This window comes from Phoenix dactylifera, chromosome 5, assembly GCF_051530095.1.
Source record: "Phoenix dactylifera cultivar Ajwa chromosome 5, Ajwa_hap1_PhDact_Kaust_v1.1, whole genome shotgun sequence".
In the NCBI taxonomy this organism is placed as follows: Eukaryota; Viridiplantae; Streptophyta; class Magnoliopsida; order Arecales; family Arecaceae; genus Phoenix; species Phoenix dactylifera.
The window spans coordinates 38855632-38995191 of record NC_143194.1 but is presented as its reverse complement, the minus strand read 5'-3'; the positions used below and the strand labels follow the sequence as shown (position 1 = coordinate 38995191).

At 38.0% G+C, this 139560-nt stretch overlaps 7 protein-coding genes, 1 long non-coding RNA gene and 2 pseudogenes across 44 annotated transcripts; 6 read left to right on the top strand and 4 right to left on the bottom strand.

Moving 5' to 3' along the window:
• Positions 1-2504: 2504 nt before the first annotated feature.
• LOC103720842 (aromatic aminotransferase ISS1-like) lies at positions 2505-12853 on the bottom strand. 3 transcript variants are annotated; one of them, XM_008810771.6, is made up of 11 exons: positions 12554-12853; positions 12181-12445; positions 11975-12074; positions 11798-11845; positions 11009-11137; positions 8063-8122; positions 6482-6638; positions 5518-5630; positions 5317-5375; positions 3795-3903; positions 2505-3176 (listed from the first exon to the last, which is right to left on the bottom strand). In XM_008810771.6, exons 3-11 carry the CDS (start codon positions 12035-12037, stop codon positions 2724-2726), a joined length of 1191 nt encoding a protein of 396 aa, XP_008808993.3. In that variant the 5' UTR covers positions 12038-12074; positions 12181-12445; positions 12554-12853; the 3' UTR covers positions 2505-2723. The 3 variants fall into 3 exon arrangements, with proteins under 3 accessions (XP_008808993.3, XP_088578937.2, XP_088578938.2); XM_088722811.2 differs by having other exon boundaries at positions 12559-12853; XM_088722812.2 differs by having other exon boundaries at positions 12280-12445; positions 12554-12695.
• A 3065-nt stretch (positions 12854-15918) lies between these two features.
• On the bottom strand, positions 15919-24285 carry LOC120103702 (uncharacterized). Of its 18 annotated transcripts, XM_089931050.1 has the most exons (7): positions 24118-24248; positions 20016-20178; positions 19850-19933; positions 19599-19709; positions 19397-19511; positions 18912-18999; positions 15919-18837 (listed from the first exon to the last, which is right to left on the bottom strand). In XM_089931050.1, the coding sequence occupies exons 5-7, from the start codon at positions 19401-19403 to the stop codon at positions 17034-17036; spliced, it is 1899 nt and encodes a 632-aa protein (XP_089787176.1). In that variant the 5' UTR covers positions 19404-19511; positions 19599-19709; positions 19850-19933; positions 20016-20178; positions 24118-24248; the 3' UTR covers positions 15919-17033. The 18 variants fall into 18 exon arrangements, with proteins under 18 accessions (XP_089787176.1, XP_089787168.1, XP_089787175.1 ...); XM_089931042.1 differs by lacking the exon at positions 19397-19511 and having other exon boundaries at positions 18912-19010; positions 19599-19727; positions 24118-24249; XM_089931049.1 differs by having other exon boundaries at positions 19850-20178.
• A 3861-nt stretch (positions 24286-28146) lies between these two features.
• Positions 28147-32155, top strand: FSD3 (Fe superoxide dismutase 3). Of its 4 annotated transcripts, none has more exons than XM_008810784.6 (9): positions 28147-28410; positions 29401-29481; positions 29632-29820; positions 30401-30572; positions 30945-31018; positions 31110-31136; positions 31231-31254; positions 31471-31645; positions 31841-32155. In XM_008810784.6, exons 1-8 carry the CDS (start codon positions 28297-28299, stop codon positions 31594-31596), a joined length of 807 nt encoding a protein of 268 aa, XP_008809006.4. In that variant the 5' UTR covers positions 28147-28296; the 3' UTR covers positions 31597-31645; positions 31841-32155. The 4 variants fall into 4 exon arrangements, with proteins under 4 accessions (XP_008809006.4, XP_088578936.2, XP_017701600.4 ...); XM_088722810.2 differs by having other exon boundaries at positions 28154-28410; positions 29404-29481; positions 31471-31640; XM_017846111.5 differs by having other exon boundaries at positions 28154-28410; positions 29404-29481.
• A 5747-nt stretch (positions 32156-37902) lies between these two features.
• Positions 37903-44331, top strand: LOC120103765 (protein PGR-like; annotated as a pseudogene). The gene is made up of 5 exons (XR_016395583.1): positions 37903-38013; positions 38059-38213; positions 39932-40156; positions 41185-41430; positions 41614-44331. The product of XR_016395583.1 is annotated as a protein PGR-like (transcript).
• Positions 44332-52513: 8182 nt separating this feature from the next.
• Positions 52514-52909, top strand: LOC108511787 (subtilisin-like protease pseudogene; annotated as a pseudogene).
• A 3425-nt stretch (positions 52910-56334) lies between these two features.
• Positions 56335-62655, bottom strand: LOC103720846 (palmitoyl-acyl carrier protein thioesterase, chloroplastic-like). Of its 4 annotated transcripts, none has more exons than XR_015987621.2 (7): positions 62284-62625; positions 61095-61668; positions 60874-61007; positions 59351-59464; positions 59015-59186; positions 57087-58911; positions 56335-56971 (listed from the first exon to the last, which is right to left on the bottom strand). XR_015987621.2 is itself a non-coding variant. In XM_008810787.4 (7 exons), exons 2-7 carry the CDS (start codon positions 61608-61610, stop codon positions 56705-56707), a joined length of 1272 nt encoding a protein of 423 aa, XP_008809009.4. In that variant the 5' UTR covers positions 61611-61668; positions 62284-62655; the 3' UTR covers positions 56335-56704. The 4 variants fall into 4 exon arrangements, 2 of the variants coding, with proteins under 2 accessions (XP_008809009.4, XP_008809010.4); XR_015987623.2 differs by having other exon boundaries at positions 62276-62619; XM_008810787.4 differs by having other exon boundaries at positions 58843-58911; positions 62284-62655.
• A 10664-nt stretch (positions 62656-73319) lies between these two features.
• LOC103720847 (E3 ubiquitin-protein ligase At1g63170-like) lies at positions 73320-85653 on the top strand. 5 transcript variants are annotated; one of them, XM_088722802.2, is made up of 8 exons: positions 73320-73476; positions 74111-74210; positions 74945-75047; positions 75144-75569; positions 75687-75924; positions 83811-83936; positions 84012-84306; positions 84509-85653. In XM_088722802.2, the coding sequence occupies exons 4-8, from the start codon at positions 75242-75244 to the stop codon at positions 84740-84742; spliced, it is 1221 nt and encodes a 406-aa protein (XP_088578928.2). In that variant the 5' UTR covers positions 73320-73476; positions 74111-74210; positions 74945-75047; positions 75144-75241; the 3' UTR covers positions 84743-85653. The 5 variants fall into 5 exon arrangements, with proteins under 5 accessions (XP_088578928.2, XP_088578926.2, XP_089787163.1 ...); XM_088722803.2 differs by having other exon boundaries at positions 73322-73697; XM_088722800.2 differs by having other exon boundaries at positions 75144-75924.
• A 522-nt stretch (positions 85654-86175) lies between these two features.
• Positions 86176-87477, bottom strand: LOC120111771 (non-specific lipid transfer protein GPI-anchored 14-like). Its single transcript, XM_088722804.2, has 2 exons — positions 86702-87477; positions 86176-86586 (listed from the first exon to the last, which is right to left on the bottom strand). The coding sequence occupies exons 1-2, from the start codon at positions 87033-87035 to the stop codon at positions 86342-86344; spliced, it is 579 nt and encodes a 192-aa protein (XP_088578930.2). The 5' UTR covers positions 87036-87477; the 3' UTR covers positions 86176-86341.
• A 4504-nt stretch (positions 87478-91981) lies between these two features.
• Positions 91982-113456, top strand: LOC103720849 (uncharacterized). Of its 2 annotated transcripts, XM_008810793.6 has the most exons (6): positions 91996-92192; positions 92344-92534; positions 96771-99037; positions 109546-109666; positions 111893-111952; positions 112029-113456. In XM_008810793.6, exons 3-6 carry the CDS (start codon positions 96918-96920, stop codon positions 113139-113141), a joined length of 3414 nt encoding a protein of 1137 aa, XP_008809015.3. In that variant the 5' UTR covers positions 91996-92192; positions 92344-92534; positions 96771-96917; the 3' UTR covers positions 113142-113456. The 2 variants fall into 2 exon arrangements, with proteins under 2 accessions (XP_008809014.3, XP_008809015.3); XM_008810792.6 differs by lacking the exon at positions 92344-92534 and having other exon boundaries at positions 91982-92192.
• Positions 113457-114482: 1026 nt separating this feature from the next.
• On the top strand, positions 114483-137620 carry LOC149753580 (uncharacterized). 6 transcript variants are annotated; one of them, XR_016413444.1, is made up of 3 exons: positions 116569-119438; positions 133059-135986; positions 136091-137620. It is a non-coding gene; the product is annotated as an uncharacterized LOC149753580 (long non-coding RNA). The 6 variants fall into 6 exon arrangements; XR_016413443.1 differs by having other exon boundaries at positions 116570-118982; positions 119306-135986; XR_016413440.1 differs by having other exon boundaries at positions 116570-135986; positions 136091-136227; positions 136759-137620.
• Positions 137621-139560: the final 1940 nt, after the last annotated feature.

Genomic DNA, 139560 nt, shown 5'->3' with positions numbered 1-139560 from the left:
TATCAACCGCACCAATTCTTCTTTTGTGCCATATCCCTAAAGAAAACCTGATAGAATATAATAAAAAATATCTAAAGGATCAATGTCAAAACCAACGAAGGACTCTCACAACCTCTCACATAAGGTTTAACCCTCTAAATCACGCCAACTCTATCAACCGCACCAAATCTTCTTTCGTGCCATGTCCCACACTAGCGGTGCAAGACCACCATTCGGCATCGTGCCATTGGTGACCAGAAAATTCTCACGCTATTATCAAGAAAAAAAAATCTCAAAAAAAATAGTCACATTAATACAGAATAATGGTACAACAGCACAGGCTCTTAACCGGGGCGCTCAGGAAAAAAAAAGAAAGAACACCCCATGTGATATATGTAAGGCTGCAAATGGGTCGAGTTGACTCATAATCCGACTCGACTTATTTTGGAGGACCCATGGGGTTGGGATGGATTCTAAAATTAGACATGTTTTATTTTTCAGGCTAGGTCTGAATTTACTGAATTTAGATTCTGTCTGATCTATTTAAAATTTGAATAATTTTAGATTTCAATCCTATGGCCTGCGCCGCTCCGATGCAAGTCCACAATGTGCATCTAGGAAGAATCTTGATGAAACAACCACTTCAGCCTGTGGCAGGCACCATTGATGACCTGTGGACCCACTGGAGGAAATCTACTAATAAATAAAGAAACAAAGCTGGCATGGGCTTGTTTTAATTGTATGGATCCAGCTTCCCGTCGTAGCCCCCGAATTGGATTACAATGCGTCAAAGAATCTAGATCGTAACCCATGGGATCCACGTCGATAGCTTTTCGGTCGTTCGGACTAGCGTTTTCCTAACTAACTAGATAGCCAATTGGCTAACGAGGAGAAAATATTTACAAGGCCATGGAGTCGCAAACATTTTTCTGGCTGGAACTTGTAAGGCGTGGGAAGGAATCAGGACAATAGGTTATGGAATTCCAAAAGCAGTACTTCAATTGCGAGACCCGAACCGGACACGGCCCGAACTTGAAATTTTTGGATTGGGTCCAGATTATACATAGACCCAACCCGATCCGAATGATCTGTTGGGTCAAAAATTGTAGCCATGGACCCGGCCCGACCCAACCCGATCTTCTATTGGCTTGGGTCTAAGTCCAAAATTAAGATCCGAACAAGAAAGTAGGTTGGGTTGGAGTTACCCATGATCCGGTCCGATGCAACCTATTTGCACCTCTAGATAGATGTGGCGTCCAAATGTAGTAAAAAGGACAGCAACGGACAACACTAATGACCCCTAGCAATAAACTTTCTTTGGCATCAAAATGTTGGACACCAGAGCACTAACCCTTGCACATGGAGCCACATTGGCCTTGAGACTAAAACTCGCATGTTATTGTACCACAACAAAGAAGTGTACAACTTTATTTTAGAGCTAAAATCATGGATTGCTCTATGCAGCGTTGAATAGATCTCACGTCAGTTCTCAATTTGGAGGGCAATTCATGGAATTGCATATTATTGACCGTCACATTCTACAATCACCTTCCAAGTGATTGAAAGTATAAGGTATCGATATACCAATTCCCCCCCCCCCCCAAAAAAAAAAAATAAATAAATAAATAAATAAATAAATAAAGGTATGCACAGCGGAAGATTATTTTCCCTCTTTATTGAAAAAGAGGAAAGCATGTGAAAAGATAAGGGCATCAGAGAAAAATTTCCTCAGCACTTTGGGGCTTTGCAGCAAGATTTACGTTAAAGGATAAAGAAGAAGAAAACGAGAAGAAAACGAGGAAGAACAAGAAGAAAAATTCCCCATATTTAGCATCTTTCAATTTGCTAATGAAAGCTGGTTGGAACACCAGCATTTCCTTCCGTTGGAGGGAACAAAAAATAAAAGATCATTACACTCTGTCTACTTCTTTTTTCTAATTATACAGCAAGCAAATTTTCGAAATATAGGGATCTGGAAAGCTATTTGCATATGTATATATATGTTAAAAATAATATTTTTGTTCAAGCATACCACCATACCCGCATGCACATGCACATAAGACAATAACGGAAAGACCAGCTTGAATCAAAAGCACTTGCTAATGATGCTTTGGCAACCTAATAACGGCACAGGCTCCACCGGCGTCCTGATGTCCCACTAAGTTTTAGTGTTTACTTTAGATTGACTTCCCCAGATACTATGAAGATCTAGAAAATTGGAGGACAAAAAAAATGTAATCAGTAACTATTTTTTGGGTACCTTGTCTAACATCCACATTCGACTGGGAAAGGACCTGTCAACCTAAACGGATCCAGGTGGCGATGGAACACTGATCCCTATGAGGCTCAGGCATAGAAAAAGCTATTCGGCCTTTGTCTGAATAAAACCTGTCCTCAACTTTTCTGCAGGACACTAAGTGTATACATCATCCATCATTGGGAAAATAAGGGGGAAAAAAACCTTATGGATTTGACTATATTTTTGTTATTTTTTAGATGCATCATTATCTTATCGCTTTGAGACATATGAGAACATTCGTCCACTTTGTTGGGCCACTGAAAAATCATCTTGTACAATGAAAGCTTGGAAAACTATGACCTATATGATTCTTTTGCTGACATCCACTCTCCTCCAATAAGAAGCTGATCAAATAAATTGAAACCAGGGAACTGACTTATTCTGAAAAATACCAGCGGTGAATCTATGTTTGAAATGCATCCAAGGTTCCAAGTTGCAGCCGCTGTTACTGCACCATCCCATCTCTCACCAGCTCTTCCAATCCTCTTCTCAGTCTCTCGGCAGCAACCTCACAGGCAGCCTCCTTCAACCCCCCAAAAGATATACGGATGTACCCAGGCCCACCACTGGCGCTTCCAGGAATCACCACCACCCCATGCCTGTTTACCAGCCATCTGACAACCTCGTAATCGTTAGAAAATTTATCCGGTAGCTTCGCCCAGAGGTAGAGGGCCCCCTCTCCACCCTTAACAGCATCTTTCCCTAGTGGAGCCAAAGCCTTCACAAGCAACTCCCTGTTCTTCACAAGCTTCTCCACCCGTTCTCTAATCCATTCAGGCCCAACTTCCAAGGAATACAGAGCCAAACGCTGACCTATGATCGAAGCGCAGATGGGTATATTGTCCTGGATTTTGAGGAGTTGTGCTCCAAAACCCTCCACTTCGGTTGGGTATGCAATCTGCAATTGTTAGCACAAGTGAGAATCACATACAGACTTGAAAGTGCAGGTCTACTAATACAAAGTGCATATCCCATATAACATACTGAACTACATTTAAGGTTACCCCAAGAGCAAAATAATGTTCCCAATGTTAAGTTGGTTTACACATACTTTGGTATGACGGGCGCATTATAGTGGATAGATGCTTTGATATTTATTTCGGCAGACAATGCACAAACCAGGTGTCCGGATGCGAAAGGACAAACACAATTACAGCTCAACTAGTGTTCGGATATATGTGAAAGAAAGGAACAAAACGAAAGCATGGCATAGGTTTTAAAGAAAACTCTTTTTATTAGGTCCAAGTAAATCAACAAAAATGTCAGGTTTGACAAAGAAATACCTGTTACCAGAGTTACATGTATATGTAAATAAGTACTAAGTGTACAGACTGCTGTGAAAAACATGGGCTTTCGATCCAAATGAAAAAATGCATCTACAAAGTAATGCTCATCTAGCTTGAAATGGAGGCTTTTACCAGAAATTATGCAAATGAGTGCTGGAAACTTGGAACACTTGATTATGCAATCCAATTACAACTTAAACAACAGAATAATCACCAAAGAATCAACTTACATATCCTACACGCCATCCCATCATTCCATAGGCCTTGGAAAAGGAGAAGAGGTTAACTATGTGGTTACCCTCTATACATGAATGCTTCAACCCATCATACATAAAATACCTGCAAATGAAATATAGAAAATAACTAAGAGAATCAAGGAGCAATCAGCAACATTAAAACTTTACAGACTTCCTTTTACATAATAAACCAATTGACCATTCTCTAAGGAGGCTCGTTTCCTCTGGATACTAAACCATTTTTATGTAGAAGAGAGCCAACATAAAGGGAGACTTTTGTTTCCAAAAGGAAAAAATATTTGAATTGGCACTTTTGAAGTGATGTTTCCATATGTAGCTTAATCTCATACTTCAGTGGAGATCCTATTCTAGCTACAATGCCAGCAGAACTCTTCATAATGGAATAATCCATAGTTTCACTCCTCTGCTTAAGGATTTTGGCCAATAATGCTGCAGGGTCCATATTTTTCAAGCATACTAATTACTGATATTTGTTTCAAATAATTGTAGCAGTAGAATATGACAAACACTTTACACTTCTATGATCTTATTCTAAAACAGCACACAGCTATTGCTGGAAGATTTAATAATTCAATATCTAAAGTTTTTCTTTTGCTTCATAAATACTTCAAAATTACAAAACCATGTTGGTGCCCCAAATCAACATGGTAACAGCTTCCTCCACCCAAACACCATAAGGCAAACTTAGCTGATTCCTCCACCCAAACCATTGTGCAAACATTGATTATCAGCAAACACAATAACAGCAACATACTTTTCTGGTGTCAGGATGGCACTACTATCATTAGTGCGTGCCCAAGAAAATAAAAGGCTTGCCTCACTAGTCCTAAATTTCACCTAATTCAATGCCCAATATGCGTTTTTCAGCCAACATGAAATAATGTTGGCTGCTGTACTCTTGACATGGTACCATACCATCTGCTCCAAACTAAATATTCATATAAGCACAATTTATAATTCATATGTTGAGAATTCCTTTTTTCAATATTTAACAGTATGCGCCATTTGCAATGAAATGATATAGCAATAACTCTGACCATTTTTTCATTAAAATTTACTTAGATTATTGAGCAAGTAAGGGATCTTTCTGATTCCTTATTAGATTTATCTTTTTCTGTTTGTTCTTTGTTTTTATCATTGGAATCGAATCAATCATTGTTTTGGTTCATTGTTCTTCATTGTGACATTGATTTTTCTAGATCTAAGAGTTGGGATAAGCTGCAGCCAGTAATCCCCATGAATAGTCTAGGATTCCACACGCTGAAAAGCATAAATCCACAAGAGCGTTACCTACAAATCGGTCTAGGCAGCACAATCATCAAAGGCATGAAGCATTGGAGGACGGATCGGCTTGGTGTGGGGCTTTTGACCGAGGGGGCCCCATCAATTTGGTATAGATACAAGGGATATCTTTATGCACAATAAAGTATAGTATTGACTAAATGTTATCATGTATTACCCAAAACTGATTTGGACATTCAAAATATAAACTTACTCATAGGTATTATCTACAACAAGCCACACACCAGCGTTGCTACAAAGATCTGAAATTCTCTGCAAAGAGCACAATATATCAGTAATTAGAAACAGTGGATTCATGCTTGTGTGCACGTGTACGTGTGTGTGTGTACGTGTGTGTGTGTGTGTGTGTGTGTGTGAGAGAGAGAGAGAGAGAGAGAGAGAGAGAGAGAGAGACCTTCAAGATGGGCTCTGGAATATAAGCCCCAGTTGGATTTCCTGGATTTACAATGGTAACAAGCTTGGGTATAGGTTGGTTGCCCTCCCCTGATAGAGTCTTTTCTAACCAGTCTGCGTTAAATAAATGTTAATAAAAATCTGGCTTACCGAGCAGAGACAGGCTAAACCAGAGAGATATCCCTGCCATTGTCACTTCAAAATCTAGTCAAAGTATCAAGTCTAAAGGAATTTATTTGATAGGTAAGTTCTACCTTTATCAGACCAAAAAAATAAAATAAAATAAAACAATGAACAATAAATAGTCAGAACGACCTAACCTTCAATCCCTATGTACTCTCCCAAATGCAGAGTTATCTTTATGTACTTCAACAGAAGTCAGATACTTTCAGCAGATATGTTCAAGATTGCACAAAACACTACATAACAGAACTTTTCCTAATGTCTTACGACTCTTACCCTTAAAAATTAAGGGCCCCATGACCGACAAAATAATGTGTATTACTGTAAAACTTGAAACTGAAAAAAGGGGAAATCTGCTATGTGCATAAGATGCCGCCAAATAAATAAGTGCTGTCAGATGGGAATATCTTCTAAATTAAAGACATGACAATGAGATGGATTCTGGAAGAAAATGTGAAACTTCTAATGATAAAGGAAAAAATTGTCTCTGGAGCAAAAGATATAGGAGTGAAAATTCATGTCATTTTTTTCAGGTATATGTCAATGATCATTAATGGAAAGCCCAGAACAATCTGAGATCCCTATCACAGAGAATCCAGTTCTAATTATAAACAACTAAAGGCTTACACGTGCTATGCATGTGAGTGGAGATGTACAGACTCCCAGCTGGAGCCTCACAAGCACCTCTAGAGAATAGCATATAATAGTAGATATCATGCATAGGTCATTCAGATTGGTGGGGAATCCAACATTTGGATTAGAGACAAAGCCCCACATCTTACCTACTTCTGGTTGAAGAGTCTTGGGATTGGAAGGACCAACAAGTATGTCAGTGATGCCTGTCATCTGGAAGGACATGTATGCGTTGAAGTAATATGGTGCAAACATAACAACTGAGTCCCCAGGATCACATAGGGTAAGCACAATATTTACGAATGCCTGTGAAGAACATAAACAATACTTGAGTACCAGGAATACCAAAATAATTGGATGCAGGACAAAAGGGCAATATTTTTTTTTAAAAAAAAGAATGTTGCAATTGTTCAAGCGTGCTCAACTTGATTATAACAACATCCAAGACCATATTATAAATTAAAATTAACTTTTCAAAATAACAGGAGCTACTTTGACAAATCCGGAACATCGCATATAACAGAAGGGGGCTATGAATTGCTATCATTTACAATTTAAATTGAGAAAAAGGTTAAAGTTTCAGAAGAAGAACGAAGATATGTTTTTGAAGGTTTGCAGATAGTGTATGTATCAAAGAAGAAATTATACACTTACATCAAATGCAACAACACTCAGCATTTTTCATATTCAAATATGAAAGGGGCGGAAAGAAATAAAAATCCATAAATAACAACAAATATACATGGATGTATTATGCAACACTTTCCCTTTAGATGTTTTATTGAAGCTAATAAAATAAAAGGACTGATAATAAATCTCATACATTTCAATTATCATATAACCATCTCAACTGATTCAAGGCACGTTGGACTTCAGAAGGTGGAAACTTACATTAAATACTCTTATTACTACAACAGGCTGATTTTTCAGCTCTGTAGCAAACAAGAATAAAATATTCCATACACATTGTCTCTAACGTAGTACATTTCGAAAAGACTGTCCATAAAAAATCCTTCTAAATGTTAAATGGCTTAAATTAGATAGTTCCATCCTATTATGGTTGATAAAAGAATGGAGAAGATAACCTTGGTATGGCACTAAGTTAAAAGTAAACAGACTAATTAGAGAAATAGCTTAATATAATACAACTAGCGCACATTTATAAATTGAAAGTCAGATTCAGCAGTGTCAATTTTGATACGAGGAAGAATAGTCACCGACTTCAAAACTCTAACTATTAGAGAAAGGTGCAGGATTCCATTTGATCATTGAATTCAATATCAGATTTTGGCTGTCATAATATTTCCAGAAAAATAAAATTTATATGTTCAGTAATTTCATCCATAGAATAGAGGCCTCTGCAAACAGATGCAGTTTTATTAATCAACAGCTTAATAAACTTGAAAATAGGTTTAAGCTCAAGCATCATGACCGACACTTTCCAATCTTATACATCTTTCACTTGAGTATTATTGCAAGTGAACCAACAAAGGCTTCTAATTGTACCACAAGACATTTTTAACAGAAAGGTGCATTAAACTGAGAAAGCAAGAGCAGTTAAAGTGGCAGGAATCAAATCCTGATCCAGTACAGAATGAAATCAAAACTTCTAATCTGAAACAGAAAGAAGCAAGGCAGAACATAAAAGATCATGACGACTTTTTATGGTTCATAAATTACCTCTGAAAACCGCACTTGCAAAATAAAATAATTACACAAATTTTAATCACCTGATTTGCACCAGCTGTGACCATAACAGAAGACTTGTGTAAGTTATTCTCCTGGCGCAACTGCAATGTGAATACAAGTGAACAGGGATATCTATTTACACACACACACACACACACAGAGAGAGAGAGAGAGATGTTTATATATATCCATATCTGACCAGTCATAAAAGAAATAAAAGAAGGAAAATACAATATCGCACAAATTTTAGCACGACATATGTGATCTTCATATGGAGCTGTAAAACGTTCCTAAAGAAACATAGAACGCCAGTAAGATGGAAATAAGCGATAACAGGTAAATTACACAGTACACTACTAATGGCATCCTTTTTCTAGCAATAGTGGCATGTAGAAGTTGATCTAGACAGTGGCTCAAGAAGGCTCCCCCTGCAAATACCTTCTATTCACTCATCAAAGAAGGATCTCTAAGAGACAGATATAAGCAATAAGGTGAATAATATGCTATGGCTCCTTTAGTTTAAAGTTTATGCCAAATTAATAGCAGTCACCCTGTTAATAGCACACCGTCAATAATCTCTTCCTGGTTGCTCTGGAAGTCATCAAAACTAAGCTCATCGAGTTTTTGCTTTCCATTTTTTTGAAGAAAACTGAATGCCTAATAAATAATGAACCTCTTAATCTTACATAAAGATACAATAATTCATTTGCATGTACCATTAGAAGGATAACCTAGATAGTAAGATAAAAACCTATCACTGAAAAAGGAATCATTCGACTAGTATTTAAATTGATGATGGTGGACCAAAGAAATTGGAGGTGAATAACCAAAAAAGCAGGAAGCAAACAATCAACTGCCTCAACAGCAAATGATTTATTCTCCTCGCCACTAAAATAAAAAGAAAATCAACCGCCTAGCTCTTTCTCTTGATTATTGTTTGATTGTCCAAGTGCTTTTGCCCATTAGCCAGCAGGAAGCAAGATTTAGATGAACACAGCAAACTCCACACTTTACATCAAAACTACCCTATGTTCCTCAAAAACCTGAATCTTTCTCCCCCTTTACATAAACATCACTACAAAATGATCTTTCACGAGCATACATGAAGTAGGAATTCTGAAGCAGCTTCTAATTCCCCACTCAAAGACTTGGTTGAAAGCACACAATTTATCCAAACCAAACTTTAATATTGAATGAGCTTTCTAACTTGAGCTCTGTGTGTGTGTGTGTGTGTGTGTGTGTGTGTAGACCAAGATCCGGTTAACGGGATATCAGGTAAAGTCAGGTGAAATCGGAAGATGATGGTCCAATATCGATTATCCAAGCCATTGAATTTGATCAACTACATATAACTGTTTGCAAACCAAGAATCATGTGATTTGAAGACCCTTAGCTTATAGATCAAGTGGTCAAAATAGGTATCGTACCATGTTATTTAAACTGTCCATGTTTGACCACTTGATGCATAAGGCTATGGGTCTCCCAAATACATGATTTTTGGTCTAAGCAATTTAAAGTTAGTACATCACATTCAACAACTCAGGTTATCGATGTTGGACCCACATCTTCCGATTTCATCTAACTGAATTTGACTTGAAATATGGTTGACTAGATCCTAATTCACCTCCACACACATCCAAGCATACATGCACCCCTCCTATCATTTGATGCACATGTTGGTGTTGTAATTTTTGATACATGTCTATTATGTGTATATGCTTTATAGACGCTAGAACACTTACATTTAGAAATAGACTGAATATATGTGCAGAATTTCTATATGCAGATATCCATCCATAGTGTCATTCTATGTGGATTTTGGAATTTGATGTGTCATACCCATACTCATGCACCATGTGACACGAGTCCAACATTGACCATATATCCATTCTTTACCATGATTCAGTATAGACATCCCCATACCAAATCTCCATATTGTATGCTAGAGTTTCTTACTGATTTCAAAATGTTAAAGGAACCCTCCCTACTCACCCAGGTTGCATTGCTATGACATTATCAATGATATAACATTAACCATCCACCAACCTATGAGCTCCTTCCAGAGTGGCCAACCTCCACTTCGCTTCCAACATGTCATCCAAAGAGCTCTTCCAAGTTTCCCCACACAACTACCTAATGAGAGCTCTTCTCAAGTTCCATTTGTCTAGAAAATAGAGTTGTCCTTTTTTGAGAATAATATGCTTATTCTTTTTTTATCTTTGTCGATATTCCAAGGGTTACCATAATGTAGTACACAAGCACCTAACTGAAAAGATTTCATATCAAGAACATCTGAAGAACAAATATTCAAATTGAATGAATCGAATTGCAAGAGCAAAATCAAGTACAAGGTATGTATCCACCTTCATTTTAGAAAACCCCTATGCTGGATGTGCAGTAGTTTCTTACTTCAAAGAACTTGCACATGCACATAATGAAGTGGGAAGTGGAAGAATAAGCACATTTTTTCAACCAGACTAACTTATCCTGTTAAAATCTGAGCTTTTACTTATGAATGCATAGGCAAGCACATAACACTGAGGATTTTAGCAGACAGATTTTTGTGTAAAAGAGTACAAGGTAAAAATTTGTTCATGACCATGTACTCTAATCTCGAACTAGAAGATTAATCTCAAAAGTAACAACAGCATCATCTGTCACAACAAGGATATCTATGATGCAAGAAAGAAGAGTGCCCTATCCAAAATTTGAAATTATGCTTCGTTGTAAATAGAATGATTTAAAGGAAATTTGCAAAAGAAAGCAATTAAACTTACCTACAAATCTACACAACAGAAAACAAGCTACAGCCTACGAGAAACCATTTCGTGCAAATAACAGTATGATATTTGCAAAAATCAAGAATTTCTGTAATGTCTTTAAAAAATAAAATCCATCATGACATAACATAATAATAGGCATAAAAAATGTATCTTGTTGAGCTAACAAAAAATCAAATTCTTGAGTTTGTAGGGAAAACGATGTACCTTCTCAGTCAATGCATGCCTTAGTTCAGGAAGTCCTTCATCAGCACCATAATGACTAATAGAAGGTTCCCATACGATTTCTTTTACCTTGTCTAGAGACTGTGCAGGTGGTTGCCAATAAACTACTCCCTGCACCCAATCGAGTTAAAGTATGAAATGATGTTTAGAATCGATACAGATCGAAGAGAAGTTATCCTAGAAAAAGATTTCGGGACATATCTGCTTCCTAATCTTATTTCAGTAAACGCAATCTTTCAGTGAGAAAAGAGAGGGAAAAAAAAAAACAAGGCTTCTCCATCCCACATGGAGTCACATAAAAATTGACCAAAAGTTGTAATCTAAAACGGCTCCACAACCACATGGACACAGCATAAAATGTTACTTATGAATTGCTACTTTATTCTATTTTATACAGATATCTCCATAAACTATGCCTCGTACAACATATATGGGGAAATAATTGGACGAGAATTGAACAATCCCATAAGCATCTAGGTTGCTTTCAATCTGCTAAACTACCACACAAGTCTAACTACGGTCAAGTTTTCAGGCACTTATTTTCTCTTTAACTGCTACAATAATGATCCAAATCCAATGCTCACCCTGCACTCATGATACACCAAAATCATCAGAAATTAAGAGAACTAAAGTTTGGAACTACAGCTACAAGCCGGGACGCTTCCATTTCCACATCAGCACAAATAGGCAGATAACAGATCTACATAGTAAAGGAAACACAGATGATTATTAAGAGACATAACGAAAGAAAGAAGCATCAAGGGATCAAACCTGTGCTAGAGATATGGGATCTTTAGCTTTCCGGATCAATTCTTGAATCTGAATACAGGGGGAAAAAAGAAAATTTCACCAATAAAATCATTAAAGTGCAAGTAACCTGCAATCTTGATGCTTTCCCATCCAAGAAGAAGAAAAATGAAAACATAGGGAAAAATCATCCAAACGCACATGAACCATGACAGGGGTATCAGTCTCCAGCGCCCTCCTTGAGAGCTTGGCGTGACTCCCCATCTCGTCGCCTCCTCTCCTGCAACACCGGCTGGTACTACTGCGAGATGGGCAAAAAGCGAGATATTAAAAAAAAAAAAAAAAAAACGGAATGGAGGAGAAGAAGAAAGAACCCTAATTTCCAGGAAAGCATAACGGCCGCCTACCTCGAAAAGGGGGGCAAACAAAGGAAGGTCGCCACTTGACCTCCCAAAAACCCCAGCCTATCGCACTAAAGACCAGCCGCCTCAACAACCCCCACTTACCTTATCCTTCTCCCTTCCCCTCCTATAAATTAGTGGTGTCTTTTGGTGACGTTACAACCCAAGAAAGGGCTTCTTGAAGAAAAAGAATCCGATCCCAATTCTTGACCTCTTCCTCTCGCTCCTCCTTTCCCGCGGAATACTAATCCGAACTCTGTTCTCGCTCTCTCTTCTCGGTATAAAAAATTTCGAAAAATCCAAGAACCGATTAAAAACAAAAGATCCAGCCGTCGGTGAGTTGAAAAAGAGAAGGAAGGAGCGTGCTTCCAACTCTTACCTTACCAGATTCCTCTTCTCGCTTTCGCTGTCTATTTAATTAAAAACAAGGAATCATGGTGGATCCGGCAACAGAGCGAGCAAATCTCTGCATCAAGAAGAAGAATTCAAGAAAGCGATGTTGTTTCCAGTCGGCGGACGAAGGCGATCCGATCTGCGGCTCCTTAATTCTTTGATGCTCCTTTTTCAGGTTTTTTTTTCTATTTTTTTATTTAAGTCGGATGAATTAAAATAAAACGAGTATGGATAGGACCGTGAGAATCAAAAAAATAAAATATTTAAAAATAGAGAGGGAGGGTGCAGCCAACAGTCCAAAAAATAGTCCCAATATGTTTGACTTTTTTATGCACACGTCAAATCTCAATATAAAATAGGGCACACATCGTCCGTCGGCAATCTTATGGGAATGGATAAAATTTGGTATCGGCAAAAGTAGATTCGAAAGTCATCCAGCAACCATCAAAAAATTATTTTAAGTAAATATAAAGAATCTATGTAGCATAAGTTAACCCAATCTACCCAGCTCATAATTCTATCATCGAAACGATAGTATTAAAAATCTTGACATCACCCGCCGTTAAAATAATTTTATTAGTATTTTTTATTACAAAACTTGTTTCACTAAAAATACTTTTTTTTAAATACTGCCATTAAAATTGATCTTAATCAAATAGAAAATGATGGCTCTCAAAAAATATTCATATATTTTGGAATACAGAAACTGCATGCAAAGAATTATAAATTTTTTTCTCTTATCTAAAATTTTTCTGAATCCAGCAACCGAGCAAACTCCTTAGGTAAGACATATATCATAAAAGTTTTCTGTAGTTGCATATTAATCCACATATCATCTATATTTATGTACATATCCCTGAAATCTGTTGACTAATTATGTTTTGATCCATAGTATGGAAATAAAATAACCTCCAATATTCTCTCAAATGGTGTTAATTTTTATTTTTTGACTAATTTAGCCCCAGCCTCCTCACTCCACAGGTAAGCATTTCTAGCATGATTTAATTATGGACATGTTTTTTTTCTTGGCTCCAAGGCTCCTAAATGCATTCATGCTTTCTATGTTCTCTTTTTCTAGATTCATTGGTAATAAGGACAAGCAGCTAGCGGCATGTCCTCGGGTTCAAAATATATAACTCCACCAGGGGTGGGACACATGTTATTATGGCTTGAGATTTGGCTTAAGAAAATCCACTAAGCCACGCAGCAAGGGAAAACAGTTTTATGAGTGTTGTAGTTACTAGGTTGGATTGTTGTGGTTATTTGATGATCATATATGTCCATCTCTTTGTGATCTAGTAATTGACTTTAATTCAATTTGAGTTGTAGGTCACGGAAGAGCTTAGTTGTGGTTTTTTTTTCCTTTAGGCCAGGATATCCATCACATCATAGTTGATCTAAAACATCAGATTGAGGGAGGCTTTATAAAGTTCAAAGATTTGGTTACGAAGGATATGCGAAAAACAGCGAGCATGAATGCAAAGAAGGATATGAAATTCTCTTCCAGAAGCTCGAAAAAATACAGAAGATAATAGCTGACCCCATAACGTGGATTTATATATTAGCAAATTTGATACTCTATGTACTTTTTCGTCCAAAATAATATGAACCTATGCTTGACTCAAAGGAACTTGGTGTTTGTACTAACTTTTTATTTGAACAACTCAAGCTTAGTGGTGACAGTTGTGCCTTTTGTAAGCTTGTAAACTATGAAATTTCAGGTTAGATCTTAGGTGTTATTAATCTTGTTTTATAATATGCTACTTGGGAAGTTGGAAACTTTAAATAGTTGGGTAAACTGGGGAAGCAGAATTAGATTCCTATGTACGGACTATACTTTGCCACTGGCTTATAATTCTGGAAAAAGCTATGGGGGCGTTTGGTAACCCCAACAGGATCACCATGGTGATCTAAGATCCCCGGTGATCCGAATGCTGGGATGATTTGATCTCCGGTGATCTAAGATCAATATGTTTGATAGACCATGGTCCAGTGATTAAAAATCTCCGGATATCCATGAGTAACTTGTTTAGAATGGTCAAAATCCAAAATCACTGACCACATAATACCACAAATACCTTTGATATATCTTAAATGATTTTTTTATATATTTTTAATTCTCATAAATTAAAAATGTAAGTCAATATACTAATTCCTATAATAGCTCCATAATTATGTCACATATTCTACTTTTAGTAGCCCTTATCATATATTTATTAATAATATAAAATATATTATAATATAAATATTAATATATTTATTAATATGTTAATTATTAATATATTCTATAAAAATATATTTATTACTCCTTTAAATTATTAATCTTACAAAAATATGTTATTTTTCATTATAGAATTAATATTTTTTATTTATACTTATAATAGATTTTTTTAATACTAATAATTATTTTGATTAGAAAAATAAAGTGAATAGGAGTAATATAGTAACATATTAAATATTTTTGTTATATAATTATAAAATATAATAATATATTTCTACTAGAATTTAAAATTATCCTTCAATAATAATAGGATAATAATATGATTAGTAATATATTATAATATAATATATATCATTAATATAATATATAATATCAACATAATATATATATATATATATATATATATATATATATATAACATTGACATAATATATTGATAGTATATTGATATATCAATTTTTCTACTAACTTGAGGGATATTTTTGTCTTTAACTTTCAACCCAGGATCACTGCCATGGGGTGGTCTTGGATTCCTGACCTCAAGGACGGGTACCCCATCACCGAATTGAGAGGTGATTTGAGAAGTGGAGGTGATTTAAGATCACCGCCACGTAGGATCACCATGGTGCAACCAAACACGGTGATCTCATCACATCCACCCATATCACCCTTGATCCTAGAACGATCACCCCATACCAAACGCCCCCTATAGGTCATCCGCTACTGATTGCTCCTAGGTTAATACTGCTAAACCCATAAAGTCAGTTGTGCTTGATCGAGCGGCAGCAGGGCCTGACTAATACCACCAATCTCATCATGTTTGGCATCAACCAACCTCCAATTGCGACATCTCATTTGAAGAGATAAATGATCATTAGCAAGTGAATGGTAACAGTATATTTGTGATGTACATTCAAACAATTCACATACACTCGTGCATCCTCCATCGTACAACAATGTCCACCCCTGCTGGAATGATCATGCATGTAAGCTAAGGAAGTCAATGTAATCGAGCACCTACATTTTCGCATTTAAGATGCAATATAACTACAAATATATTGCACCACATACACAATGATAATAAAATAAAGAGCAAAACCGTATAGGAACTCCCTGGAAAAAATCAATTCCATCAAATCATCAGAAAGAGAATTAGTTTCATCAAATCATCAGTCAGAAAGATAATTACAAATATGATGCTTCTGACATAATCCTGGTGCAGAAAACAGACACCTTGACAAAACCCTAGAAATAGCTATTTTCATCAAATGAGAAGCTAAAGAGAATCAGCTAGGCTTCAGCAAAAATAAAACAAGTTCTGCGTATGGCCGTTACAACAATAAGAGGGAACTGGCTCTCTGGTTAACAGGTAGTTGGTCTTTGGAACATGGGACCACCTCAGATAAATGAAATAAAGTTTAGAATTATAGAGAATCGATCAGACGAGATTACCTAATTTTTCATTTGAGCGCAGATGACTGAGTCCGCATTTTGTTATTATGACTTATTAGCCTGCTTTATGCTGATATATTCACTCAGATTGCTCTGTGCTCGACTGATATATAACAAGTCCAATTCACTCACCGGTAGAAGTCCATGAGAGATCAACCAAGCCTATAGTTCAGAGTTAAAATGGAAACCATCAAATAGAGAAGGAAGAGGAATTTACGTAACAGAAAAATAGACAATATCTGGGGGGCAAAGCAGAAATATAGACAGACAATTGACAAACATCATCACCAGCTGGCCGGTAGGATGACAACAGAACGTGAACCCTGCAAAAACATTGGGTGAAATTTCTCCTTGGTTAAGTTATAAATAAGCTAAGCTAATTCAAAAAGTCAGAATTGTTTTCCTTTATCATCAAGTTACAAAATAATCGGTCTGACAACTTGAGAAGATAAATAATTCAAGTTTACCTGCACATTTAGAGAACTTACCTATTGGCATTTCCTACAAACAACTAATGGAGATAGCTGCTGCTTAATTTACAATTGTCCTGATCCTCCAAATCAAGAGAAGGCAGTCATTATGAAAAAAAAGGGGTGTTCATTTTACATTGAGCTTGCGCGACATCTAATTATAACAAGGATGAAAAATAAAGCAAATGATACATCTATAAGCCTTAGATAAGCAAAAACCTCTTGCAATATCAGGAGAAAAAAACAACACATGCCATGCTTCACAGATGCTTTCCAAAGGTCAAAAGAAGATACCATATAACTTAAACAGATATAACATGAATCTACAACTGTGCTTCACACGTTGCCTTGTTGTGACCAGCCTCCTTGCACCTACTGCAGTGGAGTGGCCTAATACTTGTCTTACGAGGATTAATTCGCTTTCTCTTTCGTCGTCCTGGTGGGCGCTGAGTATGAGGGGGATATGAATTTGCACCAGCTACAGAACTGATGCTCTCAATATCTGGGACTGGGTTGATTGATGCTGAATAGGTCAAACGATAACTTTCACATCTGAAATATCTAGAGCAATAGTCATATGCAGATCTACCAACACGATTAAAGACCGCAATAGCATGCAAGCAAGGCAATCCCATAAGCTGCCACCTCTGGCATGTGCATTCCCAGCTAGCAATATTAACAACGTTTATTGAACTACCATGAACCTCAAATACAGAATCAGAAGAACATACGACAAGAAGCATTCGGGCCTTGGGGATCTCTTTCTGTAATTTTTGCTCGATTGATGGTGTCAGTGTTCCAGCCCATGTGCTAGAAGTTTGCCTACGAGAATCCAAAACATCCTTTATCTTAGCATGCAATGCGCCAATCAACTGCACTATTGTGGACTCATCTTTCACTGCAATCCATCTGCTTAATGATTCTACAATGTTTGCTGAGAGATGATCATAACGTGAACCTCTAAATAAGGAATTCGACCAATGTTCAGGCTTAGTAGACATTACCCATTCAGCAACATCTGTTGAAATATTTTTGATTCTATCAATGCATGTATTAAAGTCATCAACTACATAAGTCTGGGCAGCACTTTTGAAATTGTTGACAATTGCACGCTTATCTTGTTCTGAATAAGAACTCTTCTTCAATTCTGCTTTCAATTCCTCGATTAGATGAAACAGAGAGTAGGCATGGAAACTATCCTCAAAAACTCTAGGCACAGACTCATCTAGGCCCTTCTGTCTGCAAGACACAATCGTTATATTACGAGATGTTGATACTGCATGTTTTAACTGTACTAAGAACCAATGCCAACTATTGTGAGTTTCAGCTTCCACTGCAGCAAAGGCAACTGGGAAGATACCATCATCTCCATCCATCGCAGCTGCACCTAATAACTTCCACTGATTATTTGCTTTTAGAGGAATTCTATCAAGAAAAAGAAGAGGTCGACACCCATGCTCAAAACCATGAAGAGAGGCATGTAAAGAGACAAATACACGACGCACCTTCGAATCAACAGATGCAGCTAATGTGGTTATACTACCAGGATTAGCCTCCATTATTTTTTTACATAAACGAGGCAACTGATTGCATACCTCTTCATGCAAGAAATGAAGCTCTTTCTGGGCAGCCTCTTTTGCATGCCAAGCTTGAGTATAGTTCAAATTAATTCCATAATCTCGATAAATATCTCTTGCAATATCTCTGGGCTTTGACTGTGGATTATCCAGTAATTTTTCCTTTACAATCCTTGCTAACCAATGCCTTGTTGCTCGTTGGTGACCATCATCACCACTTCCAGCTCCACATGTGTGTACATTGTTGAATTTCTTGATTATAAACTTCTGCTTACGAGCTGACCCTGAAGCATGTATCCGCCATGGACAAGTCTCTACAGTGCATTTAACAGTTACGCGAACATTGTCATTCTTTATATATTTGTATGCAAAACCTTTGACAAAAGCATATTTACACAGTTCATCACGAAAGGCTTTCACGTTATCAAATTCTTGCCCGACTTCAGTAATAACACAATCCCAAGGAGCAGACTGTGGTCCAGCATTCTCAGCAGCATCTACAGCTATGATGATAGGGGTGCTTGAGTCAGCTAGGGATCTGTGAGTTGCCCTACAGAAACATGCATTCCAAGTGATTTTGTTCGTGGGATCAAGCAGCTAACCTGAGGAGATCTTATGGCATACCTGTCTTCAATATTGTCATCAGTGACAAATCTCTGCTGTTCAACAATGTCCACATTCGGGGAAGAGGCAGAAAGTGTAACTGAATCAGCTGCAACAATCCTAGTTGCAATGTAAGAATTAAAAAGTAATGCAAGGGAAGAAAAGCATTTAGACAACTCAAAACAAGTACTCACTATTTTCCAATTTTAAGTCTGATCCTGAAAACTTCTTAAACTGGTTTAATTGCAAAAGACCAAAATTACAAGACAGAACCTAGAAAAATTCAGCAGTGGCCATGTATACGTAGCCAACATAATTATGATAGGAAACACAAAATAACATATTAAGAAACCATACTACAAAGGAAAGGTAAAGATACAAGTATATTTGTGATACAGTTCTTCGTAGATCCTAGTCCCCTAATAACTCGAGTAAAGCATATGTTTCATGTTGATACAGAAGATATGAATCAGATATACAAAGCAGAGTGATTTTGTAAAATATACCTCCCATTACTTATTCCTGCAGTGTTTACTTTCAACTGTCTAATATTTTCAGCAGTGGAACCAGTCAACTTTATGGGTATTTGCACCTACTACAGAAATCCTACCCCTAGGCGCCCTAAAAGAGTACAAGTTTATTAATTAAAGTTATTAAACACAATGTAGATAGCAAGAACTTAGAAAGTAATAACTGGAGTATATATACCTTTTGCTACTTCCATTGACAGCTGTAAGCCTCTCTGATCTGACACTGCAGACAGCACCAACTTTGTCAACTATAGAAGTACCTGAGTCAGCTCCAATATTCCTGTGTGCCCTAGAAAAGAATACAGTCCTTGCAAATTCACAACAAAAAGAAAATAGAGGTGCAACTCATGCAAATTAAAGAATGATTGTATTTAGAAACTCATATATCTTTTAAAGGGTGATGAAAACAGAGTATTGTTTCTAGGTTACCTGCTGTCAACCTTACTTGAGATGTATAGGTCTGTTGTTATAGAACCCATATTAAAATCAACCATGCGCCTTAGATCTTTGTCACTAGATATTGTGATAAGAGTTCGTTGGTTGCCTGGAAGAAAGTACTTGATAGACAAGGGACTACTGTCAATATTAAACATACTCGTTAATTCTGATTTGAGATCATCAAACTTCATGTCACGGCTGATATCTATTGCATGAGCTTCTCCACCACTGTAAGAGATAGTTCCATCATCATTTGAGACAAAATCTCCACCAAATTGGCAAACAGCTATAACGGTCCCCTCTACCATGGTTCTGGTCAACTGCATGTGGTTATATATTCAGGTGAAAAATAATAGAAAAATCAATAAACAAATAAAGCACAAAGAAGATATGCCCAGATATAGTATCTTATTATTCAGTTTATGCATTCATAAACTGAAGAGTATGGTATCTATTACCTGCCCACTGCAAATTTATGGTATCCTAGCAACAAGATCATTGGTGCTTTAAGGCACCTTTGAATTTCTTGCTGTGAGAAGTAATGGGCAAAATAACAATTAGCTAAATAGGAGTCCTTTTGCTAGGATAAGCTAGAAGTGATAAATTGAACTCTTATAAACAGTAGAAGAAATGTTGGCTGAAGGCATGATAGGACAAGCTAGAATGTCTGTAGCTTTTCATGAATGCTGGCCCATTCTAGGACAAGCTATTCTAATTTATAATTACTCCAGTACTGTTCACCAACATTTCGAAACATAAGGAGCAGTGATGAACTGTGAAGCTCTAACTACGAAAAAAAGCAAGATATAGACATCACTGAATCATGGTTTATGGATTTATGCATCCTAAAGTTCTTATATGCCATGCCTTCCAAGTTTTTAAAATTTGGTTTTGGTCCCTTTGGTAGAGTATTTTGGTAGTTACAGCAATTTCACTCAGGTTCGGAGTTTCGGCCAAAAAAGCTACAAAAAATCTAAAAAAATAAAAAAAAGGAAAAACAAAATCAAGGTAAATTATTTTCCATCATTTGATTGTATTTTAAATTATCTACGTTCATAACTTATACAGTTCGAGTAGTTTCAAATGAAGTTAAACCATAGGCAAAACATTTTCTATCAGTTTAATTGTGTTTGAAGTTATCTATGATCATTGTTTATATAGTTTGGTAGCTTCAATCTGAAATTAAACTATGTTGAATCGACACTAAATATATTACATGAATGGACCAATATCTTAACTAAATTATAAGATGATATAAAATAATCAAGCACAAACAAACAAGATAAGTACATAGGAGCATAAAATAAATTATGTTTACCTATTTAATACCACATACTATTGCAAGGTGACTGATGCACATAGCAGTGGCCATCATCATTATCATAATGTGGGTGCGAGTATTGATAGTGAGAACAATACACCTGAGATGGCTCCTCACCAGTCCAAGAAGTTATGAAATGTTTTATTTATTATTATAAAAAGAATGCCTTTGAAATAATGTTGTATTTAGTTGTTTAAAGTAATCTTTTTACTGTTCTAAGATAAAGGCCATTAGAAGCCTTGGCCATCAAGAATTATATTTACTACATATCCCTTTTTAACTCAAGAAAAAAGGAAATCCATTAAATATTGGTACTATATAGATGATGTACCTAATAAACAAAGAAATGATAAATATATGACAGAGAACATAAAAAAGCTTTAAAAAAATATTATGGCTAGTTTTAGTCAGTTTAGGCTGAAACTGACCTACTAGACCGGAACTACTCAGTTTCAGCTGAAACTTCACTTGTGGTACATGAGATTTTAATTTTTATTACTGTCGTAAGCTGTAACACTAAGCAGACACCAATATGTTGTACGGCTTTGATTTAACTTGCTTTTTGTAAATGATGGAAATTGCAATGGGTGTTCTTGGTTGCATATAATCCAATTGCCTGAAATTCCAGTTGTTGATTTTTTTTGGTTGTAAATATAAAAGTTACAAGTAGCTTGAGCTTGAACACAATTTGTGCTCTATGAAGACCATGGGTTGAATTACACCAACTTATCACAACTGGCTCATTTATTAGAGCTATATTTGAGTCCAAGTAAAGCTGTTCCCAGTGGAGGTAATGTAATTCCAAGCACAAAAGTCTCGATCCATAGTAACTTCGTCTAGACAACCCTTTCAGCTCTTTAGAAGCGTCTAAAAGATGATTTTCGTATGATAAGCCAAGAAAAGTGCTCATTTCAATTTATGAACCTTAATTGTTTTCCAGAGAAAATTTAATAAATCTCAAGTGATTGAAAGTTCTACTTTAAACATCATCTATAAATCTAGTCAGGAAAACGCACTTCTGCTCCACCAGTATTGCTTCAAGACTTTGCAATCAGCCTCAACTTCATGGTCTAATAACAAAGCTAGTGCTGACTTTTCTCATAATTGGATCCCTGGGGTGGTTACTTCACTATATCACAATCATGAAGCATCCCATCCACCATCAAATAATATGGCCAAGGATCCAATATATCACAACCGAATAGGATTAGTTCTACTTTTTCATGGGCATTATTACTTAAACTAAGAACTGGATCTTGCATGGTGCTTCTATTCTTGTTCTTCATGGCTGTATCCTTCATGATTCTTGTTTCTACCATGTTAAAATCTTCCAACAATCAAACTGCAATCCATTAAGTCTATAAAGCAATCACATTGTCTTCCATCAAATGGGAGGCGACAAATTTATCCACATCTGAACCTTCAATTCTCTATTCCTTATTTAGTGCCCGGTATAATCTATTCCATCTTCATCGCCACTTAATATAGAGAAAAACCTAAGCATATCCTCGTTGTCATCAATATAGTCAAGCAAGTTGTGGTTTTCCTGCATAATCTTACTTAGAGGTTTAAAAAACCTCCATGGTGTTGAATCAATCTACCCTAATACCGTATAATGTAATTCTAAATCAGAAAATCAAATTTAAAAAGATATAATTATGATTTTGGGTCAAAGTTAAATAGAGAATGGATACGTTGTTCATTCGATCTGCACATTCACACACTCTGTGGAAGAAGAAAGGAGGTAAAATCAGAAAATATACTGAATCCAAACAATCTTGAAGAAAATAGATATGACCGAAAAGTAAACTGATATATTTTTATGAGAAAACATTTATGCCCCTAATCCCATTACAATACTATTCAACAATGACAATTTGGCATGTGCAAACACATGAGGCACTTCTAGAACATTCCAAAGATGTCCCCAGAACAATATACCTTACCCTTATTGAGAAGTATCAATGGATACCCTAGCAGCATCCTCTAATGTGAAGCCCTTGTTAATTAACTAATGACCTTTTTTCCATTTTCACTAGGAATCTAACTATGCAAAGTCAATTTTTTTTATTATTAAAAAAATCTTAAAATTTTCCCCATAAAGTCTCTCCCTGTTTCTCCATCTCAATCACATCTTTTACTGACACTACAGCATTCCTTTTCTTCTCACCATATGAGTAGTTTAGATTTGTCTTGACGACAGAGAAATCACATATTGGGTATAAGCGACACATATTAGGAACATGGGGTGTTGCAGAAAATTTGTTTAAGTCAAATCTCCTCTTTGAAGTTCCAATCAGATATTGATATGTTATTGAGTAAAGCCAACATTACTCTTAACAGTTGCCCCAAGGATATCCATCAACAGTACCCATAAAAATAAGAATTGCTAATGTTGTTATATCTAAAAATTAGAAATAATTTGATAGTAATTAAAACCTAACAACTCATTTTTCTACTTTGCAAGCCGCCATAAAATACAGCCAAATCAACCAGTCTTTAGCAGAGTAAGTAGAGGAAGATGGGAAGACCTATTTGTTTTTCACTACAAGATCTTAAACTTTGGCCGTAAAAATACAGATATAAAGCCCTGATATAAACTTACAGCAGAGAAGATTTAATAAAAGAAAACAGCGACATATTAAAGGGGGCTACTTGACCGGAATTAATACTTCCATCAAAAAGAATTGCAAAGAAAGTAAGAAATTATTTCCAGATTAGATACAAAATGACGGGACACATCATCAGACGAGAATCAGACAGTAATCATCGATGATGCATGCAAGAAAGAAAAAGAACCCTTGACTCTTGAATCTCTGATCAGGCATCATTAGGGCATCACCAATCGAATTTCGTAATCGAATCGAAACAGAAGAAATTTAGGTTTTCACGCACAAAAAAAAAAATCTTCTTTTCTTTTTCTTGAGAGAACGTTTACCGCCGAGAGCGTTGCTTCTTCTCCGTTGTTCCACCGCTCTCTCCCCACCCTCGCAGGTTCTCCCTTTCTTTCTCTCTCTCTCTCTCACGAGATCGAAGAACGGGTTCGCGTTTGGACTGGACGACGCTGGTATGGATGTAAATAAATAAAGGCCATGTAGGCGGCGCCGACCTTCTGAAACCGTCGAACCCGTTACCGTCTTTCTTTTTTTTTTCTTTTCAGTTAATTAATTAATATATATATTACAATTATTATTACATAAACTTACTTTACTACACCGACAGCTCATCCGAGTCTCGCGTGAGCACTACCTACTGAGTCACCCATTACCGTTTCGAGGTGCCGACCGCAACGGGTTCGCCGATAACGAAAGAGCCTAGACCCTAGAATACACGATAGAAGGGTGATAAGGCTCGGACCCGATCACCTTTATTTATCGTTACTATATTAAGTAATAAAAGTTATGTATTAGAAAGATATCTTTTAGATATAGTAATTGTAATAGTTATGCCGTTGCAACTTAAATTTCAAACACTCGGTGCATCTGACATTTGATAGATAGGTCCATGTCGTTTGAAATTTGTTACTCCTTTTCAACATCTTTTTATGGACATGTATCAGAAGTATTGTGTGCTCGAAGGACTTCAAATTCCAAAGTTCACCCTTTTGCGATTTGCTAGAATATGTTACTCCTTGCCAAAGTAAGAGAGTTTTCGATTTTGATTCAACTCGCACGAAAAAGTTTTCAGAGTAGAGATGCGATTGTTAACATATGTGCTACTCTTCCATTAATTCTTTTATTAACACTCGGTGCAAAACCAAGATGGTAAATTACTAAATAGGAAAACCACATTCTCGAAGTGTACATCCTTTTCTTGTAAGAACTTCCTAACTCTACATAAATATTCTTGTCTATAGCAATATTTTGCAAGTTTGAATTATATACAACTTTACATGTGTAAAGTCATGATAGGCCAATTGAGTGGATGGATGTCATTAAAGAGGGTGATGGATTCATCAAACTCTCTTAGAATATTTTTGAACTAATATCATGGCAAATTTGCTAGTATCGTTCCTTGTTAGCTAATCAAAATGCAATAAAAACCCTACTTCATCTTACGCTCTACCACTTTTCTCTACCTTCTGAGCAGCGGCCAATCACCGATAGATACTGAATTCGGCCATAAAAGATTCCATGTATTCCCTTTGTTTTGCTATCAAACTCCAACTTCGATGCTGCCTTTGGGAAGCAGGCTTTGAGCCCGAACTCCTCCTTCTTTTTTTTTTTTTTGTTGGTTGCTTTTTGCTAAGACGGGTGGATTATACCTGACGAGAGTACGAATGCATCCAATAAAATCAAAAAATAAAATCCTCGGAGTGTTAGGAACAATTCCCCATCGCCAGCCCACAAGGTACTACCGGAATGACTGTCTATATAAGCAGCCATCTAATCTGCACCTCCATTAGTTTCATAGAAAATATGCTTAGCCTGAAAGGCCTCTCCATCCTTCAACATTGCCAAGATATCTTGGAGTAAAAGGTACTAAACTCTCTCTTTGAGAACTTATCCCACTACGTGTGCATGTAACAAAGAGATGGAGAGAAAGAGAGATGGAAGGCAATGGAGAGAATTTGATTGCTAATGGGACGCAGGAGAGATCTATGGAGGAGGGAACCGCTGTGTTTCCGAGAGAAGAGGAGCGTTCTATTTCAAGCCATGGCTATGAAAATTTTGACAAGGCTGTGGCTTGAGTCTCTCGGTTTCCTTCTTTCAAAAGGCAAGACTTCCTCCTATATTTTGTAAGCCCATTCCTTCTTTTTTCTTTCTCATTCTCGCGTCCAAATTTTTTTAGAGTTGGATAAAATGTATACTCTAATGTTGTTGTTTTTTTTTTGTTTTTTTTTTATGTTAGCTTGAGTTTGCTTGAGATTCCTATTTCCAATGAATTGAATTCTGTGTTTGGAATTTCCACTTGATGGTATAGTGACAAAATTCTTTTCTTTGAGAAAGAATCAAATATAGTTGTAGTTTTTCAATAGATATATGTATTGTTGTGATTTCTTTCTCTATTTTCATAAAAATATGTCGTTCTTGGCTGGCCTATGGCAATTTGACCATTCTTATTTTCAATATTTGACCTATTGAATTTGAAATCCCTCCCCCCCAGAAAAGCTCCGGTCTTTTTCGGGTACAAGCTTGATGATGGTATACAAATAGGGTGGTCTAAGTGAAATGGAATCGTAAGCAAAATAGGGAGATCTATTAGAAGAATAATGTGTCCTTTTTATGTTAACCATTGCTAATTTCTTGCAATTCTTGGTGGAGATTATTTCTATTTTCAATGCAAAATTAGGGGCTGATATTTAATATTATTGCAGAAATTATAGATCATGAGAAGTGGTTGCACTTGCATCTGCTCTCCTCCCTTAGGAAAGCGGGCTTCAAGTTTGATCATTTTAAATAAACTTATCAGCATTTTGTGCATCATTTAATGTTTGGTATAACTATAAATTTTGCTTCTCTCTACATCCTGCTTTTTTTTTAAATTCAATTAAATCCTGGTGGATAGCATGGGTTGCTTCATAGTGCCATATGAAGCTCAACTATATGGTATATTGCTGATTTGAGATTTCATAATTCTTAATTTGAGAATGATTCTTAAGCGAAAAAGATAAACCGAATCACTAGTTGCTTGATTTGCATAACTTCTTAAATTAAAAGGCCATTATTACATCTCAAAGTTTAAGATAGAGTTAAAATATGAACTATTCTGCACCACCACCCCAACAAAAGAAAAACTAAATATGTATGCTTTCCTTTTCCTTCCAATGTAATCAAATAAAAAATATCCATGAACAGAGAAAGAAAAAGAATCTCATTTGAGTAGTGCTAAGGGGCACAACCATGGTGCCAAAATCTTTCGAATAGAATTTCGTATCATGTTTCATGGTGGGATTGGTGTCATACAGAGTAGGTGCAAGACATCGCAAGGTTATGCGATTTCCATTATGCCATGCCGGTGCCGATTCAAAGAAAAAAAAGAAGCTTTTCCATACCTCGCTTGGTGGAGCATTATAGCATTTTTATCACGTACAGTAGAAGCTTTTTTATTATTTTTATTTCTACTTATTAAAAGTCAGACTTCCAAGCAGATGCATGCAATTTTGCCGAGGAGTTGCTTTTTTTTATTATTATTTTTATACGAGGAGAAGAGAAAAATAAAAAAAACCTGCAGGCTCGTCGAGATCCCGTCGCATGCTTGATGTCATTTGGGCTCTTTCTTGCATACGCTCAGACGGTGGGTTCGCGCCCCCAAACTCGGCGGGTGGTTGTTGGGGGACCTATACTGCTTATTAAATCTGGCTGGCCAGAAATATCTGAACTTTTGATAAGAGCAGCCCTTCACCGAGGTTTGTTGTGAAGCGGGCCCAGATACAGGCAAAAGAAAATATCTATGTAGATCCGTCGGATCAGCTTTTAACAGCTCGGAGCATATAGGGCTCTACCTCTGCTCATGTAGAGTTTCGGATAGTGTCTTTCATGTGGGAGTTCCCACGCCCGAGTTTCCTCAAAGTCAAATTTGATAGATGCGTGCTAGATGGTGGTAGAAGGGGAGGTGCTAGCTTTGTCGTCAGAGGCCCGAATTTTAGAATGGTTATTGCTGGTGGTTGCGAGATCTTCGATACGTCAATTTTGGGGGCTGAACTGAGGGCAGCATGGGCCGATCTGGACCATGCTCGGCACATGTTCCGGGCTAGAGCAATTATGCTTGAGGGTAATTTGGCTATGATGATTTGCTGGATCCAGAAAGGCATTGACGGCATGTGTGGGTTTTACTTCTTGCTTCGTGACATCCGGACCATGGTTGATGATGACATAGCATTATAGATGCTCTATAGATTGGAAAGAGTTAGTTGCCTTATTTGCTTATTATTATTATTATTATTATTATTTTTAGATATATACATATTAGAACGGTATAAATTGTCTACTTCATCGTTAAAAAATAAAAACAAAAAGAAAGGACCCGAGCCGCCGGTACCCGGTCTGACTTCAATCGCGGCTCGAAACCGCTCCCATCCCGGCATCTCCTCACCCGCACACCGCCTCCTCGTTACCTGATCTCCATCGACAGACCCTTCACCAAGTCCAGTCGCAGAGGGAGGGAAGAGAGACAAATGGGGTTTCACCTGCTGTCTCCAAGCTGCTGCTGCGGCTACCAACCTTCGCCTCCAATCTCTCATGGCCTCCTCCGTTTCAGGCCCGTTACCGGCATCCCTAAGCCCAGTCCGGTACGCATCACAACATTAAATTCATCCACTAGTTTCCCATATAACCCACACTTCTTCTCCTTTTGTTGGGAACTTGGAATCGATGCTTTTAGAAGGTGACAGTGTGTTGTCCTTGCCTGGTGATAGAGTATTTATTATTCGAGGATTAATTGCCACCGGTAACGGGTTTGTGTTTGCCGAGATTTCTAGGACGACTATGAAGTTGTGAATGCAAGGGTTTAATGCTATGTGATTCTTCCTCACCTCCATCGCTAAGACGGTTTGAAAAGAGCATAGCTCTCTTGGGACAATAGTCGAACAGATGGAATACAAAGTGAAAGCCCTGGACCGTATCGGCACAAAGTCTATCTCAATGTCCTTGGAGTTGCTAGGGCTATTGCGCAAAGGTCCAATGAGGTTTCCTGTCTATCATGAGCACGAGTAACTGCGTATGTTACGACCTTAAATAGCTCGGCTGGTTTCATTTTTTAATTGGCACCATCCGTCTGCTATTCAGGTCCAGATTCAGAATATTCTCATATTTAACAGTACTAATATCCGCACACGAATCTCCACGTTTTCTTCAAAGTCTAGATAACTGCCTAGCATTTATATTCCACCCTAAGTTTTATTCTATATTGCTATTTTTATCATGTCCTGGTTTAGTTTGGAATGGCTTATGGTAGGCCTTTGGGTTTTCTTGATGCACGTAAGGTAAGATAATGTCACGTTAGCTTTCTTCTTCTGTGGTATGTCTTTTCCTCTTGCTGCTGATACATCTCTCTCCCCACCCCTAATGGCTGCTTTCATCAGTTCTGTGGCAAGTATGATATACAGCATGACTATATGTGCTATAGTTCTTACGAATCTATCTGTATTCTGTAGAATAATTCTGTAGCCTATAGCTATTGTTTGTTCCGAGGTGCCATGAATATCTCTCGACCTGCTCATTTTCTCTGCGAGCTTCCATTCTGCAATTCTATTCATAATCCTTTTGTTGAATATCTACAGCAGAAAGGGCAGTTACACCAATCTCGAAGAGCTTCCAAAGTTTTGGCCTACTATGGCCTTACAACCCCTCCATATAAACTAGTAAGCGACATTATTTTGCTTTGGTTATCTAAAGCGGTTCTGTTCACTTTGGTTTGTAACTGCTGTCTGCCATCTTAAGACATATAACTTATTCGGTATACCTTGATCAATACTCCTGATGTTAGTTGTCTTGCATGTTTCTCTTTCTAGGATGCTTTGGAACCATACATGAGCCAGAGGACTCTGGAATTACACTGGGGAAAACATCATAGAGACTATGTGGATAGTTTGAATAAGCAGCTTGTGAAAAGCCCATTATATGGCCACACCATGGAGGAATTGATTAAAGTGACATACAACAATGGCAACCCGTTACCAGAATTCAACAATGCTGCTCAGGTCATTCTAGCTTCTGGGTCATCTAGTGTTGTTGAAAAATGATGATGTTTTTTACATTTTTATCTTTGGATTGTCTCCATTCAGTCTCCTTTAACTTTTTTTAGTTGTGGTCAGATTTTCTTTTTCCTGAAGGGTTCTGTAAACGTAGGTTCATATTGTCATCTAAAGCTTCTGAAAAATGATGATTTTTTTACTATTTTATCATCTGATCATCTCCATTTAGTCTTCTATATATATATATATATATATATATATATTTGTGGAGATCAGATTTTCCTTTTTCTTAAGAGTTCTATAAATGTAACTCGATGTTGTCATTTAAGGTGTTGAAAAAATGATGATGTTTTTTTTTTTTACATTTTTATCATTAGATCTTCTCGTCTCTGTTAACTTCCTTGTTGAGGTCAGATTTTCTTTTTTCCTAAAGAGTTCTATATATAAATGTAAGTTGATTGTTCTCTCAACTTTCGCAATTTGTAGCAAATATTTTTCTTTCACAGTATTGTATTTTATTTTGCTGAGCATGTGGAATAAGTTTTGCGGATATTTTGGTGGTAAACTTGGATTTGGCATCATTCAGGTCTGGAACCATGACTTTTTCTGGGAGTCAATGCAATCAGGTGGTGGAAAATTGCCTCAGGGAGGTGTGCTTCAGCAAATTGAAAAGGATTTTGACTCATACTCTAATTTTAGAGATACGTTTGTAGAGTCAGCCATGGCGCTATTTGGATCTGGTTGGGTGTGGCTTGTCTGTGAGTAATATTTACTTTGGTCACTATCGCTAGCCTATTAAATTTCTGATTTAAATCACTGAAGAGATTCACTTTTAACGTTACCATGCTGTAAGTCTGACTAGCAAGAATCCACAGATAACCCTCAGCCTTTTATGATCATTTTTCATAAAGAAAATCAGTATATATCTCAGTATTACCTAGTCTTTGAGGAAGATTTTGCTGCCAATTTGCTGAACTTTGTATACTTGATATGGTCTTTAATAGTTCAACTGACTTATGTTTCATTCACGATATGTTTCTGCTAAAGTGATACCACACATTTTTAACATCTTTGTGTTGTCATGACACTGTTTGACTTACAAGTCATTCTGTTTTTATTGCTTGTTTCAGTGAGAACGGAAGAAAAAAGGCTCTCTGTTGTTAGAACATCAAATGCCATTTGTCCGCTCGTATGGGGTGATATTGTATGTTAAGCTTCAGCAGCTCAATCCTTGAATGCTTCCGATATTTCTCGCATAACTGACCTGAATCAAATCATTCATTTCTTTCTTGCAGCCAATCATCGGTCTGGATATGTGGGAGGTAACTAAAGCTGAATCTTTTGTTTCAGTTTTGAGGATCATTCATGCAACAAGCACTAACGAACTTGCTTTTGTTTTCTCTTCTATTGTGACAGCACGCATACTACCTAGACTACAAGGTATTCTAAACCTTATGTGCTAGCTAGGACTTCACCTTTAAAAAAGATATATTTGTTGCATCAAATTTATTTTTCTATCAACATTACATTGCTAAGCATTGGAAGACCATGTTGGAATTAGGTCACTCTAGATGCATTACCTAATGAATACTGTATAGAAAAATTTTAATATTAAATCTGCTTGGATATGTCTAACTTAAAAAAAAAATTGAGCAGGATGACAGAGAAAAATACATAAACACCTTCATGGACAATCTTGTGTCCTGGCATGCAGCTACAGTACGCATGCTTCGTGCTGAGGCATTTGTAAATCTCGGGGAGCCCAAGATTCCAGTTGCATGAGATGTTTAACTATCTACTTCTTTGTGAAAATTTCTCTTCAACAGGTGAGGTGAGATCTCCTTCTACAGAAAAAAAAAATGCTGACAATCTACTTCTCAGTGAAATGTGTTGCTATATGTCCCACCAGTATCCCAAAACAAAAGTTGGCTCTTAAACTGCCAAGCTGAAGTTACAAACTGTTCCACCATATTTGCAATCATAATGTTTGCAAATGGTGCTAATATCTTTTTTTAATTAATTTCAGGATGAAAATGTTCGGGCCATTCGTTGACCTATTGAGTATTCTCATGAAGACACGTCGAGCTTTTGGTAGAAAATAAACTGAAGGTCGTATGTAAAGTATGGAGAAAGTGCACCGGCTCCCATACCACCTAGACTTCCAGAAATGCATTGATTCCTGTATGTTTCCTCAGGTTTCAGTGTATAGTTTCCTCTTCGATGTTATTCATTTGTTGATTGCGGAACTCGGGCATGTTGTATATGTATCGATGATCTTTCAAGGATTCAAGGTTTAAGAATGCTTCTTGTGAAACTTATATAACATGTTTTGTTTTGATAATTTGTAGCCCGTTCTTTTGAATAGCGATCAGGCTCACTTTTATGTGAAGTTTATATTATAGTGTTAGACATGGCATCCAAATTCCATCAGTTAATCATAAAACAGAAATTATAAAAGCCAATCATCGATCACTAATCAAACCATCAACCAAGACGCCAGAGTCTCATCTAACGATGCCCCTGCCGATCGTCATATTGAAGGAAGGGGGACATGCAACCCACCACCTCAAAGTCAAGGTCGCAGACGTGCTTCAACTCACCCTTCTGGAGTTCCCAGGAGAATATCTTCCCATTCATGGCATGCAAGAACACCACATGGCAATCCAAGCAATCGAATCCCATCATATTGGCGCTGCTGTAAAAGTTGCCCGGCATTCCGAAGAGTTTTTATGGACATCAAAAGAAGATATTTCCCAACCTCTTTATTTTTTGCTTTCTCTTAATTTGGCAGAATGTATTCGAGAGCTATATGAATTACCATTTTCACTAAAAATAAAAAATAAAAAAAAATAAAAAAGAAGCTGAAAAAACAAACGAAGCACGAGATTGGTCAGCAGCAGGTCCCCTCTCGCCAGGGGCCAGAGGCTCACGTCGTGTTCCAAACGCCAAGGTTGGTTCCTCGACTTGTCGAGGAGAGCCCCAGGTTTGGATGCGAGGGGAGCGGCGGTCGAAGACCGCATAGCGGAGACGGCCCTCCGACCGGCTTAGACATGCGTGGTGGCCGATCCTCTCCACCGGCAATTCCACGACGGAGAAGCACGACGTGAAAACATCGTAGCTTAGCAGGTGGGTTTCACTGTAAAACCAATGGAGCACTCGATCGTCGATGGCGACTCCGGATGGGTCTGGCCAGTACTTGGACGTGCTTCCGAAGTCGTGCGGATGGGATTCGGGCACAGACTGTTTCCACTCTCCAACGGTGGAAGAGAAGGTTTGCACTGCAAGCGTCGGCCCGATCCGAATCACCTTGAAGCCAAGAGGAGTTGCAGTAGAAGAAGCACTCTGATGGACGAACCCGATGGCCCAGCGCCGAGAGACATGGCCGGTGAGCCGTCCACTCCTGGGTCGCGAGGTTGAGGACGTGGAAGGATCTGCCGTTAGAGGCGCCGAAGAGGAGCAGATGTCGACTGGAACCCACGAGACTTAGATTGTCGACGGGGAGAGTGATGTCGAACGCGAACTTGGTGACTGATTCGGCGGTGGCGATGAACCTGGGCGGCGTGTGTGGCGGGTGCCGGTTGCAGAAGAAGCCAAGCATGGGAGGGCGTGTCGAGCGGTAGCAGCGGAGGAAGAAGGGGTCGGAGGTCAGGCGGAGCCATGCTTTGGACGCGAGCCCGCATCGGAGGAGGGAGTCTCGAGGAAGTTTGAGAAAGATCTGAATTGAGATGACGTCGACGGGGATCTTCTTCATGAGAAAGGGAAGGGAAGGCGTTTCTCTGGTCGACATCTTGAGGACCATTAATGATGCAGGACGGCTACAGGGAAGAGAGGAAAGGAAGAGGAAGAAGAGGCGGGAGGAGGAGAGAAGAGAAAGCAAGTTCATCAACTTGTTTCATATATATATATATATATATACACACACACACACACACATACATATACATCATATATACATATATACTGTTGGGGGGGGGGGGGGGGGGGGGGGGGGGGGGGGGGGGAGGAAAACCCGGGTCATATCGCCACGGAGGCGCTCGGCCAAAGAGCGCCAACCAGAGACGCTCGGCTAAAGAGCGCCAACCAGAAAGATGCTCGGCCAAAGAGCGCCGACCAGGAAGGCACCTAACTAGAAAGCGCCGACCAGAGAGAGCACTAAGAGGCGCTCGACCAAAGGGCACCGACCAGAGGGGTGCTCGGCTAGAGAGCGCCAATCCGAAAAGGCCCAACCAAAGCACCAAGTAGGGACGCTCGGCTAGAAAAAGCCGACCAGAGGACGCCGACCAGAAAAGCGCTCGCCCAAAGGGCGCCGACCAGAAGTACTAGAAGCAACCCCGCCACAGGGCGCCCCGCTGGGCGACCAGCTCGGCTCGGCACCCCCGCCGAGCCGATGTCTTAACCAATACTCATCTCCACCTAACCTTTGTGAAGGATCTGACGGCTATAACCTGCCACCATCTCTGAGCCGTCAAGGCACGAGATCTCCGCAGGTATTCTGGCACAACCTGTCATTAATGCATGAGACCCCCTCAAGTCTCCGATGCACTCAGTCATTTAATGAACACGGCCCAAGACGATCTCCGGATCACTGAACCATCAGAGCGTATGGCTCTTTCTGACCGCCGGTTCACTCGGCAATAAATGCACTTACCATCTACGAACCCCAGGCCCACTACGGCCGACGGTTCAACCACTCCAACGGGTCTGATCAACCACGACAACTCCCTGACCCCGGCCTGATTCGGCCTTATTCTCCACTACGCCATTAATGGGCCAAATCGTGCCCAATTATCACGAAAGAAGACAAATTCCCCTGTCACCTCCCAGGTAACATAATGCCCTTCTATAAAAGGGAACCTGGGAGGAAAGAGGAGGGGGACCGGAAAAGGAAGAAAACAGCACAGACACAATTGAACACAATATTCTCTTTATTTTCTCCACATATCTCTTCCTTGCTCTCTCCACATATTGGCCCCCTCTGACTTAAGCATCGGAGGGCCGGCGCCGGAGAGCCCGGCCACCGGCTTTTTTGCAGGACAGGACAGGACGCACTCTTCTCCGCTCTCTCATCCCCACGGAGGACGCAGTCGGCCGGCGCACCGCCGTCCGCCCTCCCGGCAGCGGAGCTCCTCCTCCCCTGGTTTCGCGGCGGCCCCCGGGTCCAATTTCCAGCAACATATACATATACATATATACATATATACATATATAGTTATATACATATACATATACATATACATATATAGTTATATACATATACATATACATATATATATATATATATATATATATACACATACATACAACTTGTATGTATGTATGTATAGAGAGAGAGGATCAAGAAATAATAAAAAAATTTCTAAAAAAAACAATCTTAAAAAATCCTAAACTCACAGCATACAAATAAGCCCAATCAACATAAAATAAACAAAATAACATAACATAAAATCAATCTAGCCACCATGAAACTGGCTAGACCATTCTTCTGCAACGACCGTGGCTCCGTATAACAGGCGGTCCGGTACCGGTGTCCGCACCAATTAATGTGTCATTGCATGATTTTATATATAATTGTATGAGGAGATGATCATGAGCTGAGATTTTGAATCATTTTTTTCTGAGCTGAGATCTGTTCTTGCCGATCGAAGCTTAGGATTTTAAAGAAAGAATCTTTGGAAAGGAACGTAGAACGATATCCTGATTGGAGAGACTTTTAAAAGGTTTCTTTAATAAAACTTGATATCTTTTTTCTTTCGGAAAGTAGCGGCTTGTGACTGGGGTTGTATTTTTCGTGCGAAAGAAGGATTCTTCTTCCTTCGCGCAAACCCACCGTTGGATCACCCAAAATGCGCTACGAAGTCCATCACTACCTATGTCCATATAATATGTAAACTAAAAGCATGCAATACACGCATACATGGTTGCACTGATTTACATGATGATGATTTTGTATTAGTTCTAAGATTTTTTTTTTCGATGAAAAATACTAGTTCTATAATCTTCATATTAAATTGGGCTTGTTGTAGGTATCCCTGATTCAGCCTTGAAAGTTTCTTGTCTCATAAAATTTCAGATGCTGATGGTAGACAAGCAGAAGCAAAATTCATATGGTGGTAGACAAAGGACATCATTCTAATGATACTAGGGCAGATAAGATGGTCAATGATCCAAAAAAAAACCTATAAGTGAAAGGGCTGAAAGATAAACCCTGTAGTTCTGATGTCAGACCAAAAGAAGGTATATCACTGTCCCTAGTCTTCAACATTACGAAATTATAGCCTCCTTGCTTTGTCAAGCTGGTTCTGATATTTCTGTTGCTCCATTGACAGTGAGTGAAGCTGCTCCTGTCCCAAACCAAGCTGCTGCGCGGAAGCTTCTGCAGAAAATGAGCCAGCCGTCACATGGAGACAAGCATTCTAGGGTTCACAAACACAGACACAGAAGCAGACAAGAGGAGTCTCCAGTTTTTAACTTTAGATGAACAGGGAAGAGGAAAGGCATTAACTCGAAGCCCATAGTGAGGGGGGAAGTCCAAGATGTTAGCTGTGATGAGGAGCTAGCTGTGATGGACCTCAAACTCTTCTCTTCCAGTTTATTTGCCCTTTCATAGTCCTTTCCTAGGCTCGGTTTGAGCCCATGGTGCTCATGGTGGTCCTTTCATGTGGAGGCATGGCTTGTCTTCCCATTGGATAAGCAACTGATCCGCATTCAAGCGAGACAAGTAGTTGATAATTTTTTAAGATATGCGATGATGCGATGCTACAGCCTGATAAGTGAGGGGGCATGGCGTGTCGTGTAGGGGCAAACCGAAATGATCATTGCTTGCCCAACCTCTCTAAGCCCCCACCATCCTTTATTTTTCTCCCATAAGTGATGTGTGAAGCTGGTTATGGTTCTAAGGGTGTTCTGAGATGGCCCATCCTTTGAGTACAAGTGCCCATGCTATTTGCTAGTTGTGTTGAGTTGTTTTTTAATCTAGGATAGGCCAATGCCATCTCACGAGAACTAATATCATGGTAACTTATCTGGTAGTTTTTCTTACTATTACAAATTATGATGTTAAAAAAATTAATGGATATCTTCTTTTATGAAAAAAAAATTTAAATGAACTTGCCACTTAATCGCCTCAGAAAAATCAGCTCTCCTTTAATCGGTTTCTTTGAAAATCCAGCCTAATAGAAGGTGTCATCATCCCTCCTCTAGCACTAATCTATTGCTGCGGAGGACGGGCTTGTCCTAGATGCCGAGCGAGAGAGATGCTGGATGTTGGAGGCTTGACGATCAGCTGCTCGAGTTGTATAGAGCTATGACTCGAGGTAGATGGTTGAAGTCGGGGTCTTAGTACGTGACCGAGCTCCAACTTGAAATAGCAAAAACGAAGAAATTTTTTTGCCGAAGCATGTTCGACAGAAGACTCTCTGATGCTTAAGTTAGAACGATACTCAGAAAACAGAGGAGGTTCTCAAGTGTCATAACTTAAGCATCGTAGAATTTTCCGTTGGATAAATTTCAATAAAAAAACTTCTCCATCTTTGATGTTTTAGGTTAAGCTCGGCCGTAGACTAGGACCTCAACTACAACGATCCAGTTTTGCATAACCTAAAGTGACTGCCCACCCATCCGGTATCTAGCACCTCTCCCACTAGGTACCTAGGATAGGTCAGACCCCAGGCAACATTATCCTAACTTCAAAATCGGTAGCCATGGCCAATTTTGTCCAATATCATAAAAAAAAACTCTTAGATTCTCTTATGCTAGTCCGTACAACCAATACAACCAAATGGCGGCTAAACTTATCCCGCTAACATGTTGCAACTTTAAACTTATTCCTGAAAAGAGAAATTTTAGAGGAATAATAGGGAATAGGGATTTGCTGATCCCCATTTATCTATCATGCAAGCGGGGCTTAAAGAAGCTTTTTTTTTAAAGGCGAAGGTCTCCCTCCCGTTCGAATACCCTTCGACCTTCGACCTTCTCCCCACGGAAATGAACCAGAGTAGACGGCGATGGAGTCCCCTCTCCTCTAACTAAACCCTAGTTTCTCCCATAGAAACCCTAATCAAACTCAGCTCCATGCGAGGAGGGACAGATATGGATATCTTCAAGGTTCGATTCGCCGTTTCGCTGGTTACCTCTCTCTCTGGCGTTCTCCTCGGGAGCCCGGTGATGGTGATCCACATGCTGGCCGGCTACAGGTTTTCGGTTTCTTGTTCCAGTTCTTCTCTCTCCTCTCCTCGTTGAATCGAGGAGTGCTTCCCTTTTGCGATCGTTGAGAAATCTCGTGAAAGGTTTGCGGCTCTGCTTCTAGTCTTCTCCTTCACATCTTCAAATCGTACAAGGGTTGGAGAGGAGAGGAAGAGGGACATTGATGCTGGGTTCAAGGAAGGAGGGCAGCGGAATTGGTGAGATTTAGCATTTTTCGATATTTGGGAAAGATTCCAGGGTTTCCTCAAGCTCCTTTGAACTCCTTTTGTTCTTTTCTTGGCTTAAGTTTTGCTTTTTATATCACATTTATTAGAGGTGGGTCAAAATTTGTCTCTCTCCCCGAAACACAAATAGAAAAAAAGGTCATCTTGAGCTGCCATCCGTCTAAAGTTTTTTCGTGATTTAGATTTTTTTTTTTTTTTTGATGAAACTTGATCGATTGATTTAGATCGTTGTGGAGCTTTCTTTGGTGTTTATCCTAAATTGATATCGTACTCTATCACCAAGAGGATTCCAGCTTTATGGGACTTTTTTTTTTTTTAAAGCCTATCCGTGATGTTTGGGTTGATTTCGTTGTTTATTACGTCGCTGAAGGATCTTTAGGACATTTTAATCCCTATTTTTTGTGTAATATTTTATGCTGAACCTGTAAAGCCTATTCCATGTTTGCTTTAAAGCTTAACTCAACTTTTACTTTGAATAACCTTCTTTTTTTGATCAAACTATCAAGATATGTCTTGTCAAATATTTATTGAGATATATTTTCCCCAATCATGTTTATGAACAGCATTGGGTTACTGCAGTTTCTGGTTACATAAACAGACAGAAATGAAAAGTTTATTATGATATTTAACTTGTTCTCTTTGTCGGACTTTTTAAATCATAATGGCGTTTTCTTTTTTCTGAGAGAGAGTGATAATGAATTATCTGGGTTGTAGGAAAAACTTTTTAGTTTCGTTTAGTATCATTTACAGTTTTCAGTTTTCATGAAAACCAAAATCATTTTTTTGAAAATAAACATTCAAAACTTGTTTGGTAGTCATTTTGGATTATAATGGTGCCGGCAGCTACAGTAGCACCGGCAGCCAGCAGCAGTGGAGCTGATGGTGGGTGGCAGGTTGGCCAACGGATGTTGATTGGTGGTGGTAAGGGCCAACAGGGATGGTGTCAGTGCAACAATGGTGGTTAAGAGAAATTATATCCTACATGGCATGCACCACATGGCCGTGCACGCCGCTAATCACGGGTGCTCGTTCCTGTAGTAGTGCATCGAGATGAGCTCTTGATGAATGGAGCCCATAGGAACAAATAACTATGACCGGCAGCATGCACTGCCACATAATGGTGCATGCCATGCAAGATATAATTTCTTGGAGGTTAAGACAGTTTCTATTTTCAAAAACGAAAATATTCAGTGAAACCTGCTTCTGAAACCTATCACCTTTTTGAATTTTCAGAAAGTGTTTTTAAGGAATTAAAGAGCAAAATAAGTAACCAAAATAAGTTTCCAGTCTTGGTTTCTGTATTTTCGCAAACGAAAACCAAAAACTGGAGAGTGGCAATGATGCCAAACAGGTCCTTAGCTTGTGACCGTATTACATAATGTTTGATTGTTTGCTTATGGCAGAACTATTTTGAAATAAATGTCAGACAACACACCAAAATTATGTAATTTGTGTAGTTTGGTTTTACAAAAGCCAGGCGAACAAACAAATTGCCATGCCAAAAAAAAGAATAATGTCTATCCCAGCCTTGAAGTTCTCTGGTTATTGAACAAGGCAATTGCAGACGTGGGTATATGAGAACACATAACAGCTACTGACCATCCAAAAATCATTGCAGCACATCGAAAATATATGTAATTTAATAGCAAAGGTATTACCACATTTTTTCTAATGGTGGCGTGTCTTTGCAGGGTTCCAGTTCTATAGCTAATAGTGCTCTTGCGACTATCTTGGTAATCATATTTGCAGCAATAGGTGGTGGCCAAGATAGATGCTTGGACACAAGACAGTCAAGGCTTGTGACTGGCCTCGTTGGTGGTGTCATTGGTCATTATGCCTGATGCAATGGTGAAACTTGGTCTTTGGAACTAGGAATTTTTAGCAATTCACAACCATGACTAGTTACAATCTTTGAGGTAAAAATCCTCATGCGCATAGCAACACTACTTCATGTTCAGTGGTTAACTAGTCTGACCTGGCATTCATGTTCCTAAGATTTGTTTAGGTATGAATGGATGAAGAAACAAAATATCCACTTTACAATTTTGCCTCTTCTAATCAATCTGATTAGTTCCTATTTTATGACATAGCCAATTTTCTGTTCTTTTATATAGTTCTGTGATTATATATATATATATATATATATATATATATATATATATATATATATATATATATATATTAATTGGACGGTAATGAACTAGACAAATAGTTCTCCCACTTTGACATCAATTAGAATTTGAACTCTTTATCTGTTTTATTTGATTCCCGAGCTTGCTGATGACCTTGAAGGTTCTATATGAAATATATGCCAACTCTTAGCCAAGGTAGATCATTTTCTCATTTTACTGCATTCCTTATCAATCTGTCTAGTGTTGTTCACACAGGTTAATTATCTAAGACCTTTTGTTCTTCAAGCCATGATTTTAAACTCTTACTTGAAATTATAAATAATGATGGTTTGATTCTCATCCAAATGGATGGAGATTCTACAAGACTTCAACTAATCCTTAGGGTTAAAGCATACTGCACTCGTAATCTCAAGGTTGCATGTAAGTGCGCTATGATCGAGTTTGCGGTGTAACAAGATCGATCTAGTTGAAGTATATGTTTAGTATCCTAGTTTTTAACGTATTACTGAACTATCAATTCAAGACCATTCTTTAGCATGAGATCTGATTGATTATTTCATTACAGCTGGTAATGTATATTCCACACCATGTGGAGCAGCCTGATTCTATTACATTCTGTGATCATGATAATTAGAATTTATTGGCTTGAGTTCATAGATTTTGTTCTTTTCCTTAAAGATGCCACCAGAATTTGTTCTTTCACCAAATATCTAATCGTAATGATTGTATGGCACCTAGTAACTGATGCTCTATTTTAAATTTTTAAAGCCTGTGAAGGTTCAATAGTCATTTTTCAATCTCTGTTTGATCAGACAGCCCGAAAGGCAAATGGTGGAGTCACTATGGAGGGACTTCTAGGAGCTGCAGTAGCTGGCTTTGTTATTGGGCTGGCTTTTGTTGTCATTGGATTGCTTACAACAGAATGTGCTGGAGATGTAGCTAGCATTCACCTCCTGGTAATACCTTTAGCTTCAGCAGCAGTGATTTGCAGAAGCACAATAGATTCATTATTAGGTGCGACAATCCAGTTTAGTGGATATTGCACATTGCACAAGAAGGTAAAATGGCACACTACAAAATCATTCTGTTTTTTCTAGGCCAGCGAACTTGTGCTCTCAAAAATGACCCATACTTCAAGTTCATCGTCCAAATTACTTATCTTTATATTAACAGTTTAACACGCTCCCGTGATTTTTCAAATTTTTTGATTCTCTTGGAACTCTATTCTTCTTCTTGTGAAGGTGGTTGGAAAACGGGGACCAACTGCGATCAAGATCTCAGGAATGAACATGCCGGACAACAACGGGGTCAATGCAGTGTCAATATTTTTAACTACACTGCTTACCTCCATTGCATGCTTGTACGTATTCTAAGCACATGGTCTGTGGCTCTTATCTTTATTTATCATTGAACAATAAGAGGTACCATTTGAGAAGCCAAATAGTTAGCCACCATGCCTCTCTCTCTCTCTCTCTTTGTTTTTTTTTAATATTTGGGACCTATTTTTTTGTACCAATTCTTGCACATAGGTTTGATGCACCAACATCAGGATGCTAGACTCCTAAAAGCACATTTGTCTGTGCTACAATATCAGTGCAGCAGCTTTGTGAATTTTCTAGGGAATTTCCACTTTAATCTGCAATTTAACTTACTGCATGAATTGTGAGCAGGAGTTTCATTTACCTCCTCCTGTAGGGACAGGTTAACATCTTTCAGAAAGCTTGGCTAGACGGATGAAGTTATCAGACTGCCATAAAAATCATTCCTCACCATTTTGATGGGGTAAGATTGATCAAACTCTATCCTGCAACATGATGAACTTTTGTTGGCAAACAGTACACAGTCAATGCTAGGGGCATCCAAAAGTTAAATAATATGGATCTGTGCATGTTTTACGGCATTTCTTGTTATTTTAGAGCAGACATACAGCTTAGCATAGTTCAAGATAGATAAGGCTCTTGGCAGAAAATGAACAAAGAAGGAAACATGGGATCTACTATCTGGAACCTCAAGTGGCCTTCATGTCTTGAGCCGGATAACCTGCGTGATCAGCAATGCCTCGAACCCACTTCTCAAGAAGGAGATAAGAAAAAGGCCTCAAATCCAATCAATCCTTCAGGTCCTATCAAACGCGATAGAGGTTTGCACCTATTTGCATGAGTACAGGAATCTAAAATACACACTAACATATCATGAGTCCAAGCATTAAATACTAGGAGAAGTGTTCGCAACATTCATGGAGTTACACAACGATCCACAAGTAATGGTACATCAACATCAGAACTGCATGTTTTATTTTAGACAGAATGCGTTAAGCTCCAAATGCAAAATAGATAGAAGGCATTCTGGTATTACGTTTTTTTGCTTTGTTTCTACATGGTTACTGGCAGCAGCAGCAGAGGCAGTCTAGGCAGCACTCGCAGGTCTCGAAGCAGCAGAAGCAGCAGCACAGGGCGAACAAGCTGCAAAAGAATTAAATGTGTAGCATGATTAAATCAATAAGCCAAATACATGAAATTTGGAAGGGAAAACCAGGAAGGAATAAAATATGACATGATAACGAAATATGGCATGCACTTTATAGACATTGTTATAAGTTAGATTATTTTTGACTACCATCAATTGTTTTTTGTTTTGAATTCTGTTTGGTAATCTTGACAAACTTCAAAATTTGTGTTAATTAGCTGAAAGCGGATTTATGTGGACTTCGAAATTTTGTCATACAGTATTTTTCTCCGACATTACTTTTTTTTAATTTATTTTTAAAGAACATTTTGCCTGTCATGTCAGATATTATTTTTCTAGACGTATGCTATTTCCTCAAACAATTTAGCTGAGTTAGTGGTTACGTCGATGAAGCGTTATATGGATGTTCTCTAGACCAAATAACTGGCTATTCTCTTATCAGCCATATGATTCTCCTAATCTTGGTCCAACTTTTGACCACAAGATGAACCGCATCACCATAGAATCAGTGAGATAAGTCACAGGGGCACCGAAATCACAACCGCCTATATTGTCCGGGTTTGATACGTTTTGACTTAGAATACCACATTGCATTAGTTACTGTAACGAGTGGGAAACCACCCAACCTCACGCGGATTTCCGCTACTCTCATTAATTTGTCTCACGGCAATCTAGTTCTGAGTTCTGACATCTTAACTGTGACCACGTAGAGCCAATAAAAATCCTGGTAGCTGCAGCCATGAAGACTACAAGATATTAAAACCTACCCCAACTACTCAAACTTGAAGGTGGGGCCTTACCAAATGGATGAGGTACGCTGGGATTATGGTGTCCAGGTGAGTGCCTTGCGTAGAAGGTAAAATCGAATGCCATAATTACAGATAAATGCATGATTAGCCCAAAAGTTGGAAGAAATAAGAAGCAATATAAACCAAATCTCACTTATTTTATTCTTGCTTTCAAATAACAACAATATTTGCTTATTTTATTATCCTTGAGGATGGTTTATTTGATATGATTATACAGGGCGTCATTACTGCAGGAAACTAAGAAAGAGACGAGGAAAAAAGAACGTTTTAGATTGACCTTCGGGTTTTTTTTTTTTTTTCCCCTCTTCCTATTTAAGATATTCTTATGTTGTGTCATATTTCCGCCAAGACGACCCTAACCAATCTCCACCCTCTGATCGATGTAACAATACATGCCTATCCGCTAGACGGACGGCAGATCTTCACCATACACCATGTCAAGGTGTGGAATTGATTCCTAGCAATTACATAATATTTTTTTTTGAAAAAAAAGGAACATCCGATGATCATCGGACGGTGGCCGCCGCCCAAGATAGAACTAAAATCGAAAAAGCGAGAGAGAGAGAGAGAGATACAAGGCATAGATGCAGCCCTTCTCCTCGTGGCGCCTCTGGATGTGCTCGTAGTACGACATCTCCTGCGAGCTCGGCGCGTACATCTTCGCTCAGTTTCTCCTCCTCCTCTTCTTCTTCCTAAGTCTCTTCTCAATCTCCTCCTCGTCTCTAAAAGAAAAAAAAAAGAGCTCATGAGAGAGAGGGATATATATAGAAAGAGAGAGAGAGAGAGCAAGAGAGGATGGATAGCCCCCCACCGGACCGGACGTGAGGCCCTCCTTTATGGAGAGAGATAAAGTGTGGAATAAAGTGGCGTAGGCTTTTGCTTCCAGTGGAAGGAAGGTTCCCTCTCATCTCTCTCTCTCTCTCTCTCTCTCTCTCTATCTCTATCTATCTTCGCAGTCTTCTTCTTCCTTTGCCCGTACGACCTACCCAGCCCTACTTTCCGTCTGTATGCGTATCATGATCCTTTAAGTCCCTCCTCTCTATTTGAAATATCGCCATCCAATTTGGTGTCAGCATTGATGTGAAAATTGCTCGCCCTTTGGATTAATTACATCCAATAGTTTAAAGAATTTACATTTAATTCCTTAACATTGATTTTTATTTAATATAACTTATAACTTAATAAAATATTAGTCAGAGTGTTAATTTTAAATGGAACTCAAATACTATATAAATTTTTTAAAAAAATAATTAAAATAATCTTAAGTAATATAACATCCACCAAAAAATATAAAAAAATGATTGTATCCTTTTCTCTACTTAAGAATAATTTTTATTTTTTATATAACATAAATAATTTTACTAATATTATTAATTTAATGGGATATAAATGTAGGTTTTATAAATTATTGGGTGTAAGTATAAAAAAAAAATAGAGAAGTCTTTGAAATTTACTCTTATTATTAATATGGTTATTGACGCTCTTCTTGACATATTTACAAAAACACCGGTCATGATTTGGAAAGAGTTAACGGATGGGGATTGCTGGAATCGTTCGGCCTAAGAAATTGTAAAAGCATTATTGGAGGGCCAAACCGTTTACCGTACCCAATATTTCTTACAAGGTTGCATATTAAAGAAACAAGATCTCAATCAAGGTTGTATTTGGATGACTTGATTATTGGCTATTCATCTCTCTCTCTATTTATATATCTAAGATAGAGGTTCAAATTGTGTGGAGCTCTCTACTTACCGGATAGATGTAGATATTAATGAGACTGATATTAGTATTCTTCCCTATAATTAAAATCCATTACTTAATATACAACAAAGATTAATTATTCTAATATTAATATGCTCAGACATCTTTAAAATTTATTGTTATGTGGAACAAAAACTTGACTATTAAAGTCTTATATTTATTATGATCTACCATATTATTACATTGCATTTCTAAAATAATTAGAAACAGAAAAAAAAAATCATAACTCATATATCACACAAGGTTGTATAATAAGTAAGGCGCTTATTTAATATAATTCTTTATCGAAATATAATAATATAATTAATAAGAAGTTTATTAGCTTATTAAATCGTATTAGTAAAAAGACTTTTCATTAATACTACTAAATTAATATAAAAAATAATGACATTATTAATAACTATATTTGCTCAATATATGCCGGTAGTAATAAAAAATATTTTTATTAATACTCTAACTATACCCCACATAGAATATTAAATTATATTAATATTTTATTAATTTTTGTTATATCATCATCTTACTTAAAAGTCAAAGTACAAATACTAATTATATCGTTATATTGCATTTAAATATTTTGCTGACACATTACTTTTCTAGTTCTTTATTGTCTTATTATTTTACAATAATATATTATTTTATTACAATGATAGGTATCCATATATTTTTTAGAAATTTATATAGTAATAATATATTATAATATTAATATCAAAAATTTATTTTAAAAATAATTAAATTTTTATATTTGTTATATTTTATTTTGGAGACCATCTAAAATAAACTTGATCTCAGGAATTCTTCAAACTTTAACTACCGCTGGTATCCTGAGATGTGACTTGTGATCAGTGGCTGAAAGCAGATTTATGTGGACTTGAAAACTTTGTCATGGAGACAAGACATTTTTTTTGATTTTTTAAAGAACATCCTCCCGGGTACGTTAGATTATATTTCCTCAAAACTATATGGTTGGGTTAGTGGTTCACGTCTACGAAGCATGGTATCGATCATCGATGTTCTCTGAAATGAAAAAGTTGACAAGCATTAATTTGGTTAGAAAATGGATCCATAAGATACAACCTGAACCAGATATTAACGGACCACAAGAGGTCTGACCTGTTCAAAATAATATAACAGGAAAAAAAAATAGAAAAACTTGAGACCATCATGACCAACTACCCTGGTCCAATTCAGACTGATGAAATCCATATAGACTTCACCGAAACGAGTTCAGATATAGATGTTGAACCACTCCAGACCCAAGATTCTGACTTGTGGATAAAAAATAGATTAGCGTAAATAAAGTCTGTTTCAAGCTGAATCATGATCAAATCCTGCCATTTCGCAGCCAAGTGTTGAATCTTGTTAAGGAAATGCTTGACCTGGTTGATGGACAAAATGCATATGTTTAAGCAACCAAATAATGAAAGAAGAGATGTCCATCCTCCATTGGCCCGGTTCCTGCTATCAAACAAGTAACCAGGTACAGCTTAGCAGGTCATTTTAATCTAGGCTGTCGTTTTTGACCACGTACATAGCAAACGTACATCTTAAAACAAATTTTACTCATTCTAATAAAAGATATTTTGTTAGCACATAGAACGTTGGTTAATCTACTTTATTATATGCTACAAATATAAGCTAGCCATATTACTTTATCCTCAAATCAACTCTTCCATGTAATTTTAAGAATTTCACCTCTGCATTCAGATGCTATGTGCTGTAACGTGGAATCACAGAATACATCCAGTGACAAAAACTCTTGGTTGGTTTTACGCGAGAAAATATTATATAGATCCGATCCTCATTTCTTCTTTTTTTTTAAATATATTTTTAATGTGTAATAGTAATATGCACTAGGATGATTTTATCCTACATCTATGGTGCATATGGTCCACCTAATAATTTTTTTGGTTTTATGCAGGATTTTTTGGATAAGCTTCCAAGGCATCTAATTGGCCAACCCCGGAGGTCTTAATTTATTGATAGGAAACCCTCATAGGTTCTTTGAGTTGACAAAGACCAATCCGCTTGTTCCAAATTGAGCGACTTTGACGAGAGACTGCTCGGCTAGCATATTAATAGCTTTCATACACAGGATGATAGAAACAATTAAAACCTTCCAAAGAGTCCACATCCAAAAAGGTCTAGTTGGTTGGGGTCTTCTCTCCTCTCATAAAAGCATATAGAACCAAGTTTGGATGCCCTGGGGTGCACATCTTCGAGATGGATGATGTGGCAGCTATCTACAATAATACCATACTCTATGGTGCAAATCATGCACTGCAGAGAACCTAATCTTAGTTACACCCGATTCTATATATTCATGGTCTTTAAACGCAGGCTGCGATGAGCCACATGATTTTGGTATCCTGTGGTCCAACTTCTAATCTTCTAGATATTTAACATTCTTGATGAGACTCTTCTCTCTTCTTCTTACGCTGGGATTTGTGGACCTCATATAACTAGTGATATGAGATCAATTTGGGTGTGGAATTCGATATATTAGTATTGTTCTTTTTGGGTGCTAAAAGAATAAGTCATCATGTACTCGTGCAAAAAAGAAATTTATGTTAACACTAAACCAGATGACCTCGAGCTGAATTAATTATACTATGGATCTTAAGAACAGTCAGATTGTGAGCTAAAGATATTTACCTTTTATTAAAAACCATATGTAGCAATAAGACAAGATTCCCTTGAGCATGCTAATAGCTATCATTGTATAATTCGTTGATTCATGAAAGGAGAATAGTAATTAATATTCCTAATGAATTAATTCCTAATGGGTTTAAGATAATTTATGTAATGAAGAATATATTGCTTATTTACTCATAGAGTATTACAAAATTCTTACAACATGAGATAAACTCCATGAAAGAAATGGATAAGTGGTAGCTAGTTGATCGTTAGCGATCCTTTTTTTTTCACCAAATACAATTTCTATATTCTCTCTTTCAAAATATTTTAAAGAAAAAAATGAGAGGACCCGTGCGGGCATGTGTTTAGTCCCACATCGGCTTTTCACTGGGTAGATCTTGGGTACTTATACAGGATCAAGGAACCCAAACAATATCTTCCGGCTAGCCATTTTGGGTGAGATCCTGGGTTGTTACAAATGGTATCAGAGCAGATGTGACCCATAACTTATGTGGACTAGGAGACACTGCAGCACGGATCTATTGGGGCTGACCACGGGCCGATCGTGGTGTTTGTGATTAGATTTAAATGGATTTGAACCCTTAGCCTGATGAGGACGTCAGGGCTTGAACAGGAGGAGTATGTGAGGACCTGTGCGGGCATATATTTAGTCCCACATCGGCTTTTCACTGAGTAGATCTTGGATACTTATACAGGATCAAGGAACCCAAACAATACCTTCCGGTTAGCCATTTTGGGTGAGATCCTGGGTTGTTACAAAAAAAAGACTAAAAGGGTATAAAAAAATATTTCAAAATTTTCAAATTATTGCAATTATTTATCAAAATTCTATACATGCTAAGCATTTATTCATATGGTTCCACCCAAAAGTTATCTATAGATTCTTATGCTCCAACATGCCACATGCACATTGTGTGCTTTGGCCTAGTGATCGCAGAGCGATGAAAAGCTAGTTACTAACACAAACGTTTGCTAGTGTCATTATAACATTGCTTATCTTTGAAAATGATTAAAACTTAGAATACAGGATATTTTCGATATGTTTATGGTAAGACTTAGTTTTTGATTATGAATCCTATTATGATATTTAGCAAAAGTCAATCACAGGGAATTTGAAGTTACCAACATTGGCGCATTGCAATCTAATGTACGTTTATTATGGTTAGCTACGTTTCTTCAAGGTTCGGCTGTTAACGATGCTCAACCAATGATTTTCATGGCTATGGAGTGGAGCATGACATGGAAAAATTCTTCCATCCAAATAGAACTAATAATTTTTTTTCTTTTTTTTTGGTAAAATAGTTTATTTCATTTAGTTACGAATACAAATGGCGAATGAAGCCTCCTTCTTTTTGTTTGTTTTTGGAATGAGTTAAGGCTCTGTTTTTGGTCAGTGATCATTTGATTGCTGCGACGAAACATTTTTTCCTGAGATAATTGAAACTGGTATCAACTAAAATCTCAGGATTTGCCCACCATTTGTGCATAAGTAGCACTTTTGCATATAGACCTGATCTTGATGTAGGGAAGAAGGGAATGGCGTTTTAAGCTGAAGCCTGGTCTAGATCTAGACCAAAGCTAACTAGTCAAAGTTTCTAGTCCGGCTGCTGGGCTCTAATCAGACCAAGATCATTTTCCACAGGGCCTTTAAATTTCAAAGACTTATTTGGTTCGCCAGAAAAGAAGGGAGAAAAATGTGGTCAATAGAAAAAAATGAAGAAAGGTATTTTGTTTTGTTGGAGTTTTCAAAAAAAAAAAAGAGATGGGAAAGCAGCAAGAAAGTAGCATTTTTATGGGAATAAGATTTTTATGTTTTATGAAAAAGAAAAATTTATGAGGGATATGGAAAAGCTGCTTTCCTACTAGTTAGAAATTGGGATGATTTTTTATCTCTAAAACTATCCTTACACCATCAAAATCTATAAGTAAGGTCTTTTTCTTTATTAAGGGTATAATAGATATTTTATACAATTTTTCTAGAAAAGTAGATGCTCGACCAAACATAAGCCACCTGGAATGACTACTTTGCCACATTTAACTAAATATGCCAAAATTATTTTTCAAGGCATCATATTCTTAGGAATCAATTTTTTTTAAAAAAATATTCTAATAAAAAAAAATTCACGAACCAAACAAATGCTAAGTTTGGACTCGTCAGCAATTGAACCCACGACCACTTCATTGAAAGCTGAAGTTTTGGGCCGAATGGGTCAGCATAACCAATGGCATTGGTAATTGTACATCTATCATGCATCCTCACAATCAATGAGTCTCTGCACAAATAGGATTTTTTTTGTAAAACAAAAAAACTTATACAAAAGCTGGGCAAAACGGATTGGAGGATCTTTATCGGGTGTCATCTGAATTTTTTTTTATACAAAAGAAAAGGAGCCAGTTGACTCAGGGTTTGGGTTGTATCTTTCGCACGGATGAATGATTGATCTTCTTTCTCTGTTAGATCGCATTCTACACAACTCTTGAAGCACTCAACTCTTGTTCATCAGCCTGCACAAATCTCAAAGCCAACTACTTTATTATTCTTTCGCGTAAAAGATACAACCCCTGCCCATTGACCCAAGGCTGGAGTTAAAGCTGAGGTGCGATCATCTCCAAAGGGTATGGTGAAGAGACGGCAGTGAAAGATGAGGTTTTGACCCAAATTAGCTGAGAATCATGGACACAAAACTTATAAGATGAAGTCAACCTAGACATAAACTTAATCTGTGAGCAAGTTGGCCGCCCAAATGCCAGCCAATAGCTGCTTTAGGTTAGGCCTAATTTGAAATTGGAGCAAAGCTACCTTGTTTATGCTGCCATGACCATTTAGCAATCGGCACCTTTTAAATAATGGGTTTGGTATGATGCTCTTTCTTTTTCTTTTTCTACTTGATTTAGATCATTATGTGTAGCATTGATTTGGACAACTATAAAATGAGTAAATCGACCAAACAGTAGTTTATGTGGGTATGGTGGAGATACATTTTCTCCCTTTCCCCCTCTACCTGTGAAGGTAGAGATCATGTATCCATGTAATCAGAGATTCTATTTTCCCTTTTTTTTTTTGGTAGTTAAATCAGGGATTGGAATTATCTATTAGAACCTGTTTAAGAATCCATCATCAAATGAGGACCGTGACTAGCTTTAGCTTCTTATATATTAATGGAATAGAATTACACGCTTCCTGCTATTTTTCTGAATAATAAAGTAGGTATGAGTACAAATTTCAGTCCTATATCCTTCTAAGTATGGGTTAGCCAAAAACCTCCTACCACCATTTGAATAGTTAGGTTGGGGTTGTATAGAAGCATGATTGACCTTTTTTTTCGCATCGTCAACCACTGATCTCCAAACATTTCAAACTTTTCTTTCATCCATCTGCATGGATCTTGATGTAGCCATCACGCGATCCAATGGTTGACGTCACAAAAGAAGATGAATCATTATTTCTTGCAAAAGATACAATCAGAAAGACACAATTTATGCTAGGGTGGTGGGTGAGAGATGTGTTGCTACAGTGGTCGGCAGTTCTATGATAAATTGATATAATGCCTTAGGATATCATGGACCTGAAACTAATAGACCCGCTTGTCCCCAACCATTTTGGGTATTTTTTTCGTAATAAAGGTGATCAAAAGCTTTTTTGTCTTTTGAGATCACTTTGATATATGTTTTGCTAAAAGTATACTAGGTAGTCGATATGTTTTAAAGGACAGATGGAGGAAGAATGTCCTCATCTTATGATTTCAGGCGTACAAGAAACCAAATCCATCCTCCTCTAAATCCGTATTGGTGTAGACCTGGCTTGGCCCACGCAACCAAGTTCCATGAAAACAAACGTGTTTCACTGGATACAGCAGCGGCAGGTTTCAAAACCCAGAATAATGTCTCTCATATTTCAGCGTGGGAAGTTGATCAGGTGAGTACTTAAAGTTTGCGACAAGGATTATATGGCTCTTATTTTCGTTATGATATCATTAACTCTTCCATTATTGTCGTCTTTACAAGCTGCCTACTGTATGATTGCTTTGTGGACGTCATGTGTGCATATTTTAATGCAGGCGAAGTTTCCTACTTTGTCTCAATTAGCTAACCAACACAGATGACAATTATTCATTGCTCAAAAGAAAAGCATGTAGCATTTAAAAATGAGTTCCTATCGCCTATTTATCCATGAAATTTGTTGTTAGGAAGTCATGATTTGATCATCCTCCTCCACCTGCTTGCTCTCCATCCATTTCGATCCATCCATTAATGGAGGACCACTACCTCATGCTCTTCCTCTTAGCCTCTCCCTTATTATCGTCCAACCCCGATACTATTAGCAGTCACGGCCAAATTCTGCGCATAGCCGACGACCAAGGAGTCGGTCCTGGCCAAGTCCGAACCTATAAGGAGGGGACGGTGCCGGTCCGGCGGATTCGCTTGCAACAACAAGATCATCGGTGCAATGGGGTTCCAAAATGGGACGAGAGCCCCGGCGACCGACGATGATGGACATGGCACTCACGTGGCCAGCACGGCCGCGGGACGCTTCGTCGACGATGCTGAGGTCCTCGGAATGGCGAAGGGCGTCGCCTCCGGAATGGCTCCGAAAGCTCACCTGGCCATCTACAAGGTGTGCTTCCACGACGGTTGCTCCGGCAGCGACATATATGCCGCTATAGATCAAGCCATCAAGGACGGAGTCGATGTGCTCTCGATGTCCATCAATGGTGCCCCCAATGCCACATTCTATCAGGACCCCGTCGCCATCGGCTCGCTGGCTGCTGTTGAGAAGGGGATCGATCTTCCCTTGTGCGGCTGCCGGCAACGATGGCCCGGAGATCAATACCGTCAACCATGACGCCCCTTGGGTTCCCGCGCGGTAGGCGCGAGCTCGACGGATAGAAGAATTCGAGCGATGGTGGAGCTTGGAAATGGGATGGAATTCGAGGGAGAATCCGCCTTCCGGCCCAGCTCTTTCGATTCCACCACCTTGTTGCCCCCGGTGTACCCCGGCATGTATGGGGATCTAAATGCCTCCTACTGTCTGAAAGGCTCGTTGGATTATATCGACGTTTATGGAAAGGTGGTGTTATGCTGGAGCGGTGCAATAAAGGATACCGAAAAAGGAGAGGTAGTAGTCTATGCCGCCGGCGGAGCTGCAATGATCGTCATGAACCTGCCATTCCAAGGTTACACCACTTTCTCTTGGATATTTGTAATCCTGCATTATTGGAACACATGATATGAGATTCTTAGTAAGAATAACATGTTTGCAACTAGGAATGCACAATATAATTAGGTCTAATTCGATCTGTTTTTCAGGCTGATAAGTATAGTTTAGGTTTGAAAAATAGTTATTGGTCCAAATAGTTTAAGGGAAAAAAGTCACTAGCGGCGAATATGATACCCAAAAACATTTGTTCAAATCCCATCTTTTCTCTTGGTGGAGAATAACCCTTTCTTTTTCTTAAAAATTATTAAAAAATATTAAGAATGATTTAAGCCATGGCCATAGAATGTCTTGTGTGATCTTGCCAAAGTCAGCTCAATCCAAGAAAATTTATATTTTTGAAACCCCTGAATTCAATGGTGCGCATAGTATTGTCATATTTAAATATATAGATTGCATGCAAAGATTTTTTTGAGTATGAGAATAGATGCAAGAATTATTTTTTTATATTTGTAGATTGAAAACCCAATCAAGGTTTGAATCGTTGTTTTTTGTTGACAATAATAGCGACAATAATTTAAACTAGTATCTCTTTGAATTCTCGTGTTAATATATGTTGTGGGAGGGCCCGAATTTAGTCCCATACCGACCGTTCAGCGGAAAGATCTGTACCTTATAATGGGGAGGTTAAAAACCTTTCTTCACGAGGGCCCTTTTGCGGGACAAAACCATGAGGAGTGGCTCTCGACCCAGTATCGGGCGCTCCAGAGCGGACAATACCTCGTGGGGGACGCAGTCGCTTTCTCTGCTCGGCTCGGTTGGGACTGTGTTGTTGCTGAAGCCCAAAAAATCCCGCAACAGATGGCGCGCCAGATAGGGGTACCCTCCCCCACCCCCCTCTCAAGCCTGGGGGCTATGCCGGTTTATGTCCGGCCCAGGACCTTCCCGCTGAGGGGGCTGTGTTGTGGGAGGGCTCGAATTTAGTCCCATACTGACCGTTTAGCGGAAAGGTCTGTACCTTATAATGGGGAGATTAAAAGCCTTTCCTCACGAGGGTTCTTTTGCGGGACAAAACCGTAAGGGGTGGCTCCCGACCCAGTATCGGGTACCCCAGAGCGGACAATACCTCGTGTAGAACGCAGTTGCTTTCTCTGCTCGGCTCGGTTGGGACTGTGCTATTATCGAGGCCCAAAAAACCCCGCAACAATATCCATATCATTGATTTGTTGATGTTTCTTCTAAGGGGTGAAGCTAAGTCGCACGCCAAGTGCGGTAAGGGGATTAACGTAACTAAGGGAACAGGACGACCTACGAGATGAGGTTGAACCACGAGTTGTCTTTTTTGGGGTGTTGTCTCTTTCGCGCCAAAGAAGGATTCACTATCCTTCAACGGTCAACGACTGTTAGATCACTACTTTGAGATCTATATAGATGGATGGATAAAAGATCGATTAATGGTTGATGTCGCGAAAAGAGATCGATCACTTTTGCACAAATGACACAACCCGAGTTTTTTTTTTCTTTTTTTCTTTTTTTTTGTTGATATATAGAGGGGATCAACTATGGAGGGAGGCATGTACGATATGAGAAACAGCAAGCTCTCTGCAAAGCATGAAATGCAACCTAATCTGCTGCTTAGTTTTCCTTGCAGTAAATGTAGGTCACCTTAAAGACCATCAAATTTTGCTTCCAGCAGACGAGATCTTGAGGGTGATCAACATAGCTGCATGTTGCTGGAGAAGTTAACCACTGAATTACAGTTGCAGAATCACCTTCTAACCATACTTGCTGAGCTCTATATTGTAGAATATCAATCCCAAGATCAGCCCATGCCGCTATTAATTGTGCATATAAAACGGAAGATATGTAAATAAATGCTTCCCCTGGCCATATATCAATCTACTATTGTGATCTCTGATGACAAAACCTGCAGCTGCACTGTCATGAGACACAGATCCATGAAAGATTACTTTTAGAACACCCAGGGGAGGGGGTAGCCATGCAACATAGATTTGACAGGTAAATATATAGGTTGGGATGAGAGTGTGCACCACCCCAGTTCCTGGAGTGTGCGTTAAGTCAAATGTATTGTTACCAAACCTGATATCTTGAGAACCCTCTTCTTCTTCTTTTTGATGAACTCAGGAAACTCTTTGAGTGGCATTTTATTGTCTTTAAATATAAATTTAAAAAAAAATGTACTTTTCTTTTGTCAGCCATTGGACTGAACTTAAACCCAGACCGGCCTAAATAACCCGACGAACCTCAAAATCTATTATGGCCCGACCAACCTGATGATTCAATGGATTGTGATGGCTCTAAAATCATGAGCCAAAAGAATACTAGCGTAGACCTGGAACGATAACAAGCTTACTCTCAGCACAAATTTCTGTGTGTAATTTAGAGAAATCATACATTAAGTTTAGTCTGATCGAATTTTTGCCGAAGGAGAAGAAAAATTAAATTACTTACATTTCGATAAAAATAAATTCTGAAGCAAGTAATAGGATTCTCAAAAATTGCTTTTCCTTTTTTCTTTTCTCAAACCGCTGTATTCACCATATGGGCTGCCTCCTCACCTCGTGGCATGGTATGAACAAATTTCCTTTTGGATTCGTTTGATTCGCAGGAAAAACAAAAAAGTGGTAAAAATACCTTATTTCTAAGCTGTGAAACTTGAAGTGGACAGGGTCCACTGAAAAAGCCAAATTAATCACAGCAACCAAAAAGAAAACACAAGAAATTCAGATCTTGGATAATCTAAACGCGCAAGCGCTCGAGAAGCCCGACTCCCAGCCTGCCGTTAAAAGTCGTTTAGGGACCGTGGCTCTTATTCTTTCCGGGCGACAAGCACAGGACAATCCAAAATAGCCAGCGGTTGATAGCTGTATATCCTGTTACAATAGAAGACCGAACCCCAATGTTCTTCAATCCTATAAGGACGACACTCCACATGCAACCCAATTACTTTTAGCTGGGACGCACGAACGAGACAAGCAATCATACCGATCATAAGCTAATTGGACCCCAATGCTCTTCAATCCTATAATATCCACATGCCGCATGCCCAAAAAAAAAAAAAAAAAAAAATGAACCACAAAGTAGGCAAGCAATTAGACCAATCAAAAGCTACTTTGGTTACTTCACCAACTTTTGACAGAAAATTATACAACAACATTGCTTAATTACTTACACAGAGCATCCAGTATGATTCCAATGAAAACCAAGACAGGAGGGTGAGAGGGGGAAAAAATAAGTGAAAATAAAAAAGAAAAACCCAACAAACATAACCAGTTTGATCTGGTCCCTCTCCCCCTCTCTTTCTACTAAGGACAACTTGAAATTGTACACACTAGAAAGGACTAAAACCACTCAGCTCCATCCGAGCACAGTTGAGAATGAAAGCAGGACTAAAACCACTCGGCTGATCAGCTCCATGCTGGCACAGTTGAGAATGGAAAGCAGCAGTATTTCAATGCCACATCATGCGCTGCCACCTGGAGTTGGCCCCATGTTTCCGAGACCCGGGGAACTCTTGGGCCTCCATTCTGTCCGTCCCTTCACAAGTTCAGCCCCGCGTTCCAGCTGCAGCAGATGCTGGCACTCGATGCTAGCTTCCGGTAAGCCATCAGTCAAGTCATTAGAGACTGCAGTGAGAGATTGCAGCATGCTGTCCCTCCCACACTCCCTCCTATATTCCAGAGACATGCTTGCAAGCTCATGATTCTCCAGGATTGATATTGGAGCACTCTGCCAGCATAGTAGAACAGAAATGAATCATTTACTTAGAATGTATGTTGCAAGTTCACTTAATATACCACGAATAGATTCATAGACAAAAGTTCAAGAGGATGGGGATGCGCACCCACGTAACACATAAATGCAATGGAGAAATTATTGCATGCACTGCATGCATGGCCAACGCTGGTGCACCCGAGCAATCACTGCATGCTCGTGCATGGGTTCCATTCATCGCGCGCTCATCTCAGTGTTTGGCCCACCGCAATATACCGTGGTGATTGGTGGCATGCACCAGTGCGGCCATGCAAGCAATAATTTTTCAATGCAATAAGAGTGTACCACAAGTTCCATAAAAGAAAGCACAGAAAGTATATTTCAGATATGAAATTAGTAGTACTAGCAAGGATCGTTCAGATAAAGAAAGAGGTAAGAAAGACACGTTCGCTATATTCCATGGGCCAGAACCATGTGAAATGCATCAATGTGTTGCAATCAGCAAATAATGCACATGATGTATTTCAATGAACAACCGGAAAAATAAAGACTGCCAAAGTTTGCAAATATGAGTCGTGATACCATCTCAATCTGGATTGCTTTTGATGTATTGTTTGTATAAGCTGCAAGGCAAATTTTAACATTCTAAATTATCATGTTGTAAGCATTTGCATGAAAAAGATATATTCCAAACCTCAGACCACCTCATAGCAAATCCACAACTAAAACTACTGAAATTATACGTTTGAGTAATAACTCGCCAGCCAAGGGTATATAGATATTTCAAGCTACTTAAGACTAGGATACACATCAGACATTTTCGGTATGCTGCTTTTAAAAGTGAAATGCAACAGACACTCACAGGATGTGTTTTGCCTTGTGGTTATAGTTCTTTTTTAATCATTTTCCAGTGAATGTGGACCATTATAGTGGTAAAACTGATGGATTATAATTTTACTGTTTTATGTAGTATGGACTAAAGTATTATGGATTTGAGTTTTGACTAAATAATGGAGTTTGTACATGAAACATATTACTGTGATATTCTATTATTCTCAATGGATGCCAAATATGTAAAAGTATACAACGTTTATAGTTTTGACCAATCATATTGTATCCTTTCTATACTATATTACTAAATGAGAAAGGGATATGTCATTTTAGATCCCGACTGTCAAATTCTGTTACCAGAACATCTTTAATTTCTCTCTCCATGATATTTGCAAAAAAAAAGAACAAAAAGTATGATGAACATCCACATGTGCCTTTATTTATTTCTTCACCTCTATTTACTCTGACATCCAACATCCAAACTAGTTGGACTCTATTTTCCTAAAAAAACAGTCTATCCATCTTATCAACAATTCCAAGCCTATTGGACCCTCTTTAAAATTAAAATCGTTCTTTATCTAATCGACATATTTTACCCTATCCCCAATTCTTTGTACTCTTGATTTATTTTTTAATGTGCAGATAACGTGTCCATTGCTAGTTTCAGCGAACAATTATGTCATATTTGTTCAAGATTGGGCATATCACTGCATCCACATGGTCCATGTAACTAAGATTTAATAAATCACAAAATAATATCTTTTTAACTTCAGGGAATGAACAGATACTGGTGAATCGCAATCATAATATCTTTTTTTTATTTGAGGAACGGGTGGGGGGACGCATGTTTTTTATTTCCACCAGCAGGGGTGGAGGGGGGCAGGTTTTGGTTGGATGCCCGCTCATGTATTTTATAAGCAAGAAAAGTAAGAACAGGGCAAGGGTAATGCCAAAAAAAAAAAGAGGCAAAAAAGAAAAAGTTCCCTAGAATTTACATAGCCGCAATATATACTCAGAAATAAGTTTTAAGATGGCTAACAGCTCTCTAAAATTACCTCAAGAATCCAGCCAATATATTTGACATTGTTCACATGCTGATTGACATCTAAATCACTCCATCGAGGCTGCATGATATAAGCAAATATATATATAGCTTAAGAGGAGGAAAAAAAGCTGATGAAATGAAGGGAAAATCAAGAGCACTCTATATGGAGACCTCATACTTACAGTTAGGCCCTTTTTGATATAATCTGCAGTATCATCATCAAGCTTTGGAAGCTTTCTGCTGTCCTCATCCACAATAGCAGCGCGTTCCACAAAGTAAGGCCCTATTTCTGCTCTAACTTCTTCGGGTACTTTAGACAACTTCCTAGTGTGCTTATTCATCATCACCCACACACTACATGTCAAAAACCACTATTCAGTTCACCCAATGTTAAGTAGTGAGAAGCACAAGCAAGCATAATAAAAATGGAACGGAGTAAAATAGTACTTTTTTTGAAATCAAGGACAGTGGCACATCATATACTTAGTGATGTTCATGCTAGAAAAGCAAATACCAACCTGGTAGCTCGCAAGATGGTTTGGCCCGTTCGGTAGTCACGAACATGCCAATCGCGACGCATCCCATTTTTTCCAGTTGCACCAACCCATGTATCTACTTCAACAACATCCCCCCTGTAAAATCAGATGAAAAACACTATTAAACAAGATTATATATTAGAGATTCAACATTGTCATGGTTATATTTCTAAAATAACCATGAAAAGAATATTCCATTTTCCTCTATCGAGGCAATCACAAGATAAAGTGCCTAATGCATCACTATGTGGGAAGTCAAACATAGACACAAGCAATTCATTTTTTAAGACCCAGGAAAAGAAAAACATGTCAAAGCGCGAAGCTCTGACCCAAATGATGGATGAAGGTCAAAGGGATTTTAGGCCAGTATTGATGACCGAAGATCCCAAAGCATTGACCTGACCAGGCAGAGTGGTATCTATTTTAAAATTTGACCTTTAATGATGATCAGTCAAACCCCTCATTGCTGACCATTTATGCCATAGTTTAAACAACAAGATAACGGAAAGGTTAAGAAGAAGAAGAAGAAGCAGGAAAAGCATAGTAGAAAAAAGAAACAATTGATTAGACAAATCAGAGTCAAGCAAATATTTCCAGAGTTTAGACCAAGTTTCAGCAAGCATTTACAGGAATTTCACAATTTTATATAGCACAAAGCCACAGGTTTCTGTTTTGACTTTTCCAGATGAGAAAGAATCATAGCAGCCCATTATTATTGACCACATAAGCTATTGAACAGAATAAACCGGAAAAGGAATACTTGACATGAAATAGGAATTTGAAGAGTGAAAACTCTAGAGCTAGCCGTTCAACAACCAAGAGAAACCATGGTTCATGTATGCCTCTAAAACAGTGTCTCCGGAAGAACTAACTTATTATTTTTTATATTTGTATGGTACAAACAAAATTGCATTTTCTGAAACCATCTACCCTTTATAATTTAGCTTGGGGGATTAAGCCTCAATGAAACCAAACATCCAGTCCAAAAGGATAGCCTAAAGGGCTCCTTGTATGCAAAGTTTCCATCTCGGCAAAGATATAGGTTCATATCACCATCAGGACTTTCCTGCCTGATACATACAAATCTCAGTCCTCATTGTCTTATCTAGTGCAAACCAATATATCTGATTTTTTTCAATCATTCATTTATAATCTTCAATTGATTATTTAATAATTACAAATCAAAACCGACAACTTCAAATTATCATTAACCCTGATTTTACGATTTGACAGACGTTGCAATATCTTGGTTCCTATAGATCAGCCAAGATCTCAGAATAACTCAGTTCCTTTCATTTTTTACCAGATATCCATCTCAGCCAAGATTAACAGGGTGACATACAGCACTTTTAAAAACCGCAATTATATGCTATACATTGATTTTAACCATTTTTGGATAGACAAATAGAAAGCCTACTATAAGAAACAGTAAATTTCATTAGTATTAGATTTACTTATTCTGAGTGAGATAAAAGAAAGGATATGATCTCGAGAAAGGAAAATACCAGGAAGGATAGTGCTCGATCAGAACCCGCATTCTGGTGACAACCCATATCAAATTTCTTTTGCTCATCTCTGGTGTAGCACCAAAACCATCGCCCATTAGCCCAGCACTCTTCACATGATTAAGTGCTGTCTCCTGCGGAGATACGACATTGTGAGACATAAAAACATCAAAAACAATAGGTGCCAAATATCGAACCCACTAAATCATCCTTCAGCTCACCTGTAAATGATTCATTAGCGTTTCTATAGAAGCAGTCCGATCAGCCCCAATTTCATACGACCTGATGGAAAAGTTCTGCTTGAAAACTAGTCCATCCTGCACGATCTTCCCCAGGCCAAATGCATCAGCGAGCATATCGGGGCGCCTCGGCTTCCAATCAAGAAGGGTCCACTGCTTCTCCGCCGCCAAGAAGATGGTCGTTACAGCGGCAAGGAGCATGCTCCAGTCAGGCAATTGATTATAGAACGTTCTTGGGGCTGAAGAAGGGGCAGCTTCTTCGTCGGACTTCTGGGTTTCGGCTTTCAGGGCAACCTTGGCGCCGTTAATCTTGGGAACAGTTTGGGCCTTCACCTTCCCCTGCATAGCTGCTGAAAAGGAGGTGGGTTTGGCTACGATTCCGCGGACATCCAAACTCCCGGGGCCTTCACCGGCGGTCTTCGACACTTTTGCTGATGCCGCGGAGGCGGCAGATGATGGGGCGGAGAAAAAGGCCGAAGCGGCAATCGAAGCAACCATGATGGGAATGTGAAAATTTCCCGAATTACCGCGATTAGCCTTTTATAGATCAGAAATCCTGCACCGAAGAAGAACCAATCCAAACTTTTGTGAGAACATATAAATTGGGGAAAGGTAAACTGACGCACATACAACCAGACTTATCATCAATTAAACCATCAGGCGAACCACCCCATCATCAAGTTAAACAACTACTTTTTTATATCTTGTTTTTTAGAATCTTCTTTTTCTATAAAAAAAGAATTCAAAAAAAGAAGAGATTAAAATAAGTTATAGATTCCCTCGGTTAAATTGGTTAACGTAAAAATCCAAAAATCTTTTTTTCCCTTTAATAAAACTAAGAACTGATATTAAAAAATAAAAAAAATGCACCAAATCCAACCGTCTAGCTTCCCCGAAAATTGAGGGAAGAAAAAAAGACAACTATAAAAGTTCGTGATACCAAACGAAATCAAAACGAGAGAAACCATCAAGATCCGAATAATCCTTCTACCAATGATCGATTGCGAACCAGAAACACGACATTAGAAGACCATGGCCTCAAAATCAAAAACACGATCGCGCCGATTCCAAAAAGAAAAACTCCACATCCATTGAAAGAAGAGATAAAATATAGGCATCAAAGTCCAAATACGGGGACGCTAAAAGAGAGAAGGATGGCTCGCCTCCGAACCTTTGCTGCTCCAACAGCAATGACAAAAGGAGCCTCCCCAGCCCAAAACCTAGCTCGCTCGCGCTTCCCCACCGCTCTTCCTCTCCTTCTCTGCCCTTCTTTCTAGGGTTAGGGTTTTGTTCTCCTTCGCACGAACGAGAGAGAGAGAGAGAGAGAGAGAGAGAGAGATTGGTGCCGAGCAAGCGGTTATGTTTTGGAGGCGAGGCCCGGCGTTGCTATTTATTGCCTCTCGCTCGCCCGCTTTCGTCTCCTGCGCGCATACTTCAACGGCTTTGGAGTCTTACCAAGAAAAAAACCGGCTTTGGAGTTTGGAGACGATTACCGATAGAAATAACTACTTCCGAAGTTGAGCTGGAAGCGACCCGGCAAGTTACGAGGGTGGGTTTGGAACGTTGTCTAAGATAACGGCTGTTTGAACGGTGATGAACCATTCCCATTTTCTGCACTGATCTCAAAATTCTTTTTTTCTTCTTCATTTTGTGATTCTGAAAAATATTATTCCTAGCTAATCGAGATGGTCAACATCTATTCAGTATTTGTTTAGAATTTCTCTATTACTGATTCAGAAAATAATTATGAAATATAGATCAATAATGCTATCATTTTGCATGTGTTCGTTGTCTCATCCAATCATACTTATTTCTCAGTATAAATAAATTATTATTTATTTTTATAGAATTAGATTTTAGTATTAATTATTTATTTATTTTTAAAAAATAATTATTTTTTACATCTTGTTAGAGACGGTGACTATTTTTTTTTTTTTCTATTCTGCATGAGACGTCACAATAAAACTATAAAAGTTAAGACCATCCTACTTTTTTTTTTCACAAAAACAGTTCTAATAATTATTTTTACCAAAGAATCTATTATAACATTTATTTTTAAACTTAAAATTCTGATCTTTTGTAGTGCAATGACACAATAAAAGAGAGTAAAAGATGCTTTGTGTCTGTTCCGTATTTTTTTTTAACTCAAATGATAGCATACGTGGAAATAAGATCCAATCATTCAACATTCAACGTTTGACCAAGAGCATATGATTTAAAGCAAGCTCCGTCCAACCTTGACGACCAGACCGCCCACGGAAAGAATGGGGGGCAGGGGTATTTCAGGAATAAAGCGGTGATGTACGCTTAAGTCTTAACGGTGGAACTTATTCATGAGCTGGTATTTATTTCAAGACAGAGAGAGAGAGAGAGAGACATTGGATTCATTCAGTTGCGAGGCTGGGCTCGCCGCCCTCTCGGGTCTTGACTCTTGCGAGCCGGCAGAGTTGGTTTAGTTGGGGGCTTGGGCCTTTTTTTACCTAACTATGACCAACCCAGCCCTGATAGGTCTAGTAGAGCTCATGGTATACGTATGCCTGAGGAGCTCGGTTTTATCTGGATAGCTGCTTTAAAATCTGTGCAGTTAGATAAAAAAATATTAAAATACTTTGATATATGTGTATTGTATAAGTCAATGGTTGATATCACGAAAGAAGGGTGAGTTTATGGTATATGTATGCCGTATACATGAGGGGCTCGGTTATATCTGAATAACTGCTTTAAAATCTGTGCAGATTGATGAAAAATATTGGAATGCTTTGATATCTGTGCACTGTACAATTCAATGGTGGATGTCACGAAAGAAAGAAGGTGAGCTCATGGTATATGTATGCGTGAGAGGTTCGGTTATATCTGAATAGCTACTTTAAAATATGTGCAGATGGATAAAAAAAATATTTGAATGCTTTGATATCTGTGCATTGCACAATCCAATGGCTGATACCACGAAAGAAGATGAGCTCATGGTATACATATACGTGAGAGGTTCGGTTGTATCTAAATAGCTGCTTTAAATCTGTGCAGATTGATAAAAAAATATTTGAATGCTTTGATATCTGTGCATTGTGCAATCCAATGGCTAATATCACGAATGAAAGTGAATCCTTTTTTTTTCATGTAAAAGATACAATTCAAATCTATATGTGAGTGGCCATGAAGTATGAAGCGGTTGAGAAATGGCCCTCTCCAAGGAGAACATACTTTTGGCCTCTAGCTCCTAAAAAAATTATACCATATACCTGATGCACCATAGTAATCAAATTTCTCGTTTCTACAGTCTTTCATTTATCGTGCAGCTCATCTCAGACTGTTGCCTCTCTATTTTATCTTGGATTATTTTTATGGTACGCTGCCGACATGGTGCATCTGATGTGCAGAGACATGGTTCACACATGTAAGAAATGAATCTTGAGGTGCTTCCGTGACACTTACATATATGTTACGTTGATCTCGCTTACACGGTCTCCAACGATAAAAGGTGCTTTGTTCCTTCATAATCTCAGTTGGTTATGCTGCGTCGATTTCTATTTTGCTTTGTCTTAAGTGTGGAGCTTCTTCGAAAAGTGGCAAGTTCACACTATTTTGGCAGGCAATATCGGCAAACCAGCCAACAAAAGATTTCGTTGCATATGGAAAATGAGTGATACTAGATTCTCGCGGCTATGGAGCCAGGTGGAGAGCGTCTTATGCTAGGTCTAGTAGAGCTCATGGCATACGTATGGCTTAGAGATTCGGTTGTATCTGGATAGCTGCTTTAAAATCTAGTATAATTTAAAAAAAAAATAAAATTTGCATGGATACCCTTCTAAATATTGAATTTTGCATGAATATCCTTCCAAAATTGATATTTGTATGTATGGCCTCGTAAAACTCTGTTATTGTACAAATGCCCGTAATATAACGGCTGTTCTAACGGTGTTAAAAAATCATATTTATATTAATTAAAAATAAAATAAAATTTTAAAATTACGCTATTGTCCCTGTCTTCTTTTCCTGCTATCGGGATCATGATCTATTTGCATGTCTACCCATTAAGGGTATTTTAGTCATTTTAATTTAAAATCGTTAATTTTTTAATGTCGTTAGATAGCATGGGTACATATATAAAAACAAGTATTTTACATGGGTATACATGTAAATATTAATTTTGAAAGAGTATTCATGCAAAATCCGATATTTAGGAGGGTATTCATGCAAAAAATCAAAAAAAAAAAGGGAATGCTTTGATATCTGTGCATTGTACAATCCAATGACTGATATTATGAAAGAAGGTGAGCTCATGGTATACGTATGCGTGAGGGGCTCAGTTGTATATGAATAGCTGCTTTAAAATTTGTGCAGATAGGTTAAAAAAATATTAGAATGCTTGGATATCTGTGCATTGTACAATCCAATGGCTGGTATCACGAAAGAAAGAAGGTGAGCTCATGTTATACGAATGCATGAGGGGTTCGGTTGTATCTGAATAGCTGCTTTAAAATATGTGCAGATGGATTAAAAAAATAGTGGAATGCTTTGATATCTATCCGATGTACAATTCAATGGCTGATATCGCGGAAGACGATGTATCATTTTTTTTTCATGCAAAAGATACAATCTGAACCTATATGTGAGTAGGCCATGAAGTATGAAGCGGTTGAGTCGTAGCCCTCTTCAAGGAGCGCATACTTTTTACCTGTAACTCCTAGAAAAATTATACCATACACCTAATGCACCATAGTAATCAGATTTCTCGTTTCTACAGTCTTTCATTTATCGTGTAGCTCATCTCAGATTGTCGCCTCTCTATTTTATCTTGGATTATTTCTGCGGTAGACATGGCGCACCTGATGCAGAGAAACATGGTTCACACATGAAAGAAATGAATCTTGACGTGTTCTCATGTCACTTACTTATGTTAAGCTGATCTCGCTTACACGGTCTCAAAACATATGTTAACGATTTCTATTTTACTTTCTCAAGTGGCAAGTTCACTGAATTTTGGCAGGCAATATCAGCAACCCAGTTAACAAAAGATTTCGTTCATATGGAAAATGAGTGATACTGGATTATAAAGGCTATGGAGCTAGGTGGAGAGCGTCTTTTGGTGGGGTGTTGACATCTGAGGACTAAGGCCCCATTTATGCTCTTTATCTTGTCTCCTTGTTGTTTAATTAAGTACGAAAGGCTGCCACCTAAATGGTTGAAGCAGCTTGACTTGGATGGTTAACGGCGCTCATTAATTGAGTCCAATTCCATCGGTTTGGTTGGGAAGTCCTGGAACCAGATTAGCTTGTTTTATTAGACCACATTTATGCTAAAAGAGGTGGTTGTAATTTGATTTGACCCAGATACTTAGATATGGATCCAAAACACTGTTAATCCGGTTTAGTCTTTACTCCATAGTCTAGCTCCAGCAAGTATCACTGATTTGTTATTTGGAGTCCGAGTGAGTTGGCTCATGATATATATGGCTCAACTCTTTTGTCCATGACTATTCACACAGTAGATATATATGAAAAAGGAAAAAGGATGTACATATGTACATATAAATTTGACCTCCATTCTCGATCATGAAATTTTCCTCGAATCGTCATTTATTAGAATAGATATATTTAACCACCAAGCGCTTAATGATATAAACATGCGGCAGAGAAAGATTCACAAGGCTGAACCTAAAAAGAGTTATGTGATGTATGAGGCTTGATAGTTATGGTTATAATTGAGGCTCAACTTATTAATAATGAAATAGTTGTCTCACTTACCTGGAAAAAGACTTGAAACTAATATAATTAAACAAACATATACTGTGCCTTATATCTTTAATCAAAGTTTAAACCATCTTTTAAAACTAAAGCAGACGGCCGGGGAAAGGGAAGAGCAGGTTAAACTAAGTAGATGATGCAAAAATATAAAGCTATGCTTATAACTAAAATGGCACATCATGTTTCTATATCATTTTTTTTGATGAAAGGATGGATCACAAGTAGAGAAAAGAGTACAAAAGACTGGGTAGGACACATACTTCCATCCAAGAAAGGATGCTGAGATTCAAAACGTAAAATTCAAAAACACCTCCCATGCAAATGATAAATCTCATTTAAATTTTAAAAATAAAAATTTAAATTCTAGACTGCAATATGCGCCGCTGCTAGAAGTTTCACTAGAAGCAGTGCATGGATAAGCATGCAGATTAAGTCGTGGAAAAATATAGAGAAAGCATGCACGTAAAAGGCCATTGCGCTCGCCATTTGTTCGTTCATAAATGCGTCCAACACTCGACGATATACGTTACAATCAATCAATGGCTTTACATATTATAAACGATGCGTGGCTGCTGATAGCTGTCCATCTTATAATAAAGTTCTGGGGGTCTCTTTTTGGTTACCTGTCCATTAGTGATTGCCAACGAGCGATAAAGACCACAGGCTAACATCTCATGATACAATGTGGCCCTTCTTGAGCCATATATTGATGGAAATCTAATTCTGGAAAGGCTCTCGAAGGATGCAAGCCACGATCCCAAGAATTTTAAAATAGAATAGATCCTAAACTTTTTCTTTGAAAGAAAATGGAAAAATTCCTGGTTAGCTGGAGTAGAAGTTCAGTTAAAAGTCCAACATCAGGACTCCAGAAGTTACACGAGTCGTCTCTTGTAGAACACTCCATGGTAGGGTTCGTATGATCATGTTCTTCCAGTATTCCTTATTCTATCAGTTTAAAATTAGTTTATATGCTCCTCTTTTTTCTTACTATTTTGTCTCATTTAATCCCAAATATTTTCTTACTATTCTTTTCTCTCTCTTGTATTTATCTTCTTTAAGAGAAACTTTATCGAGTGTCAGCTTGGGTTCGACCTTTTAGTTGTTAAGCGAGGCGGATATATCAAACTCAGGTAACTCAGCTGGTGTGAGGTCTTTTTCAGTGTCAATAAGCAGGCAGACTATATTGACATGAGGAGATCACTCTAGCTAGTACGTTTAGCCATTTGATCTCAGTATAGAACTGCTCCAAAAATATGAGATACTATATTTCTTTTGGAAGGTGATTTATATTATAACATCCCGGCAAACCTGTCTCCATCCGGAGTCCTAAGCCTTCCATGTGGAATTGATTTAATATGCCTTTTTTCTGTCCATTTAACATCACATAGCTATTTGCAGCTTTCATAAAGAGTAGTTGTGAATGTAGGTGAGGGCTGTTAAAGGCAAGAGAAAGAGATGAGAAGTTGTCCTCTACATTGCATGCATTACGTGGCCATGGGCGTAGCCAATTACAGCTGAGCCGCTCATTTTATAAGCATCATTCATCAAGTGCTCATCTCAATAAGCTGTTACAAGAATGAGCCGCTGTGATTGTCTGAATACACGGATATATAGTGCATGTAGTGTATGGAATAATTTCTTCTTTCTTTCTCTCTCCAAAAAGAGGGGGGGGGGGGGGGGGGGGGTTAAGATAGTGCCCCCATAAATATAAGCCAACTTTGCTTATCTCCTTTTTCTCAAAAAAAAAAAAACTTTGCCAATCTCCTTCCTGAGACACAATGAATATGTGGTGCTGATTCGGGATACATGTCCATGTTTCCGAGCTGGACGAGCTCGCATATTGCACTTCTGGTGGTAAACCCTATCGTCCATAGCAAACAACAATGACGAAACTCGTTTGCGAATCATCTTCCTGAAATGTGACATGAAATTAGACCAAAGAGTCAATGCTCTGTAGAAATGCGAGACCAACAGCCAAGTAGAGATAGAAGCTTGTGAAGTGAGGTCTGTCTTTAGAAATTGGGTTTTTTTTCCTTTTAATTCAGAAATAATGCAAAGCCAGCTGTGCCAAAAATGCTTCGATCCAAAAAAAAAAAAAAAACAACCAAGTTTCAGAATGATAGATATTCTTTCGCGATGTCGACGACCATTGAAATGTCTCCTATACAGATTTCAAAGCACTCCAAGCTTCTTTATTTATTCATCTGCGCAAATTTCAAAGCAGCTATCGTACGATCCAAAGTGGATTCATGCCAAAAAAGTGAATTCTTCTTTCACATGAAAGATACAAACCCTTTTCGGGACTACTAAGGTATTTTCTTTCAAATGTGAATTTATTCGATTCGGAATAAAATAGCTTCTATCGGTATCTCATGCTTACATTTTAGGACTCTTTTGGTGTAGTTTGTCACGATATGTAAGGCTGCAAGCCACTTAAGAAACAATTGAACCGTCGTGGAGCGGCCCAGACCCAGCCACGAGGACCCATCAAGTCGTAGCTTGTCAGTTGGCAGTCTACTGCGGACCTTACTCGGAGTGTGAATAGGCCGGGTTGGGTCCAGGACTGATCACGGCCCAGGATTTAAACTAACTTGGGCCAGGCCTTAAGGGTCTTGCAAGAAACAAATTGACGTTCCCTACGTCGCAGGTCCTTGGGCCTTAGAACTCCGGATCCAAACCGGGGACAGACCTTTCTGGAATCGGGTACTGTGGCTGGCTGCTCTTTTATAACCCTTGTCGTCACAATGAATCCTGCGATATCTGGGCAACAGTACCTTTTGGCTCATTTCTAGCGCTTCTCGGCCCAACGATGCTTGCTGTGGCCTTTTTTTTTTTTTTTGGGTGGTACAATGGGACTCACGCGCTGTAGGTGTAGCCCATGAGATCCCAAAAAAAAAAAAAAAAAAAGTACGGAATGTCTTCCAAATATAACTTTCGAAGTGATGGGCCGCATAAGACGCCCCCAGTCCACAGCACTATTCACCTCCCTGTAAACGTGTGTAGTCCGATAGGAGGTGCACTCATGCGGAATATGGCAAATGTTGTGGAGCAGCCGCGCCCTGAATCCATCTAATCACCATGGCCCAGTCTCCCTCAAGGAGAATGCGTTTCACACCTAACACTTATCTCGCATAGATGAGGCCCTCGCATGTTGCTTTGAGCTCTGTGCCCAATACAGACTAATCAAATATCTGTCGACCTCCGGCCGCCACAAATCTGACCTCCTGGTCTCGGATGACAAATCCTGCACCTCCACTGCTCTCTCCCCTGTCAACGCTGCCATTGAAGTTCACCTTAAGAAAATTAAGAAGTGGAGGCTCCTAGTAGTTGGTGTGGCCCCTTGGCGGTAAGGAATGTAGGCAACCGAAATTTTACAATTAAACTTAGACTCTTTCACTGTTCTCTTTTCCTGACCCTGGCTTTAGGCTCCCTTTGGGAAGGCAAATTTGGGTGATTTTCTTCCTTAGATCTATTCTTAGTTTATATTCAAAGCGAAAGTTAGAGAGAATCCAAGCTATGGAGATTGATGCTTCTTATCGAGATACATGGTATGCCCTACCAGTTGAAATCGGGTGGTACAGAGTATACCGTATCATACCAATTCAGTACCAGTACTCGATACGGATAGCGTACAGACATTCGGTATACCAAAAAATTACATACTGTACCGTACCGATACTATGCTAGTATGGCGCCGATGCGAAGTCCAGTACCGATATGACAAATCTTGTCGGGATGTGTTTAAAATTGAAAAATGCCTTGTGGCAACAATTCTGCATGCACAAGGAGTTTCATCTTACCTTACTATTTAAATTTTGTAATCAAATAATCATCGTTTATAACAACAAATTTTGCAAACTGCACCCTTTTTTTTTTGGAAAGATAATTATTATTGTGCATATAATAGGTGCCGTATAGCATCTTTGTTTTATTTTTTATTTTTTTTAGACTGGATGAATAAATTTTAGGAAGTTTTGAGAAAAAACAATATGACTCCACCCAACTTCGAACGCCTGCAAATCATAGAAAGCTTGTTCAATCCAACATTTCATATTGAAGGAAGGAAGGAATGATAGTGCAATGAATATAACTATATCTATATAGCAAAGAGGATTTTCTTTGGATATATTTGCCGGGTGCTGCATCTTAGTTTAAGAAATCACATGTCAATTATTTTAGTCATAACAATAAAACTAACTACATAACTCATTAACATTAGAGGCTCGTTTGGTTCGCGGAAAGCATTTTTTCTTCTAAAATTATGATTTTTGGAAAGCAAATTTTTAGAAAAAGAATACCTGAAAAAATACTTTTGGCATGTTTGGTTGACAATGAGAAAGTGACAGATTTTTAAAGTGCTTATATTTGGTTGACCATCTACTTTTCTGAAAAAGTTATGTGTAATTCTTATTATACCCTTAATAAAAATTAGGTCTTTAATGCATCTTTACTGTTAAAGGCTTTTTTGAAAAAAAATTTAAAAATGGAGTGATTCCCGATCACGGGAAAGTAAGTTTTCTATGAAACATGAGAATTATATTTTCATGAAAATATAATTTTTTCATCTCTTTTCTTTAAAAATTTCAATCAAATAAAAAATATTTTATTACTTTTTTGTTGGCCGTAAATTTTTTTTTGCAGACCAAACGAGCCCAGGTGTATATCAATTATTTTGACGCACTCTGTGGCTCACTGCCTTTCAATCACTTTTGGAGTAAGGCCCTGTTTGGGGGAGCTGTTGGCAGTAAAGCGGTTGGAAGTAGAGCTGTTGGAAGTAGAGCTGTCTAAAGTAGAGCTGTTATAAAAAGCTGTTTGCTGTTTGGTAACTACATTCGTAAAGTGCTGTGGTACTTTATTTTGTTTTTGGTAAACAAACTGAGAAAGTACTTTTGTATGACAAAATTACCATAAAGGACATTGCATAGTATTATACAACATAACATAATAAAACATAACATAAATTAATACATAAATATACGATATAGTATAATATTATTGTAATATATAATAATATTATGTTAATATAGCATAATAGTAATATAATTATTAGAGTAAATTAATATTTGGTAATATAACATAATATTAAATTATTTAACATAACATATTAATGTATTATGATATAATGTAATATATATTATATTTATAGTATAATACAATAATAAAAGTATAAAATATTATAATTATTAGTATAAATTAATTTATCATAATATAACATAATATGAAATTATTTAAAATAACATATTAATGTATTATAATGTAATGTAATATAATACAATATTTATAGTATAATACAATAATAAAGGTATAAAATATTATAATTATTATTATAAATTAATTTTCCATAATATAACATAATATTAAATTATTTAAAATAACATATTAATGTATTATAATGTAATGTAATATAATATAATATTTATAGTATAATACAATAATAAAGGTATAAAATGTTAAAATTATTAGTATAAATTAATTTTCCATAATATAACATAATATTAAATTATTTAACATAACATATTAATGTATTATGATATAATATAATATGATATTATATTTATAGTATAATACAAAAATAGAGGTATAAAATATTATAATTATTAGTATAAATTAATTTTCCATAATATAACATAATATTAAATTATTTAACATAACATATTAATGTATTATGATATAATATAATATGATATTATATTTATAGTATAATACAAACATAAAGGTATAAAATATTATAATTATTAGTATAAAATAATTTTTCATAATAATTTCCCATAATTTCCAATAAAATAATTTTTTGCGGTCCAGGGGCTCTTCTTCGTGGTCCACGCTCGAGGAGGACCTCAGCGTGGGTCGCGAGGTTGATGATAAAAAAAACAATAAATTGATTTTCGAAGGTACGGAAAAGGATTAAAATTTTTTTTTTCTAAAATGTGGTTCAAGAGATGCATACAAAAATTGAAAAGAAAAATACCTTTTCTTACAGAAGGGAGTCTGACGGGTAGGGTTCTTGGCTCCAGCAGATTTTTAGATTTATAAAGAGACAAACTATGTAATTATGTTATTTTAATATGGGCATTTTTGTCAAAAATATAGCTTTCCGAAAAAGCTGAAACAGCTTTCTCCCAAAAGCTCCAAATTGCAGCTTCCTCCCAAAAGCTGTTTTCAGCTTCTCGCAAAAGCTGAAACAGCTTTTTGAAAAATTTACCAAATACAATTTTTCATCTAAAAGTACTTTTGGAGGGTCAGAAACCAAAAGCTTCCCCAAACAGGGCCTAAGAAAACATTAGGCAGATCAGTTCTCAAAGAAGAAATGAATCTATGTTATATGAAATAAATCCACATAATAATTCCGCCTCGAGGACTCAGATCAGACGATACGGAAAACGGCAGAATTCCCGATATGATATGACGCGATACAAAAAACCGCTACATGTATATTCTCTATTTATAAAGTCCCGAAACGGTTCTTGGAAGCAACGGAGACGTCGAAAGCGGGTGCCAGAAATATTCCGACGGGAAGGGAAGCTCGGGCGGAAAAAAGGGAGCCGAGGGGAAGCGAAAGGCAAATTCCAACGGATTCTCTCCCCCAGTTTCAATAGAGGGCCAACAGGTGGCGAGATTTGGTGCGTTCTCCTCCGATTTCTCCCACCCTCTCGTCCCTTTAATCGCAAGAAACCCTCCTCCTGCTCCTCCTCTAATCTCAGGGTTTTGCCCCTGTTCGTGTCCGGATTCGATTCCCCGACCGAATCCGGCCGAAGTGGGTTGGAATACGCTTGGAATTCTTATTTTCTTGAAGATTTGTTTGCAGGAGATGTTGATATCCCTTCCTTTCTTTGTAATTCAGGTCGGAAATTTCATCTTGATATGATTATTTTTAATGCATTACTCTGGGTTTTTAATGACCTGCAAAGTTGTACATTAGGGTTTGGCTTCCAAGAATTTTCTTTTTAATTTATTAATTTTATTTTTTTCGCAATTTTATACGGCATTGGTTGACGGATTTTGGGTTTCTGGGATTCTAAAGGTACCTTTCTGTCTTTTTCTTTCATAAGATCACGATAACTCTTGTTTGATTTGGCGGGATTTGAATTTTTGATAGAGTTCTCTGATCTGGAGCTGAGAGATTGTTTGATGTCCTTCGTTGTTGGGTTGATATGGCTTTATTGGTGAACGCAACGGCATTGGATTTTGATCGTTCCTCCTTTCTTACCTAATCTTTTGGCATGCTCTTGTGAATGATTTGACCTTGCTCCACAGGTGCTTGTCCCGGAAGTGGAAATGTTATCATATAATGCGGTGGTGGGTAATGATGCGATAGACTTTCCATATTTGAAGGTTTCACGCCTGAATACTTAAGGTAGGCTGGCGTGTTTCATTCATTAAAGGTTTTCATTTTACACGTTGCAAGTCGTATTATTTTGTGTTTAGACATTTGAGCAATATCATGAGAAAAGCTCTTATTTCTGTGCTATCTTGTTAATAAAGCTGTGCCCTCGAAGTATTATGATCGTGCTTACCTAATTTCTTTGAACGAATATTTAGTAAGCTGAAGTTCATCAAGAAAATGGCATGTTGTTTTTCTTAACAAAACTGCAGGTCCATCACGTTTAAGAAGTTATGGCATAAATTAGAAATTTGGTTCTAAGCACACTAGCCTCACTATTGTAGGGTAGTAGACTACCATCCCTGGCCTCTTCAGGTAAATAGGGACTCAGCAAAGTTTATATATAATAGTATTGTCTGACAGCAGTTTGAATGTTTCATGGAGCAGCAGTTTGAATTGTCTGAAGCTTCATGTTTCATACAGTAATAACTTGATATATATATATATATATATATATATATATATATATATATATATAGACACACATAGATAGATAGATAAACTGCAGTATAAACAATTAAAAGAACTGTAACTTTTTTGCCATGTAATAAGAATATAATTAAATTTGCAGGTTGGATTGACTCCACTTGAATTGCTATTCATAGAAGAAGACCTTGATATATATATATATATATAAACTGCAGTATAAACAATTAAAAGAACTGTAGCTTTTTCGCCATGTAATAAGAATATAATTAAATTTGCAGGTTGGATTGACTCCACTTGAATTTGCTATTCATAGAAGACGATCCCCCCCCCCCCCCCCCCACCAAAAAAAAAGCATAGTTTGCTTGATGGAGTTCTTTAGAGGTGGTTCTTTCAAACTTCAAAGCATCTCTGTCTATTGTTAAGGTGAAGTGGAAGATTTATTTATTGTGGCCAGTGCTGTTATCGAGTTTTATACAGGACAAATTTGAGCTTCTCAGAAAAAGGTAACGGAAGCATAAGGAAAGTGGCATATTGCTACTTTTCTATGCCATCTTTCATGTCATATTGCTTGGTGGATGTTGATGGCTGTTCCTCCTTTGGAGCTATTCAGTGAAGGTCAAACTGACAGACATCCTTTGCTGATGGAGCAACCAGCTAATATTAATGAACATGAGCACATAATTGATATATCAAGGGGTGGTTCCGCTTCCACATCACAATCTCATGAATATGACCAAAATGACTTGGTTGAAGTGCATTTTGAAGATTGGCCTTCAACAAGCACACCAGCTCCGGTCTCCCAAACATCTGGAGTGTCACCTACAGTACCTAGTTCAAGAAATGCATCATCGACTAGGAGAAGTGATAATTATGGTCGCCGTCATAGAAGCCCTCTGAATTCTGGTTTGTGGATTTCGATTGAGCTTGTTGTTAATGTGAGCCAAATTATAGCAGCTATTATAGTTCTCTCCTTGTCAAGACATGAGCATCCAAAAGCTCCATTGTTTGCATGGATCGTAGGTTATACAGCAGGCTGTGTTGCTACTCTTCCTCATCTTTATTGGCGCTACATTCATCGCAACAGTCAGGGCTCTGAGCAAGTTTCTGCTCATTCACTTCAGAGTTCTTCTCGGGACATCCGTCCTGAATCTAATCCTTATACATCCATTTCTGTTACTCAATCCTCAGAAGGTGAAAACAACCATAGCAATGCTCCTGTCTCACACCTAGGGCAAAGTATTCTAACTGCGAGCCCAAGGTACTTTCTTATTCTTTCTATGCAAATGTGCTAGATGATGGATTCTTATTGCAATCTTAAATTTTGTTGGAATGTTGCACCTTGTGCCTTCTAATTTTGTCTTTTTATCTCCTTCCTGTTTGGAATTTCTATTTCTCGGCGTTAAGCACTATGCATGAACCGATAAGCACTGTGTATGAAAGATAGTTGTTGTTAATTTTTTTGATTGTTGGGTCAAGTTTCTATCAATCCTTGAACACATGATATATGATATCAAATTCCTTTTCTGCCATCTACATTCTAAATTGACCAAACACTTTGTTTTCTATTGAAACCTATACTACTGAGTACGTGGTTGTTGCCTATGGATTGGGTGTCAGCAGGGGGCATTCCATGACAAGGTGGCTGGTTGCATTTGGATGTTGGCTTCAACATGTAGATTTTACCTTAAAAATGAAGTGGTTTAATTAAAGTAAATTGGGTATTTCAAACATACAGATCTCATCTCACCTTCAGTTTGCTTATGCTAGGAATGTAATGAGACAAGCTAATAAGGGCCTAGGGTGTGCTTGCCTCAATTCAGGCTTTAGTGATCTACGTAGTATGTATATGTTACATATACACCTGTTACAACAAATTGATTTGCTTATCAAGAAATAGATATTAAAGTGTAAAATGCATTGTAGTGGTAATATAGTGTTCCTGGGAGCATGTTTAAAATTCACAGAGATGTTTTTCAGGCATAATAGACAGTTGTGCCTACAGTTTAATAGCCTGTGCAGTGGGCATTAATATGAACTTTTAGTGTCTATCAGTTCCCTCTTTCCTTGATCTGGAATTTGCACTAACATGTTTCACATCATCAATCCTCTTTTTTCCAATCCTCACTAGTGCATCTATTAGATAAAATATTCCAGATTTTTTGGCATGAGAGACTTCACATGATGCAAAACTTTTAGGGCACCTATTAGATGATTCAGACCAGCAAGGCGGCAAGGGGCGTTGTTATCAGACAAGTAGGTGTGATGAACATGTAGAAATCATGAAAATGCCCTTGTAACTGCATATCTTCTGGGATTTTCATATGTTATGTAAACTAGCATAACTTATCAAAAACTTTCTTTATAGTTGAAGTAAATATCCAAAATTTTGTCTGATTCTAAAAGTTGACCAGATTTTGATCACCAAAGCAATCTCTCACCTGCTTTAGATGCCGGCCTTCTAATTTGCTATATCCTTTGAATACCCTCTCTCTCTCTCTCTCTCTCTCTCTCTCTCGGGCCATTGCATATCGTATCTAATTTTCTCAGTAGGGCTGTTCAATGAACAAACTGTTAGCAACTTGTGTTCAGCTCCTAATTTGGCTCACCTCGAAGAGTTAACAAGTTAAGCTAGTCTTGGCTCACTTGAGATCAGATTGGCTGAGCTCAGAATAGGAGTAAAAAGCAATATATAATTACAATATCTATTATATTACTTGTGATTCATAAAAAGAATTCTTATATTAAAATTGCTGAATATTGATATAGTTCACATACAAATGAATGCATTTCAGCAGTAATATCGAGATAAAACAATGGAAATTAGTTGAAAGTATATGTGTTTGCCTCAAGAGGCCTTATACTCTCGAAAGATTTCTTAGACAAGTTGTTATCGAGCAGCTTAAGTTCGACTAAAATTTTAATGAGTTGGCTCAAATTTGGCTTGATTATAAAATAAGCTGAGCTTCATCGTAGCCTATCTCGCTTAACCTTGGCTCATTTGCACCTTTATGCATTAGTTCCTTTTGTCTGACAAGAAAGCAACCTTGATTTCTTCTTTTTGCATCATGTAGAAATGCAGTGTATAGGAATAATATATGGACTGGTGGAACCAAAATTTTCTCCTTGTGGGCCAACACCATACATTCTCTGGTCATGTGGGTTGAAAAGTTAAGATATATTATCGATGTAATATATTATAATCTTCATTATGACATATTTAACCAAATTCAATAATTTTAAATTGAGATAATCTACTACTATTAGTTTATATTTCGAAAATTTTCTTTAATATAAAGTCTGTATTTTTCATTATCCATAAACTTCTCAGTTCAGAAAAATATTAGATATTGTTATTTAATAATTAAAATTCATGTATTGTTATTGTTAATTACGAAAAAATAAACAAAACTTCAAGTTTCTTTATATTTTTTGTTAATTCAAATAAATAAGGAATTGTATTGCTAACAATCGAATATAAGAGGAAGAGAATGACTTAAGCGTGTGAGCTAGACCAATCACCTATCTTTAAATGCTAATTTTCTTAGTTTTGCATATCACAGGGCAAATCTGGATGTTAATATATTTTTTTCAATAAGATGAGAACAACCATGTTTTGAACTAGTTTTTCCACCAAAATGGAAGTGAAAGAAGCATCTAATGCTATGCTCCCTTCTACTTGGGGTTTCTTGAATCTTATGCAATTTGATATATGCACTTGACTGATCGCTAGTGCATTTGGCTTGTTTTTCTCTTCTGCAAAATGAAAGAATTTAAACGAAGTGGTGGATTTATTAAAGGTAGGTGATCTATAAGTGAGAGGAGATACATGGAGTCATCTATGGAGGAAGTGATTAAACCTAATAATTATTTCCTGATTATGTTTATTTAGTAGGATTTATAGAGAGGATTTAAGGAAGACATTATTGGATTGTTTAGAGAGAATGGTGCCACATGCCTTTTATTTCCCTTAATGAGAAATTATAAAGACGTATTCAGGATGGGGGTGCCTTTTTGGAGGTCCGTTTATTTCGTTCTTTTCTCCTCTTTTTCTATACCTTTTCTATGCAAGTTTGTTTCAAGATCCCTGATTTTTGGGAAGAGCTCTACACTGTCACACTAGGCCAGAATATTAGGAGGGGCTAGTTCCTTATATACCATAATTTTAGGGAGTGAAGAATCGGTACTGTACCCATTCTGTCACCTTAATTATATGGCACAAATCGATAAGATCTGTATCATATTGGCGCATGGTACACCTTTTGGTGCCGGCACAGCAAATTAGAGGTGAAATACCATGTGTCAGTATTGCATCAGTACAGAGGGCATGATAATATTTTGTTAGTTTGATCTGTCATGGCTTGTACAAACTAGTTATTTGAGTATTTGTATATTATGTTCCATAATCTGAAAACTTGTTTTTAAGGCATCTAAAATATACAATGTCCATTTAATTCCAAGAAAAAGGAATATAATCAAAGTCTGCTTCTCGACTTGCGACTTTCTCTGAACTTTTGTTCTTTTGACTAATTGCCTTCCACCTTGAAATCAGAATTTTTATCCAATTGAGTGGGCAGAAAGGGGTCGTTGCTACTACGGCAATTTGTGGAAATCCTTTCTAGAGCCGCATTCATGTGGTATACCAAGCTCTCTCCAAGGAATTCCATTCTTGACACTATCTAAAATACTTGTATTGAGATGTTGGTTCATGTTTTTTTTCCTTTTTTAATCAGTGGTGGACCCAATCACTTTTGGTGTCACATTTGCTGTTGCTTTTTTCTATTCTCTGGAATACATGTAGTCCGTGTGAACCATGTTGTAGACTGTGTTGTGGTTTGAATGAGATAGAACTCTAAACAATGGGGAGTGGTATTTGATAGGTTTTTCACCGAAGGCTATAAATCGTGAATTATGAAAAAAGCAAGGTTCGCAATCTCGGTATTGAGTATCGTATTGGTATTTTATCAATTTGGTACAGTATGGTATAATATGGTATGGTCCAATACACTTCTATACTTGTCCGGACCGGTACACATCTCGGTACGCCTCGGTACGGGCGCTACGGGGCTTGTACTGACTTGAAGGTATGTTTCATACCGGTTTTCTTCCGGTACGATGCACCCCATACCGGGCGGGTACGAGGTGGTATGGCAAACCATGGGGAAGACTATGAATGGCATTTCTTTATAGGCATGCCACTGCAACTATGGAGCTCAATAAACTAATTAGAGAACTATCATTTTTCTGGGGTACCTTGCTCACCAAGGTTGTATTTAGTTGCAGACTATGTTAGCCTTAACCCAAAGTAAATGGGTCAGCTTTCTGCTAACCCACTTTACTCTGGAGTGAACTACACACTATTGAGTGGAATAGTTTATTTTGGATTATTACCACCCCCCCCCCCCCCAAAAAAAAAACACACACACATACAAAAAAAAAACATGTCTACTTCTCGAAACGCCTCTTTTGTCCTTAGGATAAAATGACCTTCAAGAGTGTAGTAGTTTAAGTGGAGTAAGTACAATATATTTTGTTGAATTTTCAAAGTTTTTATCTAGATAATTTTTAGTATGATTTAGGGTTCTATGTCAAGTGACATTAATGTGCAAGAATCCACTTTAGGTAATGTTGGGTTGGATAAGTCATAAAGTCATCATGATTTGATTCTTAACTATTTTGTCCCTCTGTTCCTCTCTTTCATCTCCCTTCACCCCCCATCCTATAGTTTTTTTTTCTATTATTTTATCTCTACTGATATATCTCTCTACTCAGCATGCATTGTTTTATGAATTTCTATGATACATAAACAGCAGATTCTCTCATTTAGCCTAGGATGCTTTAAATCCTTATTCCTCCTTTCTTTCTCCATCACAAAAACTGTGGGTTGGATTTATTTGACCTTTTACTTGTGTTTAATCATTATCATTGCTGTCCCGTATGCATGTTTAGGGAAGCAAGCAACCAAATTAGACCTATCCCTAATTTACCCTTTTCACTAAGTCCTTCCATTCATTGTAGGCCATCCTTGATTGGTCCTATATCATATTTGGTATTAGAGCTGAAGGGTCCCACACTTTTCTTTATTTTCCCTCAATCGTCCTATTCTTTTCTTCTCATTTCATTCCCTTCATAGCTTGCTATTATGAATAGTTAGGTTTCAAGATTGATGCTTTTCATCAGCATGCCGAATATAAGGTGTTTGGGTAGATGTGTGATGACTTGACATGTATAAAAAATGATCTAGCATCAATTATAGCTTTCTTGAAGCATATGTACAGCCCAAGGTGTTCCACCATGCATTGTTATAGATGAAGATCAATTTTATGATGATGAGGATGTTGCAATTGAAGATTTATTTATGGAAAACCCTACAAACAGTGAATCTTCAAATTAAGAGACTGCAGTTGAAGATTAACCATATCTGCAGCATCCAGTTGAGAGGACTGAAAGCCCCAAAGTTGCAGTTTCTGAATAATTTCTAATTCACCAAGGCATGGATTGCTATCAATCAACGTCTATAACTGTATCGATGCACTTTGAAGATCCATTGCTTGCTGATCTTGCAGATTCATTTATCGATGCCACAATTGGATGATAAAAACTTTTATGGTCATTGAATAAAGGGTACCAGAAGATCCAACTAATAGAGTGATTGCAAAAAAAAAATCAGGTTAGCTTCCATCGTCAAACCTTGAAGATTAAGAAGTGGAGCCTAAGGATATAAAACATTGAGATGATCTCAGGGACGAGATCCCATGCAGTGGAAGCGAATGATGGTGAATAAAAATTAGTTTGTCATATATTTTATTGTATTTTTTGTGTTTTAGCTTAAATAATTTTTTTTTAAACTGTGTTTTATAGTCCTATTTCAATTGGAATCTATGTGCAAGAGTCCTACTTTAGGTATTTGTTGGGTTGGATAAATCATAAAGTTGTTAGGATTAGATTTTTAGCTATTGTTGGTGTGTTCATAAATAAGGTTACATGGGATTTTGAATTTTTCCTTTTAGCCAACATTTTGGAAATCGGCTACGTAGTTGTTAAGTGTCCTAGATTACTTGCAAATCAAGTTTATATAAAATATAAAAAAAAAGTCATGGCAGGCCACTAGTAGCATTGTACATGAATTATCTGAAAGGAATTGAAGATTTAAGGCCAAGTTCCATTCTCTTGTTGTCTCTTTTGCTTTCTTTTTCATCTCTCTCCTGCACCCCACTTCCTATAGATATTTCTTCTATTATCTTTATGTCTGCTGATATACCACTTGACTGAATTATTTTTTTTCTGAATTTCTATTATAAAGCAACCACGGTCTCTCACCTGGCTTGGAATGCTTTAAGACCTTATTCCTCCTTTCTTTCTCCCCACAAAAGTCCTAAGGAAGATGTATCTGACCATTTTTGTCCTTAATCTCAATATTTCATCACTACTATCCCACAGGATATTGTATACTGGTACCGGGACTCGTATCGGTTGTCCAATGGTATGGCACGATACGATACTTCTACCGTACCATTCTGGTCCATCTTGGATTTTTTTTTATTTCCAAATTTTGATCTGAAGTCGGCATATGGTTTGCCAACTTCAATTCATAATTCAAAAATAAAAAAAAAACAAAATGACAATTCGAAATAGAAAATAAATAACATTCTCCCCTGGTCCACTCTCCACTGATCCGAAGCGATGATGGCGGGAGAGAGGGGGAGAGGGAGGGGTAAAGGGAGAAAAAGAGTGAGGAAGAGAGAGAGGGGGGGGGGAGGGAGAGGGAGAGGGAGGGTTGCCTCCGCAAATCCTAATCGTAAGCCGAAAGCGCATGCGAGAGAGAGAGAGGGAGGGAGGGAGGGAGGAAGCTACTTACTAGACCATCGTGAGTGGCCGCCAGGATCAAGGTGTGTTCGCGAGCAGGCATCTGTCAAAATCGCAAGCGGATGGGGCAGGCATTCATCGCAAGTGGGCGAGCAAGGGGGAGTGGAGTTTAATATGTGAACTGGGGCCATCTCGAAATTAATAGCTGAATCGTGTTAGTTCTTGACCGGTCTGGGTCGGTATGCCCCAAACCGGCCGGTTCGGCACTCTTTGGTCCCATAAATATTGTTTAGAGTAGCAAGCAACCAAATTAAACCTGCCCTTGATTTATTGTTTTCCCTAGGCCCTTCCATGTATATCATAAGCCATCCCTAATTGGTCCTAAATTAGTATGTTAATGTGGTTTTATTATACTTTAACCCTAAACCGAATGCAGCCGAAGAATTGCATTAGCATGAATCAACTTATTAGATTGAGTAGTACATTTGTAGCCCATTTGTTTTGCACTCCTTTCCTAAATTTGTTTTTTGAAACATGCAATGCAAGCAATACCAATCCTGGTGTAGCTTTTAAGAAAACCTAGTTATCTCTGGAGCCGGTGGATGGTTTATGGTGAGATTAGAATGCCTATCATTTTCGTTGCCTTGTGGTTGCTATGTGATGAATGATGGAGAGGATTCCATTCTTAATAAGTGTTGAAGCTAGTTGGACTCTTTTAAAGTATGTATGGTTTGTTGTGAATAGAGGGCGAGCCTTGGTAAGGTTGTTTCATTATGCCCTAGATGTAACGAATTCGAAACACAGAAATAATCTATATGCATGTAAGGTAAGGCTGCATACATTTGACCCTCCTCGGGCCTTGCAATGGCGGGAGCCTCATTCATTGGACCGTCCTTTTTATGGTTTGTTGCGAATCTAAGAATGTTATAGCTTGACCAACGCAAGGTTGAAACCCATAGAGAAACTTGCCTTCCTTTTTTTTTTTTGCTGATGAGGATTGGGATATCGTCAATGGTATGTTGAGAGGGATGACATTTCTTAGTGAATTCCCTTAGTACATTAGTGTGGACTGATTTTTTTTTTTTTCTTTTTGTGTGAAGAGATGTGTTTAGTGAATGCCTCTCCTTGGGCATTCATGTTATAAGTGGAATAAGACTTACATTGATTATTCAGGACAATTAAATATGTACTGATGGCACATGAAATTTGGTCTAATCTTTCCAGGGCCTTTGTTTGTTTTGTTACTGTCACAGAACTATGCAGGAACCTGGTGTAATTTTCTAGGCATAACTTCTTCCTTGTTATGAATTTTCCATTTAAGTTGTATGTGGTAATTTGCAGGATAAATGCTTTAGTTGACCGTTTCAAAATGGCCTTAGATTGCTTCTTTGCTGTGTGGTTTGTTGTTGGAAATGTGTGGATATTTGGTGGGCGCTCATCTTCTCATGATGCTCCTAACCTATACGGGTATGGTTGTGGTTTACATTTTTTTTCGTCTCATTCATATCCTGATCTGCCACTAAAATTTATCTATTTCCTCAGGTTATGTATTGTTTTCCTTACATTCAGCTGTATTGGGTATGCTATGCCATTCATTCTTTGCGCAATGATATGCTGCTGCTTGCCTTGCATTATATCTATCATGGGCTTTAGAGAGGACATGAGCTACGGCAGAGGTGCTACCTCAGAATTAATTAATGCACTACCAACCTACAAGTTCAAATTAAAGCGACCTCAAAATGGAGACGAGAACGAAATTAACTCAGAAAATCAAGTCAATGGCGGGATCCTGGCTGCTGGTACTGACAAGGAGCGCACAATTTCTGCGGAGGATGCTGTGAGTTTTTATAAGTCTGTTTTGCATTTTGATCATCCATTTGCATTTATAGTAGTCAAGCAGTGGTAATTCAGAGTCGTGTGTCTCGTGGTTATCAAAAAATAGTGCTTGCTTTACATCATGAAGGGCCACTTTTTCACTGAATTGAGGTCCTGTCCTTTCCGGTAATTTACAATGTATTTTGGTGCTATGGCTTCTGCAGGTTTGTTGCATCTGCCTGGCAAATTATGTAAATAATGATGAGCTCCGTGAGCTTCCATGTACCCACTATTTCCACATGGAATGTGTGGATAAATGGCTAAAGATAAACGCACTGTGCCCCCTATGCAAGTCTGAAGTAGGGAGCTCCACAGGCTCTTCAGGCATGGACACTGGATATCATCACGGTGACCAGAGGGTGGGGAATAGTGCAGAGCCACAACAAGAAATGCAGTAGATGATTCTGTTTTGTGATTTCCAACTGACTGTATTGAAGTGAAAATTCTTCTCTGCAAGCCTGCACGAAATACCGATGTATGTGGGTATATGGTGAATGGATCCTGGTGATAGCCACAACATTTATCAACCATTGCTTTGAGAGTACTGGTTGTAGCTTTTACATCTATAGATGTCAGCCAATGTTTTCCACGGATCGTGAGATAGAATGAATGTTGAATCTCGTCTCCATTCATACAAGGTTGTTTTATGACCTACATTCCAAAGACCCCTTTGGTAAGGTTGACCGAAATTTTCATTTTGAAATCACTAGGTATGGTTGGTTGTCGGGTTAATCCATTTGAAGACAGCTATTGTTTCCTAAGCATCAAGAAAGGGTTCGGAAATAATGATGGTGAACCAGAAATGCACGACAAATTGGTTGATTGTAAATCAGTATCACTAAGTGTCTATATAGGGCAACATGTGATGCTTCTATTGTAATTCAAAGAGCAGATGTCAGCAAGACATAGGACAATCAGCATAATTTATTCCCTAGCTTGTTACTGGAGATGCTGGTGACATTGTGCTTCAACTTTTCCATCATGGAATCAGAGAGATGGTACGGGTGTGATTTGTGTGCAGCACTTTCGATTATATGGCCATTATGTTTGCTGAAGCTGTTAGAGATTTGCATTACTTGAAGAATATGTTATTGGAGCAACGGGAAGCCTTCCTCCAATTCTCAGATTGCTTTATTATTTACTGGAAACAAAGTGCACCTCAGTTTTCTTTTCTTTTCTGTTTTCGAGTTTGGAATGGACAATGACTTCCCGTTAAGGGCAATGATGTTGTTGTACGTGTTAAAAGCTTGACAATCAAAATGACAGGAAAAACTATAAGATATAATGAACAATGTGAAATTTGATTGCATCGAGTGTTTGATATTTATCAGCTCTCGGATTTCGGATGTATGCAAAAGGGTGCTGCTAAAGTTGCTAGGCTTGACCGCTGCATCCTCCAAGCAAAAGTTTCCCACGTCATGATGGATTCCTGTCATCAGATCAGCGGCACGGGACGATGCTGGTTAAAATAGATGATATATTTTCTGAATCCCGAGAAGCTGTTGGCACCATAATTTCAGTTTCATTATCCGCCGGCCTGCTTAATTTCCTATGCATCCGATCTCTGATCATACCGGTGCAATTTGCCTTTGCTGTTTATTTCTGTTTGTTCATCCAAATTATGGATACCATGCTGATTTGTCCGTAAGGTGCAAGCAAAACTCATACTGGAACTGTTTCAGGATCAGAGTGTCTTCCCACCGTCTACCATCAGAAGTCCCAGATGGGAGCAAGAGACCCTCGATCGACAAGGCTAATCTAACTATATACCCTTCGGTTGAGTTTAAGGGGTTCCTGATGGAGATAGATAGCAGTGGGATAAAAAGCTAGAAACGAGACAGATTTATTACAAATTAGAAGTTCAAGTTTATTACACGACACTCAGGTGGCTCTCGCACCGTCCATGCGAAACTTCGGGGGCATCACTTCATCAACTTGTTCTCCATGCACGGACGGACGGCATAAAAGCCTCCTTCTTCCACCCCATGCATGAGACGTTACATAAAAAGAACTGCACTGCAGACCACTAGGCTAGCAACAGCAACACCACCACCCACAAAGCTCTCCAGTCTCCCTCCCCTGTTGTTAGGTGCCGTTTTAGCCCCCGACCCCCCGCCAGAAGCCGAACCCGAAGCAGAGTCAGTAGGAGTAGATGAGGAAGCACTCGTCGAGGCCGTCGCATCCCCACTCGCATCCTTAAATATCCTGGCTTCAGGTGAGCTCGGATTCAGCTTCAAAATGCCTGCCAAACCCCCATACAATACATTAAGCGCTGGAAACAAAAGAGAGGAGTTCACGCTCTTCTAAACTGTTTAGTGAAACAGCGAACACACAAAAAGGAGGTTGGTATCAAGTACTGGGGCAGTCGGAGACTTTGGCGTCGCTGTTGCAGGCGGCGGGCATGTGGAGGGCTAAGGTGGTGTTGATGGGGAGGGCGAGGGAGGGATCGGTGCTCTCCACGATAAGCACGCACAGGCACTTGGGCTGGCTGGCCCGCACCTTCTCCGCGTCCGCGCAGCACTCCGGCGTCGGCTTCGGCGCGCTCCCGCTCACATACGGCACGCACGGCGCCAGGTTCTGCAGCTGGTCCGCGCACTCCTTCTCGTCCTCCTCCAGCGTCGCTTGGCATGGAGCTGGTACCGTCGCCAGGAGCGGCAACAAAAGCATCATGGAGTACTTGGCCATGGCCATCTCTCCTAGCTATATTGCTTCTTCACCTTCTTCCCTCGTTTCTTATGGATGGTGGTTCTCTCCCTGCTTCGGACCCGCTCCCGAGAGTATTTATTAACAAAGTTTGGGAATTGGGAGTACGTGAGGGAGCACATCATTAATTGTCCCCTTTCACTATTGTAAATTCCTTTTAAAGATTGCCTCATCCGGCAGCACTAGATTATATAAGGAGCAACAATTAAGCAACCACATATACGACGATAGTTGCTTACAACCCGGAACCGAAGAAAAGTTGATCAAAACTAACAGAATATTTGCTTTTGATGCACCGTGTTGTACTTATGCGCCTATACCTACATCGATCTCATTTTTTTCCCCCTTTGTTTTAAGTCGTTCCGTGCTTCAAATTTGGTAGATTAAACAGATCCACACCAAGTATGAAAAATGTTTTTGTGGCTTTAAGCTTGCTCCGCTTGTGTTTCTTGTATCGAGAGCAGGTTCATGTCTCCAACTTTGACAAGCGCAACCCACGGGTGGACGGTGATCCTGGGCCTTGCGAGTGCGATGAGTATCCTCCATGTCGATGCATGGATGAGTACGATACTTGCACAGCCCCATGATCACCACGTATATTATATGGCTGTGCACCATGCCAATCTTGCTCGTTCTCTTTTTATGAGCTCTATTTCACATGCGCTTATTTCGGTGATTGACCTATGGCAGAAAGATGGGATGATTGATATGGTGTGCAGCCATGTTAGTGCATGCAGTGTCGGATCTAATTTTTTCATGATTGTTGTATCCATCTAGCGGCGCACTCGCCACAAGTGATGAGGTAAACAATTACTTGCTACTGTTACGCAAGTTCCTTACTTGCTACTGTTACTTACTGCCCTTGGTGTTTTCTCCCATTTCCACTCCTTTAGCTTCCCAAGATCTCCCTTAGAGATAAGAGAGGAAAGGACGCGCACTGGCCAAAACAGAGAGGTGCCCTTTTGGAATATCAAGTAGCTCCATGGTCAGAGATTAGTTTGCATCCGTGGACATGTCGTGGTGATCAAATTCCATGGAAAACATGACAATTTCATGTATAGTCCTTGCATAGTTAATCATTTTATGCTTATCCTTCACATACGGCAAAATATTAGCCCTGTTTAATTTAAGCTGTTCAATTTTAACCTATCCAGGACTGGAACAGGACCCGAGAGTAAAATGGCCATCGAAATTACTATCTGAAGATGAAAACATCTATCAGCCAGAACCTAATATAAATTGACAAACAATCTATGAGTGGATCTTTGTTCATTTGAATCCCATTTGCCAGCGTGCCATTGCCTTGAGAAATGGAAAGTTCTCTTCCCAAGGCAGGATGGGCGTTAACGTCTTCCCCCGACTATCAAGGCGTAGCAAATGCTTGGGTCATGCCTTGGTATTCGACGGCCTGGTCCTTGCCTCTTGATTAATGGCCGTGGAACGCAATAAATAGGAGCATAATGTGGGGTAGTTCTATATACACCCCCCCTATTGCTCAGGACACCCCCAAAAACCAAAAAAAAAAAACCCAAACTAACCTTTAGTGTAATTACCATATTGCCCTTGAAATTTTCTCAGTACACCCCCCTTCCTCCTCCTTCCTCCGTTTCGTTTTGAAAAGAAAAAAAAAACCCCCCCTCAAACCCCCCTTAAACCCCTCGATCCATTTACATCGTTTAGGCGATCTTTGAAGGAGATTTAAGCCCCATTCGAAGCATGGACAAGCAACTAGTGATTTGGAACGAAGAATCGGCCGCAAAGGTACGTGTTCCACCTTGTTTCGAAATTTTTTTTTTTTCCCGGTTCGTGCTCCGTTCGGCACTGGATCGCCGAACAAAAGGCTTCTGTTCGGCTGAACAGTGCCGAACAGAAGCCTTCTGTTCGGCTGAACAGTGCCGAACAGAAGCCTTCTGTTCGGCAACCCTCAACCGAACAGATCTGTTCGGCTGCACAGTGCCGAACAGAAGGCTTCTGTCCGGCACTGTTCAGCCGAACAGAAGCCTTTTGTTCGGCGATCCAGTGCCGAACGGAGCACGAACCGTGAAAAAAAAAATTTCGGGAGAAGCCGGCGAGGTGGTTCCGGGAGAAGCCGGCGAGGTGGTCGGAGATCGGGAGAATGCCGGCGACGAGAGGGAGAAGGGGGAACGGGGGGGTTTCGGGCGTTGGCGAGGTGTTTCGGAGGGGAAGAGCGGGGTGGGGGGGAGGTTTGGGGGGTGTAGAGAGCAATTTAGGTGAGGGGGTGGGGAGGGTGGGGGGTAATTTAGGAATTTTTAATTTTTTAGGGGTGTCCTTAGCAAATGGGGGGGTGTAGAGAGTATTTAATTTTTTTTTAATTTTTGGGGGGTGTCCTGAGCAATAGGGGGGGTGTATATAGAACTACCCCATAATGTGGGTGCAGGCGCAGCCCCGAGGCCTTTTTATGTTTTGGTCCTTTAGACAGGACATTAATTAGCTCGGGTCCAACATCTTCTTCCTCATCCACCAAAATTTAATCAATCCGGTCCAGGTCAGAGTTGGGCATACTTACGTAATTCTTCAGCAAAAACTCGACCAGAGTATATTAACTGAATGACACTGACCATGGATTGGTCCAATTCCCTGTTCACAAGTCACAAGTTTGCGATGATGTCATGATTATGGTAATGGGCGTAGTAAGATCTAAGTATTCCTTTTTTTTTTTATTAGTAATAGGAAGGGCATGTAGACATTTAGGGCTCGTTTGGTTCGCAGAAAACGAGGGGGAAAAGTGTGGTCAACGGAAAAGTAATGAAATGCCTCTTGTTTGGTTGGAGTTTTCAAAGGAGAGAGATGGGAAAGTGGTATTCCCATGGGAATATGATTCCCACATTTCATGGAAAAGTCTTTCCCATGAGAAACATGGGAAAGTAAATGAGGTGGGAATCACTCCTTTTTTATTTTTTCCCAAAAAGACCCTTCAGCATTAAAGAAGCATTAAAGAGGCATTAAAGACCTAATTTTTATTAAGGGCATAATAGGAATTATACATAACTTTCCTAGGAAAGTGGATAGTCAACCAAACATAAGCACTTTGGAAATTAGTCACTTTCCCATGGTTAACCAAACATGTCAAAAGTACTTTCCTAGGTATCCTCTTCCTAGGAATCTGATTCCCAGGAATCATATTCCTAGGAGGAAAAATACTTTCCGCGAACCAAACGAGCCCTATAGAAGGTAGCTTTTCTCTTCTAAGTACTTGTAGCTCTAAGGACTCCGAAAATATTCTCTCTCGCTGGATTATTTTTTCTAGAAAAACGATGCATGGATAAACGTATGTTTGGTCGAGCAACTATTTTTAGAAAAAAATGTATAAAATATCTATTATACTCTTAATAAAAAAAAAGATCTTACTTCATTCTATCTAAAAGTTTAAAAATATTTTTGGAAGAAAAATCACACCAATTCTCAACCGATGGAAATTAGACTTTTCCATATTCTATATTAGTTTTTCGTCCCCATAAAATGCAGAAATCTTATTCCTATGTGAAATTCCATTTTTCTGCTTTTAAAAACCCCAAATAAATAAATGGCATTTTTTTTCATTTTTTCGTTGACCATATTTTCCTTCCTCCTCTTTCCACAAACCAAACAGGTCCTAGAAAATTCTAGTAAAGATGGGATTTGATCCTGTCATTTGGTAAAACCAGTGAAGCCCTCACCAGCTTAAGGAGCCTTCTTTCAATTTCGATCATTTTCAAAGCCTTGCATCCACATGCAAGGTCGGACGTCATGGAAGCCACTGGATTGGATGGTCCATCCCCATTGACTCGGGGCATTCAAGAGAGCCTAAGAAACAGATGCACTTCGTAGATTCATAACGTTCGTCCAAGTTTGTTTGAAGTGCACGCAACTTCGTTCCACATTTGAGCTACGTGGTCAGGGTTCTTATTGACCCATTAATGTCTCTCGTAGTAAAAGATGAACAAAGAAAAATTCTACCAGAAGAGTTGGAAAGGCAAAGTATCATTCGCATTTGAAATACATAGTGAAGATCTGCTGGTGCCAAAATAAGTTAAGAGGAAAGGTAATTTTGGTACGTGGAATTAGACCATCTACATGAATATTTGTAGAAGACGTGCACAAGAGTGCAATGCACCAAAGCTTCGGCATGCAATGCTTCTTAGGAGCTTGTTAATTAGATATCAATATGGCTGGAGATGGATGGGCTTGACTCGACAACATATAAATTTTTGAATTGGTCCAACCTCAAATTTTGATTTAGATTTTGTATGCGAGGACTCATGCGGGCGTGTGTTTAGTCCTACATCGATTATTCACTGAATAAATCTTGAATACTTATACAGAATTAAAGAATTTAAATAATATTTTTTGGCTAATTTTTTTAGTCCTGAATCGTTATACAAATAAATGTGGACGAAAAGAAACGATGCTCAACAACAATATGGGATGTGAACAACACCTCGCCACGATTATTTTGTCGGCTAGTGTTTGGAGATGCGGGTTAGGTGGTTGGACCGGTCTACGTGCGGTGCTTGCTCAGCCACATACTGAGAGATGGCCTGGCCCATTTCTAGCCCATGATGCTCGGCCCAATTACAACTCAATGTATAAGAGTATATCACAAGCGAACCCTGGCTGCAATTGATATAGGCAAGGTCAGGAGCTTAAAAGCTTTAGAATTTGGAAACCAGAGGGGAATCGTCCCACCCATAGTATTTAATACCAGTCCTCACATTTATACGAGTCACATAAGTTTCCCAAATGTAAACCAGGTCCTTTTCAAATTTGGGCCAGACTTACATGGCTCATGAATCTCCAGTCAGGGCCTCTCTGTATACTAATTCCGGCCTCAGACCAAAATACGCACCCCAGAACGGGTCGAGTTAGTGGGCCGTGGTCTGGCCCAAGCACCGAACAGCTTATTCTACTAGAAGCCGGCCCTCCAAGGCTCGCATATAATTCTTTCCAGAAAAGAAATGGGGACATTATCTTGAGCCCCCGCTCTCTCTTGGAGACTAGTTCCGAAAGCCTGACGACGGAGGCGCGGCCTTTTCACTCTCGCCGCCTCTCTTTCTCTTTCTTCTAGGGCTCTCTCTCTTCCCCCGGCTCCGCGACGGTTGTGAATCCGCGTCTCTTCCTTCCGACCTCGACCATTCCTTCTTGAAGGTAACACACGGTCGCAATCTCCTCTGTCTTCGATTTCATGTCTTTGCCCTAGCTTTTCTGCGATACAATTGTTCTTTTGCTTTCTTTTTTTTCTTTTTGGCTGGACGTAACCTAGGGTTTTCTGGTCTTTTCTTGTGCTCAAAAATTGTAGTTTTTCGAGACGATTGGAGTTATGAGGGGTTTGAATCATGCTGCGGCGAGAGAGAGAGGGAGGATCAGATATGGGGGAAGCGGAGATTGCGGATATATATATAGATTAGTCCAAGAACTGCTTTATGATTTATTTAGGGCTTTTCGTGGTTCTGCAAGACAAATAGGGTTTTGACTGAATGGGGTTTTACGGTTCGTTCCTTATTTCTTCTTTTTGCCCCCTACCAAGATTGATTCGTTGCTGTGAAAAAAATGTTTTTTCTTTTTGAGGTTGAGCTTTTCTTTTACATGTTGTACATGCTTTTTAGATGCTCCCTCTCTGCATATTCCAGGGTATTGTGTTTCTAGAGTGAGTATTTTCTTGTGTTCAAAGCAGTTGTTTTTTAGAGAAGATTGGGATGCATGATGTTTTGGTTCCATGCTATGGTGAAAAAGAGGCGAAGGATGATGGAGAAAAAGGAATTGGTGGATATAGATCGGAGAGTAGACTGGTTCAACGTCAAATAGGGTTTTGATCGTATGATTATTTATTTATTTTTCTATTTAACTGAGATTGATCAATTGCTGGAAAAGGTAATAGTGTTTGGAGGTTCAGCTTTCGTACGCTTGCACGTTTTCACGTTCTCTCTCTTTATTTTATTGTACTTTTTCTTTCCATTCTTTCTGTGAGTTGGCTTTTAGTATTGTGGGATGCAAGACTGTGCTCTTGTTTTGTCAGTTGAAAGTCACCTGTGATTAAATATTGATGTAGTTTTGCGTCCCTTTTTTTTGTTGGGTTTGAGTGTGCTTAGTGTTTGAAATTCTGGGATTTTTCTTTCCTTCCCCCTTTTTTCTTCCAAGGTATTCTTGTTTGTCGTATGTTATTGGTCTGCATAGACATGTTTTGATCGAAAAGGTTGTCTCAGGTGCAATTTTGCTTATGCATAGCATTCACTTTGTTCTATGTTCATTTGCAATTGCAGGGGAACAGCAGTCTATTTGTAGGCGTTAGTTCTGTGGGGGATTTATTGATTATTGTTGAGGTGGATTTTTGCATTAATCTTGTTTATTAGGAATCCATTTAAAACAAGAATTCTGACCTTACAGAATTGTTCCATGGACCATAAAATTATTTTGATGGACTAGAAAGCTTGGTCATTATTTTGCAATTTGTTTTGTTGATTTGGGTGCATATACTGTGAGTTTCTACTTGTGTGGGTGTTTAGCATGAGTGACTAGGTGATTGAATTTGGATATCAATCAGTGGTCATGTACCATCAAAATTAGGATGAAGCCTTGAAGTTTAAAGCTATTAGTATGTCTAAATGGTTAACATTTTATTGTTTGGAAGATTACTTTTAGCATATTGTCCCTATAATGGTTTGCTGATTTGTGGATCTGAAAGTTACCTTTTGTTAATGCCCAACAAAACAATATTTTGATGCCTTACTCTTCTGTTGTAAAGCAAGCTGAACAAAAGCTATTTATCCGTCTCTTTAAAAAAAGAGAAAATAAGGAAAAGAAAAGAAAGCCTTTTGTCCCTCCCCAAAGGAGCTTCTTGTCTGTATTTCAAAGAGACAATTATGAATTGGATAATTAAACTGGTGTTGTAAATAACATCTGATTTGGACTCTTTTGGCATGTACATGTTTTGTTCAAATCCTCTTTCTTGGTAGTGGTGGCTGTTATTTTTGAAATAAGTGTGTTTATATTCTTTGTATTTTTCAGTAGGTAGTCTGTAGTAGTGTATGAATTGGATGCGGATAAAAGATCGCAGATTCTTTGATGAACTCATAAAGAATGAAAAGGTTTCATATTTTTGATTCCGTCATCTTGAATAGGGTGCAATCGAGCCGAACCGACTTGAGTAGCTAGAGGCTCGAGCTTAACTCGATTCCAAACACTCAGGCTCGAAACTTTACTCGAGATCGATCGAGCCTTAATATCTAAGCTTGAGCACGACTTGATTAAAAAAAAGCACTTCTTGAGATCAACTCAGCTCGACTCGAATATTAGTCGAGCCATACTCGAGCTTGAGTTCAAGTCTCGTTCATAATTAAGAAAGTATGGTTAAAACAAAATATAATATCATATTATATTTTAAAATATTTAATTTATGATATATATTATAAATAAATATAATATTATTAAAAATATATAAACTTGATTAGGCACATGAGCCTTCGAGTCGAGTATTTTGCTACTTGAGCTCGACTGAAAAAATTGTTCAAGCTATTTGAGCTCAGTAATAGTCGAGTTGAGTCGAGCTTGAGTAGGTCGCGAGCTTCTCGTCTCATTTACACCACTAATCTTGAACATACATCATTGCAAGAGGACCCTAAAAACCCTTCTTTATGATGTTGATCTTCCATTTTATAGACATGCGAACTCAGCTATATGATTTGTTGGTTATCATCATGAGATTGTTGGCTGGATGTTTGGTTTGACATTTTCTGAATCAATTGGTTGATCAGTTACTTAATACTGATTGACATGACTGCTGGCTAACTTGTCTTCTTCTCTAGATATGAATATTGAACTTAACTATTAATATGCTCTTCGCAAATCTTTGATATATGCTGCAAAGTGGATTTCATCCTTGAACACATACATGCATGACCATGTTCATATACAAGCTCTAGTTTGTTTAGACATATATGCTAGTCAAATGAGAAAAGTTTTTATTCTGGTGAGTTTTGATTATAGATAGCAAACACCAGGATAGATTATCAAATTCATCTCAAAAGAAAGAAAGAGACTCTATGAGATATTTTATTTTTCGTTGATATTAATAATTGACACAAAATCCTGGATGAAGCTATAAAACATTATCAAGGGATCCAAAACAAAATTTCGACATAAAATACTTTTGTGGTATTATTGCTAATGGAAAAATGGTTCTAGTCACATTTGATGACCAACAATTGCCAATAAGTTGATTATTTTGTTTCATCTTGGTCCTACTTGCCTAGAGTTAAATGTTGTAATTGGATATGCAATAGAATCAGAATTGGTGGGTGGTGTCAAGATGCTCTTTTAGAGTGTTGGATTCAAAACAAAATTTTGACACATAATACTTTTCTAACATGATTGCTACTGAAAATGTGGTTCTGATCACATTTGATTACCAACAAATGCATATAAGCTGACATTTTATTTCATCATCTACTTGCATAAGGATAAATGCTGTAATTGGATGTTGGAATCAGAATGGTTGGGTGGTGTCAAGATGTGCTTTTGAAGCGTTGTATGGTTGTAACATGCCACTGAAACTAGAAGGTTGATTCTCTATGTGATGGTTGAGGCTAGAGATGATGTATTTGTTGAAATGTTAGGTAATAACAGAACCTGCACATGCATATGAGGTTGGATAGTTGGTAATTCTGTAGGAATAGAGTTTGAGATGAGTGCATTAATAAAACTTATTAACTTTAGCAGTAGAGGACAAATGGTTGGTTATGGGTTGTGATGGCATGGTCATGTAAAACAAAGAATACAGGAGGCTGTTGATTATTCTACATTAGTTATAAAAGAGAAGAAAAAGTGCTTAGGAACTTGGATGGTGTTAGGTTTGAGGTAGGATGTGAAAGTCAAGATTATGGGGCTGGCTGGAAGGTTGTGGATAAACAATTTTCCTGGGGTGGTAGGTTGCCTATCAACAGAGTATCAGTATATGCCATGGCAGCTTGGGTGTTGTCAAGGACTGCTGCTTTCTTTAGGGGAGTGTGTTGGATTGGCTTAGGGTGGTAGTTATAAAATGGCTTCTGGGTTATGCTTTGTATCATACTCTGTTTGCAGTTAATTGCTTTCAGCTCTTACTGATCAACTCTATACGCTATAGGCATCACTTACCCTCTATGTTGGAAAGGGCCGGGGTTGGATCAGTTCTATCCATATACCTTAAGGTGGTATTCTCAATGCCTATTATATTAAGGGTATAAAATGGAAGTTCCTTTCAAATTGCCTGCGTACTGTTCCTTTTATTAGTTTTTTTGTTACAAACTTATAATTATCAAAAAAGAAGGTTAGGGAGAAGACTTAGTCATGTCTATGGATATGGTGGAAAGAATAAACAGAAAGGGGAAAAGTTATTGTGCATTGGAAATACAAAGTATTTAATCATGGATAGATTTTTCAGCATGTGCTCTTTTGAGAAAGATGTTCAGCACGTTTTATACTTATTTTTCCCCTGCAAAACTTACACATGGTGGGAGGCTTTTGCTTTTTTACAAATCTCTGTTTAAGAATAACCCACAAAAGCCTTTATTTTCTGGTAGATTTTCTTTTTTTGCTTCGGAATGACGGGCAACTGCTGCCAGCCTCACATAAAAGTAGCTTTACTTTTGCCTTCTTGTTTTGATACTTACAAATTGATGATGGTATCTTGTCATCTCTATAAACTGGGGTGTTGAAGATGGTTGTCACCAAATTATGTTGATCTCAATACAGGGATCTTTTGTGTCATAACAGTGGCCAATTCAGCTATCTAGTAGAAATTTCCGAAGGTTTGTGAAAGCTAATGGGCACTTGACTTGACAACCATGTGTGTCGCTACCATTTCCTATCAGTTATAATAAACTCAGGCAAGTCACTCAAATGGAGCCATCAAGCAAGGGCCAGACAACCATGTCGGCTGATCTGGGATCACAACAGTTGTCCTCGACAAATGGACCCGGGTTTCAAACTGCCTTGCCTGTTAGCTGGGGGTTACAACCGCTGTCATCAGTGGACGAACAACTAACACATGCTATGGTGCAAACTTCTCTGCCTGTTAATCTTGGACCAGATCAATTATTTTCCATGAGTAAACAATCAACTCATATGGAATCATCTCAAAGATCCCAAACTCCCGTGCCTGTTTTCTTGGGGTTGGAGCAGTTGTCATCATCAAACAGGGGACTGTCAGGGACAGATCCATTGCTCAACAACCAAACGTCAATGGCCATTAATCTTGGTTCGCATTCATTATCATCAACAAATAAACGACCTAAACAGATGGCAGCATCGTCCAAGATTCAAAATGCTAGGCCTGCGAATCAGGGCTCACAGCAGTTGTCATCAAAAAACAAACGCCCAGCTCAGATGGAGCTGCCACAGAAGGTCCGATCCGAGTCCTTTGAATCTGTGAGGTTGAAACTGAGGGAGTCATTGGCTGCTTCATTGTCTATGGTCTCTGGCCAGCAGAACAAAGAAATTGCAGAAAAGAATAGTACTCTTATTGAGGTTGCAAGCACAACAAGGAAGGTAGAAGTTGCCACATCGCTAAGTGCATCGAGTTCCATAATCTCAAATGCGTCATCATATGGAACCTTGTCAGAAACATTGACTTCCAAGGAATCTGTCCAGAAGCATGATGAAGCTAGCTTAACTAATGATACTGGATCCAATGAACATACAAGCGACAGCACAAAAATAGGGAAATGCGATGTGCAAGAATTTCAATTGAAGCATGTTACTTCAGATGAAGTGCCAATTGATAATTCTGTTGTCAAAGATGAACTTTTGCAAGGTCATGGGCTCTGTTGGGCATCTGATCTTGACACTGGGAGTACTGAAGCTGTGCCAAACCATGATTCAAAAAGACTGAAAACAGCACATGACGAAGTAGCTGGAAATAAGAAAGACACAACACTTCAAAATGCAGAAAGTCTGGCATTTAGAATTGAAGCAGAGCTTTTTAGATTATTTGGTGGTGTTAATAAGAAATATAAAGAAAAGGCTAGGTCTCTTTTGTTTAATTTAAAAGATCGTAGCAACCCAGAGTTGAGAGAGCGAGTTTTGTCTGGTGACATTGCCCCTGAACGTCTATGTTCCATGACTGCTGAGGAACTTGCTTCGAAGGAACTTTCACAGTGGCGGTTAGCCAAAGCAGAAGAGTTTGCACAGATGGTTGTTTTGCCTGATTCAGAAGTTGATATCAGACGCTTGGTGAAGAAAACTCATAAAGGAGAGTTTCAGGTTGAAGTTGAACAGGCGGATGGTGTTTCGGTGGAGGTTGAACTCGGGGCTAGCATGCTCTCTAAAATTCCAGCAAAAACTCATGAAGAGTTGCAAATTCATTCAAGAGCCAATGATAAAATAAGTCAGAATTTGTCCAAACCTAAGGAATCTAGGGCATCTGAACGTGTGCAATCTGCTGAAAAGGTTGATTCAGCTGACAAAAACCCTTCAGGCAATTTAGACACACTTTCGCATGAGAAGACTGATCTTATGCAAGAACTCATGGTGGATGAAATAAAAGATACAGAGTTGCTTCCTCCAATAGTTTCTCTGGATGAGTTCATGATGGCTCTAGATTCTGAACCACCGTTTGAGAATTTATCAATGGAAACATTACAAGAAAGCCCTAGTTCTGGTGAAAAGAACCTAGATAGCTTGGAGTCTGAGACAGTTCCTGCACCAGAGCGTTTGAGACCTAAGCAAAATGCTGCATCAGATAGCTTGCGGTCGAAGTCAGATTCTTCAAAAGATGGCTTGGGTTCTAAGTTGGGTCTCGCAGGCACCTCTTTAAAGGATCCCATGGAAAACACTAACAACAGTCATCAAGATGTGGATATTAAGCATACAAAGACTGATAATAACTCGAAATATGATTCTGTTGATGTTCAATCAGACACCTGCTGTGCTGAAATTGCATTGACAAGTGAGAATATATGGGAAGGCGTAATTCAATTGAATATTTCTTCCTTGGCGACGGTCGTTGGCTCCTTCAGAAGGTTTGTTATATTTTACTGTGTTTCCTTTCCATGGAAAATTCTTCCAGCTTTATAAATTATTATTCTACCTAAGATTTCTTTACTATGTTTATACAATTTTGTGGTCAGTAAAATCGCTATTGTAAATTTAGTACAACCTAGAATATGAGCCAGGCCTATGGTCATGATAATTTTTAAGTAAGCTCCCTATATGATTTTACTGTATGATTTAACTTTATATTCAACTTTTAAAGTTTTTGCATTCATCTGTGTTACTTGAATATTATCAATGGTTACCCTGGTATGACTGTTTGGAGTAATTCAATCCTGAAACATATGCTTTTGCGGAACATGAGACATATCTAAAATTGTATCACACTTGTACATGCATGGTTTGAGTTTAACCATGAATTTCCACAATAAATGTTTTACTTGTTACAGTATTTAGTTATAGAGACCAACAGAGGAATCACATTAATCTTTGGTTGTTTTCTCTTTTGAACCAAAACCTGCAATATCTATCTGTACAAGAAAGAAGCATGGTTCTAAATGCAGTTGTTCCGACATGTAAAGATTAAGATGCATCTCTAGTTAACATCTCCTATGCATGTGTGATGCCCGGTACCTAAACTAGGTAGAAGAATCTGGGTAATATAAGCAGTCATCATTTCTTGTAATTTGTTACTTCGTATCTATACTTGGGGAATAAGTAAAGTAGTATTATTTGCAAGTTGATTTCTGTTTTAAAATTGTTGCTGCATGATTTGACACCAGCATTCATATCTTCTGATTCCAATATTTCATGAATGGTTGCAGAGATATTTAACTTTTGATTTTTCTAATATCAGTGCTATAAAGGCAGAGGGGTTTGTTTGTGCATAGAATGACCAGAGAAGAAGAGGCACTGACATGAGAAATTCTGGATGTTAGTTGCTAAAATAATGAAAGTTCTCATGCTAATATTAGATCTAGCCGAAGTAGAACAAATAACTGTGGACATGATGGAAAGATCTTGTGCTAAGAATGGATCTAGCTTTGTTAGAATAGATGGCTAGTCGTGTTTATTGAGCCAACCAGAATTAATGGATACAGTTTGATTTATATTTATAAATAGTCAAGAATTATGTATGTTGATGATCTTTTTAAGGTATCCTTCTGGCTTGGTCATTTTATCTTGCGTATGTTATGAACTTGATTGTTCTTGGAGTAATATGCTTATTAGTTGGGTTGCAGTATGTTGAGTTTGGCAGTTTCAATTTATTTTCGTATGAGTGTTGTTAAATTCATGTCAAAAGCTTGCTATTGCTGAATTGATTTCAATGGGATTCTACTCTTTATTTGGAATGTATTCTGGCCTTAAATAATTAATTTGGGCTGTTTAATCAGTTGTTACAAGTAAAAGTGGCCCATCTTTTTAAACCTTACCCACATTTGTGTTTTGCATACATGGTAATATGTATATGAATATTTAATAATGCTAACAGGGATGCATCAGCCATATATTCAGTTCCTCTCTCTCTTTCTCTGTCTCTCTCTTATCTCCATTCTTTTCTCCACTCTTTTCTTTCTTTGATGCATTCATGTGTTCGTATAATTTATTACCTTTTTTATTTCTTTAATAATTTTCCTTTAAGGGATTGTATGCTGATTTTTACAGGACTAAGTCCCTATGAATTATGAAATGTGTTTTTGTCTTCAAGTCTGTACTGAAAAGTAGCCCTGATGGTGCCCTACTTATGGCCTTGGTGGCTTCCTTATGTGGTTAAGGCATGTCATAGTTTCCAGTTTGCTGACTAAGCCTAGGCATCCAGTAGGGTCTTGCGCCTTGCACAAAGCGTACTTCAGCAGATTTGGCGTATGCCAGTGGGTTGTTCAGGGTACTAAATTAAAGCATTGGTTCTTATTTCTGTCCCTAACCATCTCGTGCTTGATTGATAAGAGAGGAGATGAGAGGTGGAGAAGTCAGAAAAGTGGGTGGTTTTCAAGTCTTTCCTTTTGATGGTGGCATAATTCTTCCTTTGGTGCGTTGGCTCACTTCCTTGTATTGCTGCTCTTTTTTGCTACTGCTGCCACTGTTCTCAGCTGCTAGTGCATGCTGCAGTACCTCTGCTTTCTTCTTGTTGCCTCCCATAGTTTTCCTCTTAAGTCTTTTTTCTTCTTTGCATCTTGCTGCCTTTTCCACCTTTTCTCTACCATTCTCTCACACTTAATCTTTTTGAATGTATAAGAATTATTTCTAATTTTCTACTTAATTTTATCTTTTTTTCCAATTAATATGTTTAAACATTTTTTAGATAACTACAGCCTAGGCGCTCCTCTCATAAATAGGCTCTGAAGGTCACATATGAGGGCCACCTTTTGGATCATTAGCTTGCATTTTTATCTCTTACCCCTTTTTCTTTCATTTGTATATTGGTGTTGGTTTGATTACATTGTGTTGTGCTTTCTCATCTGGTGTTTGTGTGAATCTGGATGTATATTATGCAAGCTCTATGTGTTGATGATGCTCAAGTAGTTCATGGAGGCAGTCTGTTGGTTTTGACACATAAAGTTGGTCATGCCCATTTGTATGATGAAGACTTAATCACATAATGTTACTGTGCATGCATTTCTTGGTGATATATATCTGTTCCACCAGAAAAGGCACTTTTAGTATGAAGCTTCTTCTGAAGCTTATAACTTGAAACATCAAAATATCATGTTTCCCTTGATATTTTACATCCATGTTCTTGGATCAAGAGTTGTCTACTTGACATAGAAATAATTCTAATTTGTGGGAATTGAATGGTCATCATCATTTGCAATGATGCAACACTGTGATTTGGGAATGAAAGGGAATCAGAAACGAGTGTTTTTAAATTCGGTGCATATGACTGCCTGTGTGGTCCCTTGAGCACACCACATTGCCTATATGCAGTTACTAAATGTGTTCATAGTGCATATAGACTGAAAAAGTGGTCCACTTAGTATTATGTGGCTACATATACAGTCTGCTTGGTATTATATGGCTGCATGTGGGCCACTATGGAGCCACATATACGGTCCACTCTTATTTGGGCTTCATGCAGATGAAGCAGGTTCAAACTGATGGTTAGCGTTGATGTAAGTTTTAGGTGGGCCTAATGTGTGTGATAATATTAAAATGTTGTTTTTATAATTATTGCTCGTAGCTCTTTGGTACTACATGATAAGCACGAATGATTAATTATTATTTCTTTTAAATAGTTAAAAAATGGTAACTGTATATGCACCTGCTTATGCGGCTCACATCTGTGGTCCCTTGACTGCATACCACGGCAGTCTTTTTAGAACACTGGCAGAAACATTTGTCTTATGAACATCCTGTATATGAGTAGCTTTGAATTTCCAACATCATCCTTCCCTTCTCTTCAAGTAATCCGAAGTTTTCTTTCTCTGTATTTCCAGTAGATAAACTCACTAAATCCTTTTTTTTCCAATTTGTTAGTTATATTATAATCTAGGAATATAGACTAAAAGGTGTGATTTATTAAGGACTGGGCTATTATATCGTTATCGTTTTATTCGAGATATACTTAGTGTACATCTGTCTGTCTGTATTAGTGACATTGTCAGCTTGGTCATTGATCTCTATCAATTTTATAATATTTTATACCAACAGTCTTCTCTAAGCTATTGTGTGATGAAGAATTTCTGCTTTTACTTACAGATCCTCTCATATATGAGTTTGTTTATGAATTCCTAAATCATGGTGGATTTGGTAATTATTTCATTACTTTTTGCTGAAAATTTAAACATAACTCGGCTCTTTCTCATGTTAAATTTTATAGTGTTCATCATCATGGCATCATTAAACCTTTTTATGTTGAATTGAAAAAAAAATCTGTTTTCTGCCTTTTGGAAACTTATTAGGTCTGATAAAGTTATTGAGTTCTTTGCTTTAGAGTTTGAAGAGTGTGCATTGGATGTAGTTACTTATCAATTGCCATATTCTTGTACCTAACAATAGAATGGACTTGCAAATTGTAAAGCATCATCATTTTGAACTTTTTGTCAGCATGAAAAAGATAAGCTACCAGATGATATGCATGTTTGATGTACTGAGATTTGCCTATTTAAAATCCCCATTTTCTCTCAGTACATCCGTCTAATGAAATTTGGAAATGTTTTGAATTACCAGACAAGTTTTGACCCATCCAAGCAAGTGAAGTTCCTGATATCACAAACAAGTTTTGGTTGTTGAAATTAAAGCTCCTAAGTATGTGCAGTACATCATCTGAAGAAGCTTAACTTATATATGTATGTTATCTTAGACTAGAGTCACTAAACAACATAATTGCTAACTCAATTTTCAACATGAAAATTGAGTTACTTAACAATTGCCATATTCCAGTACCCAACAATAGAGTGGATTTGCAAATTGTAAGCATCATCATTCTGAACTTTTCGTCAGCATGAAAAAAGATAAGCTGCCAGAGGATACACATGTTTGATGTACTGAGATGTGCCAAATTAAAACCCTCATTCTCTCAATACATCCTTCTAGTGAAGTTTGGAAATGTCTTGAATTACCAGACAAGTTTTAACTGATCCAAGCAAATGAAGTTCCTGATATCACAAACATGTTTTGCTTGTTGGCAATAAAGCTCCAAGTATGTGCAGTACGTTATCTGAAGAAAGCTTAACTTCTATATGGATGTTATCGTAGATCGGAGTCGCAAAACAATATAATAGTTAACTCAATTTTCAACATTAAAAATTAAAGATGTATTTAATTGAATATGTAAAGATACAAGCCAAGACAGTAATCTAAGTGCATTAAACAATACGCTTAACTGCTTGAATGTTGGAAGCTCTTGTCAGTGTGATAAGATCTTTGTGCTATAAGCTTTAGGTTTAAAATTATAGTGGAAAAGTGACATTTTGAAGAATTGGGGCATCTCCAATGACAATTAATTCTAATTTTAAGAGAGAACTAATTCATTTATGGAGGTGATTTATCTTATCCTTAGTGTTTTAAAAGGTGGCCGAGATTTGCAGGCGGTCAAGGGACAGCATGGTGTTTGCATGTATGGGTGCATATGCAGTTACTATTTTTTAACTATTTAAAAAATAAGTATGACGTGTTAAATACAATAATGAGTCAATGACAATATCGGTGGTATTATTTTTTTTATGAATAGCAATGTCAATAGCAATACCTACAGACATTTAGTGCTAATTACTTAGTACCAAATATCTAATAGTGATAGTTGTAACATAATCAACATTTAACATTGTTAGTACCTGTATCAGCTCTATCTGAAACCCACATTAAACCTAACCATTAGCTTGAATCTTCTCATTCGCATGGGCCCACCTAAGATGGGTTGTATATGTGCCTTGAAATACAAGCAAGCTTGCTATATAGCCGTACAATATTTCGTGGGCTACATATGCGGCCACAGTTCTAAGTGGACTATCTTGCAGTCCTACACAGTATGACTGCATGAGGTAACTGCATATAGGCAATGCTGTGTGTTCAAGGGACCACATGCGCATATGCAAGCATATATGTGGCTGCATGCACTGCATTTTAAGACATTGCTTATACCTATTTTATTGGGATTATAGCTGTTGTCGTGGTTTGATCTCAACTGCTGGCTTTCAGCTTGACTTAGTGAGGTTCTGCTGTTAAAATTGCAGAGATCTCATTGCACCAGTTTGATCTCTCAGCATTCAAACAGGCCTATAATGAGTAGATAATATAGAAAAATCAAGCACAAGTTATCTGCTTCTATACCAGTGTGTCACGTACATGTTATGTGGGTTCCCTATGCAATATGAGCTGATACTGTGGATAATATGGTTCGCAACACCATGTACTATGCTCTGTGTTCACCGCTGTGGCACTTCAGTGCTGGATGCTCATGTACTATTCTATTTGTTTTTTTCCAAAATGTGAATGGAATTCTAGGACAAAGCATATTATACAGACAAAATTATCATATGCAAACTGGTGGACAGGTTTAACACTAGAAGTTGCACTTCTGTTGGTAAATTTGTGAGATAGTGTGGTAGCTTTAACATTGAGGCCGAGCTTGAAGTTTTGTTGTTGAAACCTGTACTTGCATAAATGAAATTCGTAGTTAGAGGGGTTCTCAGTGCTACACTAGGATGATCATTGATTAGTGCTCATTGTCAGCAACTTTTTTCTTAATGAGAACCAAACATATTGCAGTATCATTTTCTTCATGAAAGTTTGAAGATAGAGAACTCCTTTGGCCCCTCAGATTGTAAGATTCAAGGATGAACTAGCGGATATGTTCACCAAAGCATTGGAAAGGAAACGAGAAGTTAATTGCTGTTCCAAGCTTGGCAACTATAATATCTATGCTCTGTACTGAGAGCAATCTTTATGATCCACAAAGATACTAGGTGTCTAGTTGACTGCAGATTTATAGAAGATTTTGTGTCTATAGTTGTTGCTCTTGATTAGTTATATATCTAATAGGGGTTTAATTAATGTATTTTGTGCCCATTTTACAGGAGATATCAAGTAATAATTGTTAGCCCCTTTAGGACTCGTTTGGTTCCCGGAAAGAATTTTCCTTCATCGGAATATTTTTTTTGAAAATCTGATTCTTGGGAGTATGATGCTTGGGAAAATGATTTTGGCATGTTTGGTTGACCATGGAAAAGTGGCAATTCCAGAATGGCTTATGTTTGATCAATTATCTACTATCTTGGAAAAGTTGTGTGAAATATCTATTATACTCTTAATAAAGGGAAAGATCTTTTCTATTGATTTTGATGGCTTAAGGGTAGTTTTGAAAAAAAAAACATCTCCATTCCCAACCGGTGGAAAATAGCTTTCCTATATCCCTCATGGGTTTTTCTTTCTCATGAAACATGGAAATGTTATTCCCATGGAAATGCTACTTTCTAATCTCTCTCATTTGAAAACTCCAACCAAACAAGAGGCCTTTCTTCGTTTTTCCGTTGACCACACTTTTTTTCTTCTTTTCCTGCGAACCAAATGAGTCCTTATTGGTTGCACTTTGAGTGCATTTCTTTTTCCCCATGTTCCATCCATTTGTTAGGGCCACCGTAGAAATGCTAGGAGTCCAAGGTAGTTGGCCCTACGAGTTCAAATCTATGTACCCCCGTCCTTGAATATGAATGAAAGTTTTTTTTTTTTATAGCTTAGCTAGGGGGGCTGATAGCCATAAAGCCCATATGCCAAGATTCTGGGCTATATGTTAAAACACGGAAACAAGGTTTGCTGTACCGGTCGGTACCGATGCGTAGATTGTAACGGTACATTGTGGGGGGGGGGGTTGTACTGACACTTGGTACGCCAAACCATATTGTACCAGGCATACCGACATTATAATAGAATGATACCAGTATGCGGTTCAGTACCGAGATGGCAAATCTTGCACAGAAAGGTCTCAAATCTTATGGTACAAAGGCGTACTGGCCACATATTGATACAGTATGCCAAACAATATGCCCTCATGGTTGGTAGACAGTTGTACCAATGCGGATCTAAACAGGATGAGATCGTGTGTGGTATAGCATAGTGTGGTTGGCATTTCAAATCTTAAGGCACAGAGAAAATATTTTGAGAAATGCTCAATACATTCAGATTTGACAATACCAAAATTTCACCTTCTTACTCAAATGTGGGCCCTCCACGAGTGTCGTGAGATTCGAGTGTATTCTAATCATGATATTATTGCTTTTTTAAACTAAATTTTATTTTGATTTTGTTATTGTCAATTTTGCTGTTACTATCTTATACTAAATTGCAAATGAGTGGTTTAATATCATTGCAATTAATGGAAATAAAGGGATTCCCATTCCTAATTGACATGTAGGAAATTGTTCTCTAAGAGGGGCTGGAGATGTTGCATTGATGTTTGAGTTGGGCAAGTTTTTGTAGACCAGTTTGGTTACCTATGTTGACATGAAGATTCTGGAATGCATGTTTGTGGAGATAATAAATGCAACACTTGAAATGGAGGTGGAAGAAGAAAGGGTTTTAGATCTTAGATTCTTTTGCTTCTCCATTAGTAATTTATATTTTTTAATCTTTTTTTAATTCCTTAGGGCTTTTGGGCGCTTACTGCTAGTTGTCTGGGTGCTTCTATAGTGCTAGTCATCTCTAAGAAAGGTGGTGTAAGAAATATAAGAACTATGCATGTTAATATAATATTTGAAGTATATAATAATCATCATTTGGTGTTGGTATGGAAATGAAAGAAAAGAAAATGGTGGAGGTCATTCTGGGTAAGCAAAGCCCTGTTATATAAGTCAGTTGTTTAATGAACAGGTTCTTGAGTGTGTATAAGTATATTGATGCTTACCACAAAAGTAGCAGTTTCTTGATTCTTAATAATTGTCTTGAGGAAGTTTACCATGATGTGGGTGTAAATATCTGTTTGAATTGCTTCTAAAATGCCTCTGGTAGATGTATTTGATGGAAGGGGGACTGCATGACATCTGTGCAAATGGCTATTCCTTTTGCTTGTTTATAGATGAACCTTCTTTGGTGTAGGGAGAGTCTAAGTTGGAACATCCATATAACCTCATTCTTCATAATTTATTGTTGGGGGTTTAAGTGGGGGTGTAATAAGCTGCTATTACTGGTTTTTTGTTGATGCCATATATGGAAGGGTCTTAAAATCAATTATCGATATGCCATGATGTTACCAAACATTATTTGACCTGATGTTCTGGTCAACATACTCTATCAAGATAAGTACTGTTTTTCTTCTGGTAGATTGTTTTTGGCTTGGGTTTATCGCAGAATGGCACAGGGAATAGAATTTACTTTCAGATGATGTTTGGTGCATGAATTTTGAGCATCTACCTGATTCCAATAACAAAACATTAAAGGATTTTTGTACTGGAGGCATATGGTCTGGATTATTCACATCTCCCTAGCTGACCAATTATCGAAGACTATGCAGCCAGGTCCAATCCTTTGAAGCTTATTCCTAGCCTTTTCTTGAGCAAGTCCTTTTCTGAATTTCAACAGGTAATGTAGGGTATGCAGAGCAGTTTTGGATTTAAAATTCCCATTTAGCCGGTGCTCTGTTGTCTGATCATTATTCTTAATGAATATATCAACGTATGGTGCCATATCACGATGAACTTGACCTTGTACAGAGTGCAGTCTCTTTCTATTTCTCAGGGGTATGGTTGCAGTGACCAGTTGAAAAGAAACAAATTTAGGTTTTAAAATAATTCTAAATGCGGTTTTGCGGAAATAAGATTGGGAGAATATTCGAAGGGGGCTTTCTGGGCTTATCTTCTTTGTTGTTAAGGGTGGGGGCAAATGCATTCTGTTTAGGCTGTGAATTGCCTTTCTCTGAGCCCACAGCACGGTTGTTGCTTTTTTTTTTTATGCCATTGTATGCTAAACTTGATTGTGTATCTATCAATTTCTTTTAAAAAAATTGACAACAAGTCTTCATTGAAAACCCATATCTATTTGAGGCCTGTTCGGCATTGTTGCTGTTTTTGTGTTTTTGTTTCTGAACAAAATAGTGAAATGTCATGTGGAGGTTGACGTTGGAGATGGCATTTGCACAAAACTTCTGTTATCCCTTGCTGTTATTTTCACTCTTTTCAGAAGCAATAAATCTTAGCTTCCAACAGCATTAAAGACTTTACAAACAATTTGAAAAAAAACAGGAGGGTCTCATCATACATGTTATCCAGTCTAGTTCATTTTTCTTCTTGGATTTATGAAAACAAAAACAGAAAACAAGAGGAATACCAAACTGGCCCTTACTTTTTTATAAGATGAGATGACGTGTTTATCTTTTGCCATGAAAAGTATAAGCAGACTAGGGGGAAAATGAGGTTGAGAGCAGAAATGCTTTGCAAGTAGGATTTATTGTTGTTTGATCTAATATTTATGAAAGAGATTGTTATTTGATAAATGACTTGTAAAAAGTTCGTGCCCTTATTCTAGTATCTGTGGAAGGTTTTGTTATCTTTATTATAGAGGGTTTATAAAAGCATTTGGATCAGTTAGTCATATTTCTTTGTGGTTAAGGTTACCTATTTCTGCTTGGCTGCTGAGATTTTTTATAATTGAGATAAACAACGGATATAGATAATGTTTCCCTTAGTTTGCTCTCGTTGTCCTGCCCGTTTGGTTTCTTAATGTAGGATAACCATGCTTGGCATCTATAGCCCAATAACTGAGATAACAAGTTTGCCTGTAGAAAAAAAAATTCAGGTTTACTAAGTTGCCAATGTCATTGCATGTAGGAATGTTGGGATCATTGGTGTCAAATTTGAAGGTCTGTTCTGTTAGCTTGAGTTATTTTGTGATTTTCTGATAGTTGATAATATTTCGTTGTTCTTGTATCATCTGCTTCATCATGTGTGTGTTTGAAGGGGAAAAACTGAAGTGTACTGCTATTAAGTTTGTGGCTGCATGTCTAATCAGTTGAAGGATGGAGTTTATCCACATTTTCTAGGTTCAGTAAAATGGCTCTCTGTGTATGAATGATATCACTAAAATGTCTTATTGCTCTGCCCCTTTACAGTGGTGAGAAAACATCTACACGGGAGTGGCCTAGCCTTCTTGAGATTAAGGGAAGAGTTAGACTGGATGCTTTTGAAAAGTTCCTCCAAGAGCTTCCTCTATCTCGAAGCCGTGCAGTTATGGTAATTTCAGCCCCATTTATTGTAAATTTTCTAATTAGTTTTTGTTTAATAGCTTAGCTTGAGTGCATGCTTGGAGTCTTTGGGTCCTGTTAATTAACTGCATCCTTTCTGTATATTTAAACTACTAAACATGCCTATGACGTGAAAACTGTAGAAGATGAACTAGCTGATGCACAGTTGTAATTTTTCTTTTAGCTTCATCTAACTTGCGCTCAAAAATTGTGCTCGCAATCTTCATGATTGCTGTCATCATCACCTCAAACTTCCAGTACTTGAAGGCTAATCAAATTGAGTATCATCCAAGCTTATTGTCTTGCATTTGTTTTTGATTGACCTAATTTAGATGAGCTGTTAGGGATGCCACAACATCAAATTTCTCTGAAACTATTGTGAGACATGCTGGCTCAGTTTTTGTCAGACTTTTTCTTCATTAACCTAAAATGCTAACTTTTTTAATGTGATGGATTCGTTGTTGTTATTTTCTCGTGTTGATGTGATATAATTCCATTTACATGTTATGTCCAAGAGATTTTCTTTTGAATTATGATACTTATTGGGCTCCTTGATTTTTTTTCTCGTATATTTTATTGAAAATCATTATCAAGCTTCCAATGGTATATTTTGTTTTGATCACCTACCAATGGTATATGCAAGAGATTTCTCTTGAATCATGATACTTATAGGACTCCTTGATTTTTCTTGTATATTTTATTGAAAATCATGTTTTCAATTGGATGTTAGTTTTTATTATTTGACAAGTTGCTCAACCTACCAATGGTACATATTCTCCTAGACTTTTCCTTGGAATATAGCCTTTTGCCTGTCAGTATATGGTGTAGTCTTCATACATCAAAATTTACCGATAAATGTATTTATGCATGAAGAGTTAAAAAAGGCAGTAAAATGATATTCACTACACTGGGAAACATGATGGCAAAAAAGATGACAATATTAATATCTTGGACCACAGCACTTAAAAAATGCATCTTGTTGTTGTGTTAGTTGGCCAGCCATGATGGTGATTGCATCTCCTTTGCACATTTGAGAACGTCTCATACCATTAGCCTTTAGGGTCCCGTGTAAATATTCATGGAAATCCATGAGTCAATGTAAATATTCAAATGAATTGTCAGTCCGTTGACATAGTTGAATAAACTGTCATGGTAACTTGATTCATCGTGATAGTGAAGAGTTGCACAAATGTCTTCTGTTTTGAATTGCAAATGAAAATCGGATCAGAGAACATGAATGAGGAATTATGGTTGATGCTTCTTGATGTCATATGGACCCATAATCATGAAACTATTTTAAAACTGAGTTTAAAAATCTTGAGGTGGACTTCATCAATGTCCATTGATACTGAAAGGGAAACTTGGGTTCGGATTTGTAATGGTGTTTTAACTAACAGTAAAAGCAGTCACAAATTTGTGTTTTCTGCCTTTCCTTTTCCAAATTTCTTTGGCATGACTCTCAACTGTCTGATTTTGAAATGTAGGATTGAGAAAACAGTCTTGGTCATTATATTGTTCGATTTATATGTTTGAATTATCAGGCTCAAAATTTAGGTTTAGATTTGAAAGAAAATAATGGAAGGCAGAGGGAAGGTATTAAGTTAAAAGAAATGAAGGTATCACTTTAAAAAAGCAACTAGGGGATTTACCAAGGAAACAACTGGAGGTCGGGAATTCTGAATGGATGTAGTTCATGGTGCGGACTAAATAAAATACATATTCTAGACTTGATCAGGTATCAGGTTTTGGGTCCTCGTATCAGTTTTTAGAGATTTCACCTTCATTTTTAGTACAGAATGACAAGGAGGATAGAATGAGGACGAATATGAAAATGACATGAAATTATAAAAAATACGGCAACAGAGAAAAATAAAGAGATTGCAATGAGGAAAAGAAAAAGAAAGAAGAAGAAGAAAGCAGTTACCTTTGGGGAAGGAGGAAAGAAAAGAGACCAGGCGAGGGGAACAATGCAAAGCCGGTGCACCCATGAGTTTCTCCAAAAAATCTTGGGTGTCTTTATTAGCATCTTTCATTGCATGACCAAAGTAAGAGGGATATTATGATGAGTCGTAATGACTGGCTTGAGGTCACTGATGAGGGAGATCCAACCACAAGATGTGTTCTGAAACCAGCTTTATGCTTTTCTATTTACTTGTTGATCTTAGTCAAAATGCAACTGCTGTTCCTATTCATACCATCTGGTCATGATTTGCAGATTGTCCAGTTCTGTTGGAAGGATGGTTCTCCTGAGAGCGGTCGCTCAAGCCTCTCTGAGGTTGTACTTCTCTACATCTAACTCCAGCTTGTAGCTCTCATTTTCTCTGATCTTTTTTTCCTATTATTGATTGCAGACCACCGAGTCGTACATTGCAGATGAGAGAGTAGGATTTGCTGAGCCTGCCCCGGGGGTGGAATTATACTGCTGCCCTACCCACTCCAGAATTATTGAAATGCTTGGGAGGTGCCTTCCAAAAGAGCACGCAGAGACCCTTCAGTCAACTGTCAATGGTCTCATTGGCGTGGTTGTATGGAGAAGGCCTTATGTGACTGCATCACCTAGGATGTCCTCACACCACAAGCGCAGTAGCACAAAGAAACAGTCTAGTTCAAGAAAACCGCAAAATGTTGATTCTAGCTCTACCCCTAGATCGTCGATCCCATCCCTCCCTTCAGGCACACCTACCAATCCTGCCCCACCACCTGATGATGACTCGTTCGATGATGTACCGCCTGGCTTTGGTCCGGGGAATGCTAAGGATGAAGATGACCTTCCTGAATTTGATTTTGTTCATGGTAGCTTAAAAGATTCGGAACCTATTCCTTCTCAACCTGCAGGGGTGGCTGCGAGCCGTCGGCATCACATGCCGCATGCTCGTCCGGTGGATCAAATGAGAGAACTGGTGTACAAATATGGGCAGGGTGAGATTGTAAAGAAACCATCAATTGAAATCCAGCCATGGAATGATGATGATGATGATGATGAGGATGATATTCCAGAGTGGCGGCCCAACCGAGATAACCATCCACAAGTGCAGGCACCCCTACCTCCCCCTCCGCAATTGAATGTCTATCCACAGCAAACTGGGCAGTCTTTCCAGTTGAATCAGCATCTAGCCTCGGTTCCACAGCAGCAGCTGCCACCCCAACCTTACACCCCACCACAACAACAGCTTGTATCGTTAGCTGCACCGCTGCCCATGCCTCCACAGCCTTCACTGCAGCCCCAGATGGGAATGGTGCCGGGCGTATTAAATGCCCATTCTCCCTGGCAGCAACCCAACCCTTGGTTTTCGTCAGCCAGAGGGCCAGCTGACGTGAATCTGCCTGTAAATGGCCTGATGCAGCCGCCCCTTTATGGTGCCCCTCCCAGCGATGCCCAATTTTATGGCGTGCCAAACTTAGGAGCCGTGCAGAATGGGATGGGATGGAGGCCAGATAACCCTAGGAGTAGGAGAGGCGTTTAGCATCCTCTGGTGTGGTTGTCCACAGTGGTCTAATGATGCTCCCCTCCCTTTTTGTAATCAAGCTTTTTGTATGATCTGTATTCTCCTTTTTAGTCAGTGGCTATAAGGGTAACAAATAAGGTTATGCTAGAGGTTTTTCGCCTTTTTTCTCTTTTCCGGTTCTCTGTTCTTGAAATTTGGTTGATTTAAGAGTAGTCTGGGTGAGGTTGTAAGTTGATTCTCTTTCATGCACAGCTAACTCCTAAAAGTAGGATGTTGAAATATGTATGTACGACTTGACTGCAGATGCAACGATGAACCCTTGCCTGTTTTATATATTTTTTTCTGCGTTTGTTTCCTTTAGAGCGCTTGATGTAATAGTTTTGAAGCACTTCATCTACCTTTTTGCCCCTTTTGATGGTTGACGAGCTTTTTTAGCTCTCGCTTGTCTCGAGGATAAAAAATGGGCCGGGTCAGAGGTGTGATCAAAAGATCGTTATTACCCTGGGAGGGAGGGAGGGAGAACGGCACGAGGAGGTTACGAGCTGGCTCCATTTTATCCCGCGTTTATGACTTGACTCCGTGCAAATTCCGACGACTTGGGTTGAAGCGGAATGGGAGCGTTCAGGTTTAGCTATCTTTTGGTCAGACATAATTCCAATACTCGTCCTCATCACGCTTTCGATTTAATGTTACCAACTCTGAATGACCATCTTCTTCAGAATGAGCCATGTGTTATCAAATCGTGTCGCTGAATCGTGGTACCTAACTGGTGCTCATAGACCAAGGTTCTTCATTTCTAGTCAAATTTAGTTCAACAGCTTATCCCGATGCTTAAAACCAATGTGGTGTAATAACATTTCCATCGGCAGCTTGCATTGCTTCAGAATTACATGCGCTTAGAGGGGCGAAGGATACAAGAGTTGAACATTTTTCGCAAATCTTAAGAACATTAGCCCTTATTTAGCTGATATTTCATTCCCGTCGCATCCATCCCACAGACGGTACCAGTTCCCATCGGGGTTATCACGACTTCTAACAGATACAAAGTTTATTATTGCCTTTTTATTCTTTAAAGTCTAAGTTAATGGCTGCTATATCAACAGTTATCAACCACTGTAACAGAAAATAAATGTTGACAGCACCAAGTACCGTTCGGCAAAATCACTGCTCGCAGTTACAATTTTTTATACTAATATAGCTGCATATTTATAAATTATCAGTTTATTGTGTCCGAGGTAGAAAGGAAGAAATACTTCATGCAGTAGCTAGCTACGATTTTTCAAAACTACTATAACCAACTATCGTAATCATGTAACAACTTGTCCTTTTTGCGTGGACATTATATCACTTAAGGCTAGTTTGATCATTTTATAAATATTTTCTGATGTAGCATTTAGGGTCCATTTAAATTAATGATTTGGCTAACATTCTGTAAAATTATAGGTCAAAGTGTTAGCTAAAAATAAACCTTATGGGATAAGCATAGGTTTTTCTGACGGGGCCTAAATAGCCGCAAATGGGTACTAAATCTGACGATAATTTGGGCCGGGTTTGCTGGAACCATGTGAGCTGATATTGGGCCGAGCCGTAGTTAACCAAGACCTCCTTGTTTTTTTTGAGATCCCAGCCCACATAAAAGATCCAAGATCCCGATTTACGAACCCAGGCTTTAACTTTAACGTCGTAAAATTAAAGATCTAATAATCCAAAACTGTTATGAACTTGTATTAAAGAGCTTTCTCCAGGTTTTCTAGCATTATCTAGTGGATTGGGTAGCCTTGTATGTGGCGGATCACTCTGGGGATATCCTATGGGTCGTAAAAAGAGAGTTGCTTAGCGCACTCCATGATGTCTTGTCTTTTAATTTTTTTGAATATATTCATACTAGAAGTGTATGAGCTATCTGCTGTATGAATTGTTAAGCTCTAAAAAAAAAGGGAGTTTTCTAGCGTTGTCAAGCCGCAATATCCCAATATGAGCAAAACTAAAATTATCATGTCGTGGTCTGTTTGGTATGAGTTGTTTTGTGCTTTTGTTAATACCGTATGATGATTGAAGTTGAAGATAACATTCGCGTGAAATTTTCTTAAATGTATTTAATCTTGAAATCAGCAAAGGCGGAGAAAAACAATCTGTAGATGCGTCTAGTCTTCTATAGAGATTCCTTAAGAGAAAAATTAGAACCAAATTTCCTAAAAACTATCAGCCCATTATGAAATTGTAGATATATGGCTAAAAGCAAGAGAAATGAATGAAGAAACCTCGAACCAAGTAACTAATCCCCAAAAATTATTTAAGAAAAAAAACATTATTGTGATTGTTGATAATTGCCACACACGGTTAAGGATAGGGTCAAGTCCAAATGCATGTCCACTAGAAGTTACAACCAACAGGAGCCTTCAATTTCTCTCAATCAATAAAACCCAACAAGAAGAAGCCAGAGGAACATCAAACCCAATCCCCAAAACAATCTAGGGGAGGAGGAGAGGAGAACTTTTGGATCAATGACGAGAGAATTGAACTATCTTGAAATTATTTCTTCCACTCGGAGTTATCTAGGGATGAGAAATCGTTGGCACACGCAGCGGGTATTCTAAACAGAAGGAAGAGAAGGAAGATTTTTTTTTTTGGAGAAGCTGAGAATGAAGATGAGAGGGGAGTCTATCGTTCTTTGTTTGGAACCTTTGATGGATTAAATAGTGAAGTGGGGGAAAAATTTATTTTGACACCCCTGGTTGCATCTTTTGTATTACTTCTACAAGCATCATGCAAACTCGACACTTGCTACCAAATTGAGAAAAAAAATCACTTATAAATTTCTCATTAAACTATCAATTATCTATAAGTTACAAACTTTTTTTGTTGACAAGAGAGTGAGGGGGAAAATCCAATTATAAACAAGGAATCCAATGGCAAAAATAAATAGAACAAGTACATTGATAGGAAAATGCAGGGAGCAATGCCGAGCAAGAGAGACTGCGAAGTTAGTTAAAAATTCTATACACCCACCTTCTGCACAAAATATGTAAGAAGAATGATGAGCTTATAAGGTCTAACAAAGCTTACCACTATCTTTGAGCAAAAAGGTGGTGGCAGAACAATGGATCTTCAATCCACAGCATCATTGTAATGGAATCACCCTCTAGTCAAACTCATGCGGCAAAGTACAGAAATTGCAGCCAAAAGACCATGCCATGCAAAAAGTATAAAAACATCTCATCCACAAAATTACACTTAGTGGATGAGATGTTTCTCACCATTCGCCTCTTCTCATTTCTTCGTTCGTATTTTGCATGTTACGCATGGGACAGATTTGTATTTTTCGTGCAAAAAAAAATTCACCTAATTCACTGTTGGATTGCGTAATGGTTCTTTTAGATTTGCTCGGACAAATTTAGGATGCTTTGAGAGGCGTGTGGAGCGTGATCTGATGGGCAACGTTGCAAAAGTTCTTTCACGCCTCGTACTGTCGTAGATGCCCCAATTGCAGCATGTGGGCTCGCAAAGAATAAAATTACATGTAGATCCTTCTATAAATCTTTAATTACATACAGGCTCCTAAACCACAAGCTTTGTATAAAGTCGGTGGGCTTACCGACTTACTTCTAAAAGGAATTTATGTTAAGACTTAAGAGGAAGGAATAAGGGCGGGGTGCGAGACCATGGGAGATACCGTCCCCGCGGCAGCTTGGTCCGCCAGGCGACGTAGTGAGGTGAGGCCCTTCTCGTCGGAGCGGCGTTTTTCCCGGGGCCGGCGAGGGATATCTTACCAGCTGCCGGCCGTTTTCTTCACGGTCCGAACGGTCAAAATATTGTATTCGGAGCTCAAGATGAGTCAAGATTCGATCAAGAAGATAGCCTCAATGGGGTTTCGATTATCCTCTCTCTCTTGTTATGATGATTTCGTGGATGTCGTGACGTTCCTATCTTGATGGGCCTCGATGGGATCAGGACAAGAAGAGGGATTTGTCTGCAAAGATCGAAGAAGGGTTCGGCCCCAATGTGCTTGGCATCATCTCGGTCTTGCGCTAGCTTGAAGCAAATTATTTGAATACGTGATCTTTAACGATTCTCAGTTTTTTTTTCCTTTTTTTGATGTTTCGATGAATGTGGGTTGTTTTCAAGATCCGCATTCTCTCTTTCTCTCTCAAATCCCTTTCTTTCTTTCTTTCTTTCTTCTTTCTTCAACCGATTAAAACATTATCTGATTTATTGGAACAAGTATTTCCATCTCAGTTTTGAAGTGTTATTCAGCATCTTGTTTTCTGGAAATTATGGACTATGGAAGAATCCACAAAGAACTTCAAAAGATCCGGTGTTACCGCAAGGAGATGATAAATTTTCCTTTTTTGACTTCAGGTTTAGGGTTTAAATTATGCTTCTTCAATTTACTAGGAGATTTCATATACATTAGAGAGTCGAATCGGAATCTTGATGTTGGCTTTTTGAGTTCTTGGTAATGTAAGACTCTATCGCTTTATAATTCTTCAGCATTGGAATGGCAGATTAAAGATATTCCATTATGTTCACCCTGCTCTTTACCATTACCGCTACTGACCCTACTTTTATTTCCTCTCTTGCCCATAAGTAAGCAAGTTAAAGTTTAGTCATTATTATACCGTTCAAGATTCTATTATGACTTTTTTTTTCTAAAGAGAACAAAGATTCTATTTCAACTCCAGTTATGTAAGTTTAAAGGAAATTGTCCTTTCAAGTCTACGCTGTTAATTTTGGATGTTGTTTAGTATCACAGGAGAACTTATTTGGGACTACCTTTTGCAATCTGCAGTCATTGCATTTTTTTTCTTCATCTTATTGGGTTGTCTTTACTATTCTATCTCCTATCTTTCATTGCAGGTTCCTGGATATGCTTTGTTACGTCAAACTCTTCTATATCTTTCATCCCGCCAGGATACTTAAAATGCTTGACTAATTGCCACTTTGTTTATTTCATTAGGGTTTTTATATATTGTAGAGGTCTAAGCTGCTGATTTTAGTGATAAGATATTCTCTTATACTAGATTAGCAAGCCTAGCTGAAGATGTAAAGAAATCACTTGAAGACCAGATAGCAGTATTTAACTAAATGTGCTGTCATTTGACTTTAATGTAATTGTAAGATTAAATAAGTTGAATTGTAAGAGGATTACTTCGGACCTGTAGTATGTTCATACTAAACAATTTGGCATCCTTGAAAAATGTTTGCTAGACCTCTCAGTCTCTTAATATGAATGCTGAAAGCCTGAAATTAGTCTCCTGCTGAAGATTGTCAAGAAAAGATATGTAAGATTGTGAAGAAAAGATATGTACAAAAAATCATTATGCATTTCTAATATTAAATGCGGTAATGCTTGTGTCTCTTCCCTTTAAACCTTGTGTATAAATATGATTCCCACGCGGATGACATGCATAAATTTTGAAGGGAAACTAGAGTTATACACAATCTAGAAAGTTGTCAGGTCTGTCTTAGTTGAACAAAGCTTATTACTAGGGTATAATTCCTATTTGAATGACAAGCATTTCAACAATTCATTTATCCTTATTTAGTTGAATGATAATTTGTAAGGTAGTCATCCTCTGGAGCATTAGGATATAACATTTCTTGAATCACCCCAACAAACATGATATTATTAAGTAATACATGTGCACTATTCAAAATCCATCGGCATTCATCACCTCTACCTTATTAGATGTTTTCTAACCTATCAACTTGGATATCACTAGCACTAAGAGGACAGGGTGAATTGAATGATAATATTTCACAAGTTTGCTGATATAAGATGGTTATAAACTCCCCAACAAGCTGCAGTCATGTCAAGTTACGGAATTTGCCCTTCTTGAGGAAGTTTTGGACCAAAAGGTAATGTTTCTGGTTCCATCTTGCCACCAATAATAGTTTACTTTTAACAATTTAGAATATCCTCTCATAAGTTTAAAAAACCAAATTTATAGCAATGAGTTAATTTGATCCATGACTCCCTTGTGTTAAACATTTTTTCTTATAGGGCTCCATTGTTTATATGGTGTTTTCATGTCTATTATTGTTTCATTGTCTGCAGTACCCAGTTTTTTTTTTACCTACTTATATGTTATGTACAGACAGTGCTTTGTCCTTGTGCCTAGGTGCATCATGTGTATGCCTCTTTTATTTCTTCATAAACTTTTAAAATTCGTGCAATGCAGGATGACTTGACTTCTATTTTTGATGCTGTGGTACCGATGTTTTGGTCATTTCTAATGGTCTCGTGCCTCTTAATCTTTAGATAAAATTTAGGATGGAGTTTTGGCAAAGAGAACCTGAAAACAGGCAAGCTTGGTAAGCCCTATATCTCTTCAAATCTTTTTAAGATCAGTAAACTTCTCGAATTACATTATCATCAAGAAACGTGCATTATTTGAGACAGCCTCATGACTTGTTGGAAATGAACATTTCTATGTAATATATCTTCAAAGCATTCATTTTATGTAGCCTAAACTTCTTGCCTATAATATAAGAAAAGGCATGCACATACATATGATGCATGCACATGACACACACACCAGTAATTTCCTATTCTGGATAAAACATGTACCCATATGAGGTAGAAGTTGACATGGTACTGTATCTTGAAAATGGCGACGGACATGTTAAGGACTTATATTATCACTCTTTGATTATAAATAATGCATCGTTGCCTAATCATGTAGATAAATATGGACTCTTCTTTTTATGGAGTAAAGCAGATCTTGAACTGGCCATATCTGATCTTTGTTTATAGTGAATATTATTAATTTTTTTCTCATGTAGATACCTCTTTCTATGCTGATTCTGTTGTAGACATACTCAACTTATTCTTTCCTCATGAAACAGTATCATGTTATTAACTGGATTTTCAGTTTAGTTTGTTAAGTGCTGTCTACAGTTCTTTCACACAAACTTCTTGTATCCTTATTCTTGGTCTAAAAATTTTAGCAATGCAAACCATTTTTCTTGTAAAGATGTTATAATGAATGAAAGCTACAAAAATTAATTAGAAGAGAAGATGTTGGTGATTTTTTTCTCAGAAACTTTAGAAGATGATAGGATAGATAGATGAGAGAGGTACACAGAGGGAACTTCTTAGAGTTGGCAACCAAAAGCAGCGGAGTGCTTAATTTTTGCTTTGACAGACTCATTTTTCTGTGGAGTATGATGAGATCCACAAACTCAAGAATTCAATTTTTGAGTCATGAAACACTAGGTTATCACTAGCATAAGATCTCCTATTAAATGTAGAAGGACAATCAAAGATGGGGACAGAGGAAATCCTTGACATTTCATTGATTAAGTTACCAACATACAAGTTTTGAAAACAAACTTGATGCCCCCATTTTTTAAAACATGATGACAAGGTGCTTCTTCTACTACTACAAACTTGCATGCATTGGTCTTCAATTCTGATTATGGAGGTGTCATAAATAGTCTGGAATTAGGTAGAAGATGCCTTGTCATGGAGAATGGTGGAAGGTTCGTGAAGTGGAGTCATTAGTAAGGCAGGTTGGTGGTGGTTAATACTTATCTAGGAATGAGATACATAGTTGGAGTGGTACTTGATGAATAACTCAAAATCCAAATTTAGTTGTAAAGTGGTGGAGAATGGAGCACGACTCACATACGTGCAAACCACAAAAATAACAAATATTGCTCTACATGCAAAACTAACTCCTACTACATGACACATATTAATGAAAATAAAATAAGCTAGTAACATGCAAAATAATTATGACTTCCAAAGATATGTTTTAGCAAGTATAACCTCAGGGTGGAAAATCACCATTCAGCAATGGCATCCAAACCTAAAGCCAAGGCTTCATCTCCACTAACTGAATTTACATGCTGCTGTAGAAGCAGATGACACTTAAGAATACTTTGTTTTTACCATGGAATGTTACATGATTTGTTAACTCATGCTTCACAAAACAGGAAGTGATTTTCGTCTTGTTCATAATTTACATTTTGACTAAATTACGACTCCACTTGGTAGATTGTTGTCTTACTTCTAAAGCCTGAGTCTACAAAGAGATAGAAAAGACGGAAACTTGAAAAGTCACTTTACCTCATAACTTAATTATTTGAGTTGAACACCTTGAATAGGTGCCTAAGATATTTTTATTGTTTTTCTAATTGTCATGAATGGACAATGTATTTTCCCAAATATTCTAAATGATATTTAATATAATCCTGTCATCAATGGTTAATAAATATTAATTCCTGTATTTATGTGGTTCCCGATATCAGAATCTCTAAATGATTGTGTTATGTAAGGACCCATCATATGGTCAATCAACATCTAAATGACCATATTATGTGAATGATAATTTAGATGTTGGTCGCAAAACTAGTCAGAAAGATATCTATCATTTGAAATGTACTTCCTCCTGAGCATGCTGTTTTCATCCTTGTTGGGCATGTTTATAACTTAAATTGATGTTTTTGTATAGAACAACTCATTGATTATTAGAGAAAGATGAATTTGACAACTGCCTTGCAATTAGATGAAGAATTAGATGTGGAAATTTGTTTTTAATTTTTCTAACAAAAACCAATAAGGTTATGAACTTTTGCAGTAACAGATTCCAGTTTTCTTCTTATGGACAATTTCATATCCATCATATATTGATTTCCTAAAGCTTTTTGTTTTTTTTAATATCTATGTGAACTTATATTTTTCTGCGAAAGTTCTGCATCAGTGAATATCTAGAGTGCTTTAGAGTTCAGAAGAACCGATGCTTTGGCACCAGAAAACTTTGAGCGCCTTCTATATATGTTTCTTCCCTGTAATTTCAACCAAAGATATCAACTGTGTAGAAAAGCGGCATTTCTGTGATTTGTATTGTGAAGTTGACTGAAGTAAAGCTGTGAGATACATAGTGGTGCGAGGTTTAATTTTTTGTGTTTTGGAGGTTGTGGTGTTCATCATTCAGCCTGTTAATTTTTCTCCTTAACATAGCACAAGAGGATAAGAAAACAAGTCTAACTCTACAAGAACCAAAATTCTTTTCTGTTTCTCATTGACAAAGCTCTTCAAGACACTACCCAAAATTTTCCGAACCTTTGATGATCTGGTCTTAACTTTGTGCATTGCATGTGTTTTTGTTCCTCGATATACAGGCAACCTATGACTGAATCCATCTTGATCCTATATTGCTAACCATATTCCCATTGATCTTAGTGCCACGCTTTTGTATACTATCTTGTAGGAATGGTGTCTGGTACTTGCATGAAGTGGAATACTGCAACATTAAACATTCAAATGCCTGGATTAGAAGCTTCAAAATTGACATGCTTTTTTATATACGTTCCAATAGGACCCTTGAATAAGCGATTCACTTCAATTTTTTTCCCTTAAAGAGCCCGTTGTCATATTTGATAATATTAAAAGATCAGAGAAAGGACAGATGAACTGAATTTGTTCTTAGTTATACTTTGCATGGCAGTCAGTTTGCTATGCTAAAATTAACTTCTTTTTGACATTTAAGCAAGTGCCAGTTGGTTTAACCAGATTCCTGGTATAGGAATATTTCAGTGAACATAACTTTTTGGGGCATCTCGAGTTATTTGTGTGCCTCGCAAAATCATTACAGATTGATGTTATCTTTTTATTGTTGCTACAATATCATGATGGTGTGTTCTGAGAATTTACCAAATTATTGATGAAGTAATCTAGTTGTTTAAATTGTCAAATTATTTTTCCTACTATTTGTTTGCAATCTCTGCATAAATAGATTGTTGTGGTATCATTTTGACAGTTGGACTGCTGACAATTTGTAGCATTCAAGTCTCTCAGAAAATTTGATACTGGATGTCGCGCTTTTATTGGCATATCATTGTAGTCACTATGGTATTTTTCATGTTTGCAATTCACAACTCTGTCATTAGTGAGAGCACGTGCTTTATTATTATGTTGTTTCTGATTTTCACTTCTTGGGAATCATTAGTATTGCTGACATGTTCACCAAAAACTTAGACATGTTTGATCATTAAAAGTCTGCCTCTTTAACACTCATTAAAAATATGTAGCAAGGATTTAAGTACTGGTGCATGCTGTTGGATATTAGCTGTATCGGCAAGGTGCTGATATCAGTAAACCCCTTGGTACCACACTGTGCCTTACCAAGACACAGTACATCACCTCATTTTTGCTGTCCCAACACCAAGAGTAGTAGAATGTGCTAGTATAGTACCATATGAAATCCGTACCATATGGGTAAGGTACTGTTATAGGAAACCCTTCTTATACTCTAACCCTGGTATGATGTAGTTAATACAGTCAAGGCTTGACATAATAGGAATTGTAAAGGTGTAAAGAAGAAGAAAATGCCCACAGTAGTATCAAATGTCATAACAGATGTCATGAAAATTTGTATCCACAATTCTTCTTATGGCAGTTTAGGTGGATACCCAACAAACCAAAACTTTAAAAAGAGAGTTAATCTAGAGGGTATGTGCTGTGTGTGTAAAGAGATACAAGAGGATTAGCTGGGCTCTGGTTGACCTAATTTGGGGCTGGACTTTCTGCTTTTATTATACACGTAGTTGCAATCCTAAACCAAACGAACTTGGCCTTAAGAATGACCTTTCCCACAAGTATAAAATCATAGAAATCTGATCTCTAGATGCTGACTTTATGAAGCCCTCATGCTCTAAATCTAAGGTTTTTATTGCCACACTTGCTTTAAAGAGTACTCAGAAACATACTCAGAAGTCCTGTTAGCTGATAATTGTCAGGTGAAAAGGATAACTTTTGGCTTTCTTTGTTCCTTGTTCCCCAAATTTCTCCTGGAAACATCGAACATTCTTTAAGTGTCTGACCAACCTAACAGTTGCTTGCAGAAGTTTCAAAGTTCACAGCAATCTCGAAAAATTAGAGAGAGAGAGAGAGAGAGAGCATGGTTAAGAAATTATCTTGACAAGAAAGATCAAGCAAAGATCTATTTTGACTGCCTTTGCCTTAAACCAAAAATTCCCAGTTGTGCTCTTAATTATACTAATGACATTGTTTCATAAGACCATAACCACTATTATGCTCTTCAAGACTGAGTTTGGCATTTAGATTGAATTTGTGCTTGAACTGTGATTAGACTTAACAAGTGAAGTGATGGTAAAAGGCAAATGACATCGTAGTACAGGGAAGGAATGGTGAGGATACAAACTATTATGTATGAGTAGGTCTTGGGTTACCAAAGTTTGGCTACACCATTGTGTTTAGTTAAGGTATAACACGAGCAGGGCCGGCCTGAGCGTTAGGCGACCGAGGCGGTCGCCTAAGGCCTCGGGCCAATGACCAAGGAAGCAAAGGCCCCGGGCCAATGACCAAAAGGAAGCAAAGGCCCCATATAAAACAGGAACAGGAGCTGGCTACGAGTCTTCCCCCTTGATGGAAGGGACGTGGAGAGAGTTTTCTGGCCTGCATAGGGGCAATTTGGGAAGTTGGGGACAGTAGTTTTGTTTTGGGTGGAGAGAAAGAGAGAGGAGGGATTTGGTTGGCTTGATACACGTCTGAAGCCACTCATATCTTTCATCCCTTCTCTTTTTTGGTTTTGGTCTTGGTTTTCCTTCCCTCACATTACTCCTGATCCAGCTGGGCCATCAAGAAGAAAGATAGGGGGATTGGAGATGGACTTCTTGGAGGGTGGAGATTCTTTTAATTTTCTCCTCTCGGTTTCTTCTCCCCTCTTGGTTGGTAGAGAGAGAAAAGGAGGGAGGCTGGAGATTGAATGGCTGCTGTGCTGTGAGGTTGCAGTTGCTGCATGGGTACTCGCTTGAACGGGAGATGGTGGGATGGGACTTTTATTAATTAGATGGAGTGAATTTCCCATAATGCCCCTACTTTCTCTTATAGAGAGGTCCCTTTCTGGACAAATTATTTCCTTTACCTTGACCATGAAGTGCCATAGGATAACCTTTTCCTATTCTGCTCTTGCTTGACATGGTAAACATTACTGCCAAGCATTATCTCAGTTATTTAATCAGTTTTATGGGCTTTTCCTTAGCGTAATTACTTTTCCATACCTCCATTCAAAAATTATATTAAACTGAAAAGACTTTTTATCGGTTTTTGTTGCATTCATGTATCTTCCTTGAAATAGTGTGCTTGATAGCTATCTATTTTCATATCTTTTTTTAAAATATTTTATATTTATTATATATAAAAAAAGGCCTCATTCACTGAATCCGCCTTAGGCCTCCAAATGTATTGGGCCGCCCCCAAACACGAGGGCAATAGGCTGTCACACAGTCCCACTAGAAATTCACTTTATGCAGATGATGAGGAATATAGAAGTTGGTATTTGTTTGCACGAAAGCTTTCTTGTTGTTTTGAGTTCTAAGGAAGAATGAGGTATTAATACAATTGGATGGAATCATGCCAATGATTAAGCATGTGATGGGTTATAAAAGCCTTAGGTTGTTAGCAATGCAAGGAAGACTCAAGAGGAACTTTTGGAAGTTATAAAACACTTGAGAAGTTATTCAGCTCTACAAAGTGAAATTTCTCTTTCCTTCTTTGTTTATGTTGCTGTTCCCTTTATTCACCTTATATCTTGTGGGTATTGCTTCCTCCTACTTTTGACTTATTTTGTTTTCTCCCTTTTCTTTTCATCTTATTTTTTGTCCCCCCCACTCTCTCTCTCTGCTAGTGATTAGGTAAACCTAAGCGGTACTGCAGTTACATGGATAAAACAGAGAATGGCACCTTGCAATCTCTAGAATTATTCTTGAGCCATATAGTGCAATGCATGCATGAGTGTAGTCAGGGCATTCATGTTTGCAGGCAAGATTTTATGTAATGGTAGAATGGTTTGGATATCACCGGTACCGTACTGTTCCAACAAGGAACTAGTACTCAAGATGGGTGCAGGATACCAGTCCATTTGTGGGCTAGGATGTCTTGCCCACATCTATCAAAACTGGGCAGGAGCTGCTAGTACCAACCTTGACCTGGCTTGGTTGCTTTCTTTTTGAGAGAGAGAGAGAGAGAGAGAGAGAGAGTAGTGGGGGGGCACATCCTCTCTTTTCTCATGGGTTTAATCACAGGGTTGTGTGATCGGAGATAGATAGATAGATAGATAGATAGAGAGAGAGAGAGAGAGAGAGGAGAATGGACAAAAGGAGTGCAAAACTGTCCTCATTGTATTGTCTTAAGCTCGTGATTCTATTATACATAATATGACTGAGAAGTAATACATGATGTTTCACCTATATTTATCAGTGATGTTTAATTTTATTCAAACCATGCCTGTTGGTACCAATATTGACACAATACACCCCATCAGACTCAAAAACATATCAATGTTCACTAAAATTTTATTTAAGACAAAAAAAATTAAAAATGGAAAAAAACAAGGAGACAGGAAAATCAAAAAGAACATTCAAAGGGGACATCAGCATCCTAGTATTGTATTTGTCTCATTTTGGGATGAAACTAGCACAGGGCTGGTAAGGACATTTTAATCCTTATGTGCAGGTCCACACGTTTGTATGTGGCTTATTCCTTTTCTTCTTTATATGTGAGGGCACATGCACAAGTTCATTCTTAAATATTGTGATGATAAATTAAATTCAAAGTTTATCTCTTTTGATCATGGGACTCATGTATTAATCTTTTTCCATAAAATTTCCATAAAACCCCAAGTCAGTAATCTGTTCTTGCACATCATATTCCATGTAAACAGATTTCTCACTTTTTCCTTATCTATCTGCATGTGTGCTATTTGCTTACTACTAATTCTAATGATTTTACATGCCCAGTTTTGGTGGGTGATCGTGAGGAAAATAAATTATAGTCTAGGTGTTATCTGACCTTTCTATCTACAATGGCTAGTATCAAAAGGTACAGCAACGCATGGCAAATGAAAACCTTGAGCACACACTTCAACATTCAAGATGTTGCAAAGGTAGTTTGGTATATTACCTTCCAAAGCAACAGAGGTGATTTTCTTTTCATAGATATAGTATATTTGTATAATTTAGCAGCTCAAAGTTGCTACAATTATCAGTATGCCCCACACAGCATAACCAATTTTAAAGTTTTTTTCCAGACTACTACTTTTTCTACCATTATGTTATAGTGCCTATATGATCATAACAAAAATAAGGGCATGTATCTATAGGATTGATTTATCTTTGATGGTAGTTTCAATTGCTTTGCCTGTCGACATATAGAATGGTTATAGAGCAATATTAGTGGTAAGTACTCTTTTCGTATCTCTGGAAAACTTCATATGTTTGTGCAGTGAATACAAAGAAGATGCTTGCTCCATGTCATCATGGTGTGACTAGCATACTGATTATGGTTCTCTTATTGGTAATATAATTCCTTTAGCATCATTGTTCCAGAGCATTCACGTACTTTTCTTCTTTATTTATATTTTAGAATGTGCAGGACTTTGCATAAAGTTAATGCTGTTACCTATCATGATAAGTCTATAACTAATGCAGAGAAGAACACAGAAACATTATCTTCATATAGTTTTTGCAGAAGGGGTTTCAAAAATTTAGAAAACTTGTAAAACATGTAAACTAGCATTCCAATAAGATCTGTTTATTACTTTATTGGTAGCACCAGCTATTTTGAATCATTGCTCGGTAAAAGTTTTGTTAAGGGGAAAAAAGAACATTAATATTCAACATGGAGATAAATCTGTGCGAAGGTTTTTCATTTTCTTCATTTTTGTAACTATGATGAGACAAAACTTTAGCTTGTTTGTCATCTTGTTATGGCACTAAGTTGGTAGATTTTTTTTTTGATGTAAATGTGAATAGACGTAAGGCATGTTTGGTTCTGCTTCTGCTTTATAAAAAGGGAAGGAGAAGCAAGAAGCTAGGTTTTTTAGCTCCTCCTTGAAGTGCTTTTTTGACTTTTTATTCTTGTAGCAGCATTTTTCAGATAATGTAGTCGAAGACACTATTTTGGTAAGTACTTTTTTGCTTTAAAAATCACAAAAGCACTCTTTTAAGCAATAGCAGGCACTCTCTAGATTCCATAAATCATAGTATGACTTGTTTCATTGACGCCACAATCTTTAGAGTTGAGCATTATGACACTTGGTGCTACTTAATGTTGAAGCTTTAATCCACTAGGTTCTCTTATTTGCTATGGTAGCATCATGCGTTTGAAGCAAGGAATGTTGAACCGGTCTGTACTAAACTAGTACAGGCTTTGACTAGTCCGGTTCGGTATTAAAAATCGGTACTGGCTTGTACTGGTCGGTACCGGCCCGTACCGGTTTCAATTTTTTTTTGGAACTTTTGAATGCATAAACTAAGCCGAACCAGTAGTACTGATCCGAACCGGTACCGAATCAATACCGGCGCCCACCGGTACGTCGGTATGGTCGGTACAGTGGACCTTGGTTTGAAGGATGATTATAAGCTAGTCAAATGCGTGATGATAAACTAGTCAACTTGTTAGCCAACCAACCTTATCTCAGTCAATTGGCATCCCTCTCCCAAGTGGAGAGGATCAGAATTTGCACGCTGGTGGTCAGCACCCTCGCTAATTCTGAGGGAGAAGAAAGCTAGTCAACTTCTTCCAGGTAAGTTGCCACATGTTTTGATTTTGGAAGATGGATATAGCATTGGTGACTGCCTCTAAATTAAAGATTAATTATTACGGTTGTTTGGGCTCGCTTGAGATGTAGGGTGACTTGTGATAGTAACTCTGTCTGTAATGATGTATGGAATTTTGAAGGAGAAATAGGGTATGCTCCATATTATTTTGTTTAGATGAATATAAATTTGTAGTATTTTTGTAAGAGGCAAATATCTAAAACCTGTTTTTAGGGAAGTGAGTAGTTTGACGTTCTGGATCTTCTATGCAAGTTTTTTAACTGAAAGCCTTGCAGGACAACCCCATCCCAACACCAGTCTAGAAGTATTGACCTCAAATTTGACTGAAGTTCTGTAGCCAGTAAAATTTCTGACATAGGCAGGGCTGTGAGGAATCAGGATGGTTTAATCTACTTGAAGTCTTTAGCCTCATCAGGCTTCAGAGAGAATTAACTAATCAGAAATGAATGCCCTTAATGGGAGCTTGCAGACAGCAGGTATGCTCTTTTATTATGAAACAGGCAGGGGCTCTTGGGATGTTATTAATTGGAGAGATGGAGCAAGGTTCTTACGAGGCTCACATGGATTGTCAATAGGATCAGAAGTTTCCTTAAATCATGTCTTAAGCACTGTTTGTTGGTTGGCAGATTCTCAACTCATAATCTCCACATTCATGTGTCTGATCAACATCCTCTTCAATTATATACCATAACCCTCCATAACAGAGGCCCAGTACTCGAATGCAAAATTAGCATTACTATTTGGACAGAACTCCCCAAAAAGGAAGGAAAAACTTATGTTTATCATTATCATTTTTTGTCGATGCTTGCTTGAGTATAACTTTGTGGCTTTATGGCATTTTAGCACCTTATTTGGAATTTTAACAGTACATTTAATTCAGTTCTACTAGCCTATCCATTAAAAGTGCATGTGATTCAACGTAATGGTATTTTCTGCTAGCCTACAGAAGGTATATCACAAGCTCATGAAATTTAAAATGATAAGTTTGTGCTTTTCTTTCTCAGCCAAGCTTGTCTTTTACGGTTTATATTAGCAGGTTCAGCATATCAATCATTATCAAGTCTAAAAACTCTAATTTCTTTTAGTACAATTTAGTTGTAGGCATTACACCAGTGGCATGTATATGAGATATAATGAAAAGATTACTTGCCAGGATAGTGCTGCTGGCTTGATGAGATAGTCAAAGTAAGATTTTGTTTTGTCTTTCTTTCAAAAACAATGAATGCATAATTGCAAATTTTTTCCTCATGTTTCTTTTACTTCTAAAGAAGAGTTTTTTTGGAAATTAAATAAATTGAATGGACTAAGTTCTGTTAAATCATGCCGAACTGGCCGGTTTAGAATGTACCGAACTAGAACGGTCGGTTACCAGCACAGTTCATTAGTTTGATTCGAAATAGGAGCCTTACCTGCCTATGGAGGGAGAGGGAGAAGGAGATTGAGAGAGGGAAAGAGAGAGAAGGGGAGGGAAGGAGGGAGGGAGAGGGAAAGGGAGGGGGGGTGGAGAGAGTTTGCCGATTTTAGTTTGAACAAAAATACATAGAGATCCCTTGTTTCAAAATGAAATAGGGGTTCCTCTATTTTGAACTTCCGATGAGGGCTTTTGAGCCCTCTCTCTTGGCCTCTCTCTCTCCCCCCTTTCTCTCCCTTTCTGTCCCTCTGGCTCTCCCTATGTTGGCACGTCCCAAAATGGCACCATACAGATCTGTATCGTGCCAAACCAGACGCCCATCGATACACTCTCTGATACCGGTTCAGCGAACGTTGGCATGGACTGATTAACTTTGCACAATACTGTTGTTATAATGTGCTTACAATGTAGACCAAAAAGGACTGTTTTCTTGGTTTTTCCTTTGTAAGTTAAGGTATAGCCGGTATACCTTCCCTCCTTCATTTTCAACAGCACTGGTGACTATGTACAATAAATGTGTTTTATGATATAACCTTGTCTACTAGACCATCAAGCATTATCCACCCAGTACGTGTGGTTGGCTTTATGAGCTGAATATAATTTTGTTGATCATAAAATTCTTTTCTCTTTTCTACTCCTTCCTAGGCATTTATATTGTAGTTTGTTGATTGTTTGGCTAAATTTTTTGCCTCTCTTTCTCGGACTGTAAAACAAGTGGAGTAGAGGTATGTCATGACATCAGTTTACCAGCCGCTTTGAACATGTAGATTTTGGAGCGCCAAATGCTTATTGATTCTTGACTTCTCTAGTATTATGAGCACATTTAAAATTTCCCATAACTTTATTACCTTATGATAATCTAAGGCAATTCCCATTCAACCAACCTAACTTGGCAATGTCTGATAGTACTTACTTTCCTTGATCACAAAGGAATTGCATGTTGGTAGAAACTGACACAGTTCACTATGTAGTTTGATTTAATGGGAAAAGATGATGAATTATAGGTTTAGGAGTCTTATATGAAGATTTGCTATATCAATTTTTTAAACATGCTAAATCTTCATGTTTTCTTCTTCTAATTCTCCCTGAAATTGTTCCTATGTTATGTATTTTCTAGAAGTTTTGATCCGAACCATGTTAGTAACAAACTTTTTATAACTTAAAGTTTGATTTTAACTAACATAAATATAAAAGTTAATTTTCTCATACTACCCAGGTCAGCTTAATTCATTAAAAAGGTGGGAATTGTGGATCACGAACCCAAACTTCAACCAAGTGAACTGCCAAACTATGGACTTTCTTATATGTTCTTTTATATGTTTGAAAAAACACACTCTACTTACCTACTTGCAGCTTTAGACTAGGCCTTTGAGCTACATAATGCAAATCAATGTTTTGAAAATAGGCCTAGCTCCACTCGACCAACTGAACCGATGGAATCGTCAATTGTTCTAGTGTCTGGTCCTAATACCCCCCAAAACCCAAATTGCCACAAAAACCAACGTATTCTGTTTGTTTTAGACCTTGGTTGAACTGGCAGCTCATTCAAATTAGACCTTGGTTGAATGTACCTGTCGGTTTTCAAATTGAATAAAATTGTGTTGGATTGGGGAATTAGGGTTCGATTATTGACTTTATTTTTGACTCCTCTTCAACTCTTCCCTCTTCGAATGAGGCTCTCTCCAGCACCAGTATGAATTGTAGAGGACGGCGGTAAGCAAAAAGAACCCTACTCCGGTAAGCACCCATGGTGAACTCTTGAAGGCTTGAACCCGCTCTTTTCCTCTTTTCTCCCTCTCTCTCTTCCCGTACCTCTCTCCCTTGCCGCATCGTTGAGGGCGATCGGCGGTAGGCAGCAAGAACCGCTCCCCTGCATTCTCTCTCTCTTTCACCTTGCCACTGAAGCTTGGTGGCAGGCAAAGGATAGCAGCGAGCACACCCTACCCTGCTCTCTTTCTCTCTCTCTCTCTGCTTTTCTCGCCCTTGACAGACTTGTGGTAGGCCGATGGCACCAACAAGCAGGCCCTTCCCACCTCTGCTCTCTCCCTCTCTCCTCCTCACACTTCACCATGTTAGCCAAACCTTGGTGGCAAGCTGGCAAGCAGCAACAGCAGGCCCTTCCCTCCTTTGCTCTCTCTCTTTCCCCCTTCTCTCGCCCCTCCTTCCCCACCCACCACCCACCACTTTGTTCTCAGCCCTCAGTCCCTCACAATCAGGCTAGTAGCAGCCTGGTAACTGCATCGATGCAGTCCGGTGTCCCTCCCCCCTCAGAGTTTCTAAAATCAGAATGAGAGTCATCCTCACACTCTCAACCCCTTGCTCTCTCTGGACTCCCTGCCAACGATGGCAGTGGTGTCTCTCATGAGTGGCCTCCTCTCCTTGCTCATTGCCTTCCCTCGTCAAACTCCAAAAGCCTTCAAAGTTTGTCTTCCCTCCCCTTCCTGCTCATCTTTTGTTTGATTTATTGCCACTGAGATTAATTTTAACTAAGTAATGATGGGGAGGGAAAGCCATGGGACTGTGGTTTCATTGCATTTCACTGAACATTATTGTTGACTAAAAAAGTCTAGTTTTACTCTATGGGAGATGTAGAAGAAGAGGAATTTTAATACTTTTAGAGATTTTCTAAAACATAAACTGACAGATTCTAATGTTGTGTAACACAAATTTTATGTAAACTGGAAGGCTTGCCTTTTCATAGAACTTATTTTTCAGGTTCCATAAACTGTCAATTTTTTTAAAATGTTTTGGAAACAACTTAACAAATGTTTCAACAAAGCATATGTATATATCATTGCATGTTTTATATTTTTACAATTTTTTGTGCATATTTATGATCTTAATCTATTTCTATATATAATAATTAATAATTGATATTTTTATTACATCATCATGATGTCATGGATTGACCTGGGTTATTCTAATGGTTGAACCAGTGATCTTGATCAGGTCTCTTTTCCAGTTCGATGAACAGTCTGGTTTTGAAAACATTAATGGAATGGGTGAAATCATCATTATTATTGTTGGATTGCCAGTGCTTGTATTGTGCTTTTGGATGTCCAAGCAACCTTGCCTGCCCTCCTTTTTTGATAGATGCTGGAGCTTTAATGGGACCATTTTTTGATAGATGCACTAGCTGCAAAGGTTGTGCGTCCAACAAAAGGAGTGCATTTACGATCATTCTGAAATCTATGGTAAATCTTGTAATGCTATACTTCAATTCCCATTCTCAGACTAGGTATGATCTTGCAGTATTTTAGTGTTAATATCCAGTTCTATATCTAGAAATGCACTTCATGCAATTGGATATTTTGTTCTTATGTGTTTATAAAGATTATGATGGATAACTCGTTTATCTTGGCATGGGCTTTTAGGTACATAATTTACATGATGAGACCACCATCAGGAGAATAATTTCTAATTAGTGTATAAGGTTTAGTTTCAAAATTGATATTCTCTTGTGTAATGTTGACATCTGGTATGGGTCACACTTGGACATCAGAAAAACTTGGCAAGGGCCACTTCCATACATTTCAATATTCTAGTCCAAGTTGGGTATCTAGTTGTGCTGCCCAAGGAAGACATTAATGAATGTCTATATTTTTTAGCCATCACTTCAAATCCTGTAATATTATGTCTTGATGTTCATAGCAATAGATTTTTGTTTGCCAATATCAGTATCGGTTGAACGCTTTATTTGCTTATACATATTTTTGCATATGTTACCAAGAGAAAATAATGCCTTCGTCGAGTCTAAAAATTATTGGTCCTGAATTAACAGCTTTGATGCCTAGCAGGAAGCTATTATATCAGTTGCAAAAGACTGTTCATCAACACTGAAGGGAAAAAAAAAAATCTACGTCTGGCTATGAACATCTGCATAAAAAGTTTGTATTGTTTACACAGGCTCCCAATATCTAATGGGTTTTATGTCATATCAGCGGTGTAAATTGTTGAGTTGGTAATTTGGTCCCAACTTGCCATAATCAGCTGCGCTTCTTGCTTATTCTATGCAGAGAATTTCTGAACTCTTTCAAGAATATCAGTTTATATTTCGCCATATATTGTTCATATTATCTCTGTATAAAAAACTCTTACTTATTAGATTATGTTTACCTCTCAGAAAAACGAACTAGTTATTTCCTTCTTAAAATTTCTGTTTCCTTTTATCTTATTAGATTTTTGGTTGTTGGATAGGCATCTAAAGGTAAAAAGGCTTATGGGGTTGAATGTTCAACTTTTGTTCTGATTATGCAACCTGACTAATACATTCCAATAGCGGATTCTTCTGATAGACTCTAGAGCGATTTTTGTCCGTGGTGTCATGGACACAGTTTGTAATTTGTTTTATTTAATTGCACTACCAATTTGTGACCTATAAGTAGCCTCGTGAATTATGAAAATATCAAAGCTGCTTGAGAGCCCCACCTAACCAATGGCCTTCCCGAGGTGCTGTGCGTGTTCCAGTAGGGGGGTTTATTTGGTAGACTCGATAGCTTTCTTATATATGTCATAGAGATGACTTGCTAATGTTTTATTTGATTGAATAATTAACGTCTGACCTATGAGAGTTCCCCTTACCAAATGAATTTTCAGAGGTCTTCTCTCTCTCTCTCTGAGTGCACGCACGCGCATGTGTGACAAATATTCACACCTTTTACACTGAACTCAGAACTGTATGCAGTGTTTATTAGAAGTTCTGAATTATACAGTTTCAAATTTTGAGCGGCAACATGTTCTGATTGTTCTCCTAGTTCAGACTGTACCTGTACTTACAGTTTTGTGCCTATTATTTCTAAAATAGCTTTTGTATTATTTTATGAAATTAAGTTTCAAATCTTTGCTGCAAGCACTCAGGACAGTCTGATCATTCACAGGTTTCCTATGCTGAGGTTGATGACAACTATTGCAGTTTCTGAATGTGGACACAAAGATTTGTTTGACATGCAAAGTTTGAACGACATCAATGAAATCTTTAGGAGGAATCAGTGAAACAACATCAATTCAAATTCTGAATTTTCGAATTGAGAGAGATTAAGAATTCTCACCATTTCTTAGATTCATGGATCAAATTTGATTCATTGGGATCTTTCCCTTACATTTTTCCCCACCAAGAACGTTTTATGAAACTCTGACCTCCGAATTTGGAGTATCTTACTTTCACGTGATTCACAGGGTTCAACAAGCAATTGATATTTCACGATCAAAGGTATAGTATTGCTTGTAATAGCGGTCTTTATATCTCGTATTAACAATCGAAAGATGGTCGAAAGAAAAAATCTGAATTAGATCGGGCTATTTTGAAATCCGATGGTGTTTTTTGTAGCAGTTTAAGGGGTTGGTTCATTTTTGGGCATGCTACGTTTGCTTTGCTCTTCTTTTTTGGACACATTTGGCATGGTGGTAGAACCTTGCTTAGAGATGTTTTTGCTAGTATTGATCCAAATTTGGATGCTCAAGTGGAGTTTGGAACATTTCAAAAACTTGGGGATCCAACTACAAGGAGACACATAGTCTGATACAACATTGCTCTGGTATTTTTCGCCTCTATTTTTTTTGATTTGACATAAGGTACCGGAGAAATCTTAACATAAGGTACCAGTTGATCCGAGGCACTCTCTTTTCCATTCACGAATGCAGTTTCTGAATGTGGACACAAAGATTTGTTTGACATACAAAGTTTGAACTTTGTAGAAAATTTCACTGGTTCATTTTAGGATCTGTTTTTAATTGAATTGGTCAACTTAATTACTAACTTGCAATTTACAGTGCTGGTTTTATAGTGATGAGATTCTTAATTTTCTGGAAGAAGACGCCTCATCATCCGAAACTATGTGATCGCGACTTTAATACCTTTCAGATTGGTATGGTGTGACATTTTGTACTATGTTTCTGATATATTTAATATATTGTTTATATTGTTCTGAAACATCTGGCTTTTCTAAATTACTTTGTTAAACACCTGCAGTGGGTTCACCGACATATTCACGGTTATGATTCTGGCCTCATAAGTGCAACCAGACATGCCTAAGAGAAGGCTTTGTTAGTGACATTGGTGAAGCTACACCATGTCGAGTTCGTTGTGGTTCCCTAACCTGCTAACAGGTCAGTCTTCTTTGACCAAGCCCATTGATGGTTGGGTTAGAGCAACCTCCATTGACTCTAGGAGGAGGTGAGTTGGGAATAAGTGAGGAAGAGAGGAGAAAATGGGGTGATGGAAACCAATAGGATAATAGCCAATGTGCTTAAGGGTTGGTTGGCCAATGGAGAAGGGGAGAGGGGAAGGACTGAGTCAGTTGCCATTAGTTGAAATTAAATGAACCAAATCTTGTACTTGGTTCATGAGCTGAAAATTAATTTCTTCATTACTAATATAAAAGCTGTTTTTGGAGGCTTAGCTAAACTATTATGTTTTACAAAATCATAATATACTTTATTGCAAATTTAGTAATTCACATGATACGCTTAATCATGATAACTTCTTTTCATATTTAATTGTTTGAATCGGCTAAATGGTAATTCAAATTTGAATTTTGCTTGAATCAAACTTGTTTCAAACTTGATCCAAGCTCAAATTGATTTCAAAGCTATCGAACTGAATGAATGTTCATGTGACGAAATTAAGATGAAAACCAGGTTTTGTCAAACAGCGGGTAAATGAAGCCTGATCTTAGAATTCATGCTGGAGAACAGTTTGAAGCCAAGCTGGAGCAAGAACACCTAGGTTCCACGACAAGGGGGAGAGGGAGGATAAGGGAGAGAAGGTGTACTTGAGTGTAGATTGGGTGAGGAGGGAGACATGGGTGTGTCTGTTAAAATCTAGAAGCATATCTGATTACGGCAAATCCAGTGATGGATGATCTCAGATGAAGGTTGACATTGGTGAAGATGATCTCAGATCTCGCTCTCTGAGAATTAAGACTGGTCAGAGCTGCTCCAAAACTGTTTGTTTGCTTCATTTGGTGCGAAAAGGCATCAATTCATGTGCCATTTACACCAATTGGCACGCGCACAACTTTCCAATTGGTCAGAATCCACAGACGATTTTAACCCAGAGCGGGCATCGCATGAAACTTCTTTTCAGCGTTATAGCCTGAGTTGTTTGTTGTGATAGCAGTATTCTTGGTCCGTGTCCCATGTTCCAATGGAGAAAAACACCAGGGGAATCTATTCGGAGGCCGCCACCTTTATAGCATGCGGAAGCCATGAAGCTAAAGCTTGCCCGCATCGGAGGCTTTTTAAACAGCCTTCACCAGCATCGGATGCTTGCTTGATTCTTCAGCTGAGGGTGCAAATATGGGAAAAGTTTAGCTGTTGATTAGACCACATATCTAAGACATCAACTAACTCAAACCCACGGTTTTCTTTTTCCTTAAAGAAATGTATACATCTCATTGTATCAACTATTTACTCCAAATTAATTGTAATACATCGGGTCAGGAGTTCCTGACTTTTTCACTCCAAAAAAAAATAAAACCGTATCTATGTTGCATCAAAATCAGGCTCGTCTGCTAAGATTATGCCAGCACCCAAATCCATGGATTCCTGTTTTTTCTAAACTGTGACCCGGCAAAGAGTTGGTGAGGAGATTGAAGCTTTAAACTGTCACCAGCTCGAGGAACAGGCTAAGCAATCAGAGATGCATCTTGAGGACCGGATTTTGGTAATGCGGAATTGTGTCCGGATAGTCTCAAGCAAGGCCAAGACAAAGCTCCAACTCTAAAACCCCTCCAAAACACAGCCATATCATAAAACAGTCCAATGTCTAATCCACGTGCGTAATTGACCTATAATGGCTTAATTAAAATGAAACATTAGTAGTAGAGTATCAATTATTGAATCAATATTTTGTACTCCACTGCTAATATGGATCAGACTGAGTACAAAAGGTTCCCTTGATCGAAGCAACTGTTCTAGACTTGTCGGCTGAGCTCCTTGCTTCTTGATAAGTTTAACCCCACCTGCCCACCTATTTCCTCCACATAAGTATACAAATTAATTCCACGGCCGGCCTTGTAATTATACGTCACCATCGAAACCAGCCAACTCTTCCACGTCAACTCTTCCGTCTGTTTCCTCGCTGTTTGTCTTCTTACATTATCTATATCTATCTATATAAATATATATATATATATATATACACGAGAATCTAAACACCGAGATCGAAGATTAATGGCTGTCCACGTATTCGCCAAGGGGGATGGGCCCCATTGGATGTCGGGGCGGGCTTCTCGAAGGGCAGGTGGGCGGCAGCGGGAGGATACAAAGCGGGACCGGTAAGGACGACACGTGCGATGTTGGAGGATGGTGCGGGGTTCGCCTCACCGAACCCACACGGCTCTCTTCTCTTTTTCTAGCCCCCTTCCTTATGGCTTGTGACGGCCAGGGGGATATCCGGCCCTTTTTAAATGAATGAAGTTACCAAATTATCCCCTGGATGCATTTTTTTTTCTTTTCTCTGATCATAATTGTATTTGCAAGCACTTTTCTATTGATAGAAGCATTTTTTTTTTTAAGCCGGTCGTTCTTATCCATCTAGTCCTTTTACGGTAAACATGGATTGCAGGTACATAGAGAATGCGGAAATTCTAAGCTACTTAAATTTAAAAAATTATGAAAAGGTCTCTCATTTTTATCATCCTTGCCCATTTATCATTTGGTAATTATGGGAAAGTCCCTTGCTATTAGGGGCTCGTTTGGTTCGTGAAAAAAGAAGGGGGAAAAGTGTGGTCAAAGAAAAATAATGAGATGTCTTTTATTTGATTGGAGTTTTCAAATGAGAGCGACGGAAAAATTGTATTTTCATGAAAATATTATTCTCACGTTTTATGAAAAAAAATTTTCTATGAGAAACATAAGAAAGTTACTTTTCCGTGAGCCAAAAACCACTTCATTTTTATTTTTTTCAAAAAAGTCCTTCGACATTAAAGAGGCATTAAAAACCTAATTTTTGTTAAGGATATAATAGAAATTACATATAAATTTTTCAGAAAAGTGGATGGTCAACTAAACATAAAGAATATGGAAATCCGTCACTTTTTCATTGTCAACCAAATATACCAAAAATATTTTTTTAAATATTTTTTTTCTCAAAAATCTATTTTTTAGGGATGAAAAAAATGATTTCCGCAAACCAAACGAGCCAGATAAAATATGTATGACAATATTATATTAAATAATCCTGGTCGCCCCCGTGCGAAAGCAATCGCTTGCAAACGGTGGTTGGCATTCCGGTCATTTTACAGGTGCAAGCCTGCAAGTTAATTTAACGCGACCTCACCATCAACTCCTCTCCAGTGGCCTATTTAATGACGCGACTCCCTCTCCCACGCCCCGATCGATCACCCCCTTGGGACTTTCTCAGCTACAGCTAATTCTGTGGCCATGGCTGTTTCCTCCTGCTACTTCTACTCTCAAAGCTGCCAGTCTCGCCGGCGG

What these genes read in the sequence shown, in the direction of transcription:
- LOC103720842 (XM_008810771.6), bottom strand. Translation starts at nt 12,037, where the DNA reads ATGGGGAGTCACGCCAAGCTCTCAAGGAGGGCGCTGGAGACTGATACC. An exon ending in ATACCCCTGTCATGGTTCAT is followed by an intron (nt 11,846 to 11,974) that starts GTGCGTTTGGAT and finishes CCCTGTATTCAG; the next exon opens with ATTCAAGAATTGATCCGGAA. An exon ending in ATCCCATATCTCTAGCACAG is followed by an intron (nt 11,138 to 11,797) that starts GTTTGATCCCTT and finishes GATTGGGTGCAG; the next exon opens with GGAGTAGTTTATTGGCAACC.
- LOC120103702 (XM_089931038.1), bottom strand. Translation starts at nt 20,184, where the DNA reads ATGCAGTTGACCAGAACCATGGTAGAGGGGACCGTTATAGCTGTTTGC. An exon ending in GTCAATGGAAGTAGCAAAAG is followed by an intron (nt 19,011 to 19,598) that starts GTATATATACTC and finishes CATTGCAACTAG; the next exon opens with GATTGTTGCAGCTGATTCAG. An exon ending in GATGACAATATTGAAGACAG is followed by an intron (nt 18,838 to 18,911) that starts GTATGCCATAAG and finishes ATGTTTCTGTAG; the next exon opens with GGCAACTCACAGATCCCTAG.
- FSD3 (XM_008810784.6), top strand. Translation starts at nt 28,297, where the DNA reads ATGGGGTTTCACCTGCTGTCTCCAAGCTGCTGCTGCGGCTACCAACCT. An exon ending in GCATCCCTAAGCCCAGTCCG is followed by an intron (nt 28,411 to 29,400) that starts GTACGCATCACA and finishes GAATATCTACAG; the next exon opens with CAGAAAGGGCAGTTACACCA. An exon ending in TGGTTGGGTGTGGCTTGTCT is followed by an intron (nt 30,573 to 30,944) that starts GTGAGTAATATT and finishes TGCTTGTTTCAG; the next exon opens with TGAGAACGGAAGAAAAAAGG.
- LOC103720846 (XM_008810787.4), bottom strand. Translation starts at nt 61,610, where the DNA reads ATGGTTGCTTCGATTGCCGCTTCGGCCTTTTTCTCCGCCCCATCATCT. An exon ending in CGCTAATGAATCATTTACAG is followed by an intron (nt 61,008 to 61,094) that starts GTGAGCTGAAGG and finishes GTATCTCCGCAG; the next exon opens with GAGACAGCACTTAATCATGT. An exon ending in ATCGAGCACTATCCTTCCTG is followed by an intron (nt 59,465 to 60,873) that starts GTATTTTCCTTT and finishes CTGATTTTACAG; the next exon opens with GGGGGATGTTGTTGAAGTAG.
- LOC103720847 (XM_088722800.2), top strand. Translation starts at nt 75,242, where the DNA reads ATGTTGATGGCTGTTCCTCCTTTGGAGCTATTCAGTGAAGGTCAAACT. An exon ending in ATTCTAACTGCGAGCCCAAG is followed by an intron (nt 75,925 to 83,810) that starts GTACTTTCTTAT and finishes GGTAATTTGCAG; the next exon opens with GATAAATGCTTTAGTTGACC. An exon ending in CAATTTCTGCGGAGGATGCT is followed by an intron (nt 84,307 to 84,508) that starts GTGAGTTTTTAT and finishes TGGCTTCTGCAG; the next exon opens with GTTTGTTGCATCTGCCTGGC.
- LOC120111771 (XM_088722804.2), bottom strand. Translation starts at nt 87,035, where the DNA reads ATGGCCATGGCCAAGTACTCCATGATGCTTTTGTTGCCGCTCCTGGCG. An exon ending in CAAAGTCTCCGACTGCCCCA is followed by an intron (nt 86,587 to 86,701) that starts GTACTTGATACC and finishes GGGGTTTGGCAG; the next exon opens with GCATTTTGAAGCTGAATCCG.
- LOC103720849 (XM_008810792.6), top strand. Translation starts at nt 96,918, where the DNA reads ATGGAGCCATCAAGCAAGGGCCAGACAACCATGTCGGCTGATCTGGGA. An exon ending in CTCGAAGCCGTGCAGTTATG is followed by an intron (nt 109,667 to 111,892) that starts GTAATTTCAGCC and finishes CATGATTTGCAG; the next exon opens with ATTGTCCAGTTCTGTTGGAA. An exon ending in GTCGCTCAAGCCTCTCTGAG is followed by an intron (nt 111,953 to 112,028) that starts GTTGTACTTCTC and finishes TATTGATTGCAG; the next exon opens with ACCACCGAGTCGTACATTGC.